Below are 142,839 nucleotides of genomic sequence, written 5' to 3' on the forward strand. Positions count from 1 at the left end.
GTGAATGCCAGAACATATCCGAGACCTGTATAAAAATTGGAAGTGGGCAACAGGTAGGATTTATATAACTACTGTTTGTAAAAAACACCATTATTATTAATCAATACCATACAATTTTATGTTCCTTATTTTGTCATTAAATAAATCAGAATGGACAATATAATATACTATTAATGTGCATATTTATCTAAATTTACAAGAGAGGGAATGGTACTTCTAATTTTTTTGGAAGGGGGGGGGGTGGTTTTACACATTCCAAAAAATGTAATATTTTCATACTATATGGGGTTTATGCTGAAGAGGGGGTTTATGCTGAAGTGCCTAATATATATATATATATATATATATATATATATATATATTATACATATATTTTTATTGAGACACTCACGAAAGTTTTGACAAAAACAGCTAAACACAAATTATTTAAGACTGCTGAAGTACTTTCAGCCAATCAGAGCACATTTTCCGCCTTGAATTCCAAATTTGTGACATCAACTGTACCACATTAAGTTTTTCCAGTGCTTTAGTCTCAATATTGGTAAGCTGACCAGGTCATCGGCTTTTAAAATCAGAACTGAGGCACCTCTCGGAATTCAAATGCAAAGTCCATTCAAAATTGTGACATTTTTTCTTCATCAACTTTTTCAACGAACTTGAAAAAGGACTGAAAAGTTGTTAACGATTAAAAAGATAACTTGTGTAATAATACATACAGTTCTAGGCCTGTGTATATTGCTGGATTGTTAAATAATAAAGCACTATTTAAGAGTGCTCACGTCTGTGTGTGGGTTACATCGAGACTCCCCGCGCCATTCACTTCTATTTGTGCCAAAATTAACCTGACGTTTGTAGCCCTAGAAACCCTGTGTTATACAAATGTTGAGTTCTAGCATTGAATAACTTCTCAACTGCTACAGTGTTTTTTTTCTTGATCTCATTTTGGAATCTTGCATTCATTCTAACTCTGACGAATCGCACTGTTTCAAATCACGCCATTGCCTCGCTTAAAAGGAGATGCGGAGCTAGATCTGAGAAAGGAACTCTCTTGAGTTCAGCAGTTTAATGTGTTTCTGTTGTGTTTTTTTCACCTTCAGGGGCTTGTCCGGGTTATTCAGCCTCATTCTCATTCCTGGAGTAACCACAGAACTTCACAATTTCCGTAGCTCTGAGCCATTGAACTTTAATAATAATAATGGAAATTGTGCAGTTTCTAAAAAGGGAATGTTTAAAAAAATAAATAAATAAAAAATCTGTATCCCCCCCCCCCCCCCCACTATTTTAACTGGCTTCCATATCCACACTCCCCTTTGATTCTCTCCCCTAAATTGGGGTTTGGGGGGGCGGGCTCTGTAACCACATTGCACCGTGTGGTTGGTGTCTGATGACCTCACTTCCTGCTTGGCCTTCCTCACACGCTCAGCAGCCAGAAGAAAAAGAAAATGGCAACGAACAGGAAGAGAGAATCCTGCCAGCTGTTAGGGTTACCGTTGCCAGGGTTACCCCCATTGTGATCTGAGAACAAGAAAGAAAACAATCAGAATTATTATACAATGCAATCAAAGCTTGAATGCCTGGGGTGGGGGTCCTCACTCTCCAGTTGACCAAGGAAGTGCGAGACTACCTGAAAGCAGCAGGGCTCGTGCAAACAGGTCAGGGATTGAATTAAGACTCCTATTGCATAGCAGCTCATTCATTCCAGGTTTTACTACACGCTTGATTAGCCATAGTGTCCAGGATAACAAGCTCAGTGTGTCTTATTAAACTCCTAGTAAAACCAGTAATGAATCCAACTGCTATGCAATGAGAGTTTGATTTTCTTCCCTGCTGGAGAACAGTCTGGAGACTGGACTCTGTTTGCAGCCACAATCATGATTCATAATCGATTATTGGGATAGAGGGTGGGGGGTGAGGATGCGGGGCAAGGAGGCGGGACGGGGGGAGGGAAGTCACCTGCTCTGTGGTTGGGCACGTTGCTGTTGAATACTGTAGTGAAGATGCCGAAGGGGAAGGCGCCGATCCCAAAGGACATGTGGAACCCAGCATCACCGAAACCCTGGAAGGGCTGAAGAGAAAACAAAATCCAATAAAAAACGAAAGCACGTGTGTCTCCATGTCACATACACTTATCCCCCGGCCCCCAACACTACGTGCTGGATAGGAATGGATTTAAAGAGAACCAACAGAGTACCACTGGTCTACAGCACTCATGTGGAATAAACAGGCAGACATGTTCCTCCCCCCATGCCTACCCCTCGACTCTCAGGCTCTGTCCTCTGTCCCTGGGGTCTTGGTGGCGTTTTTAACCTGGAGAAGACAAGGGAAAAAATAAATTAAACCATCATGTGCAGTAAAACTCACACTCAGACACTGCACAGTCGACTTCAGAAAGCGGCAGTGCACTAATCACACAATTGTGAAGAAATTGTGAAGAAATCGTAAAGCGTGCGGTTTCAGATGGATTAACATACAAAATCACATTTGAGAACATTTTTAAACAGTGAAAATGACAAGCAGTATAAAAAGAAAATTATTACAAAACAGTACGATCAGAAATAGATGGGCAGATATGAAATACATGATTTACATTGGAGCATGATATACCTGAGGGAAGCACCCTGCATTGCATCAGCCATCTACCATCTATCCTCTGAGTGGCTGATTCAATCCAGGAGAATCCCTGGTGCTAGAAAATGCAGCTTTTGGCCTGATAGATTTAATTCAATATTAAACTGCTCGTCGTTATAAGTGGCCTCTTTACACTGTTGTATGGTCATGGCTCCCATCTACCCTATAATGCCATCACTCTAGCCTTGTATTCTCTGGCAGAATACAAATTGCCCAGTCTCTTACCTCCTGACTGCAGCATTATATAGGGGGATTGCTGTAATTATTTTAGGTGTGTCAGGTACACCAGAGTGTAACCACTACCCAGTCCCCCTTCCTGTAGCACCTGCCCCCTGCGTAATATGCTGAAAACAACAGGTGCATTCCTAATTTGAGGATTGTAACAGGAGCAATTAACAGATAGCAGTTTGACATCCCCCCCTGGCTTTACTATGAGTTTAAGACACCACCAAGTTTGTGGCTAATCAAGCTTGAAGCAAAACCTGAAATGGGTGAAAGCACTATGCAATAGGAGTCTTATTTCCAGCCCTGCGCTGTGGACGCTTCTGTTTTGGGGTTCTGACCTGGGGTCCTCTTGGCTGGTGCTCCCCCTCCCATACAGAGGAATGACTTTGTCTCTGCTGATTCCTGCCTTACACACGGGGCACTCCTGTCTGTTTGGTTGGGTTTCCAACCACTGCAAGAGACAGCAGGACAAAACCCATCAGAAAAATCACATACAGGCAAGAGACACACACTGGGGAGAGAAACAAACACAAAAACTATCACACAAGAGACACACACTGTGGAGAAGAGTGAGGAACTCAAAAAACATAAAAAACGCTATGCAGTCTTATTTCCATCCGTGGAACATAAGAACTATCAGACAAGACACACCACACACACTGGGGAAAAGATAGGAACAAACAAAACACACACACACATGTTAGTTATGTAAAATCTCACTATAAGACCTTAAATGTAGGCCAATTTGTAGCTTTTTTGGAAAGATGTAACCAAGGCTCGATCAGCCGATGTGTTTTTATATTAGTAAGCACCAGGCGATCTAGTGCACAGCCGTGTAAAAAGGAAGATAACTAGAAGATACTCAGGTTTAATAAAAAAAGACTATGAAAAAATAGATTTACATGTAAAGCTACATGTTCTTTATGTATTAATTTATTGTTTAAATATTTGCTGCAGCACTGAAGAAATGCAAACACATATTGCACTAGAAAATGAAGCTAAACTATATAAATCTCTTACTTGATGCAGACATGGCCAGCTGGTTTTGTTTCAGAGAGAGGGGGGGAGAGAGAGAGAGAGAGAGAGAGAGAGAGAGAGAGAGAGAGAGGGGTTACATTTCCACAGAAAACAAAACACTGGGGTTGGCAATAACCAATTCCTTTAAATTCATGTCGTTTACATTCACCCACCTTGTGCCAAAGCTGTATAATAGAGTGGTCAGTAAAGAAGGGACCATTTCAACCTCCAGCCACTGTAAGCATGTGATGGAGAAATGACCTTTCAACTCAGCCAGCACCACCTACTCTGTGTTTGTTTAAATGTAGAGTAGGTGGGGCTAGTTGAAGTCACATCCTCACATCACTTGAATGAAAGGAGGAAAGCTGTTCAGTGTCCAGCCCTTTAGATTCTCCAGACAGGCACAAAGCTGCTCTACACAAATAAAACGCCAATTCAGAGAAAACAAAAATACTAGCTCAGTTTGGCAGCAACAGAATGCAGTACCACATAGACGGTAACAAATGTATATATATAAATTCAAGCTCCTTACACTTTGACTAAGGCAACAGTAAGTAGACTAGTGCTAATCAGGGATTATGAAACTTGCCAATAGTGTCCCAAAATAGATAACGGTCTATCACTAAATACATGCAAACCATTTTCTGAGCAAGGTGCAACTCCACCAGTCAGCAGTACCCCAACATATTATTTATTTACTCAACCACTTAACAGAGGAACACAAATAAAATCAACACAATCAATACAAAACAAGTTTATCAAATTACTGGAGCACTGGCCAAAACAAAAGCATCTCAGCGATATAGATAGATGTCGATTTTTACTCCATGACTAGAAAAGAAAAAGCAATACTCCCCCCGATTGCGCACAAACTTTTGGTACTGAGAAACATTAAAGTCTGAGATCTAAAGAGTATAAGTACTAATTGAGGCAACTAACACTACAGAACTGTAATTTGGGGCTTTGCCTTGTAAAGCACATTGTACAGTACAAGGGTTTCAGTCTTCGCGTTGTTACAGGCATACTCGGGGGTGTGGCATTTTAGTGCTTCATTAGTCCCACTGCACATTAATTACTCAAAGTGCCTCTGTGACAGGAATTTAAAAGTTACTGTTCATATATACATTTAGCATGGTGTCTTTTCGAGCGACACCTGTATTATTTTTCGAGTAAAAAGTATTGGTGGTATAATCTTTACCAGAATAGATGACCGCATAGACTAATAACAGCGTCCCTGGCTGTATCCAGGCAAATATTGCACTCGAAGTTAGTTCGGTCCCGGTCCGACTCTTTCCCGAACCCTCCGGCTCCGGCTCCACCACTGTTGTTGTTTGTCGAGCCCCTCTGACCCGCCGCCACTTTGGTCGCCATGACACTTATCCAATCTTCACCATAACAAGACGAGTACAGCCGAACCCGGCCGGGATTGGACAGCGGCAGCGTGACTCACTGACGGCAGGCAAAATGATTGGCCGTAGCTTCATCCGTCAGACAGACAATCGAGTTGCGCGCGCTCTCTCTCTCTCTCTCTCTCTCTCTCTCTCTCTCTCTCTCTCTCTCTCTCTCTCTCTCTCTCTCTCTCTCTCTCGCGATAATCTGCGAGCTGGACGGGCTGTATAAGGAGGGCGGTACTTGGATCTAAATCTGTAACGATGATTGGATGCTTTCTCGGTCAGTTTGAACTACATCTGTGAACTGATTGGCCAGTGAAAAACAGAAGCCAAATCGACGTCGGTTAAAATGTGAACCACAACTCCCAGTGAATATTTCGACTTTTGGTCTGTTATTCCACCCTGGGGTTAGCAGCATTTTCAATACTAAGCCCTACCCATTGATTTCAATTTCCCCATTTCTCGGGAAGCTGTGTAGTTTATTTTGATCACACATTAAGCAGCGAAATAATAGGCAACGGAACTGGAAATCTAAAGGGATCAACAGACGACAGCTGACATACCGAACAGATTATATTTTATTACCGGAGCCGAGCAACAGCTTTATTACTATTATTGTTAATATTATTGTTATTTCTTTTTTTTTTTTTTAAACAATTCCATCCTATTTTTCATATTGCACATATTTTGCCTTCCAAACCAAAATAGGGCGATTCCAGCATCATTCACAAATCTACCAAGAACATGCAGAGGACCACGGAAAAAAAACGGACTGCTCAGTTATTTTCAACACCTGCTGCTTTGATTGAAACCTAAGAAAAAATACTGGACTTTTTTTCAAAAATGTTAATTCATGCCAAACCCCAAATAAACAAACAAAAACCGAAGATGCTTCACTGTTAGACACCAGTAGCAGAGGCGTGTGTGGTTTTTTTTTTTTTTTTTTTTTTTTTTTTTTTTTTAATAGCAAGAATATCGAAGAAGACCTTTTTTTTCTTGTTTACCGATGTTCTGCATGTTTTGTATTACATTTTTTTAAAAAAAAATTGGTATTATCATTGCGGGAGTGGGGTGGTATATTTTTAATATTTGGGTAATCTTTTTTTTTTTTTTTTTTTTTTTTTTTTTAAAGACCCACCCCTACACACCAGTTTGATCCCCTTTCACAATCTCAAATTCATATAATAATTGTATGCCGCCTTCGGTTTCGTTTAATATTTTTTCTGTATTACATTTTTTTTCAATGAAGCAGGCTAGCGAGGTCTGCGGCCTAGTACAATTCGATCACATTCCATCCTTAGATATTAATATTAATAATACAATTTTTGTAAAAATAAATATTACACACAACTGACTTGTAGTAAAGCCAAACGAGGAACCGGTAAACAGAAGCTGGCGCACATTTTATATTTCATTTGATATGGCAAATTTATAACGAAAATACGAAGAAATAAAAGAATCCGCTTAAGTTTGTGGTAACTGCGGCCAGTCTCAAATTACAAGGACAGACGCCGACCAGCTGTGAAGTCTTTTATTCAAAAGGATTTGCAAAAACAGGTAAGTGAAATCAGCTGGGGTGTTTTCTTTCTATTATTATAGTGACATTGTTGTCTTAACGTAATCGTTTTATTTCATTGACTCGTCCGTTGTTAATTTATTACAGAAACAGCACCTGGATTAGGTACGCTGGTGGGCAATATACTTTGCTTTTTTAGTTGACTGACAGACTATTTATTTAAATATACCTCAGAAATGTGGAAAAGTAAATGTCCCTTAAGCCCTACTTCTGAATTGAAGAATATTCTACTTTCAAAACATTCATAAGAAACAGTTTTTTTGGATTCAAGCTCTGATTGGATCCATGATTCTCCAGACTGTAGCCTCCTGTTAATGTAATTACTGTGCAAACAGATACACGTGGAAACAGAGACCTGGAGCTACAATTACAGTTTAAGACTGGTAAAAGTAACCAACACTCTCACATGAACCGCGGGCTGGAGCCTGCAATGGTGAGACGCGTCCTCATCCCCTGTGAAGGCGGTCATACCTACGTCTGTCACACGTCACGTTGTACATGCAGATGGCATCACTTCTTTAGCTGCCAAGAGCTTTGTTATTGAAATTATAGAGCTAAAACTGTTTCTAATCTCAGATTTTGGAGATATAGGGGGTTGTCTGTCTCTACATCCGTACATCTCATTATGTTTCCATATATCTGGAGAGCTGTTCTCCAAGTGGCATGAACGTTGATATTCAAATGATCTAAGATAAGTTATTGATAATATCAGACATGGGGAGCGGCACACAAGTACAAGTGGTGATAAAGGTAATCATTGGCAATGGAACCAGCGGTCCTGGAGATGCAAGTCCAACATATCCAGACAGGCAGCCTCTCCACCCCGCTGATTCTAGTGCCTGTGCTGGAGAAGCACCTGAACAAGTTGCATCTCAGTTGCACCAGTGGTCTTCTAGATGAATAGAACATTGTAATAATGACCAACAGGCAGAATGCTGTGAAGTCAAACATCCTCCACGCACCCCAGACTGATACTCTCAATACAATAGCCCATGATTTCAAATCCAATCTCTTATCTAATTTTTAGCTTTATTAACATGATCACTGCCCTTCCTCCTTTAAAGGAATACTAGCTACATTTAAAAGGCATTCTTTTCCCTCATTGTCAAAGTTAAGGCATGTCAGTTGTGTTCCCAGTGGTTTCTGGTGGGTGGTTAAGGTCACTCATGTGTCTGCTCTTGTCTTGTGTGTGTGTGTGTGGCAGTGCTGGTGAGTATGGACCTCTCGCTGGCTCAGGGTTTGCTGATTTTTCTGCTCATCCTGGTCCCGCTGCTGTACGAGTGGAGCCCCTCCTTCAAGTTCTTCTGCAAGATGGCGTTCTTCAACAGCTGGATCCTCGCCCTGGCCGTGCTCGCTATACCCATCTGCGCAGTGAGGGGGCGCAATGTCGAGAACATGAAGTGAGTACGTTGCGTACCAGGGCAGCACAGTGCTGATGCTTTCTTTACACGATGTATCGGAACAGACATATGTAATACAAGACGCTGATGGAAGTATGACTGCTGTTGCATAGCAGTTTGCTCCATTCCTGGTTTTACTGTAGTCTTAATTAGCCACAGTGTGTGTGGTAACAAGCTCAGTTGTCTTGTTAAACCCATAGCAAAACCAGGAATGGAGCAAACTGCTATACAATAGTTTTCACATTTAGTTGTACTCTCCTTCACAGTGAAATCCTTATGGTCACGTCACAGGCACATTCTGGAGTTTTGTGTGTCTAGGCATTTTTTTTTTTTTTTACATTTCGCCACAATGCACGATTCTATTTTAAATAGTGGTTTATTTGGTTGTACTGTAGTAGTTTTTTTATGGGAAAGGGGTGAAGTCCACATGGATTGAGTAAGCCTTTCCAGTGTTTGCTTTTTAGTATGTGGTGTTTTATCAGTGAAATTAGAAGCCCTAATCCTAAGGTTATGTCAGTATTTTTTGTGTTCGCATGACCTCCCTCTGGGTCGGGACCCCCAGTTTGAGAAACGCTGATCAAGAAATGGCTCTGAGAAGTTTAATGGATTTTTCTGTTTGGCTGTACTGTAGTTACAATACTGCTAAGTTTAAGGGTCTACTGGTTGCTTGTTAATTGTTGGCAGAGTGAACAGTAATTCTGATGTTGGGTACCGGTAGTTTCTCCAAGTTACCATAGCTAGATATATAGAGATAAAGAAAGAAATGCAGTTGTTTAAATCTCCCAACTACTAGCAGATCATATTAAATATGGGAAAGTGAGCTCTACTCCAGTTTAGCTTTCATATTTAATTATGTTGGTGCAGTTTTAAGAAATGCAACGAAAGCAGAACTTCACATACTACTTACTTGCCTAGAGATTCGTGTTCTGGCCGGCATATAACTGTGGGGGGGAAAAAAAAACCTACAAAAATAATAATAAATACATTTCCCAGTGCTGCTGGGCAATGTCCCACCTTCCTGACTTGCATCTATCATTGATTTGTTCTGAATACTTTAAACCCATCCTAACTGCTGAGTGACAGCACATTCCTGCATTCCTATTGGAGACTCCGCTTGCGAGATTTAAAACAAGATTACAATCAGGATGGAGACTTGTTAGTGGGATTTAAAACTGTATTACAGGTAAAATACAGAGGATTTAAAACAGAATTGTGACAAAATGTACAAAATGCCTCCACACAAAAACCCCAGAAGAATGTGCCCGTCAGAAGTCTCCTTAAAGTGACCAGACTTCGCCCCCCGCCTGTCATTGGTGAAAGACAGCAAAGGAAACAAGGTACAACTTAAGTACCAAGGGGGGGGGGGGGAGGGGGGGGGGCATGGACATGTTCATGACTGTCGAGATCCTACATATTTTGACAGAACAGAAAAATGCTCAAGCATTCTGGAAAGTAACCAAAAACACTAATTTTTTCAGGGCTTCAAAAGCCGAAAGCCCAAAAAAAAATGATTCACATAAAACTCAAAAATAGCTTAAAAAAAAAAAAAAAAAAAACAAAAAAAAAAAACACTGAATAATCTATTAATAAGCCTGAAAAACAGAACCCCGAATTATGATTTCTGGAATTAAAAATCTGGAGCATTGGTCTCTGAATACTTTTAATATTGAGACCTCGTGGAGGTTTGGGGCTGGTTCAGTAGAATGCCTTGTGTTTAATATTGAGAGCAGTGGGGGGGGGGCTCGTTCAGAGGTTGGGGATTGTGTCAGTAGGACCCCATGGCTTGTGTTTATATTGAGAGCAGTGGGGTAGTGGGGGATGGGGGGGGGGGGGGGGGGGCTGGTTCAGTAGAATGATTGTGTTTAATATTGAGCAGGGGGGGGGCTTGTGTTTAATATTGAGAGCAGTGGGGGGGGGGGTCTGGTTCAGTAGAATGCTTGTGTTTAATATTGAGAGCAGTGGGGGGGGGGGCTGGTTCAGTAGAATGCTTGTGTTTAATATTGAGAGCAGTGGGGGGGGGGGGGCTGGTTCAGTAGAATGCTTGTGTTTAATATTGAGAGCAGTGGGGGGGGGGGTCTGGTTCAGTAGAATGCTTGTGTTTAATATTGAGAGCAGTGGGGGGGGGGCTGGTTCAGTAGAATGCTTGTGTTTAATATTGAGAGCAGTGGGGGGGGGGGTCTGGTTCAGTAGAATGCTTGTGTTTAATATTGAGAGCAGTGGGGGGGGGGGGCTGGTTCAGTAGAATGATTGTGTTTATTATTGAGAGCAGTGGGGGGGCTGTGGTTAATTAAAGACCAGAGTAAATGTTTGGAAAATATGGCCCCGGAACTCTAAACTTTAGCAACCCGAATTGTGGGTTTTGACTCTGGGCAGATTTAAAATAAGAATTCAATATTGGAGGAGCAACAGAACCCAGAACCACTCGGAATGGCTGCAGACATCACCAAACAACAAAAACAAAAAAAAAAAGGAACATTCTGAGAACTGAGAAAAAAAAAGTGTTCCTGCAGGGAGTCGGCAGGTTGGACTGTAGTGATTGTGTGTGGACCCTGTGTGTCCCACAGTTTCAGAGAGGACACGTGCAACACCTGCACTCTGAACAGCAGGGGTCGCCATTGTATTTTGAAAAAAAAAAAGAACACTTTGTATCTACAGGGCTCTCCTTTCTTTCTTTTTTCTCTGTCTCCCTCCCTTTCTTTCTCCCTCATCTTCCTCACTATCCTCTCTCTCCCTTTCCTGCCCTTCTTTTTCTCCCTTTATATCCCTCTCCCTCTGTTCCACTTTCCCTCTTTCTTCCTCTTCTCTCCCTTTCTTTCCCTCTCTCACACACACAATCATTCTTCCTAATCGGATTTAGTGAAACTTGACTCTCTCTGCCTCTCCCTCTCTGCATCTGCCTCTCCTTCTACCTCTGTACCTATCCGTCTCTCTGCCTCTCTACCTCTCTGACTCTCCCTCTCTCTCTCCCTCGCCCTCTCTTCAGGTGTTTGATTTTTTTCTGCTGCAGGCAAATTTCTAAAAATGCCCTTTAATCAGAGTTATATTGCCTTATTAACCCCTGTCTGTCCCTCTCTCCCACCTCTCTGTCAGGGTGCTGCAGTTCATGCTGCTCCACATCAAGTACCTGTATGGGATAAAGATCGATGTGAAGGGCTGGGAGAACTTCCCTCTGAAGGAGCCCTATGTGGTTGTGTCCAACCATCAGAGCTCCATTGACCTGCTGGGTAAGATGGGGGGAAGGGGACTGGGGAAGAGGAGAAAGGTGGATTGAGGAAGGGGGGAGGAGAGAGGGAGAAAGAGGGTGGGTGAGAGCTCCATTAGTGTATTGGGTAAGAGAGAGGGGGGGGGGCCTACAGAGGAACAGTTGAAACAGACCACACAAGCGCATCAGCATTACCTCACCTAGCACCTCCTAACACAGCTCAACTGGGCTCTTCTGTAGTTAAGTTAAAAAACGAAAATAAAAAAGTCTTTAATCCGACTCATCTGCTCGCAATGGAAAACAAAACCACTTCAGAAAGAGTCGTACTGGAATGTGAGGCTTCCCACTGACATTGTCCAAATACCAGTCTGATTACACTGGGCTGGATAAAAAATTAGAAACACCTGCCAGAACACTGTCAGTAGGGTGGGTCTATCTGATCCTCTGAAATAACAAAACAAAAAGATTATACATTAACTTGCAGTAGTGCTGAGTAGAGGTCTGCGTGGATTTAAAACCCGATCTGAACCCGACCTGAGCCCGAGACCTTTGAAATATGTGCATACCCGACCCGCAAATATCATAATTCAAACATACGCTATTGAAACCAAGTACCTTCCATGTAGAGTCTATTCCAGATTTCCAGTTAAAAAGTAAAGAAAGACAAACCTCTCAATTGATCAGATCTCATTTACTTCATTTCCTAGTAATCCAACACTGCGTGATTTAAAAGAAGACAACAACTGGCTTCTTCAAAACTTTGTTGACATAAATAGCCACACATTAAAAGGCTCTTGCAAATTCGCATAATCATTTTGGACAAGCCAATGTCATATCAAACCGTGAAATTAACGTTCTTCAACAAACATTACACCATGACTGTGGCTTTTAAAACAGCTACAGGACGAATACATCCCTTTGTGTGCTGCTGCAGAGATGAATTTCCTGTCTTTTTGCTGTCTCATTTCAGTGATAGTTTACAAGATTTGCATTGCATTGTACAAAGCCACATGGACTGTTATCGCTGAATACAACAGTGTCATAGTTTTTTCCAAACGGTGGATTTAGACGCACCCTTCTTCAACAGAACGCTCCACTGCTACACATTCTGTGTATGTATTTGTATAAGACTGAGCTGTTAAAATTTGGTGACATTGGTGTTTTCTAACTAAACTGTATCCCATTAAGACCGCCCATGCAGCATTTGACAGGCTTCACAAAATGTCAGTTTATCGGCCGAGGTGATTATTGGTTGCTAGTTACGTTGGAGATTAATTGTCTCCTGTGGTTACTTAGTAAAGCCCAGCCACGCGGTATTTGACAGGCTGCACAAAACATGGCAATTAGCATGTTTGTGGGATGATATTAAGAGAGGTAATTCCTCAAAGACCCATGGTGCAAGGTGAGTGGTTTTTGAAAATTTGTAATAGTAAACAAGGTATGATATTAAGCGAGGTGATATAAAACGGGTTCATCTGTATTTTTAATATAGAAAATCTTTCCTTCGTACAATTTTTTGGCTAACTGACGTGCACAAAGTCCTCGCCGCTCACAGCAGCGCATCACTCGCGTGAGATATTTTTAGGCAGGTATAAAAGGAAGCAGTCAGTTTTAGGAAGTACTTGCACACAGAGTAAGAAAAAAATACTCAATTAAAAACGCCATAATCCACTCACTAGTAATACACTGACCTGACCGACTGGAGCCCGAACTATAATATACGCACTACACCTGACCCAACCCTAACCTGACACTTATTATCGAGTCCCATCAGGCTCGGATCGGGAAGCAAGGATCTAGTTCTGAGCCCAAACTTACAAGAAAACTGAGTCAAGCAAACAAGCGTTTCAGCTAGTGCCTTCATCAGTGTAATGTGTGTGAGAGCGATTAGAATTCTTGTTTGTTTTGAGAGGCTATTAGTGTTGTAGGTAGATTAACCCAGAAGTTCACTATATCGGGAAATATATAAATATTTATTTTGTATTATTTTTAATTAGAAAAAATAAAACTGGACCACTGTGGTTTTTGGAGCGTGATCTGAGAGGCAGGAGTTACTTATTTTTCCTTTATATTCAATTTCAAGTAATTTCAGCCTGATACAGATGGAGTAATTTCCAAAAGCCTCTCTATGTCGCCATGCTCACTGCCTCCTACCACTTCTATACAGAGAAACCTGATCTCTGACAGTGCAAGCAGTCGTCAGCATTTGTTTCCAATATACAGTCGCAGCTGGCCTCCTTCTTGAAATGAAAACGCATTTAAAGCTGCAGCGCCCGCACAGTCATTATCTTCAGTTTGTTACAATGTGCAATTCCGTCTTTGTGTTACTTTACTGCATTCTTCCATAGATATTAGCCAAAATAGTTTCTTCTTATGTGGGTACAGCAGGGCTAGTGCGAGTGACTAACCCTGCTCAAACTCCTGGCTCCTCATCATTTCAATAATAATAGACTTCATTGAGGGGCGTTCTGAACCCCACACTGGGTGCAGCAGAGCTAGTGCCAGTTTCTGTGCTTGTAACTTGCCTGCAGCACAGCAGCCGGAGGATGTAAGATCCGATCCCCTCTGTTAACTGATGTACCTCTAGCATGTGTTATTTACACAGGCTGCTACTGACTGAACACTACTGTTGGGAACTGATCAATGCACATTTCCTTATTTGTCTAGCACAGTAAATTCAACTTGGTGGTACAGAGTGGATTAAGTTTCAGAAAAAAAGTGCATTTGGGAATTCGGTTTCATTTTGTATACAGCTTCACATAAAATAAACTGCCCAGTTTAACCATTTTCAATAAAAGGAAACAAAGCAAGGAATGAATATAATTACTGTACTGTTAAATCTGAAACCAAGATTTTTTTCACGACTTCCAAAGCCAGTTTGTTTTTTGTGTGTATGTGTTTCTTTGTGTATTTTTCTTAAACCCATTTCTGGCTCAGGTTACACGGTGAAAAAAAAAAACAAAAAAACAAACAAACCTGTCGGATTACTTTGGCATAGGCACAGAGGACACAGTAAGAACTGTTTTTGGAATGATGTTTTACAGTGCTTTGTTTTGCAATAATATTCGCAGATTGTGCTTTGTGTAGTGCACGCGCAGTACTGTACTGTGGTGTTTCAGATACACTGATTGTTAATGTATAATGCCCCAGCGTTAATAAAGCAGCTGCAATCAGTATAACGCCTCCCTCCGCTAGGATATTTTCACATATCTGATTGCATTGGATATAACCTGTTGTGTATTGTATGTTTGTAATGCTCTTGTGGGTGTGATTGCCTCTCTGTCTCTCAGGTATGATGGAGGTGCTGCCCTCGCGCTGCGTCCCCATTGCGAAGCGGGAGCTCATGTACGCTGGCACGGCTGGCCTGGCATGTTGGCTCGCCGGCGTGATCTTCATAAACCGCAAGAAGACGGACGATGCCATCAGCGTGATGTCAGAGACAGCGCAGACCATGCTCAAGGAAGACGTGAGTCCTTAAAGAAAGCAAACGCCGTGGTCCTGCACTGAGCTCTGAACTCTGTATGACTCTGCACAGAGCACTGAACCCCTGGACAGAGCTCTGAACCTTGCACTGTGCACTGAACCCCCACAACTGAAAGTATATATCTAGAGGAATAATAAAAAGAGGTAATAGAATGGATTTTAAAGATGGTTAAACTCCTTTGAAGGGAGGACCAGTGATAATATTAATAAGAGGTAATAGAATGCATTTTAAAGAAGCCTTGGTTAGGACGCCTTTAAAGGGAGGCCAGAGTTAATGGTGATTGTGCTGATATGTATAAGGCGGTGACATTTCTAACTCCTGTTTAGTGTTCCTTCATGCAGTGTTAATGTTGCTGGTGCGAGGGAGAGGCGTGTTGTAAAGCGTTGGCGTGACGAGCTGTGTGTTTGGTCCCGTGTAGGTGCGTGTGTGGGTGTTCCCTGAAGGCACTCGGAATCAAGATGGGTCAATGCTGCCGTTCAAGAGAGGAGCCTTCCACCTGGCAGTGCAGGCACGGGTGAGCCACTTGCACCCCCGTCCCCCCGATGGGGATGGGGATGGGGGATGGGGATGGGGATGGGGATGGGGATGGGGATGGGGATGGGGATGGGGATGGGGGGGTGGGAATAAGACTCCAACTGCATAGCGGTTTCACCCATTCTAAGTTTTTGTGCTTGTTTTCCTGGCTCTCAGTCGTGAGTTCATCCAGCCCTGTCTGGGATATGGAGTGCTGCTAAACAACAAAGGGGCATCCTGGGAAATTGAGTTCTGTTCAAGGGTGCAGTAGCACTACATGAAAGATAAAACTTAAACTATCCGAGCTTGCTGTTCCGAATGTATTTGATCACTGTATAATAATCCATATCTGCCCAAACATCTGCATAACGCCACATTGCTATGTCCAAAATCACTGTTCTCGAGCACCTCTTCTGATCCAGAAAACATGACTTCCGCATGTACCCTCACATGTACTCTGAAATGTCCCAGTGCATGCCCAGTGAAGCGCTGTATAAGCTGTAGTCTGTGTGTCAAACATGGTCCATCTAATTTTCCATAAGGAAGGAACTTGTATCTGCTTTTGTTTTGTGCCGTAGAAATCTTTCACGCTGTGCATGCTTCCTTCGTATGTTGTATTTTAATGTTGCATTCAATAAAAAAAATAAATAAAAAAAAAACATCTGTGCTGTGTAAGTGGTTGTGGGGAAAAGAAAACCAAAGACAGAGTTGTTCTCATTTCCAACTAATGAAGGGACCTGCCCACAATTATAGCAGCACTTTGTTACTTCAATATATGTTCCCAAAATCTTAGATAGAGCTCCAGCTGATTCGGAATGTTTGCAGAATGGACACGTATCAAATAAACTAACAAATGAGATTCCTTTCGGAATGAGGTCTTTTGAGGATCTGACCTAAAAAAAATAAATACTGTTTCATCCTTCATGTTTGGTTTTCATTTGCATTTCCTGACACAACTCATGCACAATCATCTACACACCGCTGAATTCGGCTACAAATTCCATCTCCCTATCAGTTTCTGAACAATGTGATGTTGATGACACAACTTCGATATTTAGCCACGAAAACACACGTGATGCATAATTTACTGTACGGCGTAAGGTTCCATTATAATAACATTCGTGGTTCCAATTCGGTCTGTAAATCCTCACATCTTGTGGCTGTGGAATGGTGTGTTTTTCTTTCCATTTGTAGATTTTGGCTTGCCATTGTAACTGTTTCTCTGGGTGTTTTTGTTATTTTTTGTGTACCCCAAGGTGTGTGATAACAAAAACACCCGAACAGACACAATGGCAAGCAGTGTTGCTAAGTCCCATGAGGAAAAAAAGCAGCACTGCCTTTCAAACCAAACCCAGCCATTTCAGAGGGAGGGGAATGGAGGGTGTTTATTCCATTTTTTTATTATTTTAGTAGTTCTAGTTTTTTTTCAGTGCTAGTTTTTCTTGGCTGAACGGGTAGGGATAGGATGATTCTAAAATTCTAATGACGTGCATATAAATTGACACCAGTCAATCACGCAACCCAAGACTGTTGGCGACGTTTTGAAAATACAAGCCCAATTCCACTTCTTTTGCTTGAGGACAAGCAAAAATCTACAAATGGAAAATAAAATATACCGTTCCATTGCCATATCAAAGTTATGTCATTAACAGTTTCAATTCAAGACAATACAGTGTGCCTGTACACATGGAACATCCCAAATAATGCCAGACAATATTTCAACATCAGATTGTTCAGAAACTGATAGGGATAATAATCTTTATTTTTATATAGCGCCTTTCATAGTGGACCACCATCACAAAGCGCTTTACAAAGTGAGTCAGTGGCTGAGCTGGGATTTGAACTGGCACCTCCTGGTATAAGCATGGTTCTTTAACCACTGGACCACACAGCCTTCTATTAATCATAATAATACATCAAAATACAACATGCGAAGGAAACATGTAGTGTGAAAGATGTCTACTACACAAAACGAAACAGGTACAAGTTCCTTCTTTATGGAAAATTAGGCGCACCATGATTGTCACACAGACTAGTGTGTTTCCAGGTATTATAGCTTATACAACGCTTCATTGGGCATGTGCTGGTAAGTTTCAGAGTACACACGGAAGTTTTATCTTTCATATAGTGCTTATGTAACCTTTAAACAATCTGAAGGCAAGCTGGGAAATTGAGTTTAGTTGTACATTGAAGGGGTGTCTTGGGAAATTGAGTTCTGTTATACAATCAATGGGTACCCTGGGATATGGAGAACGTGGGGAGGGGTTGCTTTATTAATCTAACTTAATGGCCATGAAGCTACAGGTGCCATTGAAATGTCAGACTAACGCCAGACTTTTCTAACAAAGGTTGGGTTTCCTAGATCCACTAGGGGGTGTACTTGGAGGTTTGACATCATTCTGAGAGCTCTGGTGGGGCCACTGGGTTTGCTTTAAACTGTTTAAAACATCCCCAGGATGTGATGAGTGAGACAGTGAGACTCCAGCAACAAGGAGAATGTTTCATTTGGGTGGTACTTCACACTCTCAGTGGCTCTGTGTTCTTCTATATCGGATATCTGGGTTCACACCTCCTCCCCTCCTCCTTCCTGCCTTTCCCCTCCATTGTTCTCCTGCTGTTATCTCAAAAGAACTCCACGTTTCCTCTGAAAGGCCCCCTGGGGACTCTCTTCAGAACGCCCATGTTTGTTTTGTTCATTTTTTTCATATTTTTTGCTTTTCAACTTGTGTGAACTCGCTTGTTCTTGTCTAACACTTCAGTCATGAGTATTTAACACATGTGTAACAAATATACCAGTCTTAGATTCACTTCTTGAAAAGAACCTTCTATATTGTAACTATAGCATAAATGATAAAAACAGTAATGGTCTTCTAAAAAAGTGTTAGGGGTGTGACCTCACTTCTGTGTGTTTGTGTTGGGTGTGTGACGTCACTCCTGTGTGTGTTTCAGTGTTGGGGTGTGACCTCACTCCTGTGTGTTTCAGTGTTGGGGTGTGACCTCACACCTGTTTGTGTTGGGCTGTGACTTCAGTCCTGTGTGTTTCTGTTGGGGTGTGACCTCACTCCTGTGTGTTCAGTGTTGGTGTGACCTCACTCCTGTTGGGGTGTGACCTCACTCCTGTGTGTTTCAGTGTTGGGGGTGACCTCACTCCTGTGTGTTTCAGTGTTGGGGTGTGACCTCACTCCTATGTGTGTTTCAGTGTTGGTGTTCACTCCTGTGTGTGTGTTTCAGTGTGGGGTGTGACCTCACTCCTATGTGTGCTTCAGTGTTGGGTGTGACCTCACTCCTGTGTGTGTGTTTCAGTGTTGGGGGTGTGACCTCACTCCTATGTGTGCTTCAGTGTTGGGTGTGACCTCACTCCTGTGTGTGTGTTTCAGTGTTGGGGGTGTGACCTCACTCCTATGTGTGCTTCAGTGTTGGGTGTGACCTCACTCCTGTGTGTGTTTCAGTGTTGGCTACCTCTAAGTTGAGAGAATTTCATTCTTGTGAACTCTTTGCTGTGTCATGAGTCTATCGCACAAAGAGTGCAAGAGAAAGTTCACTCTCGCCTTGATAGGGGTAGCCACCCAATGCTTATGACTAGAGCCTTGCTACCCGACCCAGGCCCAACAGGTGTGGTTTGTATGTTATAGTTCGGGCTCCCGTCGGTCGGGTCAGTGTGTTATCATTGAGTGGATTATGGTGTTTTTAATGGAGTTTTTTTTTTCCTTTATGTGCAAGCGCTTCCTAAAACTCACTTCCTGGTTCCTTTTTTGGCGAGGACTTCATGCACAACAGTTAACCAAACGTGTACGAAGGAGAGATTTTCTACATTAAAAATATTGAGGCTGAAGTAAAAAAAACAAACAAAAAAAAACAAAATAAAAAAAAACAATCACCAGGAGAATGTGAAGCAGTGGAGCGTTCATTTACTGGAAACGGTATAGCCCAGACTCGAACCAGCAACGTCCAGGCTACAGGGCGCATCCTGCACTCGCGCAGAACGCCTTTACTGGATGCGCCACTCGGGAGCCCCTGCAAGAGCAACGTGTGGCTATTTATGGCAACAGAATTTAAGAAGCCTGTTCTTTTAAATCACGCCTTGTTTGATTACTAGGAAAGGAAGTAAATGAGATCTGATCAATTGAGAGGGATTTTGTCTATTTACGTTTTAACTGGAAATCGGGAATAGACTCTACATGGAAGGTACTTGGTTTCAGTAGCGTGTGTTTGAATTATGATATTTGTGGAGAGGGTCGTTTATGCAAGTATTTCAAAGGGTTTGGGTTTTAAATTTAGGTCAGCGCAGACTACTTAAAAACATATTATAGGTAATTCAATCTAAATTAAAAACACATGCTACCCTGATACTCATGAGCTTTTTCTGTAGACCCTGCTGTGATTTAAACATTTCGAATGCTTTGTCATTCAGTGTGATTCTAAGTGGAGTTGCTGCTAATAGGTTCCAGTGCGCACGTGACTTGTAATGCTTTTTAAACGCTGGTCCTCATTTAAAAGTTTATGCCTCTAATTGGTACCAGCAAAATCAGCACATGTGCCTGTGACTGCCACACAGTGTGGATTATTATTCTAAACTGCAGAGTGGCCTGGGGGAGGGGGGGGAGCAGCACAATAATGAAACACACACAATTACAGGGGCTGCAGGGAATACACATTACTGCCTGGAAAGTTCACTTTTAAAATGAGTTAAATGCTCAAATAAACCTAATAAATTCAATGACAAAAGTTTTGACTTTCTCAGTGTCGTCATTGAGAAAGGAAGTTAATGAATTCAATGACAATCGTTTAGCAAAATAAGTGCCTACGTTACTTCTAGATCAGCTTTTGAACTAACAGTTCTACAGTGAGATGTATCATGGCTGCCCTCTCTTCTTGGGTAACCCTGATCAGCATTAACCGTGTGTGAGACTGGCGCGAGGTTTCTGTTGCAGAGCGAGCATCCTCTCATGTAAAGCAGTTAGGACTTATTAAGGCAGCAAGACTGGCTTCCTCCCAAAGGAGCAGTTTGAAAGCTGTGGTGCAATAACAGCTCGGAGGTCATTTTGAACAACCGTTGTATTGGCTAGAGCTCTTGTTTTTATGTGGTTTTGGAACGAAGGAGGCTAGAGGAAGATTCTGATTGGCTGGTTCATATCAGGGTTAACATGCACCAGTGTTAAAGGTTTTCTTCTGTAGGAATTTGAGAATGGTTTTCATAATCAGTGCCTGCCACATCACTGCTAGTTAATAGGCCTTATTTTTATCTTGTCATACAATGGAGCTTTCTTTGATATCAAAAACATCAGTGTTCAATGCAGGTGGACCAGGGTATTAATTTAGTTAATATTAGTTATTTGTTTATTACTGATTTGTGTCATTTGGGATGTCTTCATTTAGTCTCATTTTCTTATTTTATATTGGACTTTCTTATTACTTATTTTGTTTTGAAATCTTTAAATTTTCCATAATATATTTTCCATTTACTGTGGATCTATTAGCCATTCCAGGACACACCCAGAAACTGGACACACTGAGACACAGACACGCGCACACACACACACACAGACACACTCAACGTGTCGCCTTTCTTGAAAGGAATTCTCAGGAAACTGAACTCCAGCTCCGAGACAATGGCAGGAAGAGACTCTCTCTATTGGTGTGTACTGCAGCCCCTGCCTGGCAACACCGCGCTGTGCAGTGCTGCTTAGTGTTGTGTTGCATTGCTATGGAGACCGCAAGGCCTGACAAAAGGACTGTAACTTATTTATCTGTCTATCAATCTATACATAATTTGATTTCCTTAGGATATCCTGATCTGACACACCCCCTTTTGTAAATGAATGAGAGTAGAATCAGCACTGTTTGAAATTTAATTTAATTTACACAGTTTGTTCCATGTCCAGAGGTGTGTACAATGCCCTCGGTGGGGGGCAGAAAATTCCCTACAAGGCAGGGAAACCTACCCCGTTATGTTTAAAAATATATATTTGAACTTAAAATTGTTTGAAAAGGAAACTTGTCAATGCATTGAGTGTTTGAGATATCCCAGTTATCTTAACTCTGTGCTTTTCAACAGCTTTTTAAAACTACCCCTTCTGTCTAGAGGTTTCAGGTCAAGAACGCCTTTACAATGTTCGCTGTGCTGAGTGGTACCGCATTCACTACAGCTGACTGAAGAACTGCTGGTTTAGGACAAAGCCTGTAGACCCCCTCTCTCCTGGAATAATCGATACATTAGGCATGTACAGCTCACCTTCACACAGAGAGCACCGTCTCTGCCTTTATTAGAAATGCTGTCCTGTTAAATATACTGGCGGTACGCTTGTGTCTTATGCAACAGTAACGAAGTCCGAAGTTTTTATTGGTCCGCATGCGTACCTGGTAACCAGTTATGTGAAGCCCTGATTATGGATTTATTTATTGGAAAGACTCTGCATATTACCTGCAGTAAACATGTAGCCATAAGTACTCGGCACAGTAACTATAGCCTGTCGTCTGCAGTTTCTTTGTGACCTGATGTTGATAGAGACAAACAGGGTGATCCAGCAAATTATAAAACACACCCCATGTTTGAAAAACAAGAATCTGATTCCCAAGAAGACAGAGTGATTTTTTTTTTTTTTTTTTTTTTTAAGTTGTACACAGACACTTTTAAGTTTTAAATATTTTTTTTTTGGTAAACTTACATGACATAAGCAATTAGTGTTTGTTTTTGCATTTTTTTCCAAGGTAACATGAAATGAAGCAGAAACTGTCAACTCTGAAGTAAACCTTTTGTAATATTAAATGCTTCTTGTTTCAAATAATCCCAGACTAGTGGATGATTAGCTTAAGTTCAAGAGCTTTTGCCGCACTGAAAGTATTTTGTGTGGCTTCTTTTTTTGTTATTATTATTATTATTATTATTATTATTATTATTGTTATTATTACAGTACAACGTTGCATATCCAACCCCCTGAGAACTGGGGTATAGGTGGATATGTGAAAGTCAAATTTGCGAACATCTGTAGAAAAAGCATTTACACATCCATAAATAGGTTAGTGAACAAAAACAACATGCAAACTGCTTTAAACATGGGGACATTTTTTGCTTTAAAAGCAAGCAAACGTAAATGAGATTAATTAGGCTACAAATACATTGTGTTGCTATACAAAACAAGTGGTAAATGTACAGTAACCGGCAACTGATGGCTTCTTTAAGTCCCTGCTTTCTTAATATCTCTGTCATGGTACTTTGCTGTCTTTCTTGGTATTGCCAACAGCCGATAAGCAGCTTGATTTGAATATTGCTTCGGCTAAAACGGCCGGTAAGCATTGTGTTTATGAAGCTTGCTTTGTTTAATTCAAATGCATTTAAAAGCTACAACAACACGCTGCCGATATCTGCAAGGGTGCATGCAATATCTACACGCAGCTGACTGACACGCACACAGCCCGCCTCTCTCCCCTTCTGTCTGTATCCTCAGCTCACCGCTAGCAACCCACATTGCTGACTCGGGGAACGGCAGCTGGAACGCTCGTCCTCCGAAACTCGGCTCGGCCAATTGTGCACCGCCCTTTAGGAACCCCCCCAGTCACAGTCGTCTGCAACCGGATTCGAACCGGTAATCTCCAGGCTACAGGGCGCATCCTACACCTCCACGCGGAGCGCCTTTATTGGATGCGCTACTCTTAAAGGGGAATGCGCCAAAAGGCTGCTTGCTGTAACGCTTTCCATCACAGAAGATGCATTTGCTGCTAACACCATTACTCTCGTAGCTTACTTTTAATATTTATTTAGCGAGGCAGTTATGTGATGATCGGATATGCGACTTCCACTGTAATTTATTATTATTATTATTATTATTATTATTATTATTATTATTATATTATTATTATTATTATTATTATTAACACTCAAAAAGCGAGGGAAAGGAGTGTGCCGCAAGTAGAAATTAACAAGAACAATTGAAAATGTTCATAGTTATTTTTTAACCTTTAACAATTAAAAGGGAGTAACTTTCTGATGTAAACAAGTTGCATTTGAGATCCAAAGGAACAAGAACATTTAAAAGAAAAGACACGCTTTACAGCGTTTATTTCAGCCCTTGTGCACAGGAAAGAAAAAATACATTTCACTTGAAACTAAATATATATTTTACCTCAACTTTGACTGGATACTTGGATCAAGTTTCACAGACCCTATTTTACCATCCTGACTTGTCAAAAAAAAAAAAAAAAAAAAACATAATTTTGCTTGGCAGGTGCTGTTTTGTTCACTCTCAAGTATTGGCATCTCTGGGTTTGTGAAACCAGTGGTTAAAGATCACTTCTTATTTGGTATACATTGTAATTTCAGGTGTAATCTGTGTCTTCATTCAATTTGGGTTTCTGAGCAAAAAATACAACTCTGCAGTGGATCCCAGACTCCTGAAGGGTTTTTAATTTTTTTATTTATTTTTTTTACTTCTCACTTTCATCTCTGTTACAAGCTTATTGACCCCTCTTTATTCCTCCAGGTTCCCATAATTCCAGTGGTGATGTCGTCCTATAAAGACTTCTACAATATAAAGGAGAACAAGTTCACCACAGGTAATCCCTCTCGTCTGTCTCCCTGCGCGTGGGTTTGAAAATGCAGCTCTGCAGACCTGCAATCAGCAAATTCCTGATCTGATATTCACGTTCTTCCTGCGTAATTATTCCCTTGTTTTACTGATCTGATATCTTTCTGATTCATTAACAATCTCACCCAGCGTTGTTCAGATTGTCCAAAGTTTATTTGGTATTACAGAAGAACAGTTTTCATAGTTACCCTGATATTCCACTTTTCCATATTTTTCCATCAATATATCAAAGTGATTCCCGTATTGTAGTGTTTTACAGATGTCCCAGTGTTCTTCCACTAGTCTAGTTTTACTCCTCTGGTATTCTGATCCCTCCCCCTCACTGTATCCCTCTCTCTCTCAGGGACCTGCGTGGTGCGGATCCTCCCCAAGATCAACACTAAAGGCCTGACTTCGGACGACGTTGCTGATCTTGCAGACCGCACCCGGCAAACAATGCTGTCCACCTTCCTGCAGCTGTCCAGCACCCCCTGCCCTGCCAGCGGGGAACGTGTGGGACGCACGCCCTGCAGCGCCGAGAGAGAGACCCACGACTTGCAGTGAGGAGACACGCAGACACACCAACATACAACCCCATCCCGCCTTTCCATGGGAGACACCTGCCAGCTTCTACAGTGCGTGAGAGAGGAGAGGGATAAGGGTGGCCGATCTTAAAATTTGAGAAAGGAGTCAAGCAGACAAACATTTCAGGCAATGCCTTAGTTAGATGTTCAATGCGGACAAGCATTTCCGACTAGTACCTTCTAGGGGTGTATCAATGAATCGTGGTACTTCCTTTACACAATGTACTGTACTGCAGTAGAGATGTACTATTCAAAAGCACAATAACAGCAACAGCATAGTTCGTTGTAGTTTACCAAAAGGGTCTTGAATGAAGAAAGTATTTTTTTATTATTTTTTTTTAACCGAATGGCCCCTTGTTAAATAATCATTTGATCTTCTACACGTCATACAAGTGGGCAAACACGCCCAAAACATATGTCCTGATACAGATCATACCCCGATTATTGTTGTTGTTATAGGTAGTTCATCCAGAACTTCAAACACTCAATCTTCCAGTATCTCTCCTACACATTACACTGATGAAGACATTAAACATTTGCTGACTTAGTTTCACCTCAGTAACACTGATGAAGGCACTAGCTGAAACGCTTGTCTGCTTGACTCAGTTTCTTCTAGTTTCACTAGCTGTGTCTGCTTGACTTTTTGTTTTCCTGAGTTTTTTTAATGAGTGTTTTATGAAGTTGCTTGAATCTTTTTTGATGTAGATCGCCAGAAGGGTGTTGTGATCAGTCTGTTCAAAACCCACAAATACTCCCCTTTGTACAAAAGACACAAGACAGCGTGGGGTAATGTTTCAGGTACAAGAAAGAGAGAACATGAGAGAAAAGGATGGAAGGGACTTCCGGTTTGTTTACAGTCTCCCAAAGAAAGGTTGTGTTTTTTCCATTTTTTTTAGCTGCAAGGACACAATCTTCCCCCCCTTTGAAACCTGCTTACTACTACGTCTGTCATTCTGTGAGCCAAAGTCAAGTACAATAGTTTTGCCTTAATAGTATATCATCTAAAAGTTCCTAAAATGTAGAATTTCTGTCCATTAAGCTCTTATTGTGTGTGTTCATTATTTAACAGGCTTGCTGACTGCTCTGGGAAAAACTGCTTCTGAAAAGACTCCTCTGATGGTCAGGGGGAAAAATATTAGCAATGCTAATATGCTTCCCCGCCCCATCTTGTAAAAGCAGTCTTTTTGGAAGCAGTAATAGTAAGCAAGCTAGTTCAGGAGACAGGACAGACCTCCCCTCCCACAGTACAGAGAGGTGAATTGTTTTATTAATGATGACCTGACATGGGGATAATGAATTATTGCCTGGAACCTGCTTGGTGTAAGGGTCTGTCACCTGACCCCAGAACAGAGAGCAGCAGGGTGGAGCTGGGGGTGGTGGAGGGATGTGAGTGAATCAAACGCAATAGAAGGGGAAGTTACTGGTCTGTCTGTGTTGCTCTGATAGCCCAGAATTAGATGATGTAATGTATGTAGAGGGTGTGTAACGGTGGTTGTAACCAGGGCTTCTGTTTTTCGAGTTTATTAATTGTATTTTTAGGAGCTCATTTTTTTGGGAGGGGCTTTCGTTTTTGATGTACTGTATGAAATTAGTGTTTTCGATTACTTTCCAAAATGCTTGAGCGTTTTTTCATGTCAAAATATGTATAGTAATAACTCGACAGAACTTGCACACTTAAGTTCCCTGTGGTCACAAGCATGTTCTTCGGAGGGTTTTGTGTGGAGGCATTTTTGTACATTTCGCCACAATTCTGTTTTAAATCTCACAAGCAGAGTTTCCAATAGAAATGTAGGAATGTGCTGTCACTCAGTAGTTGGGGCGGGTTTAAAGTATTCAGAACGAATCAGTGATGGGTACAAGTCAGGAAGGTGGGACATTTTTGTGGTAGGTTTTACTTTTTTTTTAATGGGAAAAGGGTAAAGGCAATATTTATAGATTAACCATTTTCACAGTTATTTTTCCGGTGTTTGCTGGCTATCCACCAATTTCATTTATTTATTTATTTTGTATTGGGGGCGTTTTATCGGTTAAAACCGAAAATCAGAAGCCCTAATTATAACTCATGTCAGAAATGAGCCAATCACAGTGAAGTGTTTGTCAAAATTCTGTGTGCAGGTGTCATCCTGTGCGTACAACACCACACCTGTTGCCAGTGTTCAGAAATCTGAACAAAACGCACATCTAGGTACCTTTTTGTAAAACTGATCATCCAATCAACTGCACGAGATGGCACCCTTTACACATCCCTTACACCCTACACACGGTGAATTAATTGTGATCTTGGCAGACAGAATGGCAGAGACCACTCACAACGGGTTTAAACAGGGAGACCAGGAATACGAGATGAGCCACTGTTCAGTAGAGCAGCTCCAAGCTCCAACAATTGATCTGTCTTTACATTTTATATATTTTATATTTTTTTTTTACATTTTTATCTGCCTTCCTATTCTGTTTTGTCTCGGCGTGTTTTTAATCTATATTTATTCGTATTTAAAAAAAAAAAAAAAAAAAAAAAGCGTGTACCATGTGGTGTTTTGTTTTAAATCGTTTCATAAATGAATTTTGCGTTTTGTTTCCACGTTTGTGTGTGTAGCTCTCTAGACGTTCCGAGCGACACTGTGATTCTTCAGAGCGCTCTAGTTCTTATTCCAGGAGTGAGGATGAGGCGAATAGCCTAAAGGTGAAATTAAAACACAGCAGCACTCTCAATGCTCCTGGGGTAGTCTGTTTATATAACAAGTACAGTATTTGGAAAAGTATGTTTAAACCTACGGAACTAAATGTACTGTACTAGGAACTCTGAGAGCTAGCTAATACATTCAAGTACAGGGAACTCAGTACTGTACTGGGGATCTGAGAGACAGGTAATGCAATACAGTCTAGTCTACAGAACTAACAGCGCTACTGTGGATCTGAGAGACAGCTATTGCAATACAGGCTAGTCTGCACAACTAACAGCACGGTACTGTACTAGGAATTCTGAGAGCCTGCTAATACAATGCAGTCTAGTCCCAGCTTTATTGAACGTTGACTATAACCCTACTTCATTACAGAAGCTATTCCTAGAGACTGTGTTCTAGCCTGGAGAGCGGACAGCGCTGCTGCGACACCGCTTTTAAACTGCATTCATTGGTCAGCCCTGCGTCAGAGCTATTTATTTACAATGCAGCGTGCCAAAATTATCATGAAAAAAAATCAGTAAAAACTGAGGTTTGAAAATCCTGAGTGACTTAAAATTGTAAATAAAATAATGTAAAATTATATAAATTAAATCTATATTTACTCCCAATTAAATTAATTCCCTCCGACACCAACATACTGTAAAAGTACCAGCTACCTTCGCAGCAAAAACACCTGCCCGATTATCCATTGAAGTCTAGTCTTAATGAGACAACCAGGAGGGAAACAAGACTGTGCACAGCCATTTCTTATTAATATTCCTGGATAATAAGAATTTTACTAATTCAGTGTTTATTTATAACGGGGAATTCTCTCTTTTTAATAGGGTGGCCACTTCCTGTTAATTCTCAAATGTGCAGGTGTAATCTAGGTGTAGCCTCAGTGTTTACATGTAGTAAGAGTACAGTGTTGGCCAGCTTCCTATTTAATATTGCTTCACTGTCTTTCCCATATTCAGTTGAGTGGTGTGCACACGCAGTCACTCACGCAGGTCCACGCTGCGGTCACTCACGCAGATCCACGCTGCGGTCACTCACGCAGGTCCACGCTGCGGTCACTCACGCAGGTCCACGCTGCAGTCACTCACACAGCGCGATGGAGGGCTTCTCAGGATGGCTATTCACACTGGTTACAAACTGTTGACTACTGAAGTTTAAATGCTTTGGGTATTAAATGGAAACTCCTAACTGAGATCCATCATGTCTGGTAAATGTATTTGCATTTTATTTTTTTGTGTGTGTTTTTTTACCTTGTGATTCTGGGGATGTGCTCACGTTTCTTTTATTGTTCATTGTTTGTATTTATTATTATTTGCCAAAAAAGTGTTAATGTATAACTTGTTTTGATATACTTTTCTGTTTTGGAAATAGAGAGGCGGGAAGGTTGATTTTTATCTCTCTTCAAAAGCAGTTTCCATTTCTTTTTAGCATTCCCCTTACTAATATTTGCATTCATTGTGACTTTTGTCGCTCCTCAAATATGGAATTCTTATCGCTTTTCTCAAGATCTGCCTTTACCTAGCTTTGAACTGCTTTGAGCTTGCCTGGAGAATCCCAAGTCCTTTTAACTCTGCTCTACCTATCTACTCTCTGTATGCCTGTAGAGAAGGGTCTGGGTTATATACATGTAGAGAAGGCGGAGCTAGATTAAATCCCATTGTCACATGATTGTGCTTTTTATATGGTGCTTCCATTAAAAATGTAAACTGCCTTTTTTTACTTTTGATTTTCTACTACAGAGAGAGCTAGGGTAGGTGGGAAGTAATGCAGGTGTTTTGGAGAACCAGAACAGAAATAATGCTAAAACTAACCAGACAGCTTCCTCTGTTGCACTTTTTCTTGTTTCCTTTGCTTGTGATGGTAGTCCAAGCTAACCAATCAATGTACAGACACCTGCAGTTCATGGTTGGCCAGTGTGATGTAACCCTGCTGTCGCTGTTACTTACTTGTGGGATCAATTATTTAAATTTGACTTTGGGCAACCAAAAACTATCCCTGGGTTGTTTTAATGGATTTTGTCATTTTTGGTGTTTTTGTGTGCGTGTGCTTTTTGCTCAGGAGAAAATAAACATGACTCCTAAAAACTGAATTAAGTGGAAATCTTTTGTCTCCACCTGGAACTCGGTGTGGATTTTCAATGGATTTGGACAATAAAAAAATAAACTTTTTAAAATAAACTTGGAAGGTAATTTTCTGAATGGATTATCTTTGCACTGGACAAAGGACCTAACTCTGCCCCCATCCCACCCCCACAGGATTCTGCCGCCATTCCATCACTGCAACCCTCCAATAAGATTGAACTGTAAATATTACAGGCTCTCTTGACTAGGGGTTTGGGACCAGGTAATTAGCATATATGGGGTGGAAGAGCCAATGAATGCAATTTTGTGTGTAACCTGTAAAAGAGAAATGTTTATGATTATGCTTTACTATACTTTATTACACTTTGCTGTGCTTTTACTGAGGGAGACATTTATAGGGGTAGTGAGACTGGGAGGAAGGCGGATTAATGAAGGCGTCTGCTGGCTCTGCTGCTCCTGTGGTCTGGCGGCTGGTTTTGCAGAATGCAGTGTGCATTTCTATTGCATTCTGCAGTATTGTCCTGACAGGTTTCTGCTGTAGGTTGTGCCTGCTGTCTGCATATAAACTTTGTGTATATATATTTGTGTCGGGACGTCCTGTAATGATATACTGTATATGTTTTATAAACTTTGTTGAAAGGGATCTGCGTGTTTGTTTTTATTTTATAGGTAATAATCATGCATGAGAAATTAACCAGTGATAATTCGTCAACGTTCCAGCACAACAGGCATGTTTACTTGCACCCGACGCACCACGGATTAATGTACATGACACGCCCGGCACAGCGTATGTTGCTATTTAAATTGAATTTTAAGATTCTAGTGACATCCCTGCTTGTAAAGCCACAGTCTGTCCTGTAGGTGGCTGTTTTAAAGCAATGCCAGAATGTAAAAAAGTTACAATGAAGAAAAGGATTTAAAAATTACTTTATTAACATGTGAAATATAAATAGACACAAATATATATTTACATTTTTTTTTAAACTCATTATTGTTGGTACACATTGTTTTCCAGCATGGTTTAGCTGCATGCCAATTTAAATACAGTAGCACCGAATGAAATCCTCTGAGAACACAGTGTGTGTCACTGTGTGTGTTGCACTGTAGACTGTGTGTGTCACTGTGTGTGTTGCACTGTAGACTGTGTGTCACTGTCAGTGTGTTGCACTGTAGACTGTGTGTGTCACTGTCAGTGTGTGTTGCACTGTAGACTGTGTGTGTCACTGTCAGTGTGTTGCACTGTAGACTGTGTGTGTCACTGTCAGTGTGTTGCACTGTAGACTGTGTGTCGCACTGTAAACTGATTGTGTCACTGCCAGTATGTTGCACTGTAGACTGTGTGTCACTGTCAGTGTGTGTTGCACTGTAGACTGTGTGTGTCACTGTCAGTGTGTGTTGCACTGTAGACTGTGTGTGTCACTGTCAGTGTGTGTTGCACTGTAGACTGTGTGTGTCACTGTCAGTGTGTTGCACTGTAGACTGTGTGTCACTGTCAGTGTGTGTTGCACTGTAGACTGTGTGTGTCACTGTCAGTGTGTTGCACTGTAGACTGTGTGTCACTGTCAGTGTGTGTTGCACTGTAGACTGTGTGTCACTGTCAGTGTGTGTTGCACTGTAGACTGTGTGTCACTGTCAGTGTGTGTTGCACTGTAGACTGTATGTGTCACTGTCAGTGTGTGTTGCACTGTCGTATGTGTTGCACTGTAGACTGTGTCACTGTGTTTATTCATGTGCAGTGTAGCCTCACTGTTTCGGCGTGTGCAGTGTAGACTGTGCGTCCCTGTTTATTCGTGTGCAGTGTAGACTGTCCGTGTGTTTCTGCATGTACAGTGTAGATACTCAGTGTGTTTCTGTGTGTGCAGTGTAGACTATGTGTCTGCATGTTTCTGGGTGTGTAGTGTAGTCAGTCTGTAGTGTAGACTGCATGTCTGTGTGTGTGTATTTAACATCCAGTTTTGTCCCGTTGTCGCTGTGCAGAGGTCAAAGTGCATGGCTGAAATCTTGGGTGTGTCATCGATTCTCTTTGCAGGAACCTGAAAAACAAAATAAAGTGCTGCCAGGAAGAACGTCCATACCAAGTGACACCACAATCACACAGCAATGAGAGTCATGTGTGTGTCTCAGTCTCTCACTCACAGCTGGGCAGCCTCTCCTCCAGCAGCAGGATCTGTTCACTCAGAGACTCGATGCGGTCCAGGTCCTGCAGCCTCTCCCAGAACGCAGTGATGTCATCGTCTCTCAGCTCCTCCAAACTGACCGGCACAAGACGGGAGACCAGAGAGACAGCTCGCTCCACACGCTGGAGAGGGAGAGGGAGGGAGGGAGGGAGAGAGTAGAGTCCATGGAGAGGTGGTGAGAGAGTGGTGGGTTTGAGTGTGTTGTTGAAAAGTCTATTTTAGTAGTTCTGAATTTATCACAAGTGTATGTTTTATAGTTATAGATGAGATGGGAGGATGAGGGGGAGGGATCTCATTTTGACTTGGTGTTGGTGTGCAGTGCAGTGCCGTGCAGTGAAGTGTATATTACAATGAGAGCTACTCTCACCCTCTCCAGACTCTCTATTTTACTCCTCAGAGTCTTCACCTCTTCTCTCAGCTCTCCAGACACAGGCTCTTCAACAAATCAATACAGGCGGAAAGCAGAATTAGGAACAAATGTTCAGTTAATTCAAATTCACTTAATTTTCAATTGAAATTAATTTCAGACATTATCAGTGCAATTCAAATTCACTCACTACTCGATCAGTATAATTCAAATTCCTGTCTATTGTCATTTCAAATTCATCAGTCAGCTGCTATGACCTGGTCGAGCATTGACGTCTAACGGCTTCATGTCGCTTGCGATCGTTCTCTTGCTCGCTACAGTCTCTTACCCGCGGCCTCCACTCTTTCACACGATTTCCCATCAGGCCTCAGGACATAACCGTTGTGACAAGTGCAGACAAAGCTTCCGGGAGTGTTGACACAGATCTGAGTGCAGGAGTGGAGAGGAGAGAGGCACTCGTTCACATCTGAGGGAGAGGGGAGCAACAGAGGATGGAAAAGATCAGTGAGGGGGAGAATTTCTCACAATTGCATAAACAGTTCTCTAGATTCACGTAGAGGAGGTTGTAGGGGGCAGTGGTTAAAGAACAAGGGCTTTGTAACCTGGAGGTCCCGGTTCAAATCTCGGCTCACTCCTGACTCACTGTGACCCTGAGCCAGTCACGTAACCTCCTTATGCTCCGTCTTCTGGGTGAGACGCTATTGTAAGTGACTCTGCAACTGATGCATAGTTAACACACCCAAGTCTCTGTAAGTCGCCTTGGATAAAGGCATCTGCTAAATTAACTACTACTACTACTAATAATAATAATAATTATAATAATTATAATAATAATAAAAAAAATGTAAGTGTGAGGGCTCCCAAGTTGCGCATCCAGTAAAGGTGTTCTGTGTGAGTGCAGGATGCGCCCTATAGCCTGGACATCGCCGGTTCGAGTCTGGGCTATTCCACAGCCGACCGTGGATGGGAGTTCCCAGGAGGCGCCGCTCAATTGGCTGAGCGTAGCGGGAGGGGGTCTAGGTCGGCCAGGGTGTCCTCAGCTCACCGCGCACCAGAGACCCCTGTAGTCTGGCCGGGTGCCTGTGGGCTTGCCTGTTAGCTGCCCGGGAGCTGCATTGTCCTCCTGCGCTGTAGCTCCCGGGCGGCTGCATGGTGAATCCGCAGTGTGTAAAGAAGGGCTCGGATGACGGCACATGCTTCGGAGGACAGCGTGTGTTCGTCTTCGCCGCTCCCGAGTCAGCACAGGGGTGGTAACGGTGAGCAGAGCATAAATAAATAATTGGCCATTTCAAATTGGGAGAAAATAAAAAAATAATTGCCAACAACTACATTTAAAAAAAAAAAAAGTGTGACAGACTGACAGACACAGGTGGTCAGACAGCTTCCACACACACACACGTTCTGATACTCTCAATAACATTTCATCACAATCACACAAGCTGTTCTTGAGATATATGCAAAACATTACAAAAACATACGAACACACAGGGAGATGGACAGATAGATATATGTGAAATGACAGCCAGCTGGTTGGTAGCAGCTCACCAGTTTGGCAGTGGTTCCCAGTCCAGCCCGGTTTACAGGAGCAGAGCCCCGGCTGCTTGCCACACACCCCTGCATTGAGACACGGCCTGGGACACTGAGCTGGGGAGCGAGAGCAGGGGTTACAATACCTGACTGACAGGGTCCTGAGCGTCTCCCCTGTACCAGGTACAGGCTTTACCATGCTTTCACTGTGCTTCATTACACTTTACCATGCTTTCACTGTGCTTCACTACACTTTACTGTGCTTTCACTGTGCCTTACCATGCGATAACTGTGCTTTGTTACACTTTGCTGTGCTTCTACTATGGGAAACTGTACCATGCTGTCACTGTGCTTTATTACACTTTGCTGTGCTTTACCATGCTCTCACTGTGCTTTATTACACTTTGCTGTGCTTTACTGTGCTCTCACTGCTTTATCACGCTGCTTTTACTATGATAAGCCTTTATAAGGGCGTTCTCGTGGCTATGTGGTACTTGCCTATATCGCAGCTGAGTGAGTGAGGGGAGCGCTTTCTCCAGCCTGGACAACAGATGGCGCTAGTCTGCACAACCTCTTTGTGAACCCGACGGAAAGACACTTTGTAGGACGTCCTGCAAGATACAGCAAGGGTCAGAGGTCAGACTGAAGTAGGGGGCGGGGATGACATCGCCTGGTAGAATACACATGTTCTGCTATTATAAGATGTAATAAGGAATACGACGACTGCTACTAATAGGAGGCTGTGTGGTCCAGTGGTTAAAGAAAAGGCCCGGTTCAAATCCCAGCTCAGCCACTGACTCGCTGTGTGACCCTGAGCAAGACACTTAACCTCCTTGTGCTCCGTCTTTCGGGTGAGACGTTGTTGTAAGTGACTCTGCAGCTGATGCATAATACACACCCTAGTCTCGTTTCTTGTTAAGCGCTTTGTAATGGTGGTCCATTATGAAATATAAAGATTATTATAATAATGATTATGATGATGCTACTGGTGATTATTCAGTAAGCTTGTCTGAGAGGGCGTCAACCTTCCCGAGTGACATCCTAATAATAGCAATAATGATTATAACTATCATCATGACAACGATCTTAATAACCATGATAATAATCATAATATTGATAACATTAAGAATTATCTTAATGATTTTGATTATGCTGATATTGATGTTGATATTAATTATTTCTATGATGATGATTTTGGTATTGTTGATAGTAATGATTGTTGGGTGATAATGATTTTGTTATTGTTGATAGTAATGATTATTGGATGATGATGCTTTTGGTATTGTTGATAGTAATGATTGTTGGATGATGATGATGATGATTTGGTGTTGATAGTAATGATTGGGCGATGATGATTTTGGTTTTGTTGATAGTAATGATTGCTGTGATTTCGATATTGTTGGATGATGATGATTGTTGGATGATGATTTTGGTATTGACAGTAATGATTGTTGGATGATGATGATTTTGGTATTGTTGCTAGTGATGACTGTTGGATGATGATGATGATTTTGGTGTTGATATTAATGATTGTTGGATGATGATGATGATGAGGAGGAGGATTTTGGTATTGTTAATAGTGGTGATTGTTGGATGATTTGGGTATTGTTGATAGTGATGATTATTGGATGATGATTTTGGTATTGTGATAGTAATTGTTTGGATGGTGATTTTGGTATTGTTGATAGTAGTGATTGTTGGATGATGGTGATGATGATTTTGGTACTGATATTAGTGATTGTTGGGTGATGATTTTGGTATTGTTATTAACGATTGGATGCTGATGATGATTTTGGTATTGTTGATAGTAATGATTGTTGGATGAAGATGAGTTTGGTGTTAATATTAATGATTGTTGGATGATAATGATTGTGATGTTGTTGATAGTAATGACTGTGGTGATTGTTGGATGATGATTTTGGTGTTGTTGATAGTAATGATTGTGGTGATGGATGATAATGATTGTGGTGTTGTTGATAGTAATGATTGTGGTGATTGTTGGGTGATGATGATGATTTTGGTATTGTTGATAGTAATGATTGTTGGATGATGATGATTTTGGTATTGTTGATAGTAATGATTGTGGTGATGATGATGATTTTGGTATTGTTGATAGTAATGATTGTTGGATGAAGATGAGTTTGGTGTTGATATTAATGATTGTTGGATGATAATGATTGTGGTGTTGTTGATAGTAATGATTGTGGTGATTGTTGGATGATGATGATTTTGGTGTTGTTGATAGTAATGATTGTGGTGATTGTTGGATGAAAATTATTTTGGTATTGTTGATAGTAATGATTGTGGTGATTGTTGGATGATGATGATTTTGGTGTTGTTGATAGTAATGATTGTGGTGATTGTTGGATGAAAATGATTTTGGTATTGTTGATAGTAATGATTGTTGGATGATGATGATTTTGGTATTGTTGATAGTAATGATTGCGGTGATGATGATGATTTTGGTATTGTTGATAGTAATGATTGTGGTGATGATGATGATTTTGGTATTGTTGATAGTAATGATTGTTGGATGATGATGAGGATAACTCCGCAGCACTGACCGGTAGGAGCTGCAGATCCTGTGTCCTGGGCAGCTGGTCAGGTAGGGCCTGTACACGGGCTGAACGAAGCTCTCATTGTAAACCAGGGGCACCCTGACAGTCTTCTGAGAGCACACCCTGAGGATAACACAGACACAGAGAGAAAGTGAGACACAGTCAGACAGGCACCTTCCCTGACACCCTGAGGATGAGAGAGAGAGAGCAAGAGAAAGAGTGAGACACAGTCAGACAGGCACCCTCCCTGACAGTCTGCTGAGAGCACACCCTGAGGATGAGACAGAGAGCAAGAGAAAGAGCGAGACAGTCAGACAGGCACCCTCCCTGAGTCTGCTGAGAGCACACCCTGAGGATGAGAGAGAGAGCAAGAGAAAGAGTGAGACACAGTCAGACAGGCACCCTCCTTGACAGTCTGCTGAGAGCACACCCTGAGGATGAGAGAGAGAGAGCAAGAGAGAGAGAAAGAGAGACAGACAGAGAGACAGAGACAGATCAGGCTTGTTAAAATACCAACATCTTTTGGAAATGAAAATAACTGAATGTGGGCCTCTCAGTTTCAACTGAATGCCCAGAGAGGAGAGCGAGCTGCTCTAATCAGTCCCAGTGACTGAAAACTTCAAAACCTCAACATGTGCATCCCAGGAAGCCAGCCGAGATATCTGGGGCCCATCAGAGTGACTGCATGTGTTACACTCAGAGAATACAAATGTGAACATATACAGTGTCAACAGGGTGTACGCCACAGGACTGATTCACCTGCCACAGCACTGTCAACAGGGTGTACGCCACAGGACTGATTCACCTGCCACAGCACTGTCAATAGGGTGTACGCCACAGGACTGATTCACCTGCCACAGCACTGTCAATAGGGTGTACGCCACAGGACTGATTCACCTGCCACAGCACCGTCAATAGGGTGTACGCCACAGGACTGATTCACCTGCCACAGCACCGTTTTGGTTTTTTTGGAAAAGTACTTCGCAACAGCCTATAGTAACCCTGTTTACAGTCTTACCTTCCTGTTTTGGGCAAATGACCTTTGACCCCGAGGCTTATACAAAGGGGCGCCCACAGAAAAACTCCAAAGAGGCTTAGCATCGCTCGGCTGAACCGGAGAAGTAGGTCCGTCTGTCTGTCTGTGCCTCTATCCGATAGCACCGGATCCCTCTGAAATAACAAAACAAACATATTATACATTGGCTTGCTGTAGTGATGAGCTAATATATACAAGAAACTGAGTCAAACAGACAAACGTTTGGGCTCTAATGCCTTCATTATCCATCCATCCATCCATTACCATTAACTGCTTAATCCTTAACATGGTCGCGGTGATCCGAAGCCTAACCTGACAGACACAGGGCGCAAGCCAGGACTACACCCTGGACAGGACGCCAGTCCATTGCAGGGTAGTGCCTTCATCTGTATTACTGAAACTAGAACACACTGAGTCAAGCAGACAGTCACCCTTCTGAGTGTCGACTGTATTATCGCCCATACAAGCGCCGCTGTGAAGAAAAGACCAGCTTTTTCCCTAAGATTGTTTGCTTGTTCTTGCTTACAGGAAGGATTGTGCAGCACAGCCACATGGTCAAGCAGGATTATATTGATTGTATCTATTGTCTATCTATGTGTCTGTCTTTCTGTTTATATATGTATCTATTTTTCTGTCTGTATGTATCTCTCTATATTATACTGTATGTCTTTCAGTCTGTTGTGTGTCTGTCTCAGTTTTTTATTCTGTGTGCCAGTCTGCGTATGCTCTGTCGATCGGTCTGTCCGTCATATAAAGAGAGTCTGCTGGATATATTAACAGATATAGAGACAGGGTCTGCTGTATCTATTAACCGGTATAACAGATAGGGTCGGCTGGGCATATCGACAACACTCGGGCATCAGTCTTACCTTTCTGAAGCAAGCGACACCGGCAGTACTCCCAAACGAGGAAACGCGGAGGTGCTTCTGCAGTAACTGTTCGGAAGGATATCCACAGCAACCAAAAATCATGAAAAACGACTCCCTTATTCTTACAAATACTAAAAGAAACTATAAAAATAAATTCATTGGCAAACGTTTTCAATGGTTCAAAAAGGTATCCTCTTCAAAATATTATATTTCACTTCATAAACAACTGTAATAATAATAATAATAATAATAATACGTTCAAAATCCTCACGTCTTTTTTGTGCCTCACAGAACTGTACTGTATTTAAGTTGTGATTTTTTTTTTTTACCTAATTAAATAATTAATTAGTTAATCGCTTTTTTTTTTTAATTACCATAAAAATAAATAAATAAAAATCAATGACAGTAAATTCAATCTCAATGATAAACGAAAGCCGAGCGAACAATTTAAAAAAAAAACAAAAAACGGCACGGAGCTGCCTTGGGCGACGTAATAACAAAACTTAAATTATTATTGTCATTTCTATTTTTTAAAAAAAATCTACTAAAGACCAGAGTTTAGCAAAGCAACGTTGACCCACCGCCCTTCCAAACACCAGAGAAGTAATTCCTAAAGAAATTGGGATTTTCTTTACTCTCCTCTCAAGCACGCTTTTCCCCTCCCATCTCCCTCTGTCCCCACTTTTTCCTTCTCTCTAGTCCTCCTCTCTCTCTCTCTCTCTCTCTCTCTCTCTCTCAAAAATTCGAGACTTGGATGTTTTTTTAACCAACTAGTGAAAAGAAAACTATTCTTTTTTTTTTTTTTCCTATAGGAAATCCATTATTTGAATAAGGGACAGCCTGGCCCCCTTTCTTTCTGTCCTGTCTGCCGTCCTCTCCCTCTCGCATTGTTGACAGCGGTGATCTTGCCTACGGTCTGGTTTGCAGTCTTGACGGTTCTGAGTTTGTTGGTCGCTGTATAACGAGGGCTTCCTGTACAAGAGTAATTTTTGTTTGTACGAAAATCAAAATTTATATATCTCTCTGCTTAAAAGAAAGAGGTGTCTTTAAAATTGATTCGTGGAGCTATTTTAATGTCTAATGTATGTTTTATTTGAAACAGTTTCAAATAAAAAAAATAAAATAAATAAATAAAAAAAAACGTTTTCCCATGTTCTCTCAGCTCTATCCATCAAAACATTTTAAGAACGAAAGCCCTTTGTAATTTCTCATTGTGAGGAATTATTAAATTAACCCTCGTCCGCGGCTCCACCAGCCCGTATCAGGGTGCGACTTGACATTCAGTAAACAGGATTGCATTTATTTATTTATTTTTGTAAGCTTTTCCTGAACTTTAAAACCTTCATTTGCATTACAATGCCCCTCCCGCCTACCCTGCGCCCCCGCTTTCTCTAAGCTCTCTCCCACGCACTGACCTGCACTGCACCGCTGGATCATTTACAGAATAAGTTCTAAAAACTATTTTACGATCAAATCATATATTGCGCAAAATTAACTAAAACAATTTAAGTTACGTATTTGGCCAAAATGCAGTTAAAAACTGTTTTGTATTGATTAGTTTGCTTGTTTATTTATTTATTTGAAAACAAGTTTACTCAAACTCACTTAACACAAAACACCCCGCATTCTGCCCCTGAATATCTTCAGTATTTCTTATCCCGAATATTGTTTCCATCATATAATGAAACACTACAGCTAAAGCAACCATTTCGTCATCTAAAATCACCATTAGTATAGTCAAAGAGCCAATCCACCCACAACAGAGCCGTTTTAATTCGGTTCCCACCTTCACTAGAACTCTCTGAAACAGGTGGGACCATTTACACGAACACGTCAACGCTTTTGATTTTTGTAGGCGGTTATATTAATTAGGTACGTAATTTGCATAGCATTCCTCATACTGAGGGAATTGGGGTTCTGAGACTATTGTCATCCTTCCTGGCCCTGTTAGATTTTTGCTCGAAACGCAAAAAAAAAAAAAAAAAACGGTCGGAAAGTTAAAACCCCGGCACAAATGCGCCCCCCCGACGGGCTAAAAAGCTTCGATATTAAATCCTCTCTCGCTCTATTTTTATAATCTTTTGAAGAAATGTGTGTACTATTGCCGCCCTCATGTGGTTGGAAACGAGAATTGCACCGAGCAGGTTGTTTAAAGAATTAAACCCCTTTTATTTTAAATACATTCAGTTTTATCTGAACTTTGAACTTTCTTCATTAAAATTAGTGATGAATACAGTGCTATGGATTGTATATATTAGCAATATGGCTATATTAAATTACACTGTAACTGCAGTTTAAGATCTCTAGACTAGACCAGTGGTACTCAACTCTGGCCTTCGACATGAAGTCCAGTCCAGGTCTTTTCTCCAAGCAGGTTTAATATAGTTAAATGAAGCTGCTAAGAGGCAATTAACTAATTTAGGATCTGGTTGGAATAAAGACAAGGACTGGAATAGCTCTCAAGGGCCAGAGCTGAATAACACTAGACTAGACTGTACTAGAATTACACTGTAACAGCAGTTTAAGATCACTAGACTAGACTGCACATGAATTTCATTGTAACTGCAGTTTAAGATTGCTACACTAGACTGTATTGGAATTACACTGTAACTGTGTTCCTGTATATCAAAGGAGTCCAGTCCTGGTTCTTGAGGGCTGGTGTCCCTCCTGGTTTTTAAGAACATATAGTTTACAAACGAGAGGAGGCCATTCGGCCCATCTTGCTTGTTTGGTTTTCAGTAGCTTATTGATCTCAGAAGCTCATCAAGCAGCTTCTTTAAGGATCCCAGGGTGTCAGCTTCAACAGCATTACAGGGGAGTTGGTTCCAGACTCCCACAATTCTCTGTGTAAAAAAAGTGCCTCCTATTTTCTGTTCTGAATGCCTCTTTATCTAATCTCCATTTGTGACCCCTGGTCCTGGTTTCTTTTTTCAGGTCGAAAAAGTCCCTTGGGTCGACATTGTCAATATCTCTTAGAATTCTGAATGCTTGAATCAGATCGCCGTGTCGTCTTCTTTGTTCAAGACTGAATAGATTAAATTCTTTTAGCCTGTCTTCATATGACATACCTTTTAAACCCAGAATAATTCTGGTTGCTCTTCTTTGCACTCTTTGTAGAGCAGCAATGTCCTTTTTGTAGCGAGGTGACCAGAACTGAACGCAATATTCTAGATGAGGTCTTACTAACGCTTTGGAAAGTTTTAACATTACTTTTTGTTGGCCTTTTTTATAGCTTTCCCCTAGATGAAGACATTTCTGAGTGAACAAAAACTCCTAGGTCTTTTTCATAGATTCCTTCTTCAATTTCAGTATCTCCCATATGGTATTTATAATGCACATTGTTATTGCCTGCATGCAGTACCTTACACTTTTCTGTATTAAATGTCATTTGCCATGTGTCTGTCCAGTTCTGAATGCTGTCTAGATCATTTTGAATGACCTTTGCTGCTGCAACAGTGTTTGCCACTCCTCCTACTTTTGTGTCATCTGCAAATTTAACAAGTTTGCCTACTATACCAGAATCTAAATCATTAATGTACACTGAACAAAAATATAAACGCAACATGTAAAGTGTTGGTTCCATGTTTCATGAGCTGAAATAAAGGATCCCAGAAATTTTCCATATGCACAAAAAAAAGCTTATTTCTCTAAAATTTTGTGCACAAATTTGTTTACATCCCTTTGAGTGAGCGTTTCTCCTTTGCCAAGATAATCCATCCACCTGACAGGTGTGGCATATCAGGAAGCTGATTAAACAGCATGATCATTACACAGGTGCACCTTGTGCTGGGAACAATAAAAGGCCACTCTAAAATGTGTAGTTTTGTCACACAACACAATGCCACAGATGTCTCAAGTTTTGAGGGAGCGTGCAATTGGCATGCTGACTGCAGGAGTGTCCACCAGAGCTGTTGCCAGATAATTGAATGTTCATTTCTCCACCGTAAGCCGCCTCCAACGTCGTTTTAGAGAATTTGGCACTACGTCAAACCGGCCTCACAACCGCAGACCACGTGTAACCACGCCAGCCCAGGACCTCCACATCCGGCTTCTTCACCTGCGAGATTGTCTGAGACCAGCCATCTCAGGGAAGCTCATCTGCATGCTTATTGTCCTCACAAGGGTCTTGACCTGACTTCAGTGGGCAAATGCTCACCTTCGATGGCCACTGGCACGCTGGAGAAGTGTGCTCTTCATAGATGAATCCCAGTTTCAACTGTACCGGTCAGATGGCAGACAGCGTGTATGGCGTTGTGTGGGTGAGCGGTTTGCTGATGTCAACGTTGTGAACAGAGTGCCCTATGGTGGCGGTGGGGTTATGGTATGTAAGATATGAACAATGAACACAATTGCATTCTATTGATGGCAATTTGAAGCACAGAGATACTGTGACGAGATACTGACTGGTTTTCTGATCCACGACCCCTACCTTTTTTTTTCAGGTATCTGTGACCAACAGATGCATATCTGTATTCCCAGTCATGTGAAATCCATCGATTAGGGCCTAATTAATTTATTTCAATTGACTGATTTCCTTATATGAACTGTAACTCAGTAAAATCTTTGAAATTGTTGCATGTTGCGTTTATATTTTTGTTCAGTGTAGTTTAGGAAGAGCAGAGGACCTAATACTGATCCCTGTGGTACTCCACTGGTTGCTTTGCAAATATCTTTTATTGATGCTGCATCCTCAAAAAAATGAAGCAGGTTAGTTAGACACGATCACTCTTTCCAAAAACCCTGCTGACTGTCTCCCAGGATATACTACTGTTATCATATAGGTCATTTGCCATTTTGGATCTTATTATAGTTTCCATGATAACCATTACATGAGAGTAGATGTTAAAACTTCATGCTGATTTGAACTCTGCTCTCACCAAGATAAGCACCAACTAAGATGTAGCTTTACAGTAAACTAATGTAATCCATCTGCATCTCCATCCATTTGCATTTCTTTCCATCTGATGATGTAGATATCCTTCTTCCTGGTGTTGATGGCTGAAGTGTAAAGCTGGCTCCAGGGATCAGCTTATTTTGCCTCCCTAGCGCATCAGCACACACAACCTGTGATGCTGGCTCCAGGGATCAACACAATAACTGTCTGGATTGAGCTGAGTAGTGTACATCTCTGGGGTCTTCAAGTGGGCACCTTCTGTCCTCGATGTTTCGTTGATTAGCCCACACACCTCAAGAGGGCTCAACAGTGATTCTGGCGTTCCAGCATCACCCATCCCCCACTCAATTCAGCCCAGCTTACTTACCTGTACATCAGCATTGCTTTCTTTCTATTGTGCTTGAGATCCCCATCTAGAATCTTTCTGTCTCAACCACAGCCAGTTGCTGCACCTTTCTGCTGCTTCAGATAAGTTCTTCACTGTGCGATGCAACTCTTGGCCACTAAACCCGACATCTCTGAGAAACCAGGTTGTAGAGTTTGCCACAAATCCTTGACAACCCACCTCCACTGGGTAAACTTGGACTCTCCATCCTTGTTGTTCCACTTCAGTAGCTAGTTGAGCATACCGAAGTTTCTTCCTCTCGTACGCCTCGTCCACAGCATCTTCCCATGGCACTGTTGACCAGATGAACAAGGCGTGCTGATCCAGACCACAAAACAATGTCTGGTCGAAGGTTAGTGGTGGCAATCTCAGATGGAAAAAATAAGCCGTTGACGAACATCTGCCAGCATCTTCCAGTCTCTAGCAGCTTCCAGTTGTCCTGGGCGAGGTTTGGTTTTAACACCTTTTCTTGGTGGTTGCTCTCCTGGACGGATGAATATTGCCTTTTGTGTGTAATGCTTTGTTGGAACAGGTGGCAACTTATTGGTCAGGTTATGCTTGTCTTCCAATGCTAAGGTCAAACATCACAGCACCTGGTCATGAAGCCAAGGAAACTGTCCTTGGCTAAGACCCACCTTACATCCTGTCAAAATGTGCCTTAATGTTGCAGGTGATGAACACAAAGGACATGAGGGATCCTCACTCACCCATAGGTTTAGGTTCTGTGGTGATGGGAGAACATCATATGCTGATCTGATGAGGAAACTGATCCTGTTCTGTTCCATTGTCCATAGGTCTTGCCAACCGATCTTGCGCTGTTCCACATGCTCCCATCTCATTCATTCTCCTTGCATAAGTTTACATATAATAGTCTTACAGGCCTATTGGTCTGTAATTACCTGGTTCGGTTTCGCCTCCCTTTTTGTGGATCGGTATTACATTTGCAATTCTCCAGTATAACGGTATAACCCCTGTGTCAAGAGACTGTTGCATGATCTTGGTTAGTGGTTTGTAGATAACTTTTCGTTTCTTTGAGTACTATTAGGAGGATCTCAAAAGGCCCAGGGGATTTGTTTATTTTAAGAGCTCCTAGTCCCTTTAACACTTCTGCCTCGGTTATGCTAAAGTTATTTAAAACTGGATAGGAACTGGATGACATGTGGGGCATGTTGTCCGTATCCTCCTTTGTAAAAACTTGTGAAAAGTTAATCTATGTCTTCATCTATGATGCTGCCATTTGTATCTCTTAGACATTTTACTTCCTCCTTGAATGTTCTTCCAACTGTACCCTAAATTACTTAATTTCACCAATGAAGTGCTTATTAGAAGCTTAATTGGTCCAATTAATTAATTGTGTACAGTCGGAACAAAAACCAGGAGGGTCACCAGCCCTCCAGGGCCAGGACTGGACACCCCTGCTGTATATGAATGGCAAGTCGGAAATAATAGCTTATCAAAACTTCAGAAGCAGGATATATTAAAAGATACCACACTGAAAATGAACACTTCAAGTACTAGTCACTTTGTAAACTACTTGAATTCAAGTGCAGTCTAGTCTAGTGATCTCAAACTGCAGTTACAGTGTAATTCTAGTACAGTCTAGTCTAGTGATCTCAAACTGCAGTTACAATGTAATTCTAGTGCAGTCTAGTCTATTGATCTTAAACTGCATCTTACTCTTTGCTAATATCAACAAAACAGCCGGACAACATTGTATGCGAGTTCAATTCTCTGCTAAAATGTATTGATAAAAACATATATAAACAAATAATGGTTGTGTACAGAAGCACCCATCATGATTCTGAGAGTTTTCTGAAGTTTCAATAGCTCCCTTGCCCCCTAAGAGAAAGGGTGCTCCCTCCAGTCCAGGGCAGGCTTGAGGCATGGAGACTGAACTGCTCCCTCGCCCCCTAAGAGAAAGGGTGCTCCCTCCAGTCCAGGGCAGGCTTGAGGCATGGAGACTGAACTGCTCCCTCACCCCCTAAGAGAAAGGATGCTCCCTTGTCCAAGGCAGACTTGAGGCATGGAGACTGAACTGCTCCCTCACCCCCTAAGAGAAAGGGCGCTCCCTCCAGTCCAGGGCAGGCTTGAGGCATGGAGACTGAACTGCTCCCTAGCCCCCTAAGAGAAAGAGTGCTCCCTCCAGTCCAAGGCAGGCCCTTAGAAATAACATTTTCTTTCTTCCGATCTTTCTCTTTTAGTTCTCACACATAGACTCTCATATATTTTTCCCACGCATCTAAGAAGCGAAACTCTTTGGTCCCATGATGTCAGTGCAGGAAGCCAGCACCTCTCTGTTCGTGTCACAGGGAAGCGCATGCTTCTTTTGGCTCGCCGACACACACTTGGGATGTTTGGATAACCTCTGAGGTCATCGCAGGCTTTTCTGAACAACAATAGAAGGAAATGACATTGTTCTTACACAGGAAGTGCTGCTGCGTTTGGGGTTTGTAAGGTCGGGAGGCTATTCTCAAAGAAGAGTCAGACTTCAAAGACAAATTGAATAAATTAAAAGGGCTACTTCAGGACCAAGGCTTTTATTTCATTTACAATTTCCTGGGATTCATCAGAGTTTATTGAAAAAAAAAGAAAAGAAAATTACAACATGTGAAAATACATTTTCCAGACCTCCAGGTAAACCTCAGAGGGGTGACACTTTCAGGGGGTGCTGGGGGCATGGCCGATTGAAATACAGGGGTGCTGTGCACATTCTGTGCAATGATAAATCCTGCTAGTTTCATGAATCTTATGATTATGATATGAATCTTGTGCCCTGTGCCTTTTTACATTGCTTGGGAACACAAACGATAATCTAGAAAAGGTCTTTGATTCAAGTGTGTACAGCAGAGCAGTACTTTTTAAAGAAGTTGAAAACTGCATCAATCTTTGTCTGTTTAACAGTGTCAGTTCGGAGTCAAAGCGATATTCATTGTATGCAACGACTACTGTAGATAAAATCCAGCCGGCTGTAAGCGTTTTATGGTAAGCATGTTGTAAACATTATAGCGTTATGGATCTACCGAATGTAAAGTCACAGCTTTTCTTGGTTTAAAGCTGAATTCTTGCACGCTTGAGTGGGACACATTTTGTGTGACCTTTATAACGACTCTCAATTCTAAACTTGGGGGTTCATAATACGCAGTGGCTTGCCGCTGGACTCTGCGCTCGGGTAAAAGAAGGGGTACAGCGCCTCCTCAAACTGCGCCTCGATGAAAGTGTGGAGGTGCCTCATATCCACAGCGCTGTAAAAAGACAGCTGCCCACCCTCGTAATCCAGGTAAATGCCCACCAGGGAACAGTCCTGGTGTCCGAAGGTCCAGTACCCATTCTCAGGGGTCAGAATCACCCACCCCTCTCTCCCTGCTGTCTCCATGGCGACGCCAATGTCCCAATCTGGGTGACCCCCAACATCCACCTCCCAGTAGTGTCTTCCGGAGGCGAAACGCTCACTGGCCAGCACACAGGCGCAGATATCGAATCGACTTTCCTGATTGGCCGGCTCGGGTGTCAGTAGTTGCTGGGGGGTGTAGCTGTAGCGGGCAGATGTGAGGTCATCTGAGAGGGTCAGGTGAGGGCTGGCAGAGGCGGGGTCAAGGGTCATGGTGCAGGGAGCTGTTAAAGTAGAAACGACATTCATGTTCAACTCGAAATCGATCAGATCATTGAAGTGGGGCTTCTTTAAAGTAGCTTTTAAAGATGTAACTGTAGTGCAGTAAAACCTGTCTCTCTACAAACAGTCATTCTGTAGAATTCAGCATCATGTTTGGGACCCCATAAAATCCCTACTGTAATGAATGGTATGATCCCCTCTACAATTACGAAGATTTGTAAATCTTGTCAGCCTGAAATCAATGGAAATCTGACTATGCAGTCCAGAGAAGTCATGAGATTTTCATTTCTAAGTTAATATTCAAGCATGTTGGGTAAATACACTCGTCTGTATGGTGTGGCACCGTAAAATCCATGTTTACTTCATGCAAAATGTATAATACTAGAGTTACAGGTATAACTGGGCATTACTTCTACAGCAGATTGTCATTTATATATATTATATTTTGGGTGCATTTTTAGATTGGACAGCAACTCTGTAAACCGTTGTATAATCTGGCAATATTTTCCAGTCCCAATGCCGAGTGAGACAGGCGTTACTGTAATGTTCAGCAAAGGAGATCAGGTTTTATTTTTATTATGCATTTTTATTAGCTTGTAAAAATCTTCATATAATAAGGATAGGTAGCTTGAAATGTCTTTTTCTTAATTCTTATTGTACTGTCCCCTTCCCTTTTATGATGTTTGCAATCACTTTGAGAGCTTCTTACTGCAATCACTGATCATTCTGAGCTCCTTACTGCAATCACTGATCATTCTGAGCTCCTTACTGCAATCACTGATCATTCTGAGAGCTTCTTACTGCAATCGCTGATCATTCTGAGAGCTCCTTACTGCAATCACTGATCATTCTGAGAGCTTCTTACTGCAATCACTGATCATTCTGAGAGCTCCTTACTGCAATCACTGATCATTCTGAGAGCTTCTTACTGCAGTCACTGATCATTCTGAGAGCTTCTTACTGCAATCACTGATCATTCTGAGAGCTTCTTACTGCAATCACTGATCATTCTGAGAGCTTCTTACTGCAATCACTGATCATTCTGAGAGCTTCTTACTGCAATCACTGATCATTCTGAGCTTCTTACTGCAATCACTGATCATTCTGAGCTTCTTACTGCAATCACTGATCATTCTGAGAGCTTCTTACTGCAATCACTGATCATTCTGAGAGCTTCTTACTGCAATCACTGATCATTCTGAGAGCTTCTTACTGCAATCACTGATCATTCTGAGAGCTTCTTACTGCAATCACTGATCATTCTGAGAGCTTCTTACTGCAATCACTGATCATTCTGAGAGCTTCTTACTGCAATCACTGATCATTCTGAGAGCTTCTTACTGCAATCACTGATCATTCTGAGAGCTTCTTACTGCAATCACTGATCATTCTGAGAGCTTCTTACTGCAATCACTGATCATTCTGAGAGCTTCTTACTGCAATCACTGATCATTCTGAGAGCTTCTTACTGCAATCACTGATCATTCTGAGCTTCTTACTGCAATCACTGATCATTCTGAGAGCTTCTTACTGCAATCACTGATCATTCTGAGAGCTTCTTACTGCAATCACTGATCATCCTGAGAGCTTCTTACTGCAATCACTGATCATTCTGAGAGCTTCTTACTGCAATCACTGATCATTCTGAGAGCTTCTTACTGCAATCACTGATCATTCTGAGAGCTTCTTACTGCAATAACTGATCATTCTGAGAGCTTCTTACTGCAATCACTGATCATTCTGAGAGCTTCTTACTGCAATCATTGATCATTCTGAGAGCTTCTTACTGCAATCACTGATCATTCTGAGCTTCTTACTGCAATCACTGATCATTCTGAGAGCTTCTTACTGCAATCACTGATCATTCTGAGCTTCTTACTGCAATCACTGATCATTCTGAGAGCTCCTTACTGCAATCACTGATCATTCTGAGCTTCTTACTGCAATCACTGATCATTCTGAGCTTCTTACTGCAATCACTGATCATTCTGAGAGCTCCTTACTGCAATCACTGATCATTCTGAGCTCCTTACTGCAATCACTGATCATTCTGAGAGCTTCTTACTGCAATAACTGATCATTCTGAGAGCTTCTTACTGCAATCACTGATCATTCTGAGAGCTCCTTACTGCAATCACTGATCATTCTGAGCTCCTTACTGCAATCACTGATCATTCTGAGCTTCTTACTGCAATCACTGATCATTCTGAGAGCTTCTTACTGCAATCACTGATCATTCTGAGAGCTTCTTACTGCAATAACTGATCATTCTGAGCTTCTTACTGCAATCACTGATCATTCTGAGAGCTTCTTACTGCAATCACTGATCATTCTGAGAGCTTCTTACTGCAATCACTGATCATTCTGAGAGCTTCTTACTGCAATCACTGATCATTCTGAGAGCTTCTTACTGCAATCACTGATCATTCTGAGAGCTTCTTACTGCAATCACTGATCATTCTGAGAGCTTCTTACTGCAATCACTGATCATTCTGAGAGCTTCTTACTGCAATCACTGATCATTCTGAGAGCTTCTTACTGCAATCACTGATCATTCTGAGAGCTTCTTACTGCAATCACTGATCATTCTGAGAGCTTCTTACTGCAATCACTGATCATTATGAGCTTCTTACTGCAATCACTGATCATTCTGAGAGCTTCTTACTGCAATAACTGATCATTCTGAGAGCTTCTTACTGCAATCACTGATCATTCTGAGAGCTTCTTACTGCAATCACTGATCATTCTGAGAGCTTCTTACTGCAATCACTGATCATTCTGAGCTTCTTACTGCAATCACTGATCATTCTGAGAGCTTCTTACTGCAATCATTGATCATTCTGAGAGCTTCTTACTGCAATCACTGATCATTCTGAGAGCTTCTTACTGCAATCACTGATCATTCTGAGAGCTTCTTACTGCAATCACTGATCATTCTGAGAGCTTCTTACTGCAATCACTGATCATTCTGAGAGCTTCTTACTGCAATCACTGATCATTCTGAGAGCTTCTTACTGCAATCACTGATCATTCTGAGAGCTTCTTACTGCAATCACTGATCATTCTGAGAGCTTCTTACTGCAATCACTGATCATTCTGAGAGCTTCTTACTGCAATCACTGATCATTCTGAGAGCTTCTTACTGCAATCACTGATCATTCTGAGAGCTTCTTACTGCAATCACTGATCATTCTGAGAGCTTCTTACTGCAATCACTGATCATTCTGAGAGCTTCTTACTGCAATCACTGATCATTCTGAGAGCTTCTTACTGCAATAACTGATCATTCTGAGCTTCTTACTGCAATCACTGATCATTCTGAGAGCTTCTTACTGCAATCATTGATCATTCTGAGAGCTTCTTACTGCAATCACTGATCATTCTGAGCTTCTTACTGATCATTCTGAGCTTCAATCATTCTGAGCTTCTTACTGCAATCACTGATCATTCTGAGAGCTTCTTACTGCAATCACTGATCATTCTGAGCTTCTTACTGCAATCACTGATCATTCTGAGAGCTTCTTACTGCAATCACTGATCATTCTGAGCTTCTTACTGCAATCACTGATCATTCTGAGAGCTTCTTACTGCAATCACTGATCATTATGAGCTTCTTACTGCAATCACTGATCATTCTGAGAGCTGCTTATTGCAATTGCTGATCACTCTGAGAGCTGCTTATTGCAATGATTATGCAGAGTAAATGGGCTGACACACTGTCACGTGATTTGAATGGAAAGAGGAAGGCTGTTCAGTGGCCGACCACGTAGGATTTCTCCCAGCAACTCAACACAATGCAAAGCCAGGTAAGGCAGATTCAAATTGATACAAACTCAATATTGGAGGAGAAACAGGACTCAGAAACATCATGGAATAGTAAAGGGAATGTAAAGAGCATTTTAAATGAGACTTGAAGCTCCCCTGTAATGATCGGTTAGCACACCTCCATGCGAATCTAGCCACGGTGTTGGGTTTGCCCGCTGGCTTGTTGGAAGCTGTTTTGTAAATGTACCCAGGAAGACTGCAGCTGTGCTGGGGGCGGAAGGTTTTACAGTTCTCTCGCGGTTAACCCTTTCCACTCCGCTGAGTCAGACTGAAACTGCACAGGATGTACAATACAGAAGAGCCACACAGGTGCACAGAGCTCAGCTACTGTAGCTAAGCTGCTCTCTGATTATATATATATAGACACGGCACTTTTTCAGACCTGTGCTTCTGAGAAGGTTTGCACCACTTTCACTACTATAAGCAGCTACAATGAACTTTTTCTTAATGTTTTGTTTGTACACAGGATAATAAGTTGCACTGGAACTGTGACTACTCTCATATGTGACTACTCTCATATGATTTATAATTGCTATCTATAGCTATGGCCAAAAGTTTAGCATTACCTTAGGATTGAGACATACTGTAAATTAAAAAAAAAACAACATAATTTTAGATCTTTATTTAATGTAATCAAAAAAGCTACAAAATGATTTTACAAAAGTCTACCAGAAGCCATAATAGAAGTACATTATTCCATGTTAGACTTCAGAATGGCACATTTTTCAATTTTCCGTAGGGTGATGCAAAACTTTTGGCCATTTTTATATATATTTTCCTGCCATAGATGTAATGTAGGCTAGGTCAGCCAAACTGTTTATATTATAGTAAGTACCAGCACCATCTAGTGCACAGCGAGTGTACTGACAGCAAATCAAACTGTCACAGGCCTTTTCTTCTACAAAAGACTTCATATATCTATACAAGGCAACAGTCAGCTAGAACTGAAGAAATATTTAAATCTGTGAAATCAACACAGATTTAAAAAATATAAACACAGTATTTGAGTGATGCAATGAGGACCTCTTCCAATGATTACAAACATCATAAACAGGTTAGGAGCAGTAAAAAAAAAAAGAGATTTGAAGCTGCTTGGTTATTAAGTTATTGCTGTGTGTGTGTGTGTGTGTGTGTGTGTGTGTGTGTGTGTGTGTGTGTGTGTGTGTGTGTGTATCTGGGCGGATGCTGTTTATCAGCTATTCAGCCTTGAAACCACAGCTCAGTTAAAAACAGGCAGATCTTAATCTGAGGCCTGCCTTGCGCCCAGAGTCTAGCGTGGGCGTGCAGGGGTTAACTCCGAGACACACTGGCAGCACGCTCTGAGGTTACAGAAACACACCTGCATTGCTGCAAGCAGCGCTTGATAATACAAATATTAACAAGCTAGAATTTCCACTTCTTTCCTCTTATTATCATGAGCATTTTTATCACTTCTCATCATTCTTTAAAGGAGTGCTAGTCATCTTTAAAACCCATTCTCTTACCTCTTATTAGCTTTATTAACATTACCACTGGCTCTTCCCTTTAAAATCAGTACTAACCATCTTTAAAATCCATTATTTTATCTCTTACCAGCATATTAACATCATCACTGGTCCCACTTTTAAATGAGTGCAAACTAAGGTGTCTTTAAAATGAATGAGAGGCCATTCAGCCCAGCAGAGCTTGTCCTATTTCTAGTAGCTGTTTGATCTCAAAACTTTGTTGTGTCTTAAAGGATGCCAGCAATTCTGCCTCAACAACATGACTAGGCAGCCCATTCCACACCCTCACCATTCAGTGTGAACTGTCTCCTTCTCTCTATACATGTAATATAAGGCAGCTTTCAGGCAAACTTGACCTATAGAAAAGCACAGCAAAGTGCAATAAAGCACAGTGAAAGCATGGTAAAGCATAGGAACGTGTAATAAAGCACAGTAGTGAAGCATAGGTAAGAATCGTAAAGAATAGCAAGGTACGGTAAAGCATATTGAGAAACACGGCAAACCAGGGTAAACTGTAGTGAAAGCCTTGGGAGCAGCATGGTAGAAAACTGCTTAAACACAATGGTAAACTCTGCTATGGGGCCTGGAGCCTCACTGGCTGCAGCACCTGGTTTGATGACGGCTCTCAGCCTCTTCCACAGCGTGTACTGCAGAGGACCCTGGTACAGCCCACGGTGCAGTTGCTCTGAGGCAACCTCGGGCTCCCGCACTCCCTGCTTCAGCCTGGGAGAGAGGAGGAGAGGCACAGCTTAGCATGAGCTAGTCCTGGTTCTGAAGAAACCCCGTATTGAGAGTTCATATTTTGATCTGTTAGTCTCAGAATGTGTACAGTAGTCACGGAGAGAAGGAGAGGTGGGAGAGGAGAGGGAGGGAAGAAACTGAACTCCATTCCTACCTTTCTGTCAGTTCCTTCAGATCCTGTAGGAAAAACAGACAAAGACAAGAAACTGAGTCAAACAGACAAGTGTTTCAGCTAGTGCCTTCATCAGTGTTACTGAAACTAGAAGAAACTGAGTCAAGCAGACAAGTGTTTCAGCTAGTGCCTTCAATAAACTTCCACAATAATAATAATAATAATAATAATAATAATAATAATAATAATAATAAATAAAAAAAACAGGAAGTCACTTTCCTTAATTAGCACTGGGGCGTTGCCCACTTCCTGCCCATCCTCCTCCCGCCCCTCCCTCGCCAGCCTGCCCTGCAGTGAGGTCACGTCCTGCTGCAGGCGGCTCACTTCCTGCCGAGCTGTGCTGAGCGCCTCCTCTCTCTGCTGCTCCAGCCTGCGCAGGTCAGCCTGCAGTTGGGAGCACAACGTCCTCTTCTCAGCCTCCAGGAACTGCAGGAGCTCATCCACCTGGGAGCAGATCCCTCTTTCAAGAGAGGCAGCGGAGTCCTGAGGAGCAAACACACCAGCACACACATGAACTGAGGGTTGTGCATGAGGGGTGTGTTGAGATTATCAACAGATATTAAACAAATCCAACAAGAAAAGCTGTCCTTCCCTCACGTTTACAACTGAGTACCAATCAATGGCAAAGCATTCACGTCAGCGTTGAATGTTTTAAAAGTGGATTGGAAAATCTGCTTCCAATCAGCTTTTAAAACATTCAATGCAGAAGTTAATGGAATGCCATTGATTGGTACTTGGTTGTAAAGGTGAGGAAAGGACAGCAGTTCTTCTTTTGAAATCAACCCGTGAAGGGATTTTTTAAATACCTGCTGATAAATACTTCTTAAAGGCAATTCCGAATATCAGTATCAGCACAGCCCTAGAGAGACCAACAAGGACTTTAAATAGATTATAAGCCACATTCCCATTGGGGACATATTAGTAGCATCTACGCTTAGAGTGTCAATGACAAAGCATTCGAAAAGTTAAAACCACAACAGGTTCTATAGAAACGGATTCAATATGTCAGTAATAGCTTTTCACTTTTTTTATTTAGATTGAATTACTTCTAATGTGTTTCTAAGTGTTCGGTGGCCATCTCTAATCAAGCTGAGTGTGTTTCTTTGGCGCTCTTTGTATGACAGACCCCCTGTCACAACAAAGAGTACGAGAGAATGAAATCCACGTTCAACTTCATTAGAGGGAGACCCCGCACACTTAGAACCATGCAATCTCCTACCTTTTATTAGCTTTAGTTAATACTAACTGATGGGTAACACAATCACTGGTACTCATGTGCTAACCATCTTTAAAATCCATTCTCTTACCTCTATTAGCTTTATAAACATTATTACTGGTCTTTTTGAAAGAGTACTAACCCATCTTTAAAATCCATCCTCTATTAGCTTTATCAGTTTTTTTGACCTTCCCTTCCTGTGATGTTTGCAGTAACTCTGAGTGGTTCTGTCTCTCGATCCTACCTTCAGGTCAGTCAGCTCTCTCTCCTGTTTCGAGTGCACACTCCTGATTTTTTCCTTCTGTTCTTCAAACTCAGTCAGTGCCGACTCAAACCTCTCCTGAAACACGAACACAGGATTCAAACTCAGCACTACTCAAACCTCTCCTGAAACACGAACACAGAATTCAAACTCAGCACTACTCAAACCTCTCCTGAAACACGAACACAGGATTCAAACTCAGCACTACTCAAACCTCTCCTGAAACACAAACACAGGATTCAAACTCAACGCTACTCAAACCTCTCCTGAAACACGAACACAGGATTCAAACTCAGCACTACTCAAACCTCTCCTGAAACACGAACACAGGATTCAAACTCAGCACTACTCAAACCTCTCCTGAAACACGAACACAGGATTCAAACTCAGCACTACTCAAACCTCTCCTGAAACACGAACACAGGATTCAAACTCAGCACTACTCAAACCTCTCCTGAAACACGAACACAGGATTCAAACTCAGCACTACTCAAACCTCTCCTGAAACACGAACGCAGGATTCAAACTCAACGCTACTCAAACCTCTCCTGAAACACGAACACAGGATTCAAACTCAGCACTACTCAAACCTCTCCTGAAACACGAACACAGGATTCAAACTCAGCACTACTCAAACCTCTCCTGAAACACGAACACAGGATTCAAACTCAGCACTACTCAAACCTCTCCTGAAACACGAACACAGGATTCAAACTCAGCACTACTCAAACCTCTCCTGAAACACGAACACAGGATTCAAACTCAGCACTACTCAAACCTCTCCTGAAACACGAACACAGGATTCAAACTCAGCACTACTCAAACCTCTCCTGAAACACGAACACAGGATTCAAACTCAGCACTACTCAAACCTCTCCTGAAACACGAACACAGGATTCAAACTCAGCACTACTCAAACCTCTCCTGAAACACGAACACAGGATTCAAACTCAACGCTACTCAAACCTCTCCTGAAACACGAACACAGGATTCAAACTCAGCGCTACTCAAACCTCTCCTGAGGTAAACTGTGGGGAAAAGCATGGCAAAAGTGCAAAAATGCTGTGGTGAATTTTAATAAGTGTTTTCCCATTTGTGGAATTTTGCTCAGATTAAAGGGAGTGGTTGTCAGAAAGCTACCGCCCCCTGGTGGACAAAGATCAGCCTGCCAAGCATCCTCATGAGCTCACCAAGCCTGGCCACTAGTGAATAAACCAGCCCTGCCAGTCTTGCCCCCCTCACCGAGCGCTCTCCCACAGCACTCACAAGAAGAGACCGGGTGAACTGTATATATTCACGGATTCGAATTGCTGCAACGAGACACTAATATCACGCCATGTGACAGTCCTGATGGGCTACTTGAATGATGCTTAATAAGAACAAATGCTTAATAATTTATTGATGGACTATTTTTTATCAAAAGACAAAAAAGAAATGAGTGTGTATTCATACCAAGTATAAAGCATAAGTTTTTCAAGAACCACTAGTATGAGCCGCTTTGAGCTCTTGGTCTTGTCAAGACACAAAAGACACATGACTCTATTAGGATCTAATACACAATGTAAAGCAAGTATCCCCATTCCTCAATCACTACAGCCCTACTTCCCACCATATAACCCAGACCCCTCACCTTGCTCTCTTGCAATGCTTCTTGTATGGGTGCCATGCTGTGGTCTTTATGATCTCTGGACACAGCGCACACCACGCAGATTGCCATCTGCTCGTCCTGGCAGTACACCTTCAGTCTCTCGCCATGCTTCGCACAGAACCCCGCTGGAGCGCCCCTCTCCGCTGCGCCACTGCCCTCTGGTGGAGAGGCAGAAGCTGTGCCCCAGGAGTCCACTCGGAGCTTGCGCACGCGCTCCACAATATTGCAGAGCAGCCGGTTGGTCCTGAGCTGGAGCTGGGGGAAGATCTCGCGGCACTGGGGGCAGGTGAAGGCCTGGCTCTGCCCGTCTGGGGCACTGCCCTCCTCCCCGCCCTGCAGCCAGTACTTACTGATGCAGCTGCGGCAGAAATTGTGCTCACACTCCAGCCTTACGGGGTCGCGGTACAGCTCCAGGCAGATGGGACAAGTTACCTCATGGGTCAGGCTCTCCGCCAGCTCCACCTCCGGAGACGATGACATCATTACGCTGAGGAAAGGCTGAAAATCTCGCAAACCTAGGAAGGCAGCGTCTACGGTCACTAGACTGCACTAGAATTACAACAGTTTGAGATCACTAGACTAAACTGTAGCAGACTTTCATTGTAACTGCAGTTCAAGATCACAAAACTAGACTGTATTGAATTACATTGTAACTGCAGTTTAAGATCACTAGACTAGCATGTACTAGAATTATATTGTAACTGCAGTTTGAGATCACTAGATTAGACTGTACTAGAATTGCATTGTAACTGTAGTTTGAGATCACAAGACTAGACTGTACTAGAATTACATTGTAACTGTAGTTTGAGATCACTAGACTAGACTGTTCTAGAATTGAATTGTAACTGCAGTTTGAAATCACTAGACTAGACTGTTCTAGAATTGAATTGTAACTGCAGTTTGAGATCACTAGACTAGACTGTTATAGAATTGAATTGTAACTGCAGTTTGAGATCACTAGACTAGACTGTACAGAACTGCTTTGTAACTGCAGTTTGAGATCACTACACTGGACTGTACTAGAATTAACAAAAGATTAATATCACTTAGAGCAACACCAATGTTTAGAATATATTTTTAAGATAAATTTAAAGATATGAATAAGGACCAATTACCTTAATTGCTGATTTCAATCTTTCTCTCTCTCTCTCTCTCTGTCTCTCTGTCTCTCTCAGTATGAGTCAGTTATTTTCCCTTTGTGTATTTCACAGCCACAGTGGTCCTCTAGATTTCTGGTTGTCTTTTATGTTTGTTTTTAAACAGAACAGGAAATGAAGGGGCGGTTGAATTTATGGCTGACTGTATCACAAGTCTATGTTTATGCATATTTATTAATATTTATGTTTGATATATTGTCATGTTGTTATTATTATTATTATTAGTAGTAGTAGTAGTAGTATTGCTATTCATGTAAATTAATTGTGTTGTTTTTTTGTTAAAAGTTGAGTTGATCTAAATAGACACCAGTGTGAATTGTTCCTGTTTTATTTCACTAGTTCATATTTATTTTATAATGTAAAAAAACAACACAGCTAACCTACGTGAATAACAATACTACTACTACTAATAACAATAATAATAATAATAATAATAATAATACAGCAGAACCTGTCATATCTGATCATGCAAGATCATCCCCTCTATTAACCAGTGGACCTCTAGCATGTGTTATTTACACAGGCTGCTACCGACTGAGCATTAAGGAGTGAATGTCCACAAATATATTATATTGCCCAAAACAGTCCTATTTTTATTAATGGAAATTAACACTGGGACTGCAGTCCCAAACAAAAGGTAACCAAAATATTAAACAATAATCATAGTGCAAGTGCAGGTCTCTGTGCTGATCAGGCTGTAGTGATGTGGCAGTGCAGGTCTCTGTGCTGAACAGACTGTATTGATGTGACAGTGCAGGTCTCTGTGCTGATCAGGCTGTAGTGATGTGACAGTGCAGGTATCTGTGCTGATCAGGCTGTAATGATGTGACAGTGCAGGTCTCTGTGCTGAACAGACTGTATTGATGTGACAGTGCAAGTCTCTGTGCTGATCAGGCTGTAGTGATGTGACAGTGCAGGTCTCTGTGCTGATCAGGCTGTAGTGATGTGACAGTGCAGGTCTCTGTGCTGAACAGGCTGTAGTGATGTGACAGTGCAGGTCTCTGTGCTGAACAGGCTGTAGTGATGTGACAGTGCAGGTCTCTGTGCTGATCAGGCTGTAGTGATGTGACAGTGCAGGTCTCTGTGCTGAACAGGCTGTAGTGATGTGACAGTGCAGGTCTCTGTGCTGATCAGGCTGTAGTGATGTGACAGTGCAGGTCTCTGTGCTGAACAGGCTGTAGTGATGTGACAGTGCAGGTCTCTGTGCTGATCAGGCTGTAGTGATGTGACAGTGCAGGTCTCTGTGCTGAACAGGCTGTAGTGATGTGACAGTGCAGGTCTCTGTGCTGATCAGGCTGTAGTGATGTGGCAGTGCAGGTCTCTGTGCTGATCAGGCTGTATTGATGTGACAGTGCAGGTCTCTGTGCTGATCAGGCTGTATTGATGTGACAGTGCAGGTCTCTGTGCTGAACAGGCTGTATTGATGTGACAGTGCAGGTCTCTGTGCTGATCAGGCTGTAGTGATGTGACAGTGCAGGTCTCTGTGCTGATCAGGCTGTATTGATGTGACAGTGCAGGTCTCTGTGCTGATCAGGCTGTAGTGATGTGACAGTGCAGGTCTCTGTGCTGAACAGGCTGTATTGATGTGACAGTGCAGGTCTCTGTGCTGATCAGGCTGTAGTGATGTGACAGTGCAGGTCTCTGTACTAAAAAGGCTGTAGTGATGTGACAGTGCAGGTATCTGTGCTGATCAGGCTGTAGTGATGTGGCAGTGCAGGTCTCTGTGCTGATCAGGCTGTAGTGATGTGACAGTGCAGGTCTCTGTGCTGAACAGGCTGTAGTGATGTGACAGTGCAGGTCTCTGTGCTGAACAGGCTGTAGTGATGTGACAGTGCAGGTCTCTGTGCTGATCAGGCTGTATTGATGTGACAGTGCAGGTCTCTGCTGAACAGGCTGTATTGATGTGACAGTGCAGGTCTCTGTGCTGAACAGGCTGTAGTGATGTGGCAGTGCAGGTCTCTGTGCTGAACAGGCTGTAATGATGTGACAGTACAGGTCTCCGTGCTGAACAGGCTGTAGTGATGTGACAGTGCAGGTCTCTGTGCTGATCAGGCTGTATTGATGTGACAGTGCAGGTCTCTGTGCTGAACAGGCTGTAGTGATGTGGCAGTGCAGGTCTCTGTGCTGATCAGGCTGTAGTGATGTGGCAGTGCAGGTGCTGTGTGCTGGTCAGGCTGTAGTGATGTGACAGTGCAGGTCTCTGTGCTGATCAGGCTGTATTGATGTGACAGTGCAGGTCTCTGTGCTGATCAGGCTGTAGTGATGTGACAGTGCAGGTCTCTGTGCTGAACAGGCTGTAGTGATGTGACAGTGCAGGTCTCTGTGCTGAACAGGCTGTAGTGATGTGGCAGTGCAGGTCTCTGTGCTGAACAGGCTGTAGTGATGTGACAGTGCAGGTCTCTGTGCTGAACAGGCTGTAGTGATGTGACAGTGCAGGTCTCTGTGCTGATCAGGCTGTAGTGATGTGACAGTGCAGGTCTCTGTGCTGAACAGGCTGTAGTGATGTGACAGTGCAGGTCTCTGTGCTGATCAGGCTGTAGTGATGTGACAGTGCAGGTCTCTGTGCTGAACAGGCTGTAGTGATGTGACAGTGCAGGTCTCTGTGCTGATCAGGCTGTAGTGATGTGACAGTGCAGGTCTCTGTGCTGAACAGGCTGTAGTGATGTGACAGTGCAGGTCTCTGTGCTGATCAGGCTGTAGTGATGTGACAGTGCAGGTCTCTGTGCTGATCAGGCTGTAGTGATGTGACAGTGCAGGTCTCTGTGCTGAACAGGCTGTAGTGATGTGACAGTGCAGGTCTCTGTGCTGAACAGGCTGTAGTGATGTGACAGTGCAGGTCTCTGTGCTGAACAGGCTGTAGTGATGTGACAGTGCAGGTCTCTGTGCTGATCAGGCTGTAGTGATGTGGCAGTGCAGGTCTCTGTGCTGATCAGGCTGTATTGATGTGACAGTGCAGGTCTCTGTGCTGATCAGGCTGTAGTGATGTGACAGTGCAGGTCTCTGTGCTGATCAGGCTGTAGTGATGTGACAGTGCAGGTCTCTGTGCTGAACAGGCTGTAGTGATGTGACAGTGCAGGTCTCTGTGCTGAACAGGCTGTATTGATGTGACAGTGCAGGTCTCTGTGCTGAACAGGCTGTAGTGATGTGACAGTGCAGGTCTCTGTGCTGAACAGGCTGTATTGATGTGACAGTGCAGGTCTCTGTGCTGATCAGGCTGTAGTGATGTGACAGTGCAGGTCTCTGTGCTGAACAGGCTGTAGTGATGTGACAGTGCAGGTCTCTGTGCTGAACAGGCTGTAGTGATGTGACAGTGCAGGTCTCTGTGCTGATCAGGCTGTAGTGATGTGACAGTGCAGGTCTCTGTGCTGATCAGGCTGTAGTGATGTGACAGTGCAGGTCTCTGTGCTGATCAGGCTGTAGTGATGTGACAGTGCAGGTCTCTGTGCTGAACAGGCTGTAGTGATGTGACAGTGCAGGTCTCTGTGCTGAACAGGCTGTAGTGATGTGACAGTGCAGGTCTCTGTGCTGATCAGGCTGTAGTGATGTGACAGTGCAGGTCTCTGTGCTGAACAGGCTGTAGTGATGTGACAGTGCAGGTCTCTGTGCTGATCAGGCTGTAGTGATGTGACAGTGCAGGTCTCTGTGCTGATCAGGCTGTAGTGATGTGACAGTGCAGGTCTCTGTGCTGAACAGGCTGTAGTGATGTGACAGTGCAGGTCTCTGTGCTGAACAGGCTGTAGTGATGTGACAGTGCAGGTCTCTGTGCTGATCAGGCTGTAGTGATGTGACAGTGCAGGTCTCTGTGCTGAACAGGCTGTAGTGATGTGACAGTGCAGGTCTCTGTGCTGAACAGGCTGTAGTGATGTGACAGTGCAGGTCTCTGTGCTGAACAGGCTGTAGTGATGTGACAGTGCAGGTCTCTGTGCTGAACAGGCTGTAGTGATGTGGCAGTGCAGGTCTCTGTGCTGAACAGGCTGTAGTGATGTGACAGTGCAGGTCTCTGTGCTGAACAGGCTGTAGTGATGTGACAGTGCAGGTCTCTGTGCTGATCAGGCTGTAGTGATGTGACAGTGCAGGTCTCTGTGCTGATCAGGCTGTAGTGATGTGACAGTACAGGTCTGTGTGCTGATCAGGCTGTAGTGATGTGACAGTACAGGTCTCTGTGCTGATCAGGCTGTAGTGATGTGACAGTGCAGGTCTCTGTGCTGAACAGGCTGTAGTGATGTGACAGTGCAGGTCTCTGTGCTGATCAGGCTGTAGTGATGTGACAGTGCAGGTCTCTGTGCTGATCAGGCTGTAGTGATGTGACAGTGCAGGTCTCTGTGCTGATCAGGCTGTAGTGATGTGACAGTGCAGGTCTCTGTGCTGAACAGGCTGTAGTGATGTGACAGTGCAGGTCTCTGTGCTGATCAGGCTGTAGTGATGTGACAGTGCAGGTCTCTGTGCTGATCAGGCTGTAGTGATGTGACAGTGCAGGTCTCTGTGCTGAACAGGCTGTAGTGATGTGACAGTGCAGGTCTCTGTGCTGAACAGGCTGTAGTGATGTGACAGTGCAGGTCTCTGTGCTGATCAGGCTGTAGTGATGTGACAGTGCAGGTCTCTGTGCTGATCAGGCTGTAGTGATGTGACAGTGCAGGTCTCTGTGCTGAACAGGCTGTAGTGATGTGACAGTGCAGGTCTCTGTGCTGAACAGGCTGTAGTGATGTGACAGTGCAGGTCTCTGTGCTGATCAGGCTGTAGTGATGTGACAGTGCAGGTCTCTGTGCTGAACAGGCTGTAGTGATGTGACAGTGCAGGTCTCTGTGCTGAACAGGCTGTAGTGATGTGACAGTGCAGGTCTCTGTGCTGATCAGGCTGTAGTGATGTGACAGTACAGGTGCTCTGTGCTGATCAGGCTGTAGTGATGTGACAGTGCAGGTCTCTGTGCTGAACAGGCTGTAGTGATGTGACAGTGCAGGTCTCTGTGCTGAACAGGCTGTAGTGATGTGACAGTGCAGGTCTCTGTGCTGATCAGGCTGTAGTGATGTGACAGTGCAGGTGCTCTGTGCTGAACAGGCTGTAATGATGTGACAGTGCAGGTCTCTGTGCTGAACAGGCTGTAGTGATGTGGCAGTGCAGGTCTCTGTGCTGATCAGACTGTAGTGATGTGACAGTACAGGTCTTTGTGCTGATCAGGCTGTAGTGATGTGACAGTACAGGTGCTGTGTGCTGATCAGGCTGTAGTGATGTGACAGTGCAGGTCTCTGTGCTGATCAGGCTGTAGTGATGTGACAGTGCAGGTCTCTGTGCTGATCAGGCTGTAGTGATGTGACAGTGCAGGTCTCTGTGCTGATCAGGCTGTAGTGATGTGACAGTGCAGGTCTCTGTGCTGAACAGGCTGTAGTGATGTGACAGTACAGGTGCTGTGTGCTGATCAGGCTGTAGTGATGTGACAGCATGGGCATCTACAAATGGGTGCAAAGGGGGTTAACCCCCCACCCCCTGTGTTTCTCCTGAAATTTTAATAGACTGATCTTTAGATCCGTGTTGAGTGTAGAGACGAGTTATATATACACACACAAATCTATGCTACAAAGTGGAGACCATGACTTACCAACATTTTCTTTAAACAAAATATCACATAAAATGATGTTTTAAAGCTGAACATTGATAATATTTGTTTAAATTTGAAAAAAGAATGATGGTTTAAAAAATAAACAACCAAGTGGGGACCACGTTTACCCTACTATGTGGGGACCTGCACAGCCTGCAGTAGGACTGTGGATGATTCCGGGTGTTCACAACCATTACACAGACATTTTATAGATTAATCTTCAAAAACTGTTTTAATACTGTTTCAGCTAAATTAATTATAACCATAAGATTATCTCTGCGTAAAATTTTAATTAACTGCAAATTGCCCAGTGTTACATTAACTCTGTGGAGTCAAATCTAACACTTTTCCAGTGTACCTATGGCTTCACTCCACAGTGTAAAAGTTACACTTTTGAAAAAGTTAAAAATAAATTAAGTACATTAAATAAATAAATACCTTACACTTCTATAGTGTAAAACATTTAAAGCTGGGCGTTAAATTTACACCTCTTACTGGTACAATTAACTACCTAGTGTTGGGAAATAACAATTTCATGATTTGTCAAACAATATTTAATTGCCACAATATAATTGGAGACACACAACATGGTTTCTTTAAGCAGTCAACAGCAAGTCAGCACCATCCACGGACTCTACAGTCCTGGATCGGGTTGGGTACCTGCGGGTAACCGCAAAAGCCTGTTGGGTTCGGGTCAGAATGTGAACTGTTCGCGGTTTTCGGGTCTGAATTTGATCAACTAAACGTTTTCTGTCCTTTCAGCGAACTCGTCTGTAACCGTTTCCTAAATAACGTATTAGAAGATAAATGTACCGGTATTTCCTGAACTAAAGCAGGAGGTGATTAGGGAGGAGTCCGCTGATTAAGCAGTGTTCTCGGTTTGAGTTGCAGCTTGGTGATGTTAAAAATGCCTGTGGTCGAGCTGAAACAAAAGATAACGCAGGGTTTATGTCATGTAGTGGATAACAGTTTGAGAGGTAAATGTCAAGAGTGGAATTGTTTTTGAATCACAACGAATGAAAATAATGAACATGTGACTGGATTCGCTGCTTGTAAAACCTGTCATGTTTTTGTGTAGGACAGCCACAAAACTCTGTGAAAGCACAGGTGTAGCTCCCTTTCAACCGGTGGCACGAAAAGAATAGACAGGTATTTTATAGTAAAGTAGATAGAGACAGTTCATGTTAAATTACATCCAGGCCACAAAGCTACAACGCTGTATAGCATATTGTATAAACCTAATTGCGGTTTCGGGTCGTGTCAGGTCGGGTCGGGTCGGGTCGGGTCGGGTCTGGTCTGGTCTTGTAGTAGAGTGTCCGGGTCGGAAGCGGGTCGTAAAAATCGGACCCGCTCAGGACTCTTAACACAGACACAGACAGCCCTTCCCCACCCTAGAGTACTACCCTGCCTGTCAAGGTGACATTCATATATTACATAAAATAAGAGGTAGGTTTCAGCAGTTAAAGGGTATGGCAAAATATCAAACAGGGCCACTTGCAATAATCACATTTATATAAACAATAACAATACTTCCCTTATTCTATTTTCCATTCCCAGCGCCCTCTGCTGCTCATTAACATATCTGTAGAGGCCGGCCTGTTACAATATACAGCGTTAGGCTACCTTGAATTTACAGAAGCGACGCATTACAGAAACCACCGACTTTAAAATAGCAGACATTGATATTACTACTCTGGATTAGTGTACTTTATTTTACACTGTGAAACAGACCTTTGTTTTAGATATGAAACCCCGCGTGGTGTCATGAAAATTTAACACCTAAAATCAACATTAACGGTTAACGGATTTTCAAGACTAGCCAATTTGCTGTAATCATACTAAATACCAATATATAAATATCACATTTAGTATCTAAAATTGTAATGTTTACATACCATAATTTTAAAATTCATTAATTTATTCTTATGACACTAAAAAACATCTAAATGTAGAAAGAAATTGTATTCCCTGTGTAGGAGACAGAGTACTATGTGTGTGTTTGAACAGTTGCAGTGGGACCATAAAAAATGTAAAGAGTTCAACTCATCCAATGATAGTGACACAAATGAAATTAGAGTAAAAAATAAATTTATTGCTTGAAAATACAAGAGAGCAACTTATTTGTAGACATTAAAATCAAAAGTATTAACATAAACAGTTTTTTTTTTATTTTATTTTACAGAACAGTCAGAAGATCGAGCACATTTTATTGGTAAGGTGCGTCCGAGTGATGAGAGCGACACCCCCCAATGTCAACACGAATTGGAAATAAATACAACCCCGCCCATGCATTCCTACTGGACATACTACACATGTGTCACATTGAATTTGGTCAGAGCTTTTTGTGGGTTGTAGTTTTATATAGAGGGAGTCTGAGAGAAAAAATGACACCAAAGTTTGGTGCTTCTTTCATTTGTTTGGTGTGCAAGGTAATCAAACATGCAATCTTCAGGTGTGAAAAAGTTATTGCACCCCAAGTTAGCCCAACCCAATTAAAGGGATAGTTAGGGTCAGCTGTTTGAATACTTTGGTTAACAATCAAGCCTGATTTGGGCCAGCCCTGCACAATATAAATCTGACTAACTTTGGCCCTTACCATCTGAGTGAAGTTGTCAGCACACAGGTTCTAGAGGCACATCATGCTACGATCAAAAGAAATTCCTGAAGACATCCGGAAAAAAGTTGTTGATGCCTATCAGTCTGGAAAGTTACAAAGCCATTTCTAAGGCTCTTGGGCTCCACCAATCCACAGTCAGAGCCATATTGTCCAAATGGAAAAAGTTTGGGACAGTAGTGAATCTTCCCAGGAGTGGCCACCCTGCCAAAATCTTTCCAAGAGCAAGGTGTAAAATCGTCCAGGAAGTCACAAAGAACCCTAGAACAACATCCAGGGATCTGCAGGCCTCTCTCATCTTGGCTAAGGTCAGTGTTCACGACTTCACCATCAGAAAGACACTGGGCAAAAATGGGATTCATGGCAGAGTAGCAAAGCAGAAACCACTGCTTAGTAAGAACAACATTAATGCTCATCTCAAGTTTGCCAAAAAGCACCTGGATGATCTTCAAGAGTTCTGGAACAATGCTCCATGGGCAGATGAGTCAAAAGTGGAATTTTTGGCCAACATGGGCCCATTATGTCTGGCGATAACGAAACACAGTAAGAACCTCATACCAACGGTCAAGCATGGTGGTGGTAGTGTCATGATTTGAGGATGCTTTGCTGCATCAGGACCTGGACGACTTGCCATCATTGAAGAAACCGTGAATTCTGCTCTGTATCAGAGAATTCTACAGGAGAATGTCAGGCCATCCGTCCGTGAGCTGAAGCTGAAGCGTGGCTGGGTCATGCAGCAAGATAATGACCCGAAACACACAAGCAAGTCTACATCAGAATGGTTGAAGAACAAGAAATTTAAAGTTTTGAAATGGCCTAGTCAAAGTCCAGACCTAAACCCCATTGAGATGTTATGGCAGGACCTGAAACAAGCAGTTTATGCTCGAAAACCCATAAATGTCACTGAGCTGAAGCAGTTCTGCATGATGGAGTGGGCCAAAATTCCTCCACGGCGCTGTGAGAGACTGATCAGTAACTACAGGAAGTGTTTGGTTGCAGTTATTGCTGCTAAAGGTGGCATAACTAGTTATTGAGTCTAAGGGAGCGATTACTTTTTCACACGGGGGCATTAGGTGTTGCATAACTTTCTTTAATAAATAAATAAGTAAAAAAAAAATTGTTATTTGTTCACTCAGGGTCCCTTTTATCTAATATTAGATTTTGGTTGAAGAGCTGGTAATATTCAGTTTCAAAAATATACAAAAATGCAGAAAATCAGACAGGGGGCAAATACTTTTTCACGGCACTGTATATATATATACACACACACACACTGAGTGTACAAAACATTAGGAACACCTGCTCTTTCCATGAAATAGACTGACGAGGTGAATCCAGGTGAAAGCTATGATCCCTTATTGATGTAACCTGTTAAATCCACTTCAGTCAGTATAGATGAAGAGGAGACAGGTTAAAGAAGGATTTTTAAGCCTTGACACAATTGAGACATGGATTGTGTATGTGTGCCATTCAGAGGGTAAATGGGCAAGGCAAAAGATTTAAGTGCCTTTGAACGGGGTATGGAAGTAGGTGCCAGGCACGTCGGTTTGAGTGTGTCAAGAACTGCAACGCTGCTGGGTTTTTCACACTCAACAGTTTCCCGTTGTGCATCAAGGATGGTCCACCACCCAAAGGACATCCAGCCATCAGCAGACCAATGGTCGAAAATGGCTCATTGATGAAAGAGGCCAAAGGAGGCTGACACGAATTGTGCAGAGCAACAGACTGGCTACAGTTAGTCAACTGACAGTCCAGTACAACATTGGTGCCGAAAGACCCATAAAAGAATGCACAACTCGTCATACCTTGACACGAATGGGGTATGGCAGCCAACGACCTAACAGAGTTCCACTTCTTTCAGCAAAACACAAGAAACTCTTTGCAGTGGGCCAAGGAACGAAAACACTGGACACTGGAGAATTAGAAAAACATTGCCTGATCTGACGAATCCTGGTTCCTGCTGTTTCATGCTGATGGGAGGACTAGGGTATGGAGAAAACCACATGAGTACATGCATCTATATATATATATATGTGTGTGTGTGTGTGTGTGTGTGTGTGTATATATGTGAGTGTGTATTTTTTTAATACCTGTTTACTCTCTCTGCTGCAAACTGACCATCTATGATAACTATTATAAAGGAAGTAACATCGAAGTGTTTCAAGAAGAAAATAACACAATTTGCTAATAATCTAGATCCTGGAATAGGCCAAGCGGATCTTTTATTTATTTATGTATTTTTTAATGTTATTGAATATTATTAAATATTCATTACATATCAGTTCATGAAGCGCAAACTATATACAGTCATTTTTTTCCAATGTGCACAATTTATTTACAGGCTGTTTGCCAGGAATACAAGCCTGTCGTCCTGCTCTGGTCAACAGCACTCTTTTTTTCTTTTTGTTTGTTTACATCAAACACACACAGGGGTGTACTTACAAAGCATTCTCAAAACTGATTCGCTGGTAGGATTGGACCAGCAAATCAGATGCCGGTTAACACGAGCAGGAAAAGAAGAGTCCGCCCACTGCTTGTCTGGCAGAAATACTATAAATAGCAAGGCAGTTCAGTGCAGTTTCATTGATAAATAATGTTATCAACTATGCGCGTTACAAAAATTTAATTATTGAATCGATTATCCAGGATTTATATTATGTATATAATGAGGAAATGGAATCAAAAAATGTTTGATTTAATCGTAGCAGCCCTACAATAATGAATTTCAATTATAGTCCAACAAATAAAGCATAATCAATAATAAAAGCACTAAATAACCAATGCATAATAATACAGTATTGTACATATTTTATATTAAACAATTTCTTTTTAAAGACTCAAAAAAGTGTAGTCTGTAGTGTTAAACCCAATCATTCGTCAAACTACCTGCTGAATTGAGTTTGCATGATTTTTATTCCTCAGGCACTCATATGGACGCCTTTCAAATGAAGCCGGATCAGGGCCTCATTTTTAAGCTGTAAAGCTGCAGACTGATTTTTCTGTTTTTTTTTTCATACCGCGCTCACGTCTCTTTAAAAAACGAGGCCCTCGGTCACAAGCAACAGCTCCCAAAAGCTAAGCACACACCCCCCCCCCCCATCCCAAGTTGACACTTAACAGACATCTGTCAATAGAAATATTGTTCACATCAAAATGTATGTAAAATGTAAGCTCAAGCATTGAGGGAGCGGGGCCCACGTTGCTGAATATTGTTGGAGCACTGGCACCACAGGCCCATATAATTCACCACCTATGCATGACCATATGGTAGATCCCTCCCCCCTCCCCCTCACACAACAGGAACGTTCTTATTTGCAATCGCACACAACATGTATAGAAACATCTTTGTTTTAAGAATATGAGTTTTTAAAATTCTAAACTGTTGCATCCCTAAATTTGAACACAGGGGCAGATCCGCCATGGAGAGATCTGCCATGAGGAGATCAGCCACAGAGAGAGATCAGCCATGGAGAGAGATCAGCCACGGAGAGGAGATAAACCACGGAGAAGGTCAATCATGAAGAGAAGATCAGCCATGGAGAGAAGATCAGCCACTTAGAGAGATCAGCCATAGAGAGAGATTAGCCATGAAGAGGAGATCAGCCATGGAGAGGAGATAAACCACAGAGAGGTCAATTATGAAGAGAAGATCAGCCATGGAGAGGAGATCTGCAATGGAAAGATTTGCCATGGAGAGAAATCAGCTATGAAGAGATCAGCCATAGAGAGAGATCTACCATGGAGAGATTTGCCATGGAGAGATGAACCATGGAGAGGAGATCAGCCATGGAGAGAGATCAGCCATGAAGAGATCAGCCATGAAGAGATTGGCCATGAAGAGGAGATCAGCCTTGGAGAGGAGATCAGCCTTGGAGAGGAGATCAGCCTTGGAGAGGTCGGCCATGTAAAGAGATCAGCCATGGAGAGGTTTGTCATGGAGAGGAACTCTGCCATGGCTCCTGATTCTGGTAGTTTATCTGCAATTTGCATAATAATGGTATTTGATAATTATCTACTTCTATGTATTCTTATTAATAAACCTCTGAATTTGCATACTACAGTATTGTATAGAAGTATAGAAGTGCTGTTGTTATTGTGTTTGTCGTTGTTGTGTTTATTGTTATTGTTAGAGCTGTGGGTTGTGCATGCTGTTTAGCAAGTGTATTTGATATATGACAGTATATTGCTTTGTTTAGATTAGGGAGCTTCCCTTAATGAAGTTGTCGCCGCTTTACATGTGGGACAAGTGTTTGTTTCAGACATATGTCCACTAATCTTCCAAGAGAAGGGATAATGCTAATGTTCAGTCTTTTCCTGTAAAATGAGAAACAGGAGAATAATAATGATAACGAGGAAACAAAGATGAATTTCATGCAGATTAAACAAAAACGTGTAAAGGAGAGGAATGTTGTAAAATATATGAATGTTTATGTAAAAAGTATGAATGGAATGAATGTTAAAATAGAGTTTATTTTTGTGTGTAAGTGTTTATTGAGTAAGTGATCCTGTTAGGAGTAGGCAGGACTGGGGCTTATTTAATGCTATGTCTTCCTGTGCATTGTGTCATTCTTGATCTTGTCTTTGTGAGCGTCAGTCATTTTGTGTCCTGTGAGCATCATTGTGAGTCTGTGACGTATCCTTCCAGTGCCAAAATAAATATGTTTGCCTGTGAGCACTACCAAGTTTCTGTTTCCTGCGTTCCAAAAAACCTCCTGAGCTGATCAATGTGATTTTGGGTGCGGTAAGCTTGGACAGTCTCCCCATTACAAGACGGCACACAGTGGCTAATGTTAATGCATTAGACCAGCCTTTCACCTTTCACTGGAGCTCTGGGTTCCAATCTGGAGGGTTAGGTGCTGCTAGTAGGTTAATGATATGTGTTCTCTTTCTTGTCCCCGCAGATCTCCCTGTTTGTTGGAATCTTCCTGTTATAAATCAGTAACCAGATTGGCGCTCTGTAAACATTCTCTCCAGGTGGACTCTGATATTTGGAGTTTTTCACCATTTCACAGAAATCATGTGACTCCTTCCCAATGGGGGTATTTGCCAGTCCAAAAAGTTGGAGCAAATGTTTGTTTTTCTAATGTCCCTTAAGTACAAAAAAAAGCAAAACAGACATGTAGGATTGAAGTGTGTTCTTTCCCTGATGATGTCACATGACAGACAGGCAGCCTCCACACACTCTCACATTATGATGCACTCAATAACATGCTAAAGCAGTCCTTATAAAAAATAAGGTTCGACTTACTGTATACTTTTATAGAAGTGGGAGAAATCTACCCATCTACCTGACTGACAAAACCATCAGGATTGCAAGGCTTGCCTTAGTATCTATTGATGTGGCTCAGTCTGGCAGACCTTGAGCTGCTAGGTCACTCATTAACACTCAAATCAATATTGAGAGATGAGGGAGGAGAGGAGGTGGGGGGGGAGCAAGGGTCTTAAAAAGCAGAGCGCCAGGCGATTGGGTCATTATAGCGCCTGTGTGTCCATGTGTGTGTCTAACAGTCATCATGGAGACTCCAGTCAGCCTGCTGCTCCTGTGCTTGTGCCTGGCCACAGTCCTCGGACAGCAAGCGTGAGTAAACGGCTTTTAGTTATATGGCACCTTAATTATAGAACCACTTGACAATCATAATTAGAGAAGCCCCTTCAGTCTTCAAGTCTAGACTAAAAACTAATTTCTGTAGCCTGGCATTTTCATCCAGATGTGCTGATATCCTCTTGCTTCCATATTGTTCCTACTGTTTATTTTATTTTATTTATTTTTTATCTAGATTAAAATCCTATTTTTATAATACAACTTATATATTCTGTTTTGATTTTATTCTGTTATTTTTTTTAATGCGTACGGTTGTTCAGTAATATGTATTGTTTTTGCCTTGGTAAAGTGCTTTGTGGCGACCTGTTGCAAAAGGCTTTATATAAAAATCAAATAAAATTGAATTGAACTGAATATGCAATGCATTGGGTCTTGTAAATGTTGTCTGATTTTGTCATGTTCGTCGCAAATAGTTTTTTTTTCTTTTAAGAGAAATTGGTCGACTGTTTCCAGTTTAAGTTTGCAAAAAAAATAATGTATTAATGAATTATTTTAGCATTTGCTTTACATTTTACTACAAAATTACAATTGGACCTGTACCAAAATATCACAGCATACCACTTTCTGACCTTACACAGGTCAGGTTTTGATACGCTACCACATTTGGATGATGTACCACTTTCTGGCTCTATACTGGTAATTCATTTAAATGTAATGAATATATCTGTATATGAAAAGTCAATGAGTGAAATATTATTTCATTACTGTATCTTAAAAATGCAACAAATACATTTGTAAATATATCACTAAACCCTTTACTGATGAACTGATGAGATTCCATTGAACTTGTAACTTCATTCCAGTAGTCGTAAGATTTGTGTGACAATGCTGTAATCACCACAGCTGAAATAACTGTATGGAGATGGAATCCTTGTGGGTGTCATCCACACCTGCAATGTAATCCTTCATGCATTTAACAAAATGCTAATTTATGGCTCCAGTGTGTAATTCAAAACCTGTTTAGTTGTCTAAATGAAATTCAAACCTAAATATTACAAATATATATTTAGCCTTTGGAGAACGTAACACAGGAACAAACATGTATTGCATTGCGATACACCTGGGTAATATCTGACCACCTATTCTATGAATTCCAGGAATGCCTTGAGTAGCTTCAGTGTTTCAATACTGCTGGATTATCGATCTTGCTGGAGATACTGGCAGCTTGCTAGCTATCTCACAATTCAGTGTTTCAATACTGCTGGATTATCGATCTTGCTGGAGTTGTTGGCAGTTTCCTATCTATTTCACAACTGCTAATGCGTCCCTTTCATATAAACAGGATTACATTACAGTATATCTTTTGTATAACTGTAAAGAAAACCTTTTATGTATATCGTGTAAACCAGGGATTCAGTTAGAATGGCACTCGCTGTGTGGGTGTGTGTGGAAAAAAATACCTCCAAGACAACACTGTAGAGAATGAGATCTGGTGCGATCGGGAACAAGTAAACCCCCGGTGTAATATAATCCATCAGACGGGGTCATATTTTCCAATTTGCAATTAATTAATTTGAATTTTTTTCTGGTTCAAGCCACCTGTTCTATTTCAGGGTTTCAGCTACTAAATCCCTCTGCTTGCATTGCTGCAAATTTCATAGAAAATGCTTTTGAATGCTTTTGAAATGCACCGTTTGCCACCAAATTCTTACAAATGTCTTGCAACAGTGTGTGTGTGTGTGTGTGTATATATATATATATATATATATAATATATATATATATGTGTGTGTGTGTGTGTGTGTGTGTATATATATATAATATATATATATATATATATATATACACACACACACACACACACATATATATATATATATATATATATATATATATATATATATATATATATATATATATATATATATAAAAGAGTTCTAGTATTGACAGGCCTCTATTATACATTCCCCCGCCGTCCCCCCCCCTCTCTCTCAGTTTCTTTATCGCAGCTCCCAGTGTGGTCCATGTCGGGGTGGATGAGTGGATTGGGGTGCAGGTTAGCTCTCCCAAGACTTCCGTCCAGCTCTACTTCGAAGATGAGATCACAAAGACCCAGTGTTCCCAGACTGTGAACGTGGAAGTGGGCGGTGAGGATAACGTCCAGACCCGTGTCGCACTGAAGGTACTGCACACTCTCCATAGGGTTCAATGGGTACCGCCAGCACTGCCCTGTGTACAGTACTGCATAGTGAGGTTCGATTACAGCATTATAGAGACACCATGTTGGGTAGCTGCTCTAGTTTTACACAGGTTTTACAATGTGGTTTCTGGCTCTTTACAGATAGACGCAGAAAGAGTGAGAGATCTGGCGGTGTACAAGGAAAAGGTTCCGTATCTCTTGCTTGTGGCTGAAATGAACAATCAGAGAAAAATGGTGAGAGTTCTCCTGTCAAAGAAAATGGGCTACATCTTCATTCAAACCAATCAACCCATCTATACTCCCAGTCAGAAAGGTAACTAACACAAAATCAACCGGCTTTGAAACCGTATACAAGGCTTGAAACCAGTGACATAGCCATGGGTTGGCCTGGGTTGGCCTGGGTGGGCCTGGGTTGGCCTGGGTGGGCCTGAGTGGGGCCCACCCAGTTCGTACACACATGACATTTATTTTAATGTGCATTTTTAAAGTAAGTTAGTAGTAGTGCTGCGGTCAACATGGCAAAACAAATACGCACACAATTTTAAGAGTTGTGTGCATATTTGAACAGGGTTAAGACAGCTGTCCGAATGCTGACAAATAGCTTAAAATTGCTGTCGTTTGAAGAGATATGTGCGATTTTCTGGAGTTTCATGACTATATAACTGCAAGCCCCGACGCTTTATCCTGTGTAAGGTGATGTGGAGACGAGATGATACTAACTAGGCAATGGTAAGTAATTGACTGACTTTAATTGTATTTAGTATCAGTTTTCCGTCTTAAAAATATTTTGGAAACTGTGAAAAATGAGTGTTTGGAATGTGTACTGTAGCAATGGCGGGCACTGGCGAATCGACAGTTGCTTTCAGCTTCTTGTAATTTACCGGGGGGGAAAAATAGGCATTGTGTTTTCCTTACAGTATTTCACACTGTGAATTCATAATTTTATCAGCGCCGTGCATTTGGTTACTATGGCAACGGGGTCAACCAAATACCAACTTCATGATTGGCGTTCCAGCCATAACAATGACCCAGCCAGTCAGTAGCATGTTTGATGTTACAATGTATTAATAATTTGAAGGTATCTGTGGTTTTAAAACTTCATAGTCATTTCTACATAGTATTAGAAATATAAAGAAATACAAAAACTTGGGTTTTGTCATTTAAGGTTTGCCGTTAACTTTTCTCCCGTGTATAAGATTTATTTTAGACATCAAAACATGGAAATTGCACGTTCCTTGTCGTTAACTTGTAAACATAATTTTAAAAGGTTTACAAAACTTGAAAATATTGCTGAATTTGCCACTTAAGGCTGTTTTAAAAAAAAAATCAATTTTTGTCTTCTTGTTACATTTTGTAGTGTAAACGAAAGCAGCCATATTCAGCTGGAAACGAGGTATTCTCAGCACAGCTAAGATTTTAGTTTTGGTTTGAAGGCAGCAGGAGCTTAACCTGATTTTTAATTTTTGCTTGACAGACGCCTCAATGCAGGGCGAGTTACAGAGGTAACAAGTTATTACAATATAGCTAAGAGATTACAATACAGCTAAGAAAAAACAAAAAAACAATACAGCTTTTTTGTTTGTGGATTTTTTTAGTTTTTTTTTTGTCAGATGAAACAGTTTTTGCAGTTATTGTGCAAGTGTGTTTGTTTCTGTAGATTGTATGCATGTGTGCTTTATAGTTGTAGTGTACACATGCAACTACTCTTCTAAACTGCTTCACTCGGAACCATACATTTATTCAGTCTTGGGTACTTTGCTCTGCTCAAACCCCGGGGAGATGTTTTTTGTATTCTTTTAATTGATTTATATCATGTTTGTAATGTAAACTATTTCCTGTGACGTCAGACGTTTGGTACTTGCCCCTCCACCCGAAGTTGGGGCCCACCCAAATCTCCATTCCTAGCTACGACCCTGCTTGAAAGTCGCACTAGCCGTGCTGCTGCACTCAGTCTTGGTTTTCAGAACTCCCTTCAATGAAGTCAAAATGATCAGGAGCCAGGAGTTTGAGCAGGGTTAGAAACTCACACTAGCCCTGCTGCACCTACTCCTGGGTTTCCAAACTCATTTAAATTAAGTATATTACTGAAATGGGGATGAGACGTATTGATGCTGTGATGAGAATCAGTTCATTCAGAGCAGATTTATCAAGGGGCTGATTGTTCAAACTCCTGCCATTTCCCTGGTCATTTCAATTACATGCCTGGACAAGGAAGATCTGAAACACAGACTTGAATTACACGGTAACTGCAGTTTAAGCTCTAGACTAGACTGTATTGAATTACATTGTAACTGCAGTTTAAGATCACTAGACTAGACTGTAGTAGAATTACATTGTAACTGCTGTTTAAGATCACTAGACTAGACTGTAGTAGAATTACTTTGTAACTGCAATGAAAGATCTATAATTAAAGTGTAACTACAATTTACTTCAGCTGCATAGAGTTTTACCTGTAGTCTTCATAGTTTCTATACTAACTTGTGTGTCTTTGTCTAGTTCAATTCAGAGTCTTCACTTTGGACCATGCAATGAAACCAACAGAGAAATCAGTTTCTTTATCTGTGTTTGTAAGTATTTTTTGTAAATCATGATTAAACATCTATCTGTTCTGCCCTGCTTGTGTATAGCAGTTTAAACCCTGCCCTGAGTGTCTCTTGTAAGCTGTGTTGTTGTTGTTGTTGTTGTTTTCCTGCAGAATTCTTTGGGTAACCGTGTTTTCCATCAGGATATGAGGTCTGTGGCTGGTGTTGTCAGTCAGCAGGTGGTGATACCAGATGTGACAGAGTAAGTAACGACAGAGTAAACTGACAGAACTAACTGAAACTGACAGAACTAATTGAAACTGACAGAACTAACTGACAGAACTAACTGACAGAACTGACTGAAACTAACTGAAACTGACAGAACTAACAAACTAACAATTAACTGAAACTAACTGAAATTGACAGAATTAACTGACAGAACTAACTGAAACTAACTGAAACTAACAGAACTAACTGAAATTGACAGAACTAACTGAAACTAGCAGAACTAACTGAAACTAACAGAACTAACAGAAACTAACATAACAAACTGACAACTAACTGAAACTAAGTGAAACTGACAGAACTAACTGAAACTAACTGAACTAAATGAAACTAACTGAACTAACTAAAACTAACTGAAACTGGCAGAACTAAAGTAACTAAAGTAACTGAATCAGCACAGCTTCTCTGTGTCATGTGATTAGTGTATCACACCCTGCTCTCCACCGACTCAAGTCGGGTTTGAAATCTCTCTAAGCAGCAGTCTGGGCTGTGTTGTGTAAATTATTCAATAATATGTTCTGAAGATAGCTTACACCACTGTGGCCTCAATAGAGCTGCATATTTCCAACAAAACAAACTTGATCCAAAGTAGCGCTGGCTCTTGCTTCTGTAGAGACACTCTTGCTGGTTAGCTTGTGCTGCAGTGTCTTTATATGAGTAAGCACCAGAGCCATCTAGAGTACAGCAGGGGTGCTTAAAACTGAAATGGAAAATGATCTTCAAAGTGAACGTGAAGAAGACAATGTTGAATACATGGGCAAAGCTGAGAGTGTGTGTGTTTCCCTGTGTTTAGGCCAGGGACCTGGAAGATTGTAGCTCACTACCAAGATGGACAAGAGACAGCAGAGTCTCATCACTTTGAAGTGAGGAAGTTTGGTGAGAATCAGAGCTGCTTTAACTAGCAATAACACTGAGACACTGAGACACACATTGAGACACACTCTGACTGAGACACACATTAAGACACATACACTGAGATACACACACATCGATACACACACTGACAGATATACACTGACACACACACACTGAGACGCACACACTGGCACATGCACACTGACACACACACTGTGACACACTGAGGCATGCACGCTGAGACACATATAGTGAGACTCACCTAAACACTAAGACACACACTGAGATACTGACACACTGAGAGACAGACACACACGCTCACACACTGCTATACTGAGACACACTGAGACACATTGAGACACACATACAGTGAGACTCACCTAAACACTAAGACACACACTGAGATACTGACACACTGAGAGACAGACACACACGCTGACACGCTGCTATACTGAGACACACTGAGACACATTGAGACACACATACACTGAGACACACTGACACAGTAAGACACACACTGAGACACACTGAAACTCACACACTAAGACATTCTGAGACACACACACTGGTACACTGAGACGCACTCTGTGACACACTGGTGACACTTGAGAGCGTGTGACACTGTAAACTCTGTGTGTGTGACCATTGTGACTCACACACTGACTCCGTGTGTGTGACTCCTGTGTGACTTTGAGTGTGACTCCTGTAGACTCTGTGTGTGTGACCATGTGACTCTGGTGACTCACTGTGTGACTCGTGTGACTCTTTGACTGTGTGTACACTGTACTGAGACTCTGTGAACACACAGACACCACACTGAGACTCTGACTGACACACACACTGGTGACACTTGACACACTGAGGCACACACTCTGAGACACACTGAAACTCACACACTGAGAAATTCTGAGACACCACACACTGTGACACTGATACGCACTGAGGCACACACACTGAGACAATTCCTACCTGAAACACACACACTGTTGTGACTTTGAGTGTGTGACACCTGTAAGACTCTGTGGTGTGTGACCATGTAATCACACTGTGTGTGACTGAGACATTCTGTTGACACACACACTGTGACTCTGAGACACTCTGTGTGTGACCACACTGGTGACACTGAGACACTCTGAGACACACACACTGTGTACACTGAGACTCTCTGAGACACACCACACTGTACACTGAGACATGTGTGTGACACCATGTGTACACTAAGACTCTGAGACCACACACTGTGTACTCTGTAAGACTCTGTTGTGTGACCATGTGACTCTGTAAGACTCTGTGTGTGTGACCTGAGACTGGTGTCTGAGACTTCTGTGTGCGTGGTGACCACTGTTGACAACACTGAGACATTCTGAGACACACACACTGGTACACTGACACAATGACATTCATTCATTTGCTTTAACTTGCTGTTAATGGAATTTACTCTTATAACCAAATATTCTTAAGTTTAACCGCTCCTGGTCGTAATCGCTCTCACGTGTAATTATTTACTGTATTTTTTATTTTCTCTCATTTGAGTTTGCTCTTAATGACTATATTGTATTCCATAACTGCTATTATCTGTAATGTGATACTTTGCAATGTGATACAACTGTAAGTTAGCCTGGATAAGGGTGTCTGCCAATAAATAATGAATAAATAATAATAATAATAATAATAATAATAATAATAATAATAATAATAATAATAATAATAATAAATAATAATACACTGAGCCACACACTGATACACTGAGACACACACAGGCAGAAACAGACACTATGATACACAGAGGTAAAGGCACGAACACATACACACAGAGACACACACATGAACGATAATTACAATAAAACACATACTAGCCTCCTATATCCCTGATTAGCCTGACCAAACTGTATGCTTCTGTATGTGACGTGGTGATCAGGTTTACTGTAATGTAGTTCAGAAGCTCTTCTCTGCTGTGTTTTGCAGTGCTGCCCAGTTTTGACATTCAGATCCGGCCTCAGACAATGTATTACCACGTGAAGGAAGAGGAGTTCAGCTTCATGATACACGTCACGTGAGTCGTCTCTTTCCTGCTGCTCCCTCAGCCTAGCCTTGCCTTTGACTAGCGCTTTGATCCACTGCTAGTTTTACTGTCAGTTTAATCAGATTCAGATTCAAATAGATTCCGTTCTTTCAGCCTGTCTTCGTAGCTCATTCCTTTAAGCACTGGGATTAGTCAGATATAAAAATATGAGGCATGTGCACTGACGGCTGTCTATTACAGGTGTGCTGCTACTCACACTCTTAGTAGGAGTTGCCTTTAAGTAAATAAATTCATTCATTAATGTCTTCATTTCAAAACAAGAAAAACTGTCCTTCCCTCACCTTTACAATTGCAATTAATTAAGTAATGCTGTAAAAATGGCAGTGCTTTGGATTAGAGGAAAATCCACTTCCAGTCTGCTTTTAAAACACTGGAAGTGGAAGTTGATTAATTGCCATTGATTGGCACTTAATTGTAAAGGTACAGGAAGGACAGCTTCTTACAGGTAAGTACGAGTATGAGCTTGGCTGTGTGTGTGGACCGGTCTCTGTTTGTCTCTCAGCTACACGTATGGAGAGACGGTCACAGGCTCAGCTCACGCCCGCTTTGGCATCATCGACGAAACCGGAAAGACCACCTTTATAAAAGGACTGGAGCAGAACCAGCAAGTGAGTCTCCACATCTTCAGAAAGATCACAGCTCAGAGAGCAGCAGCTGTCAATTACTGTGAATGTTCTTTATTATTTTTACTGTCGTCTTACCTTTTAACCATGCTTGCAGTCATTCTGAGTGCTTCTTATGACTGCAGTGCCTCAAATAGTGTGTGGGTTTTTTTAGACATCTGTATTGCTTTGGCTATGAGTTTGGGAGCCGATCTTCAGTTCTAGTTGTCTGCCATAGATATATGTAATATAGGGTAGATCAGCTAAAGTGTCTTTCTAGAAGTAAGAGCCAGCGCCATCCAGAGTCACTTCGGATCAAGTTTGTGCTGATGCTTATGAATACAAAGATTGATCTATCCCGTGTTATCTCTGGCAGGCCACTAGAACTGAAGAGCAGCTGCTGAACTCAAAATCAAAGCAACACAGACTGATCAGCACTGTTTCGATTAATAAAATTAGCCCTGAGGAGTGTGTGTAAGAAGTTGTTTTCACTGTGATTCTCCGAGCTGAAATCAGTTCAAGTTGAAATGTCCCTTGCTGTGCACAGGTGATTGATGGAGACGCAAAGTTTAAAATCTCCAGCAGAGACCTGACAGCCAAACTGAACAAGAACATGGGCGATCTGGTAGACTTCAGACTGTACATCGCAATGACTGTCATTGAAACATCCAGTTAGTACCTTCAAACTGCTCTGCATAAGAATTAATCTGATACTGTGAGAGAGGGAGAGGGGTAGAGGGAGGAAGAGAGGGATAGGAAGAGAGGAGGAGGGAGGAAGAGAGCGATAGAGGAAGAGAGGAAGGAGAGAGGGAGATAATGAAGAGTAGGGCGCAGGGAGGAACAGAGGAGAAGGAGAGGGGACAGAGGAAGAGAGGGGATAGAGAGATGGACAGGGAGAGGAACTGGGAAGAGAGGGGAGAGGGTGATGGGAGAGGGAGGAGGGAGAGATGAGAAGCGAGGAGGGTAAGGGGTAAGCAGGAGGGGAGGGTGATGGGGGATGGTGAAGGGGGAGAGGGAGGAGGATGAATTGGGAGAGGGAGAGAGAGAGGGAAGAGTGGAGAGCAGGTGTTTTACACTCAGTCATCACCCCTCTATCCTTTTGTCCAGGTGGTGAGTTGCAGGAGGCTGATCTGAAGAGCGTGGTGTTTGTGGACTCTCACCTCAGAGTGGACTTGACAAAAACCAAGAAGTTCCTCACGCCTGGAGTTCCGGTCAGAGTGTGGGTGAGTGCAGAAGAACGCGAGGAGCGGCATGAGGTCACATGCTACCCAGGGAGCTTGTGTGAGCTGCAACTACTTTCACATACCAATCAAAAACAAAACTGATCCAAACGTGTTGTTTCTGCGTTTCAGGTGTCTGTCACTTTCCCTGATGGGACCCCAGCGTCAGATAAGCTTGTTGCAGTCAGTGTCTCAGAATCAGGACAGAATGCACAGAGTGAGAAATTCAAAACCAACCAAGAGGGAACAGGCGTAGTGGAAATCAACGTGCCTGGCACTGTCTCCATGCTGAACATCAAGGTGAGAAAATCTGCCAGCGCACAAGATTACATATAGACACCATGCTGGGTAGCTGCAGTTCTGTACAGTGGTGTAGACACCATGCTGGGTAGCTGCTGTAGTTCTGTACAGTGTTATAGTGTTATATAGACACCATGCTGGGTAGCTGCTGTAGTTCTGTACAGTGTTATAGTGTTATATAGACACCATGCTGGGTAGCTGCTGTAGTTCTGTACAGTGTTATAGTGTTATATAGACACCATGCTGGGTAGCTGCTGTAGTTCTGTACAGTGTTATAGTGTTATATAGACACCATAGACACCATGCTGGGTAGCTGCTGTAGTTCTGTACAGTGTTATAGTGTTATATAGACACCATCTGGGTAGCTGCTGTAGTTCTGTACAGTGTTATAGTGTTATATAGACACCATGCTGGGTAGCTGCTGTAGTTCTGTACAGTGTTATAGTGTTATATAGACACCATGCTGGGTAGCTGCTGTAGTTCTGTACAGTGTTATAGTGTTATATAGACTCCATGCTGGGTAGCTGCTGTAGTTCTGTACAGTGTTATAGTGTTATATAGACACCATGCTGGGTAGCTGCTGTAGTTCTGTACAGTGTTATAGTGTTATATAGACACCATGCTGGGTAGCTGCTGTAGTTCTGTACAGTGTTATAGTGTTATATAGACACCATGCTGGGTAGCTGCTGTAGTTCTGTACAGTGTTATAGTGTTATATAGACACCATGCTGGGTAGCTGCTGTAGTTCTGTACAGTGTTATAGTGTTATATAGACACCATGCTGGGTAGCTGCTGTAGTTCTGTACAGTGTTATAGTGTTATATAGACACCATGCTGGGTAGCTGCTGTAGTTCTGTACAGTGTTATAGTGTTATATAGACACCATGCTGGGTAGCTGCTGTGCTAGACACCATGCTGTAGCTGCTGTAGTTCTGTACAGTGTTATAGTGTTATATAGACACCATGCTGGGTAGCTGCTGTAGTTCTGTACAGTGTTATAGTGTTATATAGACACCATGCTGGGTAGCTGCTGTAGTTCTGTACAGTGTTATAGGGTTATATAGACACCATGCACCATGCATATCGTGTAACACTGATTGGTTTTGCACCTCTTCCCCAGGCGAGTGTCTCTGACAAAGGCGAGACCAGTCAAGCTCAGATGCAGGCCAAACTTTATAATTCCCAGACGAAGAGCTACCTGTCTATCAGGGTGCAGAGTGCAGTGATTCAGCCAGGAGGAGGGCTCAAAATTGGTTTCAAAGCAATATCTAACCAGCTTCCCAACTTCGGCTTCTTCTACTACATGGTGAGTGAATGTGCAAACTTGTATCTGAGCTGGGAATCCATGTCAATAATAATGACACACAAAGAAAAGTCATTCATCATGTCTTTATACAGAGAGATGAAGGTTTTATTTCCTTCTCTTTCCATCTTCACTCCCTCCCCTCCCTCTGTCTTCTCTCTTTCCTCTCTCTATCACCCCATCCCTTTCTTTTTTCTCTTCCTTCTCTCCCATCTGTTTTAATGTCTGTGTCTCTGTGTCTCTCTCTGTCTCTCTCTGTGTTAATGCTTGTGACTCTATCTGCATGAATGCCTGCGTCTGTGTCTCTCTATTTTAATCAATCAATCAATCTTTATTTTATATAGCGCCTTTCATAGTGGACCACTATCACAAAGTGCTTTACAAGATTCAGTAACAACTAGAAAATCCATATTACTCCAAATACAGAGGAAAGTGCATAATACATGATAGTAGCATAATACATGAAATAGTACATTAAATACAGTGGAAAGTGCATAATACGTGACAGTAGCATAATATGTGAACTAATAGCAGCAACATAGCAGCTAATAGCAGATATCAGGCTTAAAGAGCATGAAAAGAGAATAGATGGGTCTTAATGTCTGTATCTCTGTATTAATGCCTGTGTTTCTGTATTAATGCCTGTGTCTCTGTGTCGCTGTCTGTATTAATGCTTATCTTTCTGTGTCCCCGTTTCTCTCTCTCAGCTGGTCAGCAGGGGACAGATCGTTCGGCTGGGTAAACTCCGGCTCTCACATTTAGCTGAGACCAGTGAGACGGTGACCCCTGACCTCATTCCCTCGTTCCGGATCGTTGGGTTTTACTTCACAGCCAATCAGGAGCTGGTGGCAGACTCTGTGTGGGTGGATGTGCAGGACACCTGCGAAGGGATGGTGAGACGGGCTTCACGGCCCCGCGGGGTGGGGGGGCAGTGTCACTGTGCATCTGTCCAAAGAACCGCTTGCCTGATTGTGATAAAACTTGGTCTTGATCTTCTTTAGAACAAGTTACTGAGGATCTCGGGGTGTCTGTCTGACAGTGACATTTTTCCATTTACACACTGTCAAACTGACCTGTTCTTTTAAATGTATGATACTGACCAATCTCTTTCTTTCTTTTCCTCTTTCTCCTCTCTCCATTTCATCTTCTCTCCCTCTCACCTCCCCCTTCTCCATTTCTCCTTCTCTTCCTCCCCTTCTCTGACTCTTACTCTCTCCCTCTCCCCTCTCTCCCTCCCCCTCTCTCCCACTATTAAATTTCTCCCTCTCTCCCTCCCCCTCCCCTCTCTCCCCCCTCTCCCTTCTCCATCTCTCCCTCCCTCTCCCACTTCTCCATCTCTCCCTCTCCCCCTCTCTCTCCCTTCTCTATCTCTCTCTCCCCTTTCTCCGTCTCCCTCCCCCCTCTCTCTCCCTTCTCTATCTCTCTCTCCCCTTTCTCCGTCTCCCTCCCCCCTCTCTCTCCCTTCTACATCTCTCCTTCCCCTCCCCTTTCTCTCAGCTGGAGGTGAAGCTGGATCGTCCCAAGTACTCCCCCGGCCAAACGATGAAGGTGACCCTGCAAACAGGAGCAGACACCCCGAGAGTGGCCTTGCTGGCCGTGGACACTGCCATGTACGCACTCAACAGGGACAGCAGATTCACCTCCAGAAAGGTGAGACAGGCTCACTCGCTCAACACAGACAGCAGAGTCACCTCCAGAAAGGTGAGACAGGCTCACTCGCTCAACACAGACAGCAGAGTCACCTCCAGAAAGGTGAGACAGGCTCACTCGCTCAACACAGACAGCAGAGTCACCTCCAGAAAGGTGAGACAGGTTCACACGCTCAACACAGACAGCAGAGTCACCTCCAGAAAGGTGAGACAGGTTCACACGCTCAACACAGACAGCAGAGTCACCTCCAGAGACGTGAGACAGGTTCACATGCTCAACACAGACAGCAGAGTCACCCCCAGAAAGGTGAGACAAGCTCACTCGCTCAACACAGACAGCAGAGTCAACCCCCGGAAAGGTGAGACAGGTTCACACGCTCAACACAGACAGCAGAGTCACCTCCAGAGACGTGAGACAGGTTCACACGCTCAACACAGACAGCAGAGTCACCTCCAGAAAGGTGAGACAGGCTCACTCGCTCAACACAGACAGCAGAGTCACCTCCAGAAAGGTGAGACAGGTTCACACGCTCAACACAGACAGCAGAGTCACCTCCAGAGACGTGAGACAGGTTCACACGCTCAACACAGACAGCAGAGTCACCTCCAGAAAGGTGAGACAGGTTCACACGCTCAACACAGACAGCAGAGTCACCTCCAGAAAGGTGAGACAGGTTCACACGCTCAACACAGACAGCAGAGTCACCTCCAGAAAGGTGAGACAGGTTTACGCAAGCAGGGGCACGGATTTCCCAGGAGTTGCACAGGATCTCATATCCGGTACCTTTTTGTCTGACAGGCGAGAATTATACAGTTTACAATATGAATCATATGAACATATTGTATAACATGTACTATAAAAACACACACATTCCTGTTCCATGAATGATAAAAGTGTACGGCAGTGATATTTTAGGATGCAACTATGAATGAGGAAATTAAACATATAAACATTAATAAAACATGGCTAGGCAATGATCACAATGCAGCTACTGACACCTACAATAAGACACGAAATCTGCAAGCAGATGAGAACTTGAAGCATATGTTGGAGCTGCTGCAAAACACAAATGCTATCCCTCTTCCTTAATTATAAAATCTGGTACCTTTTTTTTTTTACAGATTAACCTTGATGTATTTAAATGTCTGAACACACGTTGCCTGCATGGCCGTGCTCGTGCTCATTCTTATAACAGAGTTCAAAAAATCAAACAACAAAACCAAATCTGAAATCGATCTGCAGTCTGCTGTACAGAAGAGAAGACACTTACTTATTTTCACTGGCCCCTTACCTGTTTATGATGTCTGCAATCATTCCGAGCGCTTCTTATTGCAATCACTCAAATACTGTGGTTTTCTTTTTTTTTTTCTCAGTCTGTGTTGCTTTCACTGTGAGCTCTGGAGCTGCTCTTCAGTTCTAGTTTCTGCCATAGACATATATAACCGTTCTATCAGGGGGGGGGGTGGGGGGGGGGGGGGGGGGGGTAATAATGGCTCCACTCTGATTTGCCTGAAGTAGTTTAGACTTGATTCTGTGGGCTCTACAGAGGCCACAGGCTTTGCTTAAATCTGTTTAAAAATGCCCCAGGATGTGACGAGTGAACCAGAAAATCATACAAAGTTGAACATATGAGGTCTCTCTTCTCAATTCTGCTCCTCAGGTTTTCGCAGCTATGAACTCCTATGACATTGGCTGTTCGTTTGGGGGCGGGGCCAACAACGTGGGCGTGTTCAACGATGCAGGGCTCAGCTTTATAAGCAATGAGGTCGTTTCTGAGATGAGAACAGGTAAACTAGGACCCGTCTCTTTTTCTAGTGTACAGTTTTATGAAAATGCTGCTACATTGACCTATTATTTGTGGAAACTGAGTTAGAGAATCATACAAGACGCATATAATATGGTATTCAAATGAAGTTAAAGACTCCTCCAGTAGTGGATTCTTATCATGTTTCTCTAAATCAGCCTTCACCTGGCTTTGAGCTGCTTTGAGCTCGCCTGGAGATTCCTATGTGCCAGGCACTGAACAGCATTCCTCATTCTATTCCAATCATATGATGGTGTGACTTAATCTAGCCCCACCTACTCTGCATGTATACAGACAGAGAGAGTGGGTGGGGCTGGCAGAACTTAAACGTCACACTGGATTCTCCAGACAAGCTCAAAGCAGCTCCAGTCCAGGTAAATGCAGACTCTGAGGGGACATCAATTACAGTTGCACATCGCCCATTTGTTTGGCACACCTGTAAATAATGCAGAAGCAGAAACAGCCCTAGAGAATGATACAGAGCACACACAACACTGTATTAAACACAACAGAGAATAATACAGAACACACACACACTGCTGTGTTAAACAGGGAGGCAGGTAATATGAGGAGAGTGTGGGTGGTATTAAGCAGCCCCTGTAAGAGGTCAATGCTGATTATCTTTTGCTCTGATTTATTCCAGGTTTTGGTTGTGACACTGGCTTTAGAAGACAGACCCGATCGCTGGACATACAGGCTAAGATTGTGTCCAAAGGTACTTCTGTAATGCACTCTCTGCCTCACCATCTCTCAATCACACTCTCCCCCTTTTGTCTCACTCTCCCTCCCCCCCTCTCCCTCACGCTCTCCCCATCCACCCCCTCACACTCTATCACCCTCACACCCCCCCCTCTCTCTCACACTCTCCCCCTCTCTCTTACACTCACACTCTCCCTCTCCTTCTATCCTTCTCCCCCTCTCTCCCCACTCAGTCTCCCCTGTCTCTCACTCTCTCTCTTCCTACACTATTTTTGCTATTGCACTTTGCTGTGCTTTACCATGCTGTCACTATGCTTTATCACACTTTAAGCTGGGTCCACATACTTGAGCAATTAGTTGCTGAACTTAGTCGCTTATATGTGGACATCCCTGCGACCAGTTGCTTGAGGTACAGCGGAGCTCTTCTTTCCAAGCACCTCCTGAGCTACTTCTGTAGACATAGACGATAACGTGGCAATTCGTGAACTCTGATTGGTTCTTATAGTGCTGACTGCAGAACGTTTTTTGATTTTACAAAGTTCATAGGAGGTCTTCAGTATTGCTATTGTTCACCATGTATATTAAACATATGCTGATCAAATAACAACAACAAGTTTTACCTTACTTGCACCTGATAAATTGCCTTACAGACATTGGGGATAATCCCAGACAGGGATTGCGTTGAGATTCTGTACAGATATCCCAAGCTTGTGAGGGAGTCACAGCTGACTAGATATCTCAGTGTCACCGACAGTCCCTTTTCTGCCGGTGTAGGCGCTCTGAAGAAGGTATCTTCTTTTTCAATTAAAGGTTTTACTGAGCTTAGTACTATTTCGAATGATTGGGTGTCCATCTGTAAAATGTTTCAGTAGCCTACTTTTCTGTGTCTTCAAGTTCATTTGTTCAACAAGGGCACGATAAGCCCCATGTTTCTGCCGACGCCTCAACCACGGTTTCGTCCAGCTTTTATGTGGCTTTGTTTTTTCTTTAGGGAATATGGCATTTAAAATAATAACAGTTAAAAAAATAATAACAACCAACTCTTCCTCTTAATTACTGGACGCATTATGACCAAAGAAAGTCACCTCAGTTGTCAAAAAAAACACAATTCTAAACTTCTAGACACAGGACAAAGCCAAAAAAAACTACTTCACCTTGTAGATGGAATAAAAATATAAAAAAAAAAAACATGTCACCTCAGTTATCATAAAAAAATGAAACTTGTAGTCGCAGGAACCTTGTTGCTCAAGTAATTGCTTAGATGTGGCACAGCAATTGCTCGCAAGTGAGTTGCGTGATTTATCGCTCAGATGTGGACCCGGCTTCACTGTGCTTTATCACACTTCACTGCTTTATCACAAGTCACTGTGCTTTATCACACTTCACTGCTTTATCACAGTTCACTGTGCTTTATCACACTTCATTGCTTTATCACAAGTCACTGTGCTTTATCACAATTCACTGTGCTTTATCACACTTCACTGTGCTTTATCACACTTCACTGTGCTTTACCATGCTTTTACTGTGCTTTATCGTGCATTACAGCACTTTACCATGCTTTCACTGTTCTTTACCATGCTTTATCACACTTTTGCTGTGCTTTTACTATGGTGCACTTTTATAAGGGTCTCCCCCTCTCGCCACAGTCAATGAGTACACTGATGACAATCTGAAACGTTGCTGTAAGGACGGCTTCACACTACTCCCCATGAAGATCACATGTGAGCAGAGAGCCAATCGTGTGAGGAGGAGGCGGAGCCAGGAGTGCAGTCAGGTGTTTCTGGAATGCTGCCTCAAGGGAGCGGAGCTCAGGAAGAGACAAAAGCAAAACCAGCAGCGGCTGAAAGGCGTGGCTCGCAGTGAGTGACATCACACAATTCCGCATTTTTTTTTTGTTCACATTCTCCAGTGAAATATTAAAGTGACTGTAGTTGAAAAAAATGATTCCATCAATCCTGCTGTGCACTTCCGTTTGCTGCATATGTCTCAGGTGTGCAGTTTAGAAAGAACCACATGAATTGGTGTATGAATTTTCATTGGAATATCTGGTATGGCACTAGGTTAAAGAAAATTCTCCCCTTCCATGCCTTATTGGCAGGAAATCTATGACACTTGAACTTCTCAGGTCCCTCAGCTGTGTCTGCTGGGTTAATGTCTGCAGGTCACTCAATGGGGTGGCTAATAAAAGAAGCATTGAAAGGGGGTGGGGACAGTTTTAAACTCCAGCTGACCCAGGAAGTGCAACAACATTTGAAAGCATGGTTTACAAACCAGAGATTTCATTAACCTCGTATAGTACCTGATGTTTAAAAATAAAAATACACATTTTGCTGTCGGGCTATAGAGCATGTAAGATCGATGTGAGCTGCTGCTGTAGTTCTATTGAGGGTTTGATAGTGTGGTTCCACCTGTGTACAGTATAGGATATTGAGATAGTGACACCTCTCTCTCTCTCTCTCTCTCTCTCTCTCTCTCTCTCTCTCTCTCTCTCTCTCTCTCTCTCTCTCTCTCTCTCTCTCTCTCTCTCAGCCATTGTGGACGAAGAAGAGGATTTCTTAGATGAAAATTACTCCTCTCCTCGTCAATTTTTCCCTCACAGCTGGTTGTGGGACATTGTGGACACGACCAAGGGCAAAGTGTGAGGCCACTCCCCATCTTACTCAGTTTCAAAGAAGCCTGTCAGGAAGGGCTGTCAAGTCAAAACCAGGGCTATCAGTGTACGAACCAGTGCGGTAGAGCAGTAGAGAGTAAGAATGACATTCACCACTGGATAAGCAAGATGTATGTGGTAATGTAAGTGTGACATACGGACAGCCAAACTAGCTTAGCTCTTTGCAGTCCATTTGTTCTGCACCTGCTAGGCTTCTCACATCTAATTGATTTTACACACGCCGTTTAAAAGTCATTTTATTCACAACAGAGCAGGTTTAGCATGACATATCAACATGACACTCAGCACTGCATCTCCAGCCCTGCCTCACCCCTTGCTCACTGCATGTCTAACATACCACTTCAGAGTCATAATCAGTCCATACTGATAAATCATCTCCTGATCACTCAGTTTATCACCAAACTATTCAATAATGCAATGCAAGTCATTGTTTTATTCAGATTCAGTATTTCTGCACATCTACTCGATTATGTTTGGCAATACATGTAGGATTTGTTATGCCAAAGAAGACCATTTGAATTGGAGTTTGAGTTTGATTTGAATTGGAGTTTGAATTTGATTTGGAGTTTGAGTTTGAATTGGAGTTTGAATTTGATTTGAATTGGAGTTTGATTGATTTGAGTTTGAGGTTTAGTTTGAATTGGAGTTGGAGTTTGAGTTTAAATTGGAGTTTGAATGATTTGAGTTTGAGGTTTAGTTTGAATTGGAGTTTGAGTTTGATTTGAATTGGAGTTTGAATTCAATTTGGAGTTTGAGTTTGAATTGGAGTTTGAATTTGATTTGAATTGGAGGTTTATTTGTATTGGAGTAGGAGTTTGAGTTTGAATTGGAGTTTGAATGATTTGAGTTTGAGGTTTAGTTTGAATTGGAGTTTGAGTTTGATTTGAATTGGAGTTTAAATTTGACTTGGAGTTTGAGTTTGAATTGGAGTTTGAATTTGATTTGAATTGGAGGTTTATTTGAATTGGAGTTTAAATTTGAATTGGAGTTTGAGTTTGATTTGGGGTTTGAATTGGAGTTTGAATTTGATTTGAAATGGAGTTTGTGTTTAATTTGACTTGGAGTTTGAGTTTTATTTGGAGTTTGAATTGGAGTTTGAGTTTGAATTGGAGTTTGAGTTTGACTTGGAGTTTGAGTTTGATTTGTGGTTTGAATTGGAGTTTGAATTTGATTTGAATTGGAGTTTGAGTTTGAATTGGAGTTTGTTTGATTTGACTTGGAGTTTGAGTTTTATTTGGAGTTTGAATTGGAGTTTGAGTTTGAATTGGAGTTTGAGTTTGATTTGAACTGGAGTTTGATTTGAATTTGGTTTACATGTTTCTGTTTTTCAGGATTTCCAAGCCTCTCCCGGACTCCATCACCACCTGGGAGATCCAAGCCATCAGCCTCTCTCAAGCAAAAGGCAAGTCCATCTTGATTTGTATATCTCTCCTCTATCCTCTCTCCTCCTGTCCCTTCTTAGAGTTCCTCATTGTAAAAGCACAGTAAAGTGTAATACAGCATGGTGAAAGCATGGTAAAGCGTAAGAAAGTATATTAAAGCAAAGTGAAAGCATAGGTAAGCATTGTAAAGACCAGCATTGCCAATCCATGGTAAACTATAGTCAGTGCGTAGCTATAGGGGAGAGGGGTCAAGGGCTCACCCCTTTTTAAAAGGTTTTAAATAAAATTAAAAAATGGAAAGGCATTCAGAGGATGCCAATTTACATTGATAGAAATGCACAATGAAAGTGAAGTGCCCCGGACATGAGCACTGGGTAGCCCCATGATCTGTTCTGCATTACAGCAGCTAATGCTAGTGCTGACAGTGGAGTGACTGAAACAGAAGCCTCCGGGCAGTGAAGAGTGGTTACATATAGGCTGGGTAGTTTGTTTGTATTCTCTGTTTCTTACATTCTAGTCATTGAATGACATAGGAGAGAACGAGGCAGCTCTTTATGAACAGGGGAAGTCAACAGGACTGTGTTGCCCCGGAGGGGTCATGAATGGATTTAGGTTCAACACCATCTTTAAATACAACTGTGTGTCTGTTATCAAGCTGTGGTAATAATCAGAAGTGGTGGTATTTCAGAATAACAGAAGCCCATTTTTACTTTAGGAAGTAGTTTACAATATATTTTTCTTTAAAAGTGTACCGTTGTTCTTTATTGAATGAATGTTCAGCTTTTGTTGTGTACAACTCATTCAGTCAAGCCCAGCAGGCATTGACTTTAAAAGCAGCTCCTGGAATCGAAATTCAAAGCGTTTTGCTCGCATTCCCCTCCTCAGCCAATGTTAATGATATAAAATAATGCAAGCCTACCCAATCCGAAGAACATGCAAAACTGGCCCTAATATTCTTATAGAAATATTTTAAACAAATAAAAAGTGACACAGCTGCATTTACATTATTGTAAATCTAACTCAATGGACCATCTTTAGAAGCAAGCACAAAGGCAAAGATAATTTCTTAGAAGAATAAAACCAATGATATAAAACAAGAAACAACTCGCAACTGCTCCTTCCTGCAAAACATTTATACCGTTAAATGTTTCCTGTAAAAATTGTTTTATTCTGCTTTTTTTTGTATGTAACCCAATGCTTCTGACAACAGCTCTCCTATAGAGAATACGTACCTTTTAAAAGGACGGTACCTGCTTTCCTTTGTGTTTGTTAACACTTTCCTTTAACAAGCTGAATGTGTGAGTTCTAGGTGCAGCTCTGTGGGGAGATGCCAGTGGTACTGGTTGTGTCATGTGGTGCTGCTTGCATGTATTTGTCATTAATCCATTATCATTAAGTACATATTAAATATTTTTTTTACTGAAACATCTGCTCAATTTTGTGGGATTGCTTCCTAAACTTGGCAGTTAGTGCTTCAGTTTGCACCCTCACACACTTTTTAACAAAGCTAGGGACCATGATGGGAGAACTGCAAGATTACTGTGCAAATGAACTGTGATCTCGCCTCCTCTGTCCTTCCATCTCCCTTCTCTCCTGTCTTACCCTCTCTCCTCTCTCATCTCATTCTCTCACCTCTCCTCTACTCTCTCTCTCTCTCTCTCTCTCTCGCTCTCTCTCATCAGTATAACCATGATGACCTGTATCTATCCCTCTCCTCTCTCAGGTTTTTGTGTTGCTGATCCAAGTACAGTCACTGTGTTTAAGGAAGTCTTTGTGTCTCTGCACCTCCCCTACTCTGTCAAGAGGTTTGAGCAGCTGGAAGTGAGAGCCGTCATCTACAACTACATGGATGAGCCAAGAGAGGTCTGATACGATCCCACCATTATAACACATTGAAAAAGTATTTCGACCTCTATTTGACTGTGTAACTCCTTTCCTCTCTCCCCTCTTTCCTCTCATCCCTCTTTCCTCTCAACCCTCTCTCCTGTCTCCTCTCTCACCCCTCTCCTCTCCCCTCTCTCCTCCTCTCCTTCTCTTCCCCTCTCTCCTCCCCTCCTCTCCAGATGTCGGTTCACCTGCGTGCGGAGGAGGGTCTGTGTGCCCCTGCTATAGACTCCCTAGGCCGGCTCCTCCATGTGACGGTGCCAAAGCACTCCTCCCTGCCGGTGTACTTCTCTGTGGTTCCCATGAAGCTGGGGGAGATCCCGGTGAGCGTGCGGCTCTTTGATAAGGAGTACAGCATGGGAGTGGACTCCATCATCAAACTCCTGCGAGTTGTGGTAAGAGCACTGCGTTACAATACAATATAATACACTGCATCGCAAAACAGTACAATACAATACAGTGCACTGCAATACAATACACTGCACTGCAATACAATACCCTGCACTACAATACAATGACCTGCAATACAATACAATGCAATACACTGCACTTCAGTACAATACACTGCACTACAATACAATGACCTGCAGGACAATACAATGCAATACACTGCACTTCAATACACTGCACTGCAAGACAATACACGGCACTGCAATAGAATACATGGCACTGCATTGTAGTACAAGACACTGCAATACAATACAATACACAACGCTGCAATACAATACACTGCACTGCACTATATCATCAATACACTGCCCTGAATAACACTACGTGATAAGTATTGTCCCCATTAGAACCTATTAGCAGCAACTACACTTAGAATTGAACTTGTTTCCAAGTGGTCAGTGGCTACCTTTAATCTTGTTGAGAGTGGATTTCATTCTCTTGCCCTCTTGGATGACAGGAATTACACTCTAAGATTATAGGGAGCCACCCAATACTTTTGGGGTTGATCGCACCCTCAGTGCTTACTGCTGCTTCCTCCCTGTTTGTAATTCCAGGCAGAGGGAGTGGAGATGAGAATGGAGGAGACTCACAACATCAACCTAGCAGGTCTGTCTGTCTGTCTATAGGTCTCTGTCTGTCTGTCTGCCTGTCTGGCTGTAGGTGTTTCTCTGCCTGTCTCTCTTTCTGTCTGTCTGAGAACGCACAGTATGTGAGGAAGGTCTCTTCCTGTTCCCACTCTACGCTCATTCTTGTGTTGTGGTTCACAGATAGAAAGCTGAAATCGTTCACTTTTGATGGGTCGCACCCATCAAACACTGTGCCCGACTCGCAGACCAGCATCTTCATGAGAGTAAACGGTAAGCCAGCACTCTGAGTGGAAACATTTCTCATTGAAGTCATGAGGGTTATTTTAGCATTTCTAAATTCAGCTCTATGAGAAGAAAGCACTCAAACACTCCTTAGATCAAGCTCTGCATCTGCTCTCTTTATATTTATGTTATATTTTGGGGCGTGCCTGGTGTTCAATAAGCAGCTTGTGTGTGTGTGTTAGTGTGTGTGTTTGTGTCACATAAGAACAGAAGAAAGTTTACAAACGAGAGGAGACCGTTTGGCTCATCTTGCTCATTTGGTTGTTAGTAGCTTATTGATCCCACCGACCTGCTCCACTTCCAACCCGGTACAGAACCAGGACGAGGTTACCGCACTGGTCCCGGCGCTGTCTTGGACCATACCTGTATTGACCTGGTGCTAAAATCACAGAACCAGTACCGACCTGGTCCTACAAGGTGCAAAAGCCACAGATCTTGTATTGAACCGAACCAGTACCACACCAGTCCTGAACCAGTACCGACCCAGTGTTAAATTCACCAAACTGGTACCGACCTAATATCATCCTGGTATCGATTCCTTCCAGGTACCGATTCCAGCCCGGTACCGACCAGTGCTCAAATCACCGGTCCGGTACAAAACCAGTCCCACTCGGGTCTTGACCCGCCCAATCGATATGTATGATCTGATGGAGGCAGAAACTGTACACTGCATTGCGTGCTCCTTGCATCATGCCCAGGTTCTATCCCTGTGCAGTCTGCCTATGGAGGATAAGCATTTTTTGTATTCTTTTGTATAGCCTCCCCACACTGTCTAGTTGAAGACATTTCTGAATCAATATGAACTCCTAGGTCTTTTTCATAAATTCCTTCTTCGATTTCAGTATCTCCCGTATTGTATTTGTAGAGCACATTTTTATTGCCTGCGGGTAGTATCTTACACTTCTCGCTATTAAATGTAATTTGCCACGTGTCTACAGTGTTTGTTTGTGTTACAGTGTGTGTGTGTGCGTGTGTGTTACCTCAGTCCAGGTGTTCAATAAGGAGTGTGTGTGTGTGTGTGTGTTTCAGTGTGTTTGTGTGTGTGTGTGTGGGTGTGTGTTGCAGTGTGTGTTATAGTGTGTGTGTGTAACAGTGTGTTTGTACTACATAGTGTGTTAGAGTGTGTGTGTTACAGTGTGTTTGTGCTACATTGTGTGTTTCAGTGTGTGTGTGTGTGTGTGTGTGTGTGTGTGTTAGCATGTTTGTGTTACAGTGTGTGTGTGTTTGTGTGTGTGTTTGTGTGTCTGTGTGTGTTACAGTGTGTTTGTGTTTGTGTGTGTGTGTGTGTTTGTGTTACAGTGTGTTTTTGTTATGGTCTGTGTGTGTTACAGAGTGTTTGTGTTACAGTGAGTGTGTGTGTGTTTGTGTTACAGTGTGTTTTTGTTATGGTCTGTGTGTGTTACAGAGTGTTTGTGTTACAGTGAGTGTGTGTGTGTTTGTGTTACAGTGTGTTTTTGTTATGGTCTGTGTGTGTTACAGAGTGTTTGTGTTACAGTGAGTGTGTGTGTGTTTGTGTTACAGTGTGTTTTTGTTATGGTCTGTGTGTGTTACAGAGTGTTTGTGTTACAGTGTGTGTGTGTGTTTGTGTTACAGTGTGTTTTTGTTATGGTCTGTGTGTGTTACAGAGTGTTTGTGTTACAGTGAGTGTGTGTGTGTTTGTGTTACAGTGTGTTTTTGTTATGGTCTGTGTGTGTTACAGAGTGTTTGTGTTACAGTGAGTGTGTGTGTGTTTGTGTTACAGTGTGTTTTTGTTATGGTCTGTGTGTGTTACAGAGTGTTTGTGTTACAGTGTGTGTTTTTGTTATGGTCTGTGTGTGTTACAGAGTGTTTGTGTTACAGTGTGTGTGTGTGTGTGTGTGTTTGTGTTACAGTTTTGTTATGGTTTGTGTGTGTTACAGAGTGTTTGTGTTACAGTGAGTGTGTGTGTGTTGTGTTTGTGTTAACAGTTTGTTATGGTCTGTGTGTGTTACAGAGTGTTTGTGTTACAGTGTGTGTGTGTGTTTGTGTTACAGTGTGTTTTTGTTATGGTCTGTGTGTGTTACAGAGTGTTTGTGTTACAGTGTGTGTGTGTGTGTTTGTGTTGTGTGTGTGTTGTGTTGTGTTCTGTTTTGTTTGTTTCCAATGTGTTCTCACAAAAACAATACAGAGTGTTTTTTTTTATGGTCTGTGTGTGTTACGTGTTTAATGGTACACATGTGTGTGTTTTGTGTTACACACTGTGTGTTTTACAATGTCTGTGTTACCGTGGTGTGTCCACACACAAAAACAAGTACCAGCACGTACACAAGGTGTGTTACAGTTTGTGTTTGTGTGTGTTACAGTGTGTGTGTGTGTGTGTTTGTGTTACAGTGTGTTTTTGTTATGGTCTGTGTGTGTTACAGAGTGTTTGTGTTACAGTGTGTTTTTGTTATGGTCTGTGTGTGTTTATATCTCAGGCCAGGTGTTCAATAAGGAGCGTGTGGAGAACCTCATCTCCCCCGAGGGGATCAGGAATCTCATCAGGATGCCCACTGGCTGCGGAGAGCAGACCATGATCTCCATGGCACCGGCCACATACTCCACTCGATACCTCGACCACAGCAAGCAGTGGAAAGAGCTGCCAGCTGGGCTGCGAGACCAGGCACTGGAGTTCATCAAAGCGGGTTAGACCACAAACATTTTAGGATAAACTCAGACAGACTCCCCTGTGTCACAATTCAACTGGTTTCAGGTGAGACGTTGTATCAGACTGACTTTTCCTTGTATCTGTGTATCAGGTTACACCCGGATCCTGACCTATAAGAAGAAGGATGGCTCTTACGGTGCTTGGATTCACTATGACAGCAGTACCTGGTAGGACCTGCTTCTAAAGTCAGTGTTACCTGCAGTGGGCATGTTAAGCAGTTAAACCCAGCCCTGCCTCATGTTAAGCAGTTAAACCCAGCCCTGCCTTCTCTCTCTCTCCATCTCTCTTGGATTGTGGGTGTGTAGGAGGAGCTAGGTGGTGAGTGTGGAGCCGATATGGCGTGTAGTACGGGTGGAGTGGGGTACTGACATGCCAGTACGGCTGCCGCTGTGTGCCCAATACCGGGGTGTTGGTGGAGGAGTGCCTGGTAGCTTTTGTGGACTTTAATAAAATAAAATCAGGTTCTAGAATAAATAAAGCTGTAGTCATATTCTTAAATGAGGTAGACCTGGTAAACAAGCTAGTGGAGGAGGGGTTTAGTATGCAGGGGTCATTTATTGAAGTTCCACCTTTAGTGACACCCGTCACAAAAGTAATACTGTCTAATGTCAGTTCTTAAAAACGAACTTCTGGAAAGAGAATTAGTGCGTTATTGAAAATCAATGGATCCCATCAAGAAAATGTTAAATTTTAATGTTGAAGGGACGAATTGGTTTGTGTTTACCAGTTCAGATATAAAGAGGTCTTTCAGTTATGGAGCTCAGGCACATCAAAGGAAGCATTGTCCAAGAAAGCAGGATCGGGCTGAAGAAGATCAGGATCAGGGAGCTCCTGGCAGGGAGGATGCTGGAGGTGATCGGGGAGAACAGGAGGAGGAACAGCCTCCTGACCCAGTGCCATTAGAGCCTGAAACCGAGACTTCAGCGCAACACAAGAGACGCAGCGACAGCCAAGCGCAAACAACCTCAGAGCAAGAGGCTGGACAAAGCCACAAAGAGTAGCGAAGAAAAAGGAAAAAGAAAAATGCAGATGGTAAAGAAGACAATGTCATGTATGAGACAGATGATGATTCCTCAGACATCCCAGACAGCCAGCCTGTCAGGAAAAGATTATACACAGTAGAAGATATCAATCACTTTCTTGACTAAAGGTAAGAGGGGAGTGGGCATACACATTTTTTCCCCCTGTTTAAAATAGTTTCTGCTCACGTAGCCTAAGAAAGTCAATGCTTGAGATACAGATTAAAGAAATAGTGATACGATCAAAGAACATATTTGAAAATGGATAGACAACATTTTTAAGTGCCTGTTTTAACATGATGGTTTTAAATATTTTAGCTGCCATGGAAAAGTCTATTTTTATCTCTTAACATCAATGGTTGTAGACAGTCTATTAAAAGAGCAGTTATTTGATTTTTTAAAGCAGAAAAGAGCTGGGTTTGTGTTATTGCAGGAGACACACATTGAGCAGGAGAATGAGGCGGTCTGGCTGTCAAAGAGCAGAAGAGCTTTTTAAATCAGACCTAGGTGTCAGTGTACAGAAGGTAGAGGAAATTGAACAAGGGCAGCTGTTAAAAGTACAGACACAAATAGTTGGTTTTAACTTTACTTTTATAAATATCTATGCACCTAACACGGGAAGATTAATAACAGTATTTTTCAACATGTTAAACTGAAATAATTGTAAAATGTAGTAATAATGACGTATTAGTGGCTGGGGGTGATTTTAATTACACTCTAAATTTTACTAAGGATAGCGATACTGAAGAACCACAGGCTCATTCCTCCAGAGAGCTGACTGCAGTTTTACAGCCCAGTGACCTGGTTGATTTATGGAGGTGTCTGCACCCTCGTGCCAGACAGTATACCTAGTTCCAGACTGGTAATAATTATACATCTAGAGCACGACTCTCATTCGAGAGTGTTTTTAAAGTGTTTTGGAAAACGTGGCAAAATCAAATGAACAATTATAAAGATTTAAGGCAGTGGTAGGACGTTGGGGGGGGGGAAAACAAATTCGATTTTTTTTGTCAGCAGTACACCCTGGAGGCAACCAAGTCACTGGACAAAGCAGAGAGGGAGATAGAGAAAGAGCTAATACATATAGAAAATAACGAAAATCAATCTAATGAGCAAACCTTCCAAAAAATAAAAGAAAAAAGAAGCGTGCTGGGCGTTCATGGAGCTGAAAGACATGGATGCACCCACTTCTAACTTTTTTGGCCTGGAGAAGAAGAGAATGTGTAGCCAGCAGCTAACGTGTGTGCAGACACCCTGCGGCAGATGATATCATCGAGGCGGCAGTAGAGTTCTACACACAGCTGTTTACAAAAGAACAGTGTGACTCTGGTGACATGGAGACCCTGCTCCATGATCTACCCAGACTGAGTGAGGAGGAGTATAATTGACTGGATAAAGATCTGACCTTTGAGGAACTGACTACTGCCATCACACAGCTCTACACGTGGGAAGGCACCTGGGATAGACGACCTCCCTGCTGAGTTTTTCAAACATTTCTGGCGGTGATCAGGGAGGACTTCTTTCAGGTGCTGAAGGATAGTCTGGAGGGAAAAGAACTGCCTCTCAGCTGCCGCAGGGCAGTGATCACACTGCTGCCCAAGAAAGGAGACCTCTGCCTTTTAAAGAACTGGAGACCTGTTTCACTGTTATGTGTTGATTTCAAAATAATTTCTAAATGTCTCACCAATAGAGTTGAAAATGTTTAAGTATTGTGATATATAAATATCAAAGTTATTGTATCCCAGAAAGATTGACAACCTGTTTTTAGTTGAAGACTTTTTAACTTTGAGTGAAACTTGTAATTTTAATCTGGGATTGGTCTCCCTTGATCAAGAGAACGCTTTTGATAGGGTTGATCACACCTACCTTATAAAAGTCCTGGGAGCCTTTGGGTTTGGTCCATCTTTTATTTTTTATGTCGTCCAGTCTTGTACTTGGTCAGGATTTGCCTGTTTTGTGTCTTTGACCCTGACCAAGTATTCAGCTGGGTACAGTCTCTTTTTAGGGCCTGATAGCACTCTAGTTTGTTCTGTATTTCTAATTCGTCTTTCCAATATGACTTATATGTGTTTTTAAATTGATGTCAGTTTTTGTCATGATTGAGTTTGGGAGTGCTTGGTAGTGTTCTGAAGCTTATAAGTGTTCATTTGGCTCAGTTGAGTAAGCTTAAGTACCAGTTGGCTGAGGGGATTCTGTTCTGGGTGCAGTGTGTCGCTCTGCAGTGCTGAGGGGATTCTGTTCTGGGTGCAGTGTGTCGCTCTGCAGTGCTGAGGGGATTCTGTTCTGGGTGCAGTGTGTCGCTCTGCAGTGCTGAGGGGATTCTGTTCTGGGTGCAGTGTGTCACTCTGCAGTGCTGAGGGGATTCTGTTCTGTGTGTCGCTCTGCAGTGCTGAGGGGTCTGTTCTGGGTGCAGTGCTGCAGTGCTGAGGGGATTCTGTTCTGGGTGCAGTGTGTCGCTCTGCAGTGCTGAGGGGATTCTGTTCTGGGTGCAGTGTGTCGCTCTGCAGTGCTGAGGGGATTCTGTTCTGGGTGCAGTGTGTCTGTTCTGGGTGCTCTGCAGTGCTGAGGGGATTCTGTTCTGGGTGCAGTGTGTCGCTCTGCAGTGCTGAGGGGATTCTGTTCTGGGTGCAGTGTGTCGCTCTGCAGTGCTGAGGGGATTCTGTTCTGGGTGCAGTGTGTCGCTCTGCAGTGCTGAGGGGATTCTGTTCTGGGTGCAGTGTGTCACTCTGCAGTGCTGAGGGGGCTCTGCAGTGCTGAGGGGATTCTGTTCTGGGTGCAGTGTGTCGCTCTGCAGTGCTGAGGGGATTCTGTTCTGGGTGCAGTGTGTCGCTCTGCAGTGCTGAGGGGATTCTGTTCTGGGTGCAGTGTGTCGCTCTGCAGTGCTGAGGGGATTCTGTTCTGGGTGCAGTGTGTCGCTCTGCAGTGCTATGTGCTGGTAGGCACGTGGGTCAGCTTGATTTAGATAGAACCAGTTATTTATTGCTCTCTTTTAAATTTTGAGGAGCAATGGGAACCGGCCCAGTTCAGCCCTGTACACATTGATGGGTACGTTTCTGTGTAGATGTAGAATAGTTTTTTCAATTTCCAGGTGTGATGATTCAGTTGTTCATTTGTCGCATTTTTTGAAATCAGGATTTATGAGTGGTCCCCACACTTCACTGCCATAGAGAAAGCCAAATTTGAATGCTTTTAGAGCCAGGTTAAAACTCCCTGATGCACTGAATTTCAGACCCAGGTAATTGTAACTGGTGCTGTGCTCTAAGGTGTTGTTGCCCAGAGTGAAGCGGTACCTATTTCCCTGGCTTTCTTCTGGAACACCTTAACTCTGGTCTTGTCCAGGTTTACTGTCAGGACCCAGGTCTGACAGTACTGCTCTAGCAGCACCAGGCTCTGCTGCAGCCCCTGTTCTGTGGGTGACAGCAGGACCAGGAGATCTGTGTAGAGCAGGAATTTAACTTCAGTATCATATAGAGTGAGGCCAAGGGCTTCAGACTGTTCCAGGACTGTAGCCAACTCATTTATGTAGATGTTGAACAGTGCTGGGCTCAGACTGCAGCCCTGTCTCACTCCACAACCCTGTGTGAAGAATTCTGTTCTTTTGTTACTAATTTTCACACCTCACTTATTTTCTGAATACATTTACTTTACAATGTCATATACTTTACCCCCTACACCACTTTGGAGATGCTTAAAGAATAGACCTTCCGGCCAAATTGAATCAAATGTTTTTTTTAAATCTATAAAATAGTCATATATTTTCCTTTGTTTGTATGTTTGGTGGATGGGTTTCTCTGTCTCTCTCAGTCTCTCTCTCCTCTCCCTCTCTCTCAGGCTCACAGCGTTCGTGTTGAAAACCCTCTCTCAGGTTCGCTCGTACATAGATGTCCAGAATGAGGAGATTGAAGACCCCGCCTCCTACCTGCTCACACAGCAGCTCCACAACGGAGAATTTCAAGACCCCAAGCCAGTCATCCACAGAGAGATGCAGGTTAAGAACACAACCACACACACACACACAGACGCACACTGAGAAACACACTGAGACACAAACAAAGACATACACTGACACAGTGACACACAGAGAGACACACACATAGACACGTAGGGGCACACTGACACACAAAGACACACAGAGATACAGGTAAAGAACATAACCGTGCACAATGAGACAGGGACACAGAGACACACACTAAGATACATTGACACACAGAGACACACACTAAGATACGCTGAGATACACAGAGACACAGACCCACACTCCCTCTCCCTCTTCTCTCCTGCAGGGTGGTGTTGGTGGAGTGGACAGTAGGATCTCTCTCACTGCGTTTGTCACTATCGCTCTGCATCACTCTCTAGCAGCTCAAACAGGAGAGAAGCTGCAGCGTGTTGTAAGCACTTCAACCCTCCCAGCACTAGGGGGGGCTCTCACAGACCAGGTGTAAGAAAGGTGTAAGAAACATCACCTGTGTTGTATGCGGTATTACATCCACTAGGGGGCAGAGTGTTGCATGGGGGGGAAGACAGGCTAATAATGGTTCCACTCTGATGTTGTTGTTGTTGTTGTTGTTGTTTATAAATACTTGTATGTATCTGGAGAACCGCTTATCCATTGTCATGAAACATGTTATTAACAATATTAACACAAGCCATTGAGAGCCTCAGAGTCTGGGGATTAGGGGTTTCTGTCTATGCGTACATTTCTCCGTCTGTATGCCACTCGTTTTTGCACAATGCTGTACCTGTGTATTGAGAATCGCGTATCAGATTGTGAATACACATTGTGTTGCTGATTCTTCTCTGCTATTCTGTACATGCTGTTGATATATATGTTATGCCCACCAGCTTCTTCATCCCACTGGCTACTCTGATTTTGAGTTTACAGCTGTGGTGATACAGCTGTGGCTGACAGTTGAAGACACTGAGAAAGACTTCTAGTCAAAATGTTTGTCATTGAAGACACTGAGAAAGACTTCTAGTCAAAATGTTTGTCATTGAATGCAGTCAGTCTATTTCGAGTTTTTATTCAGTGTTTCACAGTAATTTGTTTTGTTTTGTCACTTCAGAAAGCTGCTATTGATAAATCCACAGAGTACCTCCAGGACAAAATTATGACATCAGTAAAGAGACCCTACTCCCTGGCCATCTCTGTCTATGCTCTGGCCCTCACCAAGCCAGGCAGCAGCGCTGCACACCAGGCACTCGAAGTGCTCAAGAACCAGGCCATAGAGAGCCAGGGTAAGAGAGGGTCATTCATTTAGCTGTTATATATATATACAGGACTCAAGAAGAGGGAATAGATTTTAAAGAACCTTGGCTAGCACTCGTTTAAAGGGGGCAGTGATAACGCTAATACAATTAATAAGAGGCAGTTCATTTAAAGAGGTAACAATGTAATATAAAATAGTCCTGTAAAATCTGTCTCTCTTCCCCTCTCTCCACCTCTCCCACCTCCCCCTCTCTCTCCTGCTCCCCCTTCTCTCACCCCTTTCCCCTCTCTCTCTCCACCTCTTCCACCTCCCCCCTCTCTCCCTCCCCCTCTCGCCTCTCTCTGATTAAGGTGTGGTGTTCTGGGAGGCTGACTCTGACTTGAGGCTGAAGGGGGAGGACAAGGCGCACAGCGTCCCTCAGGCCCAGGCTATCACCGTGGAGACGACAGCGTATGGGCTGCTGGCCGCGCTGGCCAACAAAGATAAGGAGCTGGCAGAGTCTGTGTACCTCTGGCTGTCAGAGCAGCAGAACTACGGAGGGGGTTTCCGATCCACACAGGTGAGCCAGACCTGGGTTCAAATCACCAACCTGCGCTGCTTTAAACACAGAGAGGGAACACCACTGATCTGTGAGTATCTTCAGCATATCGGTGAGAGAGAGAGGCATAGAGATCAAGGGGCACAGTAAAGAGCTGCTGCTTTCTCTCTTTCTTTCTGCTTTCATTTGTCTTTCTCCCTTAATTTATTCTTTCTGTCCTTCTTTGTTTTCTTTCCTGTGTTCATTCCTTTCTGTCTATTTTTTCTTCCTTTACTTCAGTTCTTTCTATCTTTCTGTCTATCATTCCTTCCTCCCCCTCCCTCTCTCAGTGGTATTGAGTATTTCTCTGTGTGTCATGTGATTCATTCTCTCTGTGGTATTGTGTTTCTCTGTGTGTCATGTGATTGATTTTGTTTCTCTGTGTCATGTGATTGATTCTATCTCAGTGGTATTATTTCTCTGTGTGTCATGTGATTGATTCTCTCTCAGTGGTATTGAGTGTTTCTCTGTGTGTCATGTGATTGATTCTCTCTCTCAGTGGTATTGAGTGTTTCTCTGTGTGTCATGTGATTGATTCTCTCTCTCAGTGGTATTGAGTGTTTCTCTGTGTGTCATGTGATTGATTCTCTCTCTCAGTGGTATTGAGTGTTTCTCTGTGTGTCATGTGATTGATTCTCTCTCTCAGTGGTATTGAGTGTTTCTCTGTGTGTCATGTGATTGATTCTCTCTCAGTGGTATTGAGTGTTTCTCTGTGTGTCATGTGATTGATTCTCTCGCTCAGTGGTATTGAGTGTTTCTCTGTGTGTCATGTGATTGATTCTCTCTCTCAGTGGTATTGAGTGTTTCTCTGTGTGTCATGTGATTGATTCTCTCTCTCAGTGGTATTGAGTGTTTCTCTGTGTGTCATGTGATTGATTCTCTCTCTCAGTGGTATTGAGTGTTTCTCTGTGTGTCATGTGATTGATTCTCTCTCAGTGGTATTGAGTGTTTCTCTGTGTGTCATGTGATTGATTCTCTCTCAGTGGTATTGAGTGTTTCTCTGTGTGTCATGTGATTGATTCTCTCTCTCAGTGGTATTGAGTGTTTCTCTGTGTGTCATGTGATTGATTCTCTCTCAGTGGTATTGAGTGTTTCTCTGTGTGTCATGTGATTGATTCTCTCTCTCAGTGGTATTGAGTGTTTCTCTGTGTCATGTGATTGATTCTCTCTCTCAGTGGTATTGAGTGTTTCTCTGTGTGCAGGACACTGTGGTGGCTCTGGAGGCTCTGTCTGAGTTTGAGATCCTGAAGAAACCAGAGACCCCCCCACCAAAACTGGAGATCAAACTGAGCTCCCCAGGGAAGAATCTAAACCAGAGAGTCAGCCTGGAAACCAACGTCATTGGAGTGGAGGAGGACCTGAGGGTGAGGAGAGTAGAGGAGAGGGGAGGAGGGGAGGGGACCTGAGGGTGAGGAGCGGGGAGGGGCAGGGACCTGAGGGTGAGGAGAGGAGAGGAGACTAGAGCGGAGGAGCGGAGGGGACCTGAGGGTGAGGAGAGGAGAGGAGCGGAGGAGGGGCAGGGACCTGAGGGTGAGGAGAGGAGAGGAGACTAGAGCGGAGGAGGGGACCTGAGGGTGAGGAGCGGGGAGGGGCAGGGACCTGAGGGTGAGGAGAGGAGAGGAGAGGAGAGGGGAGGAGAGGACCTGAGGGTGAGGAGCTGGGAGGGGAGGAGAGGAGAGGAGACTAGAGTAGAGGAGCAGAGGGGACCTGAGGGTGAGGAGAGGAGAGGAGACTAGAGCGAAGGAGCGGAGGGGACCTGAGGGTGAGGAGAGGAGACTAGAGCGGAGGAGCGGAGGGGACCTGAGGGTGAGGAGAAGAGAGGAGGGGAGGGGACCTGAGGGAGAGGAGAGGAGAGGAGAGGAGGGGAGGAGACCTGCAGGAGAGGAGAGGAGAGGAGAGGAGCGGGGAGGAAGGGAGATGTCCTGATGGTGAGGAGAGGAGAGAGGGGAGGATAGTATGGGAGGAGAGGGGAGAGGAGATTAGAGGAGGGGAGAGACTGTACATGTAATAGCCTAAAATAACACAGTTGCTAACTTCACAAATAGGAGTGCGCACACACACATATACTCAATCACATTCACACACACACTCACACACACGGGACGAGGGGGAGGAGAGGAGAGGAGCAAGGGGTCTGAGCGGGACAGATCAGATGTGATGTAAACACTATGCAGTTTTTATCTCTTCCTGTCTCATGTCCAGCGGTTTGTAGGGAGCAAGATCAACATCGATGTGGGCGGAAGTGGCAAGGGCAGTCTCACAGTGAGTACTGAACAGAGAGGCCAGGAGCTTCATCACAGAGCGTGTATCTGTGTGTGTGTTTGTGTGCTGATTTTTATTGTGTATGGTATGTAGTGATTTGTGTTTGTCAAAACACGTTGACCCGTGTTGCATGTTGACCCATGTTGCATGTTGACCCGTGTTGCACGTTGCAGGTTCTGAAGATTTACAACTCCATGGAGCCCAAGACGAGCTGCAATGACCTGAAGATCGAGGTCACCGTTACAGGGAAAGTGAAATATACATGTAAGAGAATGAATCACTCGGGGCAGTGAACCACCACTTCTTTCTTTCTGTCCTCTCAACTCCATGTATTAGTTCCTAAGCTGATGTGGTTGCTGTGTGTATGTGCCCCCAGCTATCGTTCTTGATTACTATGACTATGAGGATGGAGAGAACCCCCCCCAGTCCGATCAGGCCATGTCAGAGCTGGACTGGTTTGATGCACGGAGCCGCAGGAAGAGGGACGCCACAGGCCACAAGTCCAGCAAGAAGAGCGTGGTCAACTACCAAGTGTGCATCTGGTGAGCTATCACAACCACTGAGCCACTCACACACTATCATCCACACTGCAGCCCAGCACACTCTAACCACTGAGCCACTCAAGCACACTGCCTTCTGCACAGGAGTCCATCACTTTGACCACCCACTGAGCTATTCAAACTCAGTTTGTTTGTCATTCCCCTGTCCTCTCTCTCTCTCTCTGTCTTTGTGACAGGCTGGTGAGTGGATAGAGGCCCAGAGACAGACTGCAGTTCAAAAAATAATACTTTTATTACAAATAAACACAAAATAAAAGTGCTCAAGGGTGAAAACAAAGATATTAAACACCAATAGAAAGGCACAGAACAAGACTTACAAAAATAAAGGTCAGCAAACAGCAAACAGCAAACAGCAAACAGCAAACAGCAAACAGCAAACAGCAAACAGCAAACAGCAAACAGCAAACAGCAAACAGCAAACAGCAAACAGCAAACAGCAAACAGCAAACAGCAAACAGCAGCTTGCTTCCTCAGCTCTCTCCTCTCCCTAATGGGAAGCTGAGGCCTCCTTTTATGTCAGGTGGCTGAGTGCTGATTGATCGTTAATTACTCCAATCAACCCCAGCCACCTGAACACAATAAACCCAGGCAGGTAGGGGAATTTAACCCCATCCCTGCCAATTTATAAAGGGCAGAGCTCTGCTCTGCCACACTCTTTCTCTGCCCTCATTCTCTGTTGTTTTATTTCAGGCACAGTTCTGCAGCTAATCTCTCTGGGATGGCGATCGCTGATATCACTATGCTGAGCGGGTTTGAAGCCGACACAGAGGATCTAGACAAGGTACAAAACACAGACACACAGTGAGACACAGACAGAGCTAGAGAGACACACACAGTGAGACACAGACTCAGAGATAGAGAGAGACACACACAGACATAGTGAGACAGACACAAAGAAAGAGAGAGACACACACAGACACACAATGAGACACAGACACAGAGATAGAGAGAGATACACACAGTAAGACACAGAGATAGAGAGACATAGACACAGGGATATAGAGAGACACACACAGACACATATAGAGAGAGACACACACAGACAGACACACACACAAAAACACAGACACACATGATGGACACAGACCACAGTGACTATCTCTACTATACTGTGACTATCTTACTCTGTGTGTGTCTGTCTCTCTATCTCATAAAGACATCCACACGTGATATGAGTGTCTCACACAGACACAGAGTAGAGAGTCACACAGACGCTGTGGAGACACATTGACACAGTCTTTACCTCTGTGACTGTGTCTCCACTCACTGTGAGACAGACTAACAGGGACAGAGAGAGAGAGAGAGAGAGGAGGAGACCTGGAGAGAGAGAGAGAGAGAGAGAGAGAGAGATTCTCCTCGCTCCTCCAGCATCCAGCTCTGACACATAGACACTGTGTCTATACAGAGACGCAACACCGACAGTTAAACACAGACATAGAGAGACACACACAGACACATATAGAGAGAGACACACACAGACAGACACACTGAAACACAGACACACAGTGAGAGATACAGGGACACACTCACACACACATTCAGACACACAGCCACACGTCAACAGTTTGCTTTATTAGAAAGGTTTTTTATATTAATTCCTGTAATGTAAAGCCACCTTCTATATTAAGACCACTTGCTGTTTTAAAATATAACCATATTTTAACACACAGCTTCACATTTCTATATCAATATGTCTTTACATTCCGCTGTCTGAACCTGTCTACTGCTTGTTTGTGTTGCTCAGTTGAAGGGTTTGGCCGATCAGTACATCAACCACTACGAAAGCACTGAGGGGAGACTACTGCTCTACTTCGATGGGGTGAGTCAAAATATGCACATCCACTAGGGGGCAGTGTTGCAGGAGGGCAGGTAAACAGTAACTCGGGTGTAACTGTGAAGTATAAACTAGCACAGTTAAACATGGTAAAGTATAGGGAGTGTTTGTAAAACACAGAGACGTATGGTAAAGTATATAAAAAAAAAACAAATGGCAAACTAACCCTTATAAAAGTTTCTCTGAGTAAAAGCACAGCAAACTGTGAAGCACTGTGAAGCCCAGAGAGGTTTTGATAAAGCATATTTAAAAAGCATGGTAAAAACTGGGGAAAACATGGGGAAATTGTCTGAAACAGAAATGAAATATAAAGTGAGTCTGAACAACACGAATAATGAAAAAAGAAACAGTTCCAGGACCTGCCAGAAGAGGTCACTGTCGTGCTGATAAAAAAAACGCACCCTGTCCTGTTTTACAAGGAGAGATTCAATAGAAGAGAGCTGTCTGAGGAAGGGAAATAATGAATGCATCTATTTATTATTATTATTATTATTATTATTATTATTATTATTATTATTATTATTATTATTATTAAAAAGCATGCAATGTGGGAAATATGGCAAATAAAACAAATTTCAACTGCACATATAAGACTGTAATTACTTCAGGTGGCTTTATTATGCGTAATTGGCCACACATCATTCTGCGTATTGTTATTCTTATTGTTTGTAACTCTACCATTGCTACGGCTGTAGTATTATCAGTGTCATTATTACCACAGTGTGTGTTTCTGTGTTTAGATTCCTCCAGAGCAGGAATGCATTGAATTTGGAGCCAAACAGATCATTCCTATTGGACTGGTCCAGCCGGCCACTGCCACTTTGTATGACTACTATGAACCAGGTACACAACATGACATACAACATGCAACACACAGCGTACAACACACAGCATACAACATGCAACACACAGCATACAACATGCAACACATTCCCTTTCACTGCCACTGTAAATACAGTGCCTATAGGAAGTATTCACCCCCTTGGACATTTTCACAGTTTGTTGTGTTACAACCTCAAATTTTGATGCATTTAAATTGGATTTTTTTCCTTTGATTTACACAACCTACTTATTATAAACTATCACATTACAGAATATCATAATACAGATAAGAGCAGATATGAAAGTACAATAAAATCAATTCAGTAAGAGCAAAATAAAGCATACAGTAACTTATAAATAAGAGCGAATTCGACTAAGTGCAGTTAAACCTTATAGTGACTATTTACTTATATGAGTAAAGTCAGTAAGAGCACATAGTCAGTACGATAAATGGATGAGGATGATTTCAAATAAGAACAATTACAGATATCTATGAGAGTAAAATCAAATACAAGACACAGGAAGTGGTTATAGTTGGGAGCAGTAGTTGAATGCGGCAGGGTATGGAGCAGTTCAGTGCCAGTACAGGCTGGATGCAAGCACTGGTACAAGTGGGTGATATATGGTCCAGTCTGGTCGAGAGTTGTGATGATTATAGATGTTGTCTGAACAGGTGTGTCTTGAGGAGGCGCTGGAAGGTGGTCAGGGACTGAGCAGTCCTGATATCTGTGGGTAGGTCATTCCACCACTGAGGGGCAAGGGTGGAGAAAGAGCGGACTCTGGAGACTGGGGACCGGAGGGGGGTATGGTTAGTCTGCCGGGGGAGGAGGAGCGGAGGGGTCAGGAGGAGGGAAAAATGATAGTCTGGAGATAGGAGGGAGCAGAAAGGTCAAGACAGCAATAGGCGAGTACAAGAGTTTTGAATTGGATGCGAGCGGCGATAGGGAGCCGGTGCAGAGAGCAGAGCAGCAGTGTGGTGTGGGAGAAACGAGGAACTGAAAAGACAAGGTGAGCAGAGTTTTGGATCAGCTGGAGTGGACAGGTAGCACAGGTAGCAACTAGAGATAGAAAGATCAGCTGTGGGGGAGGAAAAGGGGGAAGAAAAGGAGGTCTGATTTTGAGAGATTGAGTTTGAGATGATACAAGCGCATCCAGGAGGAGATGGGTTTGAGTTTGAGAAGATGCGAATGCATCCAGGAGGAGATAGAGTTGTGGAGTGTGCTGGGCGAAAACCAGATTGGAGGCGGTGAAGCAGAGAATGTGTTGACAGGATAGCAGAGAGCTGACTATGTACCTCTCGCTTGAGGGTTTTACAGAGGAACGGGAGGAGGGAGACAGGATGGTAGTTCTGGATAGATGAGGGATCCAAGGACATTTTTTTTTTTAGGATGGGGGTGATGCAGGCTTGTTTGAAGGGAAACAGCCAGAGAGCAAAGAGGTGTTGCGGAGAAGAAATAAAAGGATGTAGGGCAGGGGCAGCAGCCTGGAAGAGGTGAGTGGGTAGGGGGTCCAGAATACAGGTGATGGGTTTATGGCTCTAGAGCAGTGAGCACAGATCAGAGTCAGAGGGGCGAGACGGAGGAGTAGAATAGCAGGGGTTGCAGAGGGTGTGGGGAGGCATGGGTGAGGAGGGGGGCGAGGTAGTGAAGAGTTTGTAGATGTCTGCTATTTTGGAGGGGAAGAAGGAGGCAAAGTCATCAGCCAAGATGGAGGAGGGTGGAAAAGGGGTGGCTAAGGAGAGAGGAGAAGGTAGAGAAAGAGGTTTACGGGGATTGTTAGTGGAAGACTGAATGACAGGAGATCCAAGGCAGCAGAGAGATTGGTTTTCTTCCATTTCTTTTTAGCAGTGTGCAGTTTGGTACAAGCCAAGTGGAGTATGGAGGAGAGCCAGGGCTGGGGTGAGGAGAGGCTGGCAGGTCGAGGGCTGAGGGGGCAAAGGGAGTCGAGGGAGGAGAAGAGAGTGGAGGTAGTTGAGTCTACTGAAAGTTGGGAGGAGTCGATAGAAGGCAGGTGCGAGAGGGCAGCAGAGGAGAAGACGGGGAGAGGGAACAGAGGTGTCGACAGAAGGTAACAGAGGGTTGGCGGAGCAGGAAGAGAAGGGAGCGACAAAGAGAAGATGATAAAGTAGTGGTCAGAGATGTTGATAGGACTGATTAGAGGACGGGGGCAAGCACTCCCTGATGAAGACAAGTTCCAGTTGACGGCCCGCTGAGTGAGTAGGGGGGGGGTGTTGAGGAGAGACAGGAGAAGCAGTGGAGAAGGGGGAGAAATCCAGCAGATGGATATGGTTGGAGAGGTGGATGTTGAAGTCACCTTGTAGAACAACAGGGATAGAGGGAGGACAGGAGGAAGTCAAGCTCATCAAGAAAGTGAGTAAGGGGTCCAGAAGGGCGATAGAGAACAATGAGGAGTCGGCAACAAGGGGAGGTGATTTCAACAGTGTGAATCTCAAAGGTGCTAACAGAGAGAGAGGAGAGAGCAGGGGAGACAGAAAAGAGCAGGGAGGGAGAGAACAAAAGTCCTGTTCCCCCACCCTGTCCAAAGGGGTACCAGAGAGAGTGCGGGGGGGGGGGCTTGAGATGAGGTTAGAGGAGTTATATTTGTGGCAGGAGGGAGGAGAGGACAGGAACCAGGGGAGAGGATTACGGCAATATTAAAGATAGTCACGGTAGGGTGCAGAAGAGGAAAGGAAGTAGAAATGACTATGAGAAAGGGTGGTGCCAAGAGGTGCAAGACAGGAGGAGCGAGAGCATTAAATAACAGAGAAGAGAAAAAGAAGGAAGTGTATACAAACCTGGTTTGGAGTTGGAGCTTTTCTATATTAAATGACATGCACACAGGCAATAGAAATGTCCATTATAAATACCATATGGGAGATACTGGAATTGAAGAAGGAATCTATGAAAAAAGGTCTAGGAGTTTATGTTGACTAAGAAATGTCTTAGTCTAGACAATGTGGGGAAGCTATACAAAAAAGGCCAACAAGATGCTCAGATATATTGTGAAAAGTGTTAAATTTAAATCAAGGGAAGTAATGTTAAAACTTTACAATGCATTAGTAAGACCTCATCGCTGCAAAAAGGATATTGCTGCTCTAGAAAGAGTGCAAGGAAGAGCAACCAGAATTATTCCTGGTTTAAGGCATGTCATGCAGACAAGCTAAAATAATTGAATCTATTCAGTCTTGAACAAAGAAGACTACACAGCAATCTGATTCAAGCATTCAAAATTCTAAAAGGTATTGACAATGTCGACTCAAGGGACTTTTTTGACCTGAAAAAAAAAAAACAAGGACCAGGGGTCACAAATGGAGATTAGACAAGGGGCATTCAGAACAGAAAATAGGAGGCACTTTTTTACACAGAGAATTGTGAGGGTCTGGAACCAACTCCCCAGTAATGTTGTTAAAGCTGACACCCTGGAATCCTTCAAGATTCTGGGATAAATAAGATACTAACAACCAACCAAACAAGCAAGATGGGTCGAATGGCCTCCTTGTTTGTAAACTTTCTTATGTTCTTGTGTGTTGGTGTGATGTGTGTGTGTGTGTGTGGGTGTGTGTGTGTGTGTGTGTGTGTGCTGGTCTGGGTGTTGGGGTGTGTGTGTGTGTGCAGATGTGGGTGTTTGTGTGTGTGTGTGTGTGTTTGTCAAAAAAAAAAATAGTATTTCAAAAAAATAATAAAAATGGAGTTTTGTCTGACTGGAGTTAGAAATAGCAAATAAAAATATAGTGAGTGTCAATGAGAAGTCCCCACAAGTATAGGAATACAAATGTGTTTGTGTGCTGGTCTGTGTGTGTGTGTGTGTGTGTGTGTGTTTGTGAGTGTGTGAGTGTGTGTGTGGGTGTGTGTTTCTATCTGTGTGTCACGTATCATGTGTTTGCATGTCTCGTTCAGACAGGAAGTGCACCACGTTCTACAACGCTCCCGGCCGCGGATCCTTTGTGTCGACGCTGTGTTCCGGTGAGGTGTGCCAGTGCGCAGAGAGTGAGTGCCTCTTTACTGACACAGCCCAGGATAAGAAACAGTCTCATTTTTCTTCCAGTGCTTTCAAACCTGACCGTGTCTCTTCTCCCCCAGAGCCCTGTCACAAGCAGCAGGAGACCTACAGCAAGACGCTCACGAAAGACCTGCGAATGAGTCATGCCTGCTTTGATCCAATAGTGCATTACGGTGAGTGTGACTGAGCTGAGCAGTGTGGGATCTCACTCTCCGGTCTCACCTCCTGACTCACTCTCTTGTCTCATACCTTTCTGTCTCACCTCCTGACTTACTCTCCTCTATCACAGCCTCCTATCTCACCTCTGGACTCACTCTCCTGTCTCTCACTGTCCTGTCTCACACCCTCCTTTCTCACCCTCCTGACTCACCCTCCTGTCTCACACCCTCCTGACTCACTCTCCTGTCCCACACCCTCCTGACTCACTCTCCTGTCTCACCTCCTGACTCACTCTTTGTCTCTCTAGGCTACACAGTCGAGGTCATCAGCATTGTAGAACAGAACAACTTCCAGGTGTACAAGTGCACAATCACCAGGACCCTCCAATACAGTGAGTGCACTCCCTCCCCCCGCTCCATTGTATTGTTTTCATTGTGCTGTTGTTTTGTTATCATATTTTTGAGTTGTGCCAATTTATTTGATTTGCATAGTGTTGTTAATGTCTTGTTGTGTCATGTTGTTAGTCTGTTGTATTGCTAGTGTCACTGTTGTATAGTTGTTATATTATATGCCGTTGTGTGTTTGCATGTCTTTTCTGTTGTGTTTTTTTTTTTGTCATTGCATTATTGTTGTGTCACTATTTTGTGTCACTGCATTGTTACCCTTATAAAAGTTTCCCACAGTAAAAGCATAGCAAAGTGTAATGAAGCACAGTGAAAACATGGTAAAGCATAGGAAAGCAGTGTAAAGAACAGTGAGGTAGGTTAAACAGATTATTAAACGTGGTAAACCAGGGCAGATTATGGTTACTACATGGTATTACCATGGAAAAAGCAGGCAAAAGTGCAAAAATACCATGTAAACTTGTATAAGGGTATCTCACTGCATCGCTGTGTGTGTATTTCAGACAAGGATGAGCTTGTGGCTCCCGGTTCCATCCGGTTCTTCCTGAAGCGACGGCAGTGCAAAGGCAGCCTGAGTCTGGGCCATCAGTACCTCATCATGGGCAACGACGGCAAGACAACCGACCAGCAGGGACAGTGAGTGTCTGTCTGACTGTGTGTGTGTGCGTGTCTTTGTGTGTCTGTGTGTGTGTGTGTGTGTGTGTGTGTGTGTGTGTGTGTGTGTGTGTGTGTGCGTGCGTGTCTGTGTGTCTGACTGTGCGTGTGCGTGTCTGTGTGTCTGACTGTGTGTGTGTGTGTATGTACGTGTCTCTCTGTGTGTCTGACATTCTGTGTGTGCGTGTCTTTGGGTGTCTGACTGTCTGTGTATGTGTGTCTCTCTGTGTGTCTGACTGTCTGTGTGTGCATGTCTCTCTGTGTGTCTGACATTCTGTGTGTGCGTGTCTCTCTGTGTGTCTGACTGTGTGCGTGTCTCTGTGTGTCTGACTGTCTGTGTGTGCGTGATTCTCTATGCGTCTGACTGTCTGTGTGCGTAGGTCTGTTTCCAGTGTTTCTCTCCCCTTCCCTCCTCACAGTATTCAGTATCTGTTGGACTCCAGCACCTGGATTGAAGAGATGCCGAATGAGGACAAATGCAAAGGCATTGCCTACAGGAGATACTGCAAGGGCCTGACTGACTTCCTGGATGAATACGAGAGCAGCGGCTGCACTGTCTAATCAGCGCTCAACCCGCTGGACAGCACTCAGGCCATTAGAAAGGGTTAGCAGCACTGGCTGTCTGTAGAGGCCAATCTAATCAATCAACATTGATTAATAATATATCTTTACTCACCATGTGTGCACCAATAAAATGTCCATTCCATTCTCTATGTATGTTATTCACATATGAGGAATTAAAACAGCAAACAAGAAAGGATATGTTCTACAAACAAGATGTGAGACAGGGGAGCTCAAACCTGTTGAGATTGCTCAGTATTTAATAGATCCGTGATATGAGAGACAGGGAGGACTCGATATATTAACTGATACAGTAAGTAAGGCATGGTTGACTGGACATATTAACTGAGAAGAGACAGGGTCAGCTGGACATATTAACTGATGTAAGAGACAGGGTCAGCTGGACATATTAACTGATGTAAGAGACAGGGTCAGCTGGACATATTAACTGATGTAAGAGACAGGGTCAGCTGGACATATTAACTGATGTAAGAGACAGGGTCAGCTGGACATATTAACTGTAATAGACTTTTCTGTTCTGGAAGTTGCACTGCTGCTTCAGCAGGTCAGTAATATGTCAAAGGACCTTTGGGGGGGGTGGCCTTAGTGAAGTGACAGAGAGGAAATCATTGACCAGCTTACTGTTTGTAATGGTTTATGTAGTTATAGTGTTATATAGACACCATGCTGGGTAGCTGCTGTAGTTCTGTACAGTGTTATAGTGTTATATAGACACCATGCTGGGTAGCTGCTGTAGTTCTGTACAGTGTTATAGTGTTATATAGACACCATGCTGGGTAGCTGCTGTAGTTCTGTACAGTGTTATAGTGTTATATAGACACCATGCTGGGTAGCTGCTGTAGTTCTGTACAGTGTTATAGTGTTATATAGACACCATGCTGGGTAGCTGCTGTAGTTCTGTACAGTGTTATAGTGTTATATAGACACCATGCTGGGTAGCTGCTGTAGTTCTGTACAGTGTTATAGTGTTATATAGACACCATGCTGGGTAGCTGCTGTAGTTCTGTACAGTGTTATAGTGTTATATAGACACCATGCTGGGTAGCTGCTGTAGTTCTGTACAGTGTTATAGTGTTATATAGACACCATGCTGGGTAGCTGCTGTAGTTCTGTACAGTGTTATAGTGTTATATAGACACCATGCTGGGTAGCTGCTGTAGTTCTGTACAGTGTTATAGTGTTATATAGACACCATGCTGGGTAGCTGCTGTAGTTCTGTACAGTGTTATAGTGTTATATAGACACCATGCTGGGTAGCTGCTGTAGTTCTGTACAGTGTTATAGTGTTATATAGACACCATGCTGGGTAGCTGCTGTAGTTCTGTACAGTGTTATAGTGTTATATAGACACCATGCTGGGTAGCTGCTGTAGTTCTGTACAGTGTTATATAGACACCATGCTGGGTAGCTGCTGTAGTTCTGTACAGTGTTATAGTGTTATATAGACACCATGCTGGGTAGCTGCTGTAGTTCTATACAGTGTTATAGTGTTATATAGACACCATGCTGGGTAGCTGCTGTAGTTCTGTACAGTGTTATAGTGTTATATAGACACCATGCTGGGTAGCTGCTGTAGTTCTGTACAGTGTTATAGTGTTATATAGACACCATGCTGGGTAGCTGCTGTAGTTCTGTACAGTGTTATAGTGTTATATAGACACCATGCTGGGTAGCTGCTGTAGTTCTGTACAGTGTTATAGTGTTATATAGACACCATGCTGGGTAGCTGCTGTAGTTCTGTACAGTGTTATAGTGTTATATAGACACCATGTACAGCGGGTAGCTGCTGTAGTTCTTCACAGGGTTTATAGTCTGTGCTCAGGATTACTAGGGCTGGTGTGTCATTGGAACAGCGTTATAGTGTTATATATGATGCAAAGTCCAACCCTCCTTCCCCTTGGTTACAACTTATTGTTTTTTTTCTGGTCTTGTTAGAAACATCTGGTGTTGTTCTGTAACGCTCTCACCTTCAGTTCAGTTTAAATCTGTACTCAATCAATTCAGCTCGCTAGGTCGAGCGCGAAGTGGCACACCTGTGGGCACTCACAATGCCATGTGCTTCTGCAGTGAAGCAGGGCACTCGCGATGCCATGTGCTTCTGCAGTGAAGCAGGGCACTCGCGATGCCATGTGCTTCTGCAGTGAAGCAGGGCACTCGCGATGCCATGTGCTTCTGCAGTGAAGCAGGGCACTCGCGATGCCATGTGCTTCTGCAGTGAAGCAGGGCACTCGCGATGCCATGTGCTTCTGCAGTGAAGCAGGGCACTCACAATGCCATGTGCTTCTGCAGTGAAGCAGGGCACTCGCGATGCCATGTGCTTCTGCAGTGAAGCAGGGCACTCGCGATGCCATGTGCTTCTGCAGTGAAGCAGGGCACTCGCGATGCCATGTGCTTCTGCAGTGAAGCAGGGCACTCGCGATGCCATGTGCTTCTGCAGTGAAGCAGGGCACTCGCGATGCCATGTGCTTCTGCAGTGAAGCAGGGCACTCACAATGCCATGTGCTTCTGCAGTGAAGCAGGGCACTCACAATGCCATGTGCTTCTGCAGTGGAGCAGGGCACTCACGATGCCATGTGCTTCTGCAGTGGAGCAGGGCACTCACGATGCCATGTGCTTCTGCAATGGACCAGACAACATTTGTGTAGATCAGTGGTGCACAACTCGGTCCCGGAGGGCTGGTGTCCTTGCAGGTTTTTATTCCAGCTGCACTCAAAAGTACTTTATTGAACCTTTTTAGAAGCTCAATTGGTCCAATTAACTAATTTAGGGTATGGTTAGAACAAAAACCAGGAGGGACACTGGCCCTCCATGACCTGAGTTGTGCACCAGTGGTGTAGATCAATCTCTATGCCCCTGCTGAAAGAAGCCCCCTTTCTCTTAGGGGGGTGAGAGAGGGAGCAGTTCAGTCTCCATGCCTTAGCCAGAACCCAGGCCTCCAGAAAATAGTGAAGGGCTAATTAGTGAATTAACATTCAACCTCACATGCCATTAGCCTCCATTAAAGCCTTGGTTAGCTGTCCTTACCAGTTAGATTATTATATGTTATCTGTGGAGATGCAGGGGTTAAGTCTGCAGTGCTGAGGGTGTGTGAGTGGGCAGCTCTTTCTAGGATAGCTGACATGCTTGGCTGATTGAATCACATTCATAGAGGCAGGGAATGGAAAAAGCTGTAATTATTTATAAAAGTTATAAACCAGCATCTCTGTCAGAGTGATGAACGAGGCTGAGGAAATGCAGCCGGCTGTTTTACAGCACAGAATGGGACTGGGAGCAGTTCAGTCCAGACGGGTTTTAGGAGGGCAGCAGAGCCCTGCATTACAGGGACTGGAGCTGACAGAATACATGAATACATCTAATAGAAAAAGACTTTTAATGTCTCTACACACTCTCTCGTGCTCCCCTCTGACCTCCTTCCCCCTTCCACTCCTCACTGTCTCCCCATCTCTCTCCCCCTATTCCTCTCCCCCTCTCTTCTGTGCCCATCTCCCATCTGCCTCTCTCCCCCTCTCTCCTCCCTTCTCCTTTTTTCTTTCAACCCCCCTCTCTTCTCGCTCTTTCTCTCTCTCCCTATCTGTGTCATATTGGACATGTGTTCATCTCCACATGAAGCTTATTCATTGTTGGTAACTGGATTGAATTTATTACTTTCTCAGTGTAAATTCAATGACACATTTCAACTAAAAGTATTTTTCAATGTGAAAGTAGTCAGAACATTTGCCATTGAGTTTATTAAGTTTATTTTTCAATGAAGACAGTGGTGCACAACTCAGGCCATGGAGGGCCGGTGTCCCTCATGGTTTTGGTTCAACCATAGCCTAAATTAGTTAATTGGACCAATTAAGCTTCTAATAAGGCCCAATAAAGTGTTTTCGGGTACAGCTGGAATAAACACCTGCAGAGACACCGGCCCTCCAGGGCCGAGTTGTGCACCAGTGAATGAAGTCACTGAGAAAGAGGGAGTGTATTTAGGGTAACACTACAGCTTAGTTTATATAAGATACACCCTGCAAACCACAGATTTGTTTATATATTAGTGTTATTATCCAGTGAAAGATGCAGAGAGATAACCTCAAAGCTCATCCCATGCCTGCTCACCGTTCGTGTCGATCTTAGTCATTTAGTTCTGTCTCTCACAGAATTCAGATTTTCACTTTCCCAAGGACAGCACGTCTAATCTGTTCCACATGCGATGGCAGGACGTGGGTCGGTGCGGATCTCATAATTGCACTGGCAAAATAATCCACAGATTAAACACACTCAGTTCTCAGCTCTCTCAATTCTTTCATCTTTTTCTCTTTCTTCTCCCATTTCCCACTAGCCCCTCTTATCGCCTTCCATTTCCACTCTTACCTTTCCTTCTCTTCTCCTTCCCTTTCTCTCCTCATCCCTGCCCCTCTCCCCCTCTCTGTCCATATCCCCTATTTTCTTCCCCTCCCATCCCTCTTCCAAACCTACTTTCCCTGTCCCTCCCACCTGCCTCTCTTCTCTCCCAACACTTCCGCGTCTCCCTCTATCTTTCTTTCCACTATGACCCTTTCTCCTTCCATTTTTTCCCCACCTTACTCTCTAACCCTCTCTCCCCTCTTCTTTTCCCTCCCCTCTCCCTCACTCCCCTCTCTCTCTGCCCCCTCACCTTACACCCTACTCCTCTCCGCTCTCCTCAGCTGTTTCCTCTCCGTTCCCAGCTGTTGATTTTATGACTCTTCAGATAGGGGGGAGTGAACAGCGACCTTTGATCCCAGTGAGCCAGTGAATCACAGCCCCTCATAAAGATCTGAGGCTCTCGGGGAACCCCAGAGTGAAGGGAAGGGAAGTAATACAGCTGGTGTGGAATGAGAGAGAGAGAGAGAGAGAGAGAGACTAGAAAAAGGAGAAGAGAGACAAACAAGGCTCACAGCTTCTGGAGTGAGAATTACATTTTCTTGTTTTTAACTCACAAGCAGTGACATAATCATTTCCATCCCCCTCCCTCCTTCCTCTTTCTCCAATTCAAGAACATATTATACGGTTCCAAACTGCTTCGAAAATAATAATATAACAAAAATGTGGGAATTCAATTTGGGAGATCCCCAGGGACAGTTTAAGATTCAAAATACAGATTTTATTTTCACAATGCGACATATCTGCTGATTTTTTTCATTTTTTTTTTTTTTTTATCATTTCAAGGAAATAACCTAAAAACAGCCACAAAATTGAAGACACAGGATAAAGACCACATCACTGAGGAATGTGGTTCTAGTGCCTTAAACTAGCAGACAAGCGTTTCAGCTAGTGCCTTCATCAGTGTTACTGAAACTAGAAGAAACTGAGTGAAGCAGACAAGCGTTTCAGCTAGTGCCTTCATCAGTTTTGTTCGATTTCTAATCTAGTGTGCTGGAACTAGAATTACAGCAGCTACCCAGCATGGTGTCTATAAAGTTGTAAGCTAGTGCGTTGGCATCACCTGCTGTCAGTTGGAGTAAACACGCACTGGTACTTCCAGAGTTTTGTTTTCCATTCCAGGCTGCGGTTGTGTCCGATCCCTTTGCTTCTGTTTATCTAATTACCTGAGCCCAGAGGGAATTCTGCTCCTGTTGAAAAGGACAGGATGAAAGCAGCTGAAGGAGTTGAAGGACAGACGCGGCTCATTCCAACACAGAGCGCTGGAGCGGAGTGCAAAATAATAACAAAAACTACCGAAAAAGAACCAGCGCTGAAAACATAAGGGTGACATTTTGAAAACCCCTTTTCCCTCTTATTACAATTATCTGTAATAGAATAAAACCCACTACAGTAACTGAAATACTAAAACAAATACAAAAACAACTCTCATCTCATTAAGAGGGTGCAGCTAATATTACAATAACTGAGCAATATTACAATTCCTGGGGCTGAGCAAATCACTTCCGCGTTGCCTAGGCAATGAACCCAAACTTTAACAGTATTAATCCCAGGCCACCATGTTCTTAGTGCCCAATGCTTGGGGTCCCATTTGGAATTCTCTTAGTTTTTTAAATTATAGATGAGGTGTTTACTTTTTCTTTTACAAGGAAGCATGTTATTTTTTTTTATAGGCTACTAAACACACAAAACTTTGGCGCCACACTGGGTTCAGAAACTTCAATGAAAAATACACGCCGTGGGCTCCTTTATAAATGTGTCTATCGGTAAAAGCACAGCAAAGTGTGATAAAGCACAGTGATAGCATGGTAAAGCACAGCAAAGTGTGATAAAGCACAGTGATAGCATGGTAAAGCACAGTGAATGCATAGTAAAGCACAGCAAAGTGTAATAAAGCACAGCAAAGTGTAATAAAGCACAGTGACAGCATGGCAAAGCACAGCAAAGTGTGATAAAGCACAGTGATAGCATGGTAAAGCACAGCAAAGTGTAATACAGCACAGCAAAGTGTGATAAAGCACAGCAAAGTGTGATAAAGCACAGTGATAGCATGGCAAAGCACAGCAAAGTGTGATAAAGCACAATGATAGCATGGTAAAGCACAGCAAAGTGTGATAAAGCACAGTGATAGCATGGCAAAGCACAGCAAAGTGTGATAAAGCACAATGATAGCATGGTAAAGCACAGCAAAGTGTGATAAAGCATAGTGATAGCATGGTAAAGCACAGCAAAGTGTAATACAGCACAGCAAAGTGTGATAAAGCACAGCAAAGTGTGATAAAGCACAGTGATAGCATGGTAAAGCACAGCAAAGTGTAATACAGCACAGCAAAGTGTGATAAAGCACCCATGGAATATCAGATTTTTTTTATTTCTAGGAAATAAATTATGAACAATAGGAATAATGTAATCCCCAATTATGAGGTCATTTCTGATTCATTTTGTAATGAGTAAGTAGCTTTAAAATATAATATACACACATTTACTACAACGGGACATAATTGTGTGTTTGCAGAGTTCTAGAATGTTCTTTGGCTGAGAGACAAGTTAGTTGCTACTGCAGGTGTTCAGGGGCACCAGCAGTGAGAGAATCTCCAGCAATCATGATTTCAGCTTGCAGAACAGAGGCCCCCCATTGCAAGGAGAGAAGGTATCGATACTTTGCAAGAAGGGATGGGAGGTGGGGGGAATCATGCATGCACGTGTATAGTGCCCAGTTTGATCACAGGCAGTTTTCTGCCAGTTTTGGTTGACAATTCTGATATTCTGACTCTATTTAAATGCATGTTAAATGCACCAGCTCTCAGGAAATGTCACAGTCTCTCCCGACCTATCTACATGCACCCCGCCAGCACCAGCCGAGGGAGGCCCCACAGCCCAGCCAGGGGTGTGGGGCTCCACTCCACCCAGAAGCAGTTGACTGCACCCCAGTCTGAGTACAGGGGGTCCCCTGCAAAGCCTTATTCAACTCAGATCGACGGTGACGCTGGAACGACCCAATGAGATCATGGGGCGGGTCTGTATCCAACAATGGCACATCTCTGCACAGTGCCCAGGGAGCTGGCTCCCAAGCTGGGAAAAAGGACCATGGTGATCCAGGTGGGCATCCGGAGGGTGTGCCACCCCCCGTGTGGGTAGCTGCAGTGCAAGACCCCTGCATCCTCAGCCTCGATTTCTTGAGGAGCACCGGCAGCCAGCTGGACCTCCGGACGGGGACTCTACACTTCCAGGGGGGCCCGGCCCTCGACATGGCCTATCCAGGAGAACCAGCCGCCAAGCCAGGGCAGCCTGGCAGGGGCCGAGACCCCTGTAGGGACTATCGTTGACAGTTAATATTCTTAAAACAATAACCACGTCCCATTATAATGCACAAACCCATTTTCAATATAGCTCTCTGAAAACAATAACGGATTTACACGTTCCAGACTGTTCAAAGTTCATGAATCCTGTTTGTTCAACATGAGCAAATGATTCAATACTGGGAATCTCTTAGAAATAAGCTATTTATTAAGCGTGCAACAAAATATGTTTGAAAATCACACAAAACATCTACAAAATTAATACCACATTAAAAACATTACAATGAGAACTAAGGTTTTAAACAACAATTTACCAATGAATTATTAGTATAAAATGACACTACAACAAGGGATCGAACAATAGCTGAATAGATATTTAAGAGTATTGTTACCTAGCCTGGAAAGCAGTCAAGCTTCAACATTCTGTTACCTTGTGTTTCTCTGAGTGTCAGGGCCCCTGACCTAGACGGATTCTGGCTGGACTCAAACTGCACCCAGATAAGTGCAGTTTCATACAACAAGCAGTCCCGTTCCTGGACCACTGGGTCAGCGAAGAGGGAAAGCACGGAGCTGGACAAGGTGACCCTAACCTCACTGAACGGATGGAGGAACAGCAGGATGTTTTCGACACCCTCCAGGAGGTGCTGACACAGTCCCCTGTGCTCTCCCCCTCAGAACCAAGCCTATCATTCCTTCTGGACACATACGCCTGAGTTGTACTGTCCCAACAAGGACCCAACAGCGAGAGCGTGATGTCCTATTGCAGCCGGTCCCTCAACAAGGCAGAGCAGCTGTACTGCATCACCCTGCGGAAGCTGCTAGCAGTGGAATACGGTGGTCCAGCGCTTTTGACACTAGTTCTGTGACCTTCCCTTCACCATCCAGACAGACCATGCAGCTCTGCAGTGGCTCTTGTTCTTCAAGGAGCCAGAGGGGATTAAGCAGCTCCAGTCCTTCCACTTCCAGGAACGGGCTGGGATTTGCCAAGCCAAAGCAGACGCCCTGTCCCACCACCCTTGACCCATAGAGGACTGCAACCACTGCCCCAGGAGGGAGGCCTGGGAGAGGGAGCTGATGATGGCCGAGCCAGGAAGGGTCATGACCAGGAATAGAACCGGGAAGAATCGACGAGTGGGGCCAGGGCCGTCACTTGTTGGGAGCTGACCACAGTCTGGGCTGAGCAATAGAGGCAGCAGCAGGAACGGGATCCTGACCATTAGTCTGTGCTACAATGACTGGAGGACGCCAACAAAGAGCCTATAGTCGCAGTGGACTGGAATGGACATTCATACAACGACAATGGAAGGAGACAGTTACAGGGGAGATGAGGTGGCAGACCTAGACAATGCGGAAAGACATGCTGAAGGCCCACCATGGCACCCCCGGCTCAGGGCACTTCCGGGTCACTAAAACCAGAGGGTAGTATTGCCTCCACTTTGACAGATGCCCCATCTGTAAAGGACCCACGGGACAGTTGCACACCCCCTCCAGCAGTCTCCTGTCGGTGGCTCCATGGAGCGCACACTACAGAAATGCAGTATAAAGCACAGGCCATTAAATATAAATCATCATAATTTAACTAGGAACAGAATATCACAAAAATGGAACAAGGAGAAGGGCTTCTGCTGTAAACATCCAAACCAAATGTATCATCTCTGCTTGTCCAGCCAAACCTGCCCCCCTTTTCTCCTCTTCTCTCCTTCTCCCATGTCTCTCAACCCTCTCCAACGCTCTTCTCCCCCTCTCCTCTCCTCACCCCCATCTTCCCTCTCGCTCAACCCTCTCCAACTCTTGTCTCCCCCTCTCCTCTCCTCTGCCCCTTCTCCCCTCTCTCTCTCAACCTTCTCCAACTCTTGCCCCCCCTCTCCTCTCCCCCTCTCTCACTATGCCCCTCTCCCTGCCTGCTTGTTAAATGGAGCTCCAGACACAAAGACTAGATCCTTGTTTCAGGACTATAAAAACCCCACAGCACCATAAATCAAAAGAAAAAAATCCTCATTAAACGTGTGGCTGCCTGTGTTCACTGAACCTCGTGTTGTTTTTTCAGCTCTTTGCCAGTAACATTCACACAGAAATAGGGTTTTAATCAGTGATAAACAGAGGGCTTTTGATGACTGGTTAGTTAGCGTGTATGTCTTAAAAATGTCCAAGACATTGAGTAAGACTTCTAGTTAGCACGTTTTTTTTTATTTATAATGAAGACTCTGGAAAAGACTTTTACTCTAAATATTTTATATTTATATTGAAGACACTGAGAAAGACTTCTAGTTGAAACGTTGGTTATTCAGTGTATATAGTTTCTTTCAGTCTGTCTAAATTCAGCACTTGAGTGTTCAGTAGTTATGGTCGATAGATATACTTTTAAATGCTTTTCCTAATCAGTCAATATTTATTATATGTGTCCTTTATAGAGGATGGCCTTGCTATTGGAGGGACTTGAATTACTAAGAGAATGAATTTTAAAGATGCTGGTTAGAACTTCTTTAGATGGGGTACCAGTGGTAATATTGCTAGTTGGAGGCATGAGAATTTTAAAATAATTATCAACCTTCTCTTAAACACAGTCAGGCTGAATTTAGACATGCTGAAAAAATCGTTATGATCTCATTAAAAAAGATGAAAGTGTCCTTTAAATATATTTCAGATATTTTTAAAAAATCAATGTGGATGACATGCAGGAGCTGCCTGGGTTTGGTAGGGCGCTCGTGGCTTGAGGAATTCAGAAGGGTAAAGGTGTTTGCATGGTCTCTCTGTGTGGTGTCATGCCAGTATCTGACAGCACACTCTAAACCCGTCCTGATTTAGTGCTGCCTGCTCACATTGAAAGCACAGTGAAGTGTAATAAAGCACACTGAAGCACGGTAAAGCACAGTGACAGCATGGTAATGCATAGCAAAGTGTGATAAAGAAAAGTGAAAGCATTGTAAAGCACAGTGAAACCATGGTGAAGTTGCCCACAGTAAAAGCACAGCAAATTGTGATAAAGCACAGCACAATGAATGGTAAAGGGTAACACAGTGCAGTGAAAGCATGGTAAAACACAGACAAGCATTGTAAAGCACAGAGGGATGGTAAAGGCTATAACATTTTTTTTAAAGCATGGCAAACCACGGTAAACGTTGGAAAATGTACAGTATAACCATTGGAAAAGCATGGGCTACAACTGCAAAGTGACTGCAAATATGCTATGCAAACTTTTATAAGAGAAGTTCATGTTTCCTATTTCCATCAGCACCATGAAACCAGTAGGGGTGTCACAATCCACTAATGTCACGATACGATACTTATTGCAATATGCATCACGATACCAGACATGTCAGTGGTTTTGACAGGTTACTTGTATGATGCATAATCAGATCAAATGATCATTTAAAGATTGATTATTTTGTTAAAACACAAAAAATGAATGATGGGGGGAGTATGTATCTATACTCACTATAAAGAACCATTCGGTGAAACTCTGTTGCGGTCTCACAATGCAAACCTCTATTACGATACATCATGGAAAGCAAATAGACTGAAACGGGTTTGATCTCCGATCTGCTGCTGATGGAAATGAACGAGACTGATTTTAGACCACTTTCCAGTCAAAGTGAATCTCTCCCTGTCTAAGTAGGCTCTATATACACCCCTTGTAAAGGCACAGTCTTTCCTATAGGGGGCAGTGTAGAGCAGTTTAAACCCTGCTCTGGGTCTCTCAGCGTCTGTCTAAATGGGCTCTATGTACACGACCCCCTCGCCCTGCTTGTAAAAGCACAGTCTCTCCTATAGGGGGCAGTGTAGAGCAGTTTAAACCCTGCCCTGGGTCTCTCAGCGTCTATCTAAATGGGCTCTATGTACATGACCCCCTCGCCCTGCTGGTAAAGGTATTTCTCAACATGTACAGTTTTATTCACCTATAGGGGGATGTAACCCTTTGAGGAATGCAATGTGGAATTTGTTAAGCCCAGTTTTCAGCATATGGAACCCATTAAACGTGACACGTGTCTTTATAGGTGCAGAAAATAACAGCGCACACATGTTTCAATGAACAGTTATGGTGCTTCTAGATACCTTTACAGTGGAATGTGTTAACCATCTGCCTGCAAACAGAATCACTGTCTGGCAGAAGCTGCACTGCACTTTATTCATAACTATAAACAGTGAGGACTGCTGCTTTTAGAAATACTAAAATAAACTTCAGATACAGTTGAAGATTACTAGATTAGAATTACATTTGAATTGCAAATCACTAGATTAGACTGTGCTAGAATTGCATTGTAACTGCAGTTTGGGATCGCTAGACTAGAGACTGAATTACATTGACTGCATTGAGATCACTAGACTAGACTGTACTAGAAACTGTAACAGTTTGAGATCACTAGACTAGACTGTACTAGAATTACATTGTAACTGCAGTTTGAGATCACTAGACTAGACTGTACTAGAATTGCATTGTAACTGTAGTTTGAGATCACTAGACTAGACTGTACTAGAATTACATTGTAACTGCAGTTTGAGATCACTAGATTAGACTGTACTAGAATTGCATTGTAACTGCAGTTTGAGATCACTAGACTAGACTGTACTAGAATTGCATTGTAACTGCAGTTTGAGATCACTAGATTAGACTGTACTAGAATTGCATTGTAACTGCAGTTTGAGATCACTAGACTAGACTGTACTAGAATTGCATTGTAACTGCAGTTTGAGATCACTAGACTAGACTGTACTAGAATTGCATTGTAACTGCAGTTTGAGATCACAAGACTAGACTGTACTAGAATTGCATTGTAACTGCAGTTTGAGATCACAAGACTAGACTGTACTAGAATTGCATTGTAACTGCAGGATAGCGTCACACACAAGGTTGTTCCAGGCAAGAAGGAGACTGAGGCTGCATTCACACTGAGTCCATTTCAAATGAACTTGGTCTGGTTCATTACGTTTGAAACAATGTATCAATGTGCTTGCCATTCACGCTTATCTGTCCAGGACAGTTTCTTTGTGTTCAAAATGCAGTTTGCCAGTGCATTTGGCTTGTTTATATGGTGTTTGAACTGGATGTTTACAATATCCTGCAAGGCATATTGAAAGATGACAGCTATTGATGTATTGCTCTGGTTTTTAATATTTTACTATTTTTGTGAGTTTTGTCCAGTTTGGCTTGTATTTCGATGTGTGACCAAACTTTCTACCAGAGCTTCATTGTGGTTTAGGATTATTAGATTTCCACAGTGTAAAACTAACACAATAATAATTTATAAATTAAACATGGAGTGAATTTATTGCAGGTGATAACAACTCATTATTTTCTTTATATTGTCATGTAGTCAAACTATGTTAAATGTACAAAAAGCCTGATTTAAAAAAATAGATCCTCTATTACCATGTAAACATATACACATAATCAGAATGCTTAAACAAACAATCCATAAGATTGATTATTTTATTTTTGAATGGTACGAACACAGATTAATACATTATTCTGCTATTATTTTGCTGTTTGTTTCCGAGTCAGAATACCTTTTCGTAGTATGTTTCCTATGTGCAGAAGGACTGAGCCCAGCTGTTGTTCACTTTGAGGATTAGCAAGCAAACCAGACTGTGCAGGTGTACTTGTTCACACCCCATCCCTGCCAAACTTAAATTCAAAATAATTCATCTGTATTTACAAAATCCAAACTGTTTACACACAGGGCTTCTGCCCTGCCACAATCTTTGTAATAATGTAAATAATTATAATACTCTAAAGTGTACACAGTGAACTGTTTATCTAGGCTATAGAGACAGGAAAGAGAGATCTGAGTTTCTCAAAGCAGTATGAGTTATATCTCTAGCCTCCAAGCCAAGCTGTCTGCCTTCCAAGGGGCAGTGATGCCTGGCTGGGCACCAGCTGGCAAGGCCCAGGCTTTGGATGTGTAGCCAGACAACTAAACTGCTGAAATATGGGAGCAGTTACCATGCAATTCTAGTCTAGCTTAGGGATCTGAAACTGCAGTTGCAGCGTAATTCTGGTACAGTCTAGTCTGGTGTTGTGCAGTTACAATGTAATTCTGGTACAGTCTAGTCTAGTGATCTGCAGTTACAATGTAATTCTGGTACAGTCTAGTCTAGTGATCTGCAGTTACAATGTAATTCTGGTAGATCATATTACTAGACGTCAAAGTTACATTAAGGACCATGTCAGATCAACCTACAAGACGTCAATGTGTAGAGATAAGACCATTCTCAGACGCGATCACCTAGACGTCAAAGTGTTACATCCACAGCCATGTCAGATCTGCCGTCCAACGGGCATGTACAATGACCATGTCTGGGATCAGAGTCACTATGTCAATGTCCCAAGTCAATGGCATGATCAAGACCACAGTCATGTTAATGTTGGGGGCCCTTGATTTGCAGTGCTGGAGAACGAGAGTGCTTGAGACTGAGTGCTACAGTCTAGTCTAGTGATCTGCAGTTACAATGGAGAATGAGAGTGCTACTGAGACTGAGTGCTGGAGTGAGAGTGCTGCTGAGAATGTGAGTGCTGGAGAACGAGAGTGCTGCTGAGACTAGTGAGTGCTGGAGAACGAGAGTGCTGCTGAGACTAGTGAGTGCTGGAGAATGAGAGTGCTGCTGAGACAGTGAGTGCTGGAGAACGAGAGTGCTGCTGAGACGGTGAGTGCTGGAGAACGAGAGTGCTCTGAGACAGTGAGTGCTGGAGCGAGAGTGCTGCTGAGACAGTGAGTGCTGGAGAACGAGAGTGCTGCTGAGACTGAGTGCTGGAGAACGAGAGTGCTGCTGAGACAGTGAGTGCTGGAGAATGAGAGTGCTGCTGAGACAGTGAGTGCTGGAGAACGAGAGTGCTGGTGAGACAGTGAGTGCTGAGAGTGCTGCTGAGACAGTGAGTGCTGGAGAATGAGAGTGCTGCTGAGACAGAGAGTGCTGGAGAACGAGAGTGCTGCTGAGACAGTGAGTGCTGGAGAACGAGAGTGCTGCTGAGACAGTGAGTGCTGGAGAACGAGAGTGCTGCTGAGACAGTGAGTGCTGGAGAATGAGAGTGCTGCTGAGACAGTGAGTGCTGGAGAACGAGAGTGCTGCTGAGACAGTGAGTGCTGGAGAATGAGAGTGCTGCTGAGACAGTGAGTGCTGAGAGTGCTGCTGAGACAGAGTGCTGGAGAACGAGAGTGCTGCTGAGACAGAGAGTGCTGGAGTGAGTGCTGGAGAGAGTGCTGCTGAGACAGAGAGTGCTGCTGAGACAGTGAGTGCTGGAGAACGAGAGTGCTGCTGAGACAGTGAGTGCTGGAGAACGAGAGTGCTGCTGAGACAGTGAGTGAATGAGAGTGCTGGAGAACGAGAGTGCTGCTGAGACAGTGAGTGCTGGAGAACGAGAGTGCTGCTGAGACAGTGAGTGCTGGAGAACGAGAGTGCTGCTGAGTGCTGCTGCTGAGACAGTGAGTGAGAGTGCTGGAGAATGAGGGTGCTGCTGAGACAGTGAGTGCTGGAGAACGAGAGTGCTGCTGAGACAGTGAGTGCTGGAGAATGAGGAGTGCTGCTGAGACAGTGAGTGCTGGAGAATGAGAGTGCTGCTGAGACAGTGAGTGCTGGAGAATGAGAGTGCTGCTGAGACAGTGAGTGCTGGAGAATGAGAGTGCTGCTGAGACAGAGAGTGCTGGAGAACGAGAGTGCTGCTGAGACAGTGAGTGCTGGAGAACGAGAGTGCTGCTGAGTGCAGAGAGTGCTGCTGAGACAGAGAGTGCTGGAGAACGAGAGTGCTGCTGAGACAGTGAGTGCTGGAGAACGAGAGTGCTGCTGAGACAGTGAGTGCTGGAGAATGAGAGTGCTGCTGAGACAGTGAGTGCTGGAGAACGAGAGTGCTGCTGAGAGTGCTGGAGTGAGTGCTGGAGAACGAGAGTGCTGCTGAGACAGAGAGTGCTGGAGAATGAGAGTGCTGCTGAGACAGCTGGAGAACGAGAGTGCTGGAGAGAGAGAGTGCTGCTGAGACAGAGAGTGCTGGGAGACGAGAGTGCTCGAGAGTGCTGCTGAGACAGTGAGTGACGAGAGTGCTCTTACTCTCACGACGAGTGTTCTGGACAGAGAGTGGCTGGGACGAGAGTGCTGCTGAGTCCTGAGTGCTGGAGAACGACCTCTTAGTCTGCTGAGACCGTGAGTGCTGGGAGAATGAGAGTGCTCTGAGACAGTTTGAGTGCTGGAGAATGACCTGCTGGCTGACGACGACTGAGTGCTCACTCAACCCGAGAGCCAGCGAGAGCTGCTGAAACGATTGTGCGCTGCTCACAGTACTCTGGACTCCACGACATGAGGTGAGACTGCTGTCAGAACACGACCTGGGGGGCTACGACGAGAGTGCTGCTGAGACACGATGCGAACGCCTGCTGTCTGCTAGTACAGGACGACGACTCTGAACCAGACCTGCTCTCTGAGACAGTGAGTGCTGAAACTTGTCTCTCTGGAGAATGAGGACGAACTCTGCTGCTGCGGGAGACACGAGTGCCTGCTGCTGAGACAAGGAGCTCTGCTGAGACGACGAGACTGCTGAGGAGTGCTGTCTGCTGAGAGTGCTGCTGAGACAGTGAGTGCTGGAGAATGAGAGTGCTGCTGAGACAGTGAGTGCTGGAGAATGAGAGTGCTGCTGAGACAGAGAGTGCTGGAGAATGAGAGTGCTGCTGAGACAGTGAGTGCTGGAGAACGAGAGTGCTGCTGAGACAGTGAGTGCTGGAGAACAGAGAGTGCTGCTGAGACAGTGAGTGCTGGAGAACGAGAGTGCTGCTGAGACAAAGAGTGCTGGAGAACGAGAGTGCAGCTGAGACAGAGAGTGAGTGCTGGAGACAGAGAGTGCTGCTGAGACAGTGAGTGCTGGAGAATGAGAGTGCTGCTGAGACAGTGAGTGCTGGAGAATGAGAGTGCTGCTGAGACAGAGAGTGCTGGAGAACGAGAGTGCTGCTGAGACAGTGAGTGCTGGAGAATGAGAGTGCTGCTGAGACAGTGAGTGCTGGAGAACGAGAGTGCTGCTGAGAGTGCTGCTGAGACAGTGAGTGCTGGAGAACGAGAGTGCTGCTGAGACAGAGAGTGCTGGAGAACGAGAGTGCTGGAGCTGCTGAGACAGTGAGTGCTGGAGAACGAGAGTGCTGCTGAGACAGTGAGTGCTGGAGAACGAGAGTGCTGCTGAGACAGAGAGTGCTGGAGAACGAGAGTGCTGCTGAGACAATGAGAGTGCTGCTGAGACAGTGAGTGCTGGAGAATGAGAGTGCTGCTGAGACAGTGAGTGCTGGAGAACGAGAGTGCTGCTGAGACAGTGAGTGCTGGAGAACGAGAGTGCTGCTGAGACAGAGAGTGCTGGAGAATGAGAGTGCTGCTGAGACAGTGAGTGCTGGAGAATGAGAGTGCTGCTGAGACAGTGAGTGCTGGAGAACGAGAGTGCTGCTGAGACAGTGAGTGCTGGAGAACGAGAGTGCTGCTGAGACAGAGAGTGCTGGAGAATGAGAGTGCTGCTGAGACAGTGAGTGCTGGAGAATGAGAGTGCTGCTGAGACAGAGAGTGCTGGAGAACGAGAGTGCTGCTGAGACAGTGAGTGCTGGAGAACGAGAGTGCTGCTGAGACAGTGAGTGCTGGAGAACGAGAGTGCTGTTGAGACAGAGAGTGCTGGAGAACGAGAGTGCTGTGAGACAGTGAGTGCTGGAGAAGAGAGTGCTGCTGAGACAGTGAGTGCTGGAGAACGAGAGTGCTGCTGAGACAGTGAGTGCTGGAGAACGAGAGTGCTGCTGAGACAGTGAGTGCTGGAGAATGAGAGTGCTGCTGAGACAGTGAGTGCTGGAGAACGAGAGTGCTGCTGAGACAGTGAGTGCTGGAGAATGAGAGTGCTGCTGAGACAGAGAGTGCTGGAGAACGAGAGTGCTGCTGAGACAGTGAGTGCTGGAGAACGAGAGTGCTGCTGAGACAGAGAGTGCTGGAGACAGAGAGTGCTGCTGAGACAGAGAGTGCTGGAGAATGAGAGTGCTGCTGAGACAGAGAGTGCTGGAGAACGAGAGTGCTGCTGAGACAGTGAGTGCTGAGAACGAGAGTGCTGCTGAGACAGAGAGTGCTGGAACGAGAGAGAATGAGAGTGCTGCTGAGACAGTGAGTGCTGGAGAACGAGAGTGCTGCTGAGACAGTGAGTGCTGGAGAACGAGAGTGCTGCTGAGACAGTGAGTGCTGGAGAACGAGAGTGCTGTGCTGAGACAGTGAGTGCTGGAGAACGAGAGTGCTGCTGAGACAGTGAGTGCTGGAGAACGAGAGTGCTGCTGAGACAGTGAGTGCTGGAGAACGAGAGTGCTGCTGAGACAGTGAGTGCTGGAGAACGAGAGTGCTGCTGAGACAGTGAGTGCTGGAGAACGAGAGTGCTGCTGAGACAGTGAGTGCTGGAGAACGAGAGTGCTGCTGAGACAGTGAGTGCTGGAGAACGAGAGTGCTGCTGAGACAGTGAGTGCTGGAGAACAGAGAGTGCTGCTGAGACAGAGAGTGCTGGAGAACGAGAGTGCTGCTGAGACAGAGAGTGCTGGAGAACGAGAGTGCTGCTGAGACAGTGAGTGCTGGAGAACGAGAGTGCTGCTGAGACAGTGAGTGCTGGAGAGAACGAGAGCTGGAGAATGAGAGTGCTGCTGAGACAGTGAGTGCTGGAGAATGAGAGTGCTGCTGAGACAGTGAGTGCTGGAGAATGAGAGTGCTGCTGAGACAGTGAGTGCTGGAGAACGAGAGTGCTGCTGAGACAGTGAGTGCTGGAGAACGAGAGTGCTGCTGAGACAGAGAGTGCTGGAGACAGAGAGTGCTGCTGAGACAGAGAGTGCTGGAGAACGAGAGTGCTGCTGAGACAGAGAGTGCTGGAGAACGAGAGTGCTGCTGAGACAGTGAGTGCTGGAGAACGAGAGTGCTGCTGAGACAGTGAGTGCTGGAGAACGAGAGTGCTGCTGAGACAGTGAGTGCTGGAGAATGAGAGTGCTGCTGAGACAGTGAGTGCTGGAGAATGAGAGTGCTGCTGAGACAGTGAGTGCTGGAGAACGAGAGTGCTGCTGAGACAGTGAGTGCTGGAGAACGAGAGTGCTGCTGAGACAGTGAGTGCTGGAGAACGAGAGTGCTGCTGAGACAGAGAGTGCTGGAGAACGAGAGTGCTGCTGAGACAGTGAGTGCTGGAGAATGAGAGTGCTGCTGAGACAGTGAGTGCTGGAGAGACTGAGAGAGTGCTGCTGAGACAGAGAGTGCTGAGAGAGACAGAGAGTGCTGGAGCTGAGAGTGCTGCTGAGACAGAGAGTGCTGGAGACAGAGAGTGCTGCTGAGAGTGAGTGCTGGAGAGAGTGCTGCTGAGACAGTGAGTGCTGGAGAAGTGAGAGAGTTCTGCTGAGACAGTGAGTGCTGGAGAATGAGGGTGCTGCTGAGACAGTGAGTGCTGGAGAACGATAGTGCTGCTGAGAACGAGAGTGCTGCTGAGAATGAGAGTGCTGCTGAGACGTGACTCTGATACTTACACGACGACTAGTGCTCTCACGACCTGCTGGCTCTCACGACCCTGCTGCTCTCACTCTGACGCTCTGTCTCTGACGACTGCTGAGAGTGCTGGAGAACGACGACTCTGTCTGCTGACGACGCGACTGCTCTGAGTGCTGGAGAACGAGAGTGCTGCTGAGACAGTGAGTGCTGGAGAACGAGAGTGCTGCTGAGACAGTGAGTGCTGGAGAACGAGAGTGCTGCTGAGACAGTGAGTGCTGGAGAACGAGAGTGCTGCTGAGACAGCGAGTGCTGGAGAACGAGAGAGCAGAGAGTGCTGAGAGTGCTGCTGAGACAGAGAGTGTGAGTGCTGGAGAACGAGAGTGCTGCTGAGACAGAGAGTGCTGGAGAACGAGAGTGCTGCTGAGACAGTGAGTGCTGGAGAACGAGAGTGCTGCTGAGACAGTGAGTGCTGGAGAACGAGAGTGCTGCTGAGACTGGAGAATGAGAGTGCTGCTGAGACAGTGAGTGCTGGAGAACGAGAGTGCTGCTGAGACAGTGAGTGCTGGAGAACGAGAGTGCTGCTGAGAGAGTGCAGAGAGTGCTGGAGAACGAGAGTGCTGGAGAACAGAGAGTGCTGCTGAGAAGTGCTGGAGAACGAGAGTGCTGCTGAGACAGTGAGTGCTGGAGAATGAGAGTGCTGCTGAGACAGTGAGTGCTGGAGAATGAGAGTGCTGCTGAGACAGTGAGTGCTGGAGAACGAGAGTGCTGCTGAGACAGTGAGTGCTGGAGAAGAGAGTGCTGCTGAGAGAGTGCTGGAGCGAGAGTGCTGCTGAGACAGTGAGTGCTGGAGAAGAGAGTGCTGCTGAGACAGAGTGCTGGAGGATGAGAGTGCTGCTGAGACAGTGAGTGCTGCAGAACGAGAGTGCTGCTGAGACAGTGAGTGCTGGAGAACGAGAGTGCTGCTGAGACAGTGAGTGCTGGAGAACGAGAGTGCTGCTGAGACAGTGAGTGCTGGAGAACGAGAGTGCTGCTGAGACAGTGAGTGCTGGAGAACGAGAGTGCTGCTGAGACAGTGAGTGCTGAGAGTGCTGCTGAGACAGAGAGTGCTGGAGAATGAGAGTGCTGCTGAGACAGTGAGTGCTGGAGAATGAGAGTGCTGCTGAGACAGTGAGTGCTGGAGAACGAGAGTGCTGCTGAGACAGTGAGTGCTGGAGAATGAGAGTGCTGCTGAGACAGTGAGTGCTGGAGAACGAGAGTGCTGCTGAGACAGAGAGTGCTGGAGAATGAGAGTGCTGCTGAGACAGAGAGTGCTGGAGAATGAGAGTGCTGCTGAGACAGAGAGTGCTGGAGAATGAGAGTGCTGGAGAACGAGAGTGCTGGAGAATGAGAGTGCTGCTGAGACAGAGAGTGCTGGAGAACGAGAGTGCTGCTGAGACAGAGAGTGCTGGAGAACGAGAGTGCTGCTGAGACAGTGAGTGCTGGAGAATGAGAGTGCTGCTGAGACAGAGAGTGCTGGAGAGTGCTGCTGAGACAGAGAGTGCTGGAGAACGAGAGTGCTGCTGAGACAGTGAGTGCTGGAGAACGAGAGTGCTGTTGAGACAGAGAGTGCTGGAGAACAGAGAGTGCTGCTGAGACAGTGAGTGCTGGAGAATGAGAGTGCTGCTGAGACAGTGAGTGCTGGAGAACGAGAGTGCTGCTGAGACAGAGAGTGCTGGAGAACGAGAGTGCTGCTGAGACAGTGAGTGCTGGAGAACAGAGAGTGCTGCTGAGACAGTGAGTGCTGGAGAACGAGAGTGCTGCTGAGACAGTGAGTGCTGAGAGAGACTGAGAGTGCTGGAGAATGAGAGTGCTGCTGAGACAGAGAGTGCTGGAGACAGAGAGTGCTGGAGAACGAGAGTGCTGCTGAGACAGTGAGTGCTGAGAGTGCTGCTGAGACAGTGAGTGCTGGAGAACGAGAGTGCTGCTGAGACAGTGAGTGCTGCTGGAGAGTGCTGGAGAGTGCTGCTGAGACAGTGAGTGCAGGAGAATGAGAGTGCTGCTGAAACAGAGTGCTGCTGAGACAGTGAGTGCTGGAGAATGAGAGTGCTGCTGAGACAGTGAGTGCTGGAGAATGAGAGTGCTGCTGAGACTGGAGAACGAGAGTGCTGCTGAGACAGTGAGTGCTGGAGAACGAGAGTGCTGCTGAGACAGTGAGTGCTGGAGAACGAGAGTGCTGCTGAGACAGTGAGTGCTGGAGAACGAGAGTGCTGCTGAGACAGAGAGTGCTGGAGACAGAGAGTGCTGCTGAGACAGTGAGTGCTGGAGAACAGAGAGTGCTGCTGAGACAGAGAGTGCTGGAGAACGAGAGTGCTGCTGAGACAGTGAGTGCTGGAGAACGAGAGTGCTGCTGAGACAGTGAGTGCTGGAGAATGAGAGTGCTGCTGAGACAGCGAGTGCTGGAGAACGAGAGTGCTGCTGAGAGAGTGAGAACGAGAGTGCTGGAGAATGAGAGTGCTGCTGAGACAGTGAGTGCTGGAGAACGAGAGTGCTGCTGAGACAGTGAGTGCTGGAGAACGAGAGTGCTGCTGAGACAGTGAGTGCTGGAGAACGAGAGTGCTGCTGAGACAGAGAGTGCTGGAGAATGAGAGTGCTGCTGAGACAGAGAGTGCTGGAGAACGAGAGTGCTGCTGAGACAGAGAGTGCTGGAGAACGAGAGTGCTGGAGAATGAGAGTGCTGCTGAGACAGTGAGTGCTGGAGAACGAGAGTGCTGCTGAGACAGTGAGTGCTGGAGAATGAGAGTGCTGCTGAGACAGTGAGTGCTGGAGAACGAGAGTGCTGCTGAGACAGAGAGTGCTGGAGACTGAGAGAGTGCTGCTGAGACAGTGAGTGCTGGAGACAGAGAGTGCTGCTGAGACAGAGAGTGCTGGAGAATGAGAGTGCTGCTGAGACAGTGAGTGCTGGAGAACGAGAGTGCTGCTGAGACAGAGAGTGCTGGAGAACGAGAGTGCTGCTGAGACAGAGAGTGCTGGAGACAGAGAGTGCTGCTGAGCTGAGACAGTGAGTGCTGGAGAATGAGAGTGCTGCTGAGACAGTGAGTGCTGGAGAACGAGAGTGCTGCTGAGACAGTGAGTGCTGGAGAATGAGAGTGCTGCTGAGACAGTGAGTGCTGGAGAACGAGAGTGCTGCTGAGACAGAGAGTGCTGGAGAATGAGAGTGCTGCTGAGACAGAGAGTGCTGGAGAACGAGAGTGCTGCTGAGACAGTGAGTGCTGGAGAATGAGAGTGCTGCTGAGACAGTGAGTGCTGGAGAATGAGAGTGCTGCTGAGACAGTGAGAGTGCTGCTGAGACAGAGAGTGCTGGAGACAGAGAGTGCTGCTGAGACAGTGAGTGCTGGAGACAGAGAGTGCTGCTGAGACAGAGAGTGCTGGAGACAGAGAGTGCTGCTGAGAAGTGCTGGAGAGTGCTGCTGAGACAGAGAGTGCTGCTGAGACAGAGAGTGCTGGAGAATGAGAGTGCTGCTGAGACAGTGAGTGCTGGAGAATGAGAGTGCTGCTGAGACAGTGAGTGCTGGAGAATGAGAGTGCTGCTGAGACAGTGAGTGCTGGAGAACGAGAGTGCTGCTGAGACAGAGAGTGCTGGAGAACGAGAGTGCTGCTGAGAGTGCTGGAGAACGAGAGTGCTGCTGAGACAGGTGAGTGCTGGAGAACGAGAGTGCTGCTGAGACAGAGAGTGCTGGAGACAGAGAGTGCTGCTGAGACAGTGAGTGCTGGAGAACGAGAGTGCTGCTGAGACAGAGAGTGCTGGAGAATGAGAGTGCTGCTGAGACAGTGAGTGCTGGAGAATGAGAGTGCTGCTGAGACAGAGAGTGCTGGAGAATGAGAGTGCTGCTGAGACAGTGAGTGCTGGAGAACGAGAGTGCTGCTGAGACAGAGAGTGCTGGAGACAGTGAGTGCTGGAGAACGAGAGTGCTGCTGAGACAGTGAGTGCTGAGAGAACGAGAGTGCTGCTGAGACAGACAGAGAGTGCTGGAGAACGAGAGTGCTGCTGAGACAGAGAGTGCTGCTGAGACAGAGAGTGCTGCTGAGAAGAGAGTGCTGCTGAGACAGTGAGTGCTGGAGAATGAGAGTGCTGCTGAGACAGTGAGTGCTGGAGAACGAGAGTGCTGCTGAGACAGTGAGTGCTGGAGAATGAGAGTGCTGCTGAGACAGTGAGTGCTGGAGAACGAGAGTGCTGCTGAGACGGTGAGTGCTGGAGAACGAGAGTGCTGAGACGGTGAGTGCTGGAGAACGAGAGTGCTGCTGAGACGGTGAGTGCTGGAGAACGAGAGTGCTGCTGAGACGGTGAGTGCTGGAGAACGAGAGTGCTGCTGAGACAGTGAGTGCTGGAGAACGAGAGTGCTGCTGAGACAGTGAGTGCTGGAGAACGAGAGTGCTGCTGAGACAGAGAGTGCTGGAGAACGAGAGTGCTGCTGAGACAGTGAGTGCTGGAGAACGAGAGTGCTGGAGAGAGAGTGCTGCTGAGACAGTGAGTGCTGGAGAACGAGAGTGCTGCTGAGACAGTGAGTGCTGGAGAACGAGAGTGCTGCTGAGACAGAGAGTGCTGCTGAGACAGAGAGTGCTGGAGAACGAGAGTGCTGCTGAGACAGAGAGTGCTGGAGAACGAGAGTGCTGGAGAACGAGAGTGCTGCTGAGACAGTGAGTGCTGGAGAACGAGAGTGCTGCTGAGACAGTGAGTGCTGGAGACCGAGAGTGCTGCTGAGACAGAGAGTGCTGGAGAACGAGAGTGCTGCTGAGACAGAGAGTGCTGCTGAGAGAGAGAGAGTGCTGGAGAACAGAGAGTGCTGCTGAGACAGTGAGTGCTGGAGAATGAGAGTGCTGCTGAGACAGTGAGTGCTGGAGAACGAGAGTGCTGCTGAGACAGTGAGTGCTGGAGAACGAGAGTGCTGCTGAGACAGTGAGTGTTGGAAACGAGAGTGCTGCTGAGACAGTGAGTGCTGGAGAACGAGAGTGCTGCTGAGACAGTGAGTGCTGGAGAACGAGAGTGCTGCTGAGACAGTGAGTGCTGGAGAACGAGAGTGCTGCTGAGACAGTGAGTGCTGGAGAATGAGAGTGCTGCTGAGACAGTGAGTGCTGGAGAACGAGAGTGCTGCTGAGACAGAGAGTGCTGCTGAGACAGGGAGTGCTGGAGAACGAGAGTGCTGCTGAGACAGTGAGTGCTGGAGAACGAGAGTGCTGCTGAGACAGTGAGTGCTGGAGAATGAGAGTGCTGCTGAGACAGTGAGTGCTGGAGAACGAGAGTGCTGCTGAGACAGTGAGTGCTGGAGAACGAGAGTGCTGCTGAGACAGTGAGTGCTGGAGAACGAGAGTGCTGCTGAGACAGAGAGTGCTGGAGAACGAGAGTGCTGCTGAGACAGAGAGTGCTGGAGAACGAGAGTGCTGCTGAGACAGTGAGTGCTGGAGAACGAGAGTGCTGCTGAGAGTGAGTGCTGGAGAACGAGAGTGCTGCTGAGACAGTGAGTGCTGGAGAACGAGAGTGCTGCTGAGACAGTGAGTGCTGGAGAACGAGAGTGCTGCTGAGACAGTGAGTGCTGGAGAACGAGAGTGCTGCTGAGACAGTGAGTGCTGGAGAACGAGAGTGCTGCTGAGACAGTGAGTGCTGGAGAACGAGAGTGCTGCTGAGACAGAGAGTGCTGCTGAGACAGAGAGTGCTGGAGAACGAGAGTGCAGCTGAGAATGAGAGTGCTGCTGAGACAGAGAGTGCTGGAGAATGAGAGTGCTGCTGAGACAGTGAGTGCTGAGAACAGTGCTGGAGAACGAGAGTGCTGCTGAGACAGTGAGTGCTGGAGAACGAGAGTGCTGCTGAGACAGTGAGTGCTGGAGAACGAGAGTGCTGGAGAATGAGAGTGCTGCTGAGACAGTGAGTGATGGAGAACGAGAGTGCTGCTGAGACAGAGAGTGCTGGAGAATGAGAGTGCTGTTAAGACAGAGTGCTGGAGGACGAGTGTGCTGCTGTGACAGTGAGTGCTGGAGAATGAGAATGCTGCTGAGACAGAGTGCTGAAGAAAAAAGGTAAAATACATGAATATTCTATTCATGTATTTTCCGGCAGATGGATTTGGAATTGATAACATTCAAGGTCATTTATCAGAAATTTTAGCCCCTCATACTGACCAATCAGGTCAAAGAAAATCTCTCTTTTTCTGATGATTATTTTGTTAATGGGATATTTATATGCAGGGATAAAACCGTTCTTCGATGATATACCTAATATATAATATATATATATTTACACACACACACACACACACACACACATACAAACACAGTGCTGTGAAGAAGTATTTGCCCCTGTCTGATTTTCTGCATTTTTGCATACTTTTGATACTGAATGTTATCAGATCTTCAACCAGAATTTAATATTAGATAAAAGGAACCCTGAGTGAACAAATAACACAACATTTTTGTACTTATTTCATTTATTTATTAAAGACAGTTATGCAACACCCTAACGCAATAACTGCAACCAAACTCTTCCTGTAGTTATTGATCACTCTCTCACAGCGCATTGGAGGAATTTTGGCCCACTCCTTCATGCAGAACTGCTTCAACTCAATGACGTGTGTGGGTTTTCGAGCATAAACAGCTCGTTTCAGGTCCTGCCACAACATCTCAATGGACTTTGACTAGGCCATTCCAAAGCTTTAAATTTCTTGTTCTTCAACCATTCTGATGTAGACTTGCTTGTGTGTTTCGAATCATTGTCTTGCTGCATGACCCAGCTGTGCTTCAGCTTCAGCTCATGGATGGATGGCCTGACATTCTCCTGCAGAATTCACTGATACAGAGCATAATTCATGGTTCCTTCCATAATGGCAAGTTGTCCAGGTCCTGATGCAGCAAAGCATCCCCAAATCATGACACTACCATCACCATGCTTGACTGTTGGTATGAGGTTCTTACTGTGGAGTACAGTGTTTGGTTTTCGCCAGACATAACGGGGCCCATGTTGGCCAAAAAGTTCCACTTTGACTCATCTGTCTATAGAACATTGTTCCAGAACTCTTGAGGATCATCCAGGTGCTTTTTGGTAAACTTGAGTCGAGCTTTCATGTCAGTGCGTAGCAGCGTAGCCAGTAACAGTCACAGCGCATCCAAACGTGTCCGGGTAAGGTTTAGACCACTATGTGTGTGATGAGTCAAAGGGTTTTCGGTCTGTGATTCAGCCTCCCGACAGTAGATGGCATCAAACCAACTCGGGACTTCCCTTACCAAGATCTCGTGACCATGGCAAAAGTCATCTTTTGAGGGGCGGCACCTTGGTGAGGGGCGGAAGTACGAGTATGTAAATTCCAGCCACTGGAGTCAAGTGAAGGATAAGGACACGTGTCGGTTGGGGATTGGTGTTCCACTGACTACAGAGGCGGGACATTACATACTAAAGGGAACGTACTACTGTGTTCGGGGTTGGTCCGAAAGTAAAATAGGAGGAGTAACGGGTGGAGGGAGAGACTGGTTTTGTGCAGCGGGATTTTTAAAACACTAACATTTCTTTTGTCTTTTTTTTGTTTATGTATGGGTCACCACGAAGACAGATTAAAGACGAGTCATCACAGTTTGTTTTGGATGTCACCCCTGCACTCCTTCCCTCACACCATTTTGTTTTCTTTTGTTATTTAATTATTTTGTTGTGTATAGATAATAAAAATAAATTATTTTATTTCTGTACACATAAATTACTGTCTGGACATTCCATTTAATACACTCTCGCCTCACACGTGGTGTCAGAAGTGAAAATGGATCCAGCTACAGTTTTGACAATGTTTAGGGAGCAGGAGGAGAAGCGAGAGGAGAGAGAGACACGGCACCAGGAACAGCTCGCCCAGTTCTTTGGACAGCTGGTGGAAAAACTATCAATATCAACATCAGAGAGAGCGGTTGCCCGGATGTTTGCAGCTCAGCCTAATCTTCAGAAGATGACCTCGGAAGATGATCCCGAGGCTTTCTTGATTACTTTTGAGAGAGTGGCAGAGGCTGCAGAGTGGCCTAGGGAACACTGGGCCATGAAATTGGCACCCTGCCTGACAGGGGAAGCTCAGGCAGCGTATCGAGCCCTGACGGCCACGAATGCAGGGGACTATGTTAAAGTTAAAGAAGCCATTCTCTCACGCCTCGGGATCACGGAGGAAACATACCGGCGCCGTTTTCGGGAATACCAGCTGTCCAAGGGGATGCGGCCCCGGGTTGCGGGACAATATCTTTTAGATCAGTGCACCCGGTGGCTGCGGCCAGAAGAACATACACCCCAAGAACTGGTGCAGAAAATAGTTATAGAACAGTTTGCGTCTATACTACCGCCAGGGAATCGAGAGTGGATTAAGAGGAATCGACCTACCACTCTCGAGGATGCCATCCTCCTGGCGGAGGCCTACGAAGACGCAAACGAAGGTGCCGGGTCAGACCCCACTCCTGCCCCTAAACTAACTCGGACCAACCAACCAATGAAGCCCAGAGGGGGTAACCAGACCTTCAGACCATGGAGGTCGAGGTTAGCCCCATCCTGGGCGAGAGAGAATCCCCCTAACCTGCCGGTCGCGGACTCGCAGGACAGATTAACTCCGTTGATGCCTCCTAACCAAGTGTGCTACCAATGTAATGAGCCTGGACACATTGCCAGGAATTGTCCAGTAATAAAGGTGGACCTGGCGACAAGATCCTGGTCAGCAGTAACAGGTAGGAACACTGGGGAATGTCGGGAGGGCCCTTATCAGTTAAGAGTACAGGTCGGGGGAAAGAGTACTTACGCATTTGCGGACTCTGGGTGTGCACAAACATTGATTCGGCAAGCTCTCTTGGATGGGGTAGCCTGGGAGCCACAGGGTAAAGTGGCTATCTCCTGTATTCATGGAGAAACTCGGGTTTATCCCACCACTAAAGTTAGACTTATTGTAGGTGATTATTCAGCTTGCGTTAAAGTGGCTGTAGCGCAATGTTTACCATACCCTGTTCTCCTGGGAAGAGACTGGCCGTTTTTTGATCGTATTTTAGGTCGGGAAATGGTCTTAGTTTCTACCAGGGGACAATTAAAGCAACAGGAGAAAACAATTGGCGAGATTTTTCCGTTGCAATCCGACCTGTTTAACCCTAAAATCCGCCCAAGAAAAACAAAAAGAGAGCGTCGGGTGGAAAAATATGAGGGA

At 43.9% G+C, this 142,839-nt stretch overlaps 5 protein-coding genes across 7 annotated transcripts; 2 read left to right on the plus strand and 3 right to left on the minus strand.

Annotated features, from left to right (window-relative positions):
* Positions 1–330: 330 nt before the first annotated feature.
* Positions 331–5,375, minus strand: LOC121298947 (E3 ubiquitin-protein ligase RNF5-like). 3 transcript variants are annotated; one of them, XM_041226299.1, is made up of 6 exons: positions 5,069–5,375; positions 3,874–3,892; positions 3,192–3,304; positions 2,253–2,307; positions 1,954–2,065; positions 331–1,515 (listed from the first exon to the last, which is right to left on the minus strand). In XM_041226299.1, the coding sequence occupies exons 1-6, from the start codon at positions 5,239–5,241 to the stop codon at positions 1,412–1,414; spliced, it is 576 nt and encodes a 191-aa protein (XP_041082233.1). In that variant the 5' UTR covers positions 5,242–5,375; the 3' UTR covers positions 331–1,411. The 3 variants fall into 3 exon arrangements, with proteins under 3 accessions (XP_041082233.1, XP_041082234.1, XP_041082235.1); XM_041226300.1 differs by lacking the exon at positions 5,069–5,375 and adding an exon at positions 4,044–5,060; XM_041226301.1 differs by lacking the exon at positions 3,874–3,892 and having other exon boundaries at positions 5,069–5,155.
* Positions 5,376–6,242: 867 nt separating this feature from the next.
* Positions 6,243–26,148, plus strand: LOC121298946 (1-acyl-sn-glycerol-3-phosphate acyltransferase alpha-like). Its single transcript, XM_041226298.1, has 7 exons — positions 6,243–6,818; positions 8,042–8,237; positions 11,328–11,461; positions 14,730–14,905; positions 15,342–15,437; positions 23,914–23,986; positions 24,362–26,148. The coding sequence occupies exons 2-7, from the start codon at positions 8,053–8,055 to the stop codon at positions 24,559–24,561; spliced, it is 864 nt and encodes a 287-aa protein (XP_041082232.1). The 5' UTR covers positions 6,243–6,818; positions 8,042–8,052; the 3' UTR covers positions 24,562–26,148.
* Positions 26,149–30,987: 4,839 nt separating this feature from the next.
* Positions 30,988–39,216, minus strand: LOC121299311 (epidermal growth factor-like protein 8). The gene is made up of 9 exons (XM_041226994.1): positions 37,875–39,216; positions 36,988–37,139; positions 35,976–36,092; positions 33,910–34,022; positions 33,430–33,528; positions 32,213–32,350; positions 31,885–31,952; positions 31,477–31,639; positions 30,988–31,373 (listed from the first exon to the last, which is right to left on the minus strand). Exons 1-9 carry the CDS (start codon positions 37,974–37,976, stop codon positions 31,351–31,353), a joined length of 975 nt encoding a protein of 324 aa, XP_041082928.1. The 5' UTR covers positions 37,977–39,216; the 3' UTR covers positions 30,988–31,350.
* Positions 39,217–45,571: 6,355 nt separating this feature from the next.
* On the minus strand, positions 45,572–57,312 carry LOC121298615 (zinc-binding protein A33-like). The gene is made up of 7 exons (XM_041225739.1): positions 57,227–57,312; positions 56,094–56,626; positions 54,446–54,541; positions 53,201–53,468; positions 52,968–53,040; positions 52,680–52,795; positions 45,572–46,765 (listed from the first exon to the last, which is right to left on the minus strand). Exons 2-7 carry the CDS (start codon positions 56,592–56,594, stop codon positions 46,269–46,271), a joined length of 1,551 nt encoding a protein of 516 aa, XP_041081673.1. The 5' UTR covers positions 56,595–56,626; positions 57,227–57,312; the 3' UTR covers positions 45,572–46,268.
* A 13,629-nt stretch (positions 57,313–70,941) lies between these two features.
* Positions 70,942–114,663, plus strand: c4b (complement 4B (Chido blood group)). Its single transcript, XM_041226884.1, has 41 exons — positions 70,942–71,053; positions 73,012–73,198; positions 73,358–73,529; positions 75,713–75,783; positions 75,912–76,000; positions 76,817–76,899; positions 78,844–78,931; positions 79,464–79,569; positions 80,111–80,234; positions 80,671–80,786; positions 80,916–81,083; positions 82,204–82,389; positions 83,094–83,279; positions 83,884–84,036; positions 85,697–85,823; positions 86,484–86,555; positions 88,186–88,398; positions 89,069–89,177; positions 90,542–90,612; positions 92,316–92,455; positions 92,656–92,871; positions 93,481–93,532; positions 93,694–93,783; positions 96,231–96,437; positions 96,552–96,627; positions 101,311–101,467; positions 101,763–101,867; positions 102,543–102,714; positions 103,037–103,245; positions 104,466–104,627; positions 105,466–105,525; positions 105,699–105,789; positions 105,902–106,067; positions 106,776–106,866; positions 107,830–107,904; positions 108,660–108,762; positions 112,638–112,727; positions 112,821–112,913; positions 113,207–113,290; positions 113,807–113,939; positions 114,377–114,663. The coding sequence occupies exons 1-41, from the start codon at positions 70,989–70,991 to the stop codon at positions 114,516–114,518; spliced, it is 5,100 nt and encodes a 1,699-aa protein (XP_041082818.1). The 5' UTR covers positions 70,942–70,988; the 3' UTR covers positions 114,519–114,663.
* The last annotated feature ends 28,176 nt before the right edge of the window (positions 114,664–142,839 follow it).

The sequence above is a fragment of the Polyodon spathula genome, chromosome 24, assembly GCF_017654505.1.
Source record: "Polyodon spathula isolate WHYD16114869_AA chromosome 24, ASM1765450v1, whole genome shotgun sequence".
Taxonomy (NCBI): Eukaryota; Metazoa; Chordata; class Actinopteri; order Acipenseriformes; family Polyodontidae; genus Polyodon; species Polyodon spathula.

Bases quoted from the DNA above. Each gene is read 5' to 3' on its own strand.
- LOC121298947 (XM_041226299.1), bottom strand. From the start codon at position 5,241: ATGGCGACCAAAGTGGCGGCGGGTCAGAGGGGCTCGACAAACAACAAC. The intron at 2,066-2,252 runs GTAGGCATGGGG...TTTTCTCTTCAG, and splicing joins CAGAGCCTGAGAGTCGAGGG to CCCTTCCAGGGTTTCGGTGA. The intron at 1,516-1,953 runs GTGACTTCCCTC...TCTTGTTCTCAG, and splicing joins CGTGCCCAACCACAGAGCAG to ATCACAATGGGGGTAACCCT.
- LOC121298946 (XM_041226298.1), top strand. From the start codon at position 8,053: ATGGACCTCTCGCTGGCTCAGGGTTTGCTGATTTTTCTGCTCATCCTG. The intron at 11,462-14,729 runs GTAAGATGGGGG...TCTGTCTCTCAG, and splicing joins GAGCTCCATTGACCTGCTGG to GTATGATGGAGGTGCTGCCC. The intron at 15,438-23,913 runs GTGAGCCACTTG...TTATTCCTCCAG, and splicing joins ACCTGGCAGTGCAGGCACGG to GTTCCCATAATTCCAGTGGT.
- LOC121299311 (XM_041226994.1), bottom strand. From the start codon at position 37,976: ATGATTTTTGGTTGCTGTGGATATCCTTCCGAACAGTTACTGCAGAAG. The intron at 37,140-37,874 runs GTAAGACTGATG...TTGTTATTTCAG, and splicing joins GTGTCGCTTGCTTCAGAAAG to AGGGATCCGGTGCTATCGGA. The intron at 32,351-33,429 runs GTGAGCTGCTAC...CCTCTCCCTCAG, and splicing joins TGGGAACCACTGCCAAACTG to ATGTGAACGAGTGCCTCTCT.
- LOC121298615 (XM_041225739.1), bottom strand. From the start codon at position 56,594: ATGATGTCATCGTCTCCGGAGGTGGAGCTGGCGGAGAGCCTGACCCAT. The intron at 53,041-53,200 runs GTGACTTCCTGT...GCACTAGCTGAA, and splicing joins CCCAGTGCTAATTAAGGAAA to ACACTTGTCTGTTTGACTCA. The intron at 52,796-52,967 runs GTAGGAATGGAG...CCTCTCTCCCAG, and splicing joins CTGAAGGAACTGACAGAAAG to GCTGAAGCAGGGAGTGCGGG.
- c4b (XM_041226884.1), top strand. From the start codon at position 70,989: ATGGAGACTCCAGTCAGCCTGCTGCTCCTGTGCTTGTGCCTGGCCACA. The intron at 90,613-92,315 runs GCAAGTCCATCT...CTCCTCTCTCAG, and splicing joins CAGCCTCTCTCAAGCAAAAG to GTTTTTGTGTTGCTGATCCA. The intron at 92,456-92,655 runs GTCTGATACGAT...CCTCCTCTCCAG, and splicing joins ACATGGATGAGCCAAGAGAG to ATGTCGGTTCACCTGCGTGC.